At 42.9% G+C, this 144,179-nt stretch overlaps 2 protein-coding genes, 1 non-coding gene and 4 pseudogenes across 4 annotated transcripts; 6 read left to right on the top strand and 1 right to left on the bottom strand.

Moving 5' to 3' along the window:
* Positions 1-45,586: 45,586 nt before the first annotated feature.
* HSPA4 (heat shock protein family A (Hsp70) member 4) lies at positions 45,587-116,738 on the bottom strand. Of its 2 annotated transcripts, XM_088023261.1 has the most exons (21): positions 116,590-116,738; positions 115,658-115,697; positions 115,406-115,450; positions 80,942-81,001; positions 78,829-78,969; positions 76,941-77,063; positions 72,174-72,273; positions 71,421-71,554; positions 68,943-69,187; positions 60,865-60,941; positions 59,397-59,548; positions 58,316-58,422; positions 57,743-57,876; positions 56,585-56,766; positions 55,261-55,347; positions 53,666-53,818; positions 52,636-52,761; positions 51,644-51,751; positions 49,206-49,325; positions 48,012-48,173; positions 45,587-47,795 (listed from the first exon to the last, which is right to left on the bottom strand). In XM_088023261.1, the coding sequence occupies exons 1-21, from the start codon at positions 116,736-116,738 to the stop codon at positions 47,592-47,594; spliced, it is 2,649 nt and encodes an 882-aa protein (XP_087879387.1). In that variant the 3' UTR covers positions 45,587-47,591. The 2 variants fall into 2 exon arrangements, with proteins under 2 accessions (XP_087879387.1, XP_027959318.1); XM_028103517.2 differs by lacking the exons at positions 115,406-115,450; positions 115,658-115,697; positions 116,590-116,738 and adding an exon at positions 93,114-93,467 and having other exon boundaries at positions 80,942-80,999.
* LOC114209651 (small nucleolar RNA SNORA70) lies at positions 50,746-50,876 on the top strand. The gene has a single exon (XR_003609381.1). It is a non-coding gene; the product is annotated as a small nucleolar RNA SNORA70 (small nucleolar RNA).
* Positions 50,928-51,238, top strand: LOC148164307 (large ribosomal subunit protein uL16-like; annotated as a pseudogene).
* LOC114209464 (uncharacterized) lies at positions 84,631-85,471 on the top strand (annotated as a pseudogene).
* On the top strand, positions 111,512-111,625 carry LOC114209656 (U4 spliceosomal RNA; annotated as a pseudogene).
* ZCCHC10 (zinc finger CCHC-type containing 10) lies at positions 116,699-140,160 on the top strand. Its single transcript, XM_028103602.2, has 4 exons — positions 116,699-116,761; positions 134,422-134,586; positions 137,468-137,509; positions 138,148-140,160. Exons 1-4 carry the CDS (start codon positions 116,721-116,723, stop codon positions 138,413-138,415), a joined length of 516 nt encoding a protein of 171 aa, XP_027959403.1. The 5' UTR covers positions 116,699-116,720; the 3' UTR covers positions 138,416-140,160.
* Positions 119,066-119,349, top strand: LOC148164306 (signal recognition particle RNA; annotated as a pseudogene).
* Positions 140,161-144,179: the final 4,019 nt, after the last annotated feature.

Genomic DNA, 144,179 nt, shown 5'->3' with positions numbered 1-144,179 from the left:
AGAAAAGCTCTCAGAGCCACTTTTCAGAGACAAATTTCTGTCACTTTTCTCTTCAGCTCTTATCATTCCAGAATTTACTCAGTCACAGAGTCCAAGTCAAGTGGATCCTAGTGCAGGGCCCCATGAAATGCCTTTACCCTGGTGGCCAACCCTGCCTTACAAACTCAGTAGTTTGCCTCCATCTGAGACAGGGTGATGGGCGTGACACCAAGCAAAGCTCCTAGGCTCTGTATTGCTTTGGAGCCTCTGCCTTTCTAGCCCCAGGTCCCAGCCCTCACCATAGAGGAAGGAACTGAACCATCAGTGTCCCCCAGAGCTGTGATCAAAGCTTTAGGGTGTTGATTTAACAACAAACAACACAACAACAAAAAAGGAGGAAAAAACAAACAAACAAACAAACAGAGCTCTAAGAAGTTTAACATGATGGGGCACCTGGGTGGCTCAGTAGGTTAAGTGTCTGCCTTTGGCTCAGGTCGTGATCCCAGTGTCCTGGGATGGAGCCCCGCATCGGGCTCCCTCCTCAGCGGGGAGTCTGCTTCTCCCTCTGCCTCTCCCTCTCCCCCTGATTGTGCTCTCTGTCAAATAAATATAACAAAATCTTTAAAAAAAAAAAAAAGGAAGAAGGTTAACATGAACAGGCACCTTGGTGGGGGTACATTTCTGATGCCCCTAAAACTCCACAAGGGGCTGAGCATCTCTACAGACTCGGGCTCGGGCAAAAAGGCAAAGCCAGTGACTGGGTACACGTCTCTCCAAACCAACAATGCTTTGAGTTTTGGCAACTCAACCTGCAAGGAGCCTGCCCTGCTGTGCTACACCCCCACTCTCACACCATGCACCCGGACTCGGCTCCTCACACCGGGAAGAAGATTCTGAGCTGGGGGAACAGAAAGCCAGATGCATCCATCTGCTACCGGCTCCTCAAGTCTCAGGGAATGCCTGAGGGAACCAGGGAAGGCGGGGATGGGTGTACAGATGAGCAGCCATGCTTCTGTCGTGAGTCACTGTGGGGAGCGTGGTGGGCCCCAGTGGAGTCCATAACCAGAATACCATTTGTTAACCAGTCAGGTGTTCCACAGCAAGTGAACCTGCAGCCACCGGGCAATGGAATGTCTTGACCTCCAGTTCCACTTTACTAGAGCAAGTCACACACCATGTTGGCTTGATGTATGAATACATACGGAATAATGAGATGAAACATGGAAATATTCGTCCAAGTAAATATACTTTTACAGAGCTGGATAAACTAAGTGGAGATCTCACCCTTCAAGACTTTTTCTACCTTGGCTCATTTTCATTATCTTTTTCTCACGTGTTCTAAGAAAACTCGCTTATTGAGGCTTTTGAGAGGAGACACTGTTCCAGACGGACAATGAAAAAGAAGGAAGAAGAATCCTGTGGCTAACCAGAAAACCAGTTTCCATCATCCTGAGGAGGAAATGATGGGCATTCCAGCTTCACCGGCCAGCCATCCTTCAGACTTCTGCAGAACCTACTAAGGACGCAACACCCGTGCGAGAACGCGGCCCCAGAACAGAGAACAGGAGGGAGGCTTGAGGAACACTGCATCTCACCTCCACTAACTATTGCCTAAGCCCCCAGGAGCTACACATGTGCAGCAGCTTCCTCCCAGCATCTATAACCCAGGGTGTTTCGAAGAGGAAGAGGAAGCTTCTGGAACTTCAAGCACTTTCACTGTGGGCAGTTCGGAGCTGTGCAGATCACCCCTTCTCCTCCTGAAGCCACTTCTCCGCATCCAGAGGGGCCGTGAGGGATCTTCTGACAACATATGCACTCAGAGGTAGTAGCAGGAAAAGGGGGGAAAGTGGCCACACCTAACTGGCAGGCCCGGCTCTCTGCCTCTACCTCTTCTCCCCGGGATCTGGCTCAGGTCCCATCAGGCCGGCAGGACCGGGACAGTGGGGAGGGGCAGGGTCCTGGTGGATGCCTGAACAAACAGCTTGTGACGGATCCTTGGAGCTCAGACAGCAAGTTCAGGCTCTGCAGGCCTGCGGCCCGGCCAGCTCACACCCCCTGACCTGATGAAGTGTGTTCAGTAGGTGGCAGATGACTATCTACAGGACTCCGGGTTATCTGCCCATTACATCAGATTGCTAATAAAGAGCTTTTAATGGAGAGCATGAATCTCTGAGCAGTAACTGTTTACCTCTAGGTTTTGTACTAAATACCCTGTAATGAATCTCTCAGCAAAAGAACATCTGTCTCAGCAGCAGCTTTAGTCAACATTAGACAGCTGAGCCAAGCCCAGGTCCCTACAAAGCACAGAGAAGCCTCCTTGGCCACACACACACACACACCCCACAACACAAGCGGCCCTCTCCTGCTGAGGGGTACACAGCTGATAATACAGAGTCACCCAGACTTGCCACAAGGTGGGCATTCCTCAGCTGCCCCAACCATCCAGAGAACCCTTAACCACAGCCAACATCGCTCTCTCTTTCATGGCCATGGTGTCACACACTTCGGGCAGGGATACCCCCAAAGAGAAGCAAGGGAGGCACAGAGTTGGCTGGGACACCCTCCTGAAATCCTTTTATTGGGCCGCAAAGTCAATTATTCTCAGAATCAGAATCACTCATGATTCTACTCTGGGAAGAAGAGAGACGGTAGAAACCAAGTCTTTCTGGTACCATGGGAGACACTAAAATCCAAATTCAGCATAAGTCAGGGATTCTATATAGTAACTGAACTAACACCGTACCGCCCCTATATTTAATGTTTGCGAGGCACCAAGCCCAGTGGTGAGCCCTTGCTTTATCTCATTCATTCTCACCCTCAACCTTAGCAGGCTGTGGTTGTCGCCCCAATTCATAGATGAGAAAACCAAGGCCCAAAAAGGGAAGTGACATGTCTAAGGTCACAGAACCAGTATGTGAAGGATTCTGGATTCAAACCTATCTGTCTTAATCACGAAGTACATTCTAGCAATTAAAAAATTACATACACACACCTGTAAGATATGCTTTTGTGAGAGAGGACACATCAAATGATTGTCCGTGATTTGTGATGTGATTCCGTGACCCTCCTTAGCGACGTGTTGTTCCCCTGTTATTACCGATGGACAGTGTCGTCCACCCTTCTTCCCCGTCAAGGCCCGCGTGCTTTGCACTTGATCTCTGACCGTCCTACATGCCCAGGGCCTTCCCCAGGATAACTGGCACTCTCTCCGTGCTATGCGTGGAGTCCTCATGCAAGAACCAAGCCTAAAACACAGCACTTACCCAATGATATAATCTTGACACAAAGCACCCAGCGAGACAGAAATAGGTGATCTGTTTCATCTCCAACTGAAACAACACTGTGGATTTTGGAAAATTAAAAATCTACTTTGCTGACAGCCCACCAACCACGGCAGAAGGAAATAAGCAGGCCCGTGAAGCGCACAGCCCTCGAGCACAGCCAGGAATTCCTGTTGAGGAACAAACTGCAGAACACAACAGGGAAACTGAGTCCTGACCTGACTCACTTGAATTCCAGCCAACACCCATTTCCACACAACACATCGCCCCGTCAAGGGATCAGGGTGTGTTCCCTGAGCCGGGGACCCTGGGGGCTGAGTATGGGCCAGGCTTCTGGCTGCTCTAAGATCCCACCATTCAGCAGCTTCTCCACACGCCTTCCACACACGCCTATTCCCCCAGCAGTCTGGGGACAGGGGCAGCCCCGTGAGCACAGGAACCGGGGGAACCCAGGACAGATGCCAGTACAAGCAGGCAGAGAAGGGGCCACACGCTGTGATTCTCTCCAAGGATGGAAGTTGTGTTGGGGGTTCATCCCACACTGACTTACCAAGTATCTAGGCCCAGGGCTAATATTGGGGCTGCAGCTGAGGGAACTGGGGCTGCCCTCACACAACCCACCAGCGGGGGGGCCAGATGGGCAAGCCAACAGACACAGCCTGGTGTCATCAACACTGGGATACAAGATGTGCAGAATCCTCTGGAAAGACCGGTCACCAGACCCAATGGAGGATGGAGTCATGGCAGAATCAGGGAAAGCTTCCTGGAGGAATTTCTAAGTGGAGACCGGAAGGATTAAAGTCAGCAGGCGTGTGGCAAGTACTCCATCCTGAGCCCGGACAAGACAAGGGGCAGAGCAGGAAGCTGGCGTGGGGCCTGCGCAGGGGAAGCAGGTCTCCCACAGCTCAGCTGCCAACACCCAGCCTTCTCTGAGCACACCCTCCTTGTGATGCTCCGGGGGGCCCAGAGGGGTCGCCATCCAGCCTGTCCATCTGTGCATCCTATAAGGGGTCCCTACAGTGAGAACGGAAAACCTCTTTTGGGGGTTGGGAGTAGAGAGAGGTGACATCAGCCTTATCAAATTTGGCCAGGGCGAATGCATGGAGACACAAAATAGAATAGAGATTACCAGGGGCTGGAGGGAGAGAGGCATGGAGAGTTACTATTTAATAGGTATGGAGTTTCTTTTTTTTTTTTTTTTAAGATTTTTATTTATTTGTCAGAGAGAGAGAGCACACACACAAGCAGGGGGAGCGGCAGGCAGAGGGAGAAGCAGGCTCCCCGCCAAGCAGGGTGCCTTGTGCAGGACTCGATCCCAGGCCCCTGGGATCATGACCTGAGGGGAAGGCAGACACTTAACCAACTGAGCCACCCAGGCGTCCCAGGTATGGAGTTTCTGTTAGGGATGAAAAAGTGTTCAAAGTGGCAAGTGGCAATGGTTGTGCAACATTACAAATGTATTTAATGTCACTGAGTCGGGTATATAAAAATGGTTAACTTGGCAAGTTTTAGGTTACATAATTTTACCGTCATTTTTTTTCATTGGCCAAAGCAGGCAATCACCTAAATTGCTGGTCCTTCCTAGCCCTGGAGAACCACCAACGGTCTATACATGAATCAGATGGAGAAAGGTTCAAGTCCAATATCTGGCACATAGTAGATACCCAATTTATGATGGTTACCCCACTTACCATGATTATTGATGCCACGTGACTTGTTCGCCTAAGTTATGAACGAATAAATGTTCCTTAAGTACTGCTAGAGAGTTTCTATCACAATTAAATATTAATTAATTCAACAATCACTGGAGAATCCCCATAATGATTTGCATCACAGGCTTTCACATTCAAGTTCAGCTTACTCCCACCTCCCACAATAAGCTGTTTACCGTTGCAATTATTTTAGTTCCAACCACTGTGATCACTGTACTTAAAATTCAATCAGTCTTCTAATTTTAAGCATCTTTTTTGTGTATAGCGCCAACAGTTGACAAGCGTCCTGAATTTAACATCTGTTCCCAGCAGTAAATGGTTTTAAATTTGAGAACTGAAAACACAGATAAGGCAATTATGAGCCGCTCTCACACTGTGATTCACGGCTGTGCCTCAGCATCTTCCTCCATGACGGCAATGGCCTGAGAGATGGGCCCACAGCCAGCGACACTCGCCAATCACGGGGGCTGAACTAGCCACGTGGACACCCCACCAGGCTGCCTTTTGACTAATGGAAAAACAACCTACTGTGCGCTGGGAAACCAGCTGGACATTTTTATAGGCCCTCTCTCATGTAGATGTAGAGAAAGAGGGGTTTCTCCAGAACTAGGAGTAAAAATGCGGTTTTTGGGTAACCGCATGAACTCAGACAATCCTCTCTGGGAGTCTCGTTGATGTCCACAGCCAAGAAACCATGGAAGGTGGCCCCCGAGCCTCCGTGCCAAGGCCCTGCTGTTCAGAGGATGGAATTCAGGGGGGATGCAGCCGGAAGCTAGCCAGCTGGGCTCATGGACCTGGGTCCGAACTTAGGAAAAGAGGGGATGCCAACAGAGCCCAAGGTGTTTTTCATTCAGAGTTGGGAGGTTACGTACCAGCTGAGACAATGATGCCATCATCGAGTACATAGGAAGAAAACAGCAATTTCTTTGGCCTTCTGTCAGATGTTAATGAGACTTAAACTGGTAAACTACGAAGGGAAATGGGTATATGCTCGAAATATACTATGTTATTCGGAATGTCTGAAAGCTTCAGTTAGGAACTTTAATATTTGTAGTTCTCTAAAATCGAGTTCCCCTCACAACCCAACCTTCCACTGGGCCTTCTAGAACTACAGCTCCATAATTTAAAATTCGCTGGGATCATCAGCCTCCACTCAAAAACCTCCCTGCCTTCTCTGAAACCTAGCTTTCCATGGAGATGCCACCTCCCTACACCCTCGGGGATGGGAAGCGGAACTCCCTTCCTCTGCTCTCACGTCAAAACTTCCCCAGTGATGAGCAACTCATTCATCTAAGACCTAGGTTCATGACACCCATCTTCCTCTCCACCCTCACTCTTTCCCAGCTCCTAGGGGACCCGTGTCCACATGGAGGACCCATCCTGCATGCTGACCTCCACATCCTAAACCATGTCATTCCAGTACCCTCCTCCCTCCATCTCTTCTCGGCCACCCAGAGTCACAGCCAGAACCTCGTCCCCTACCAACAGCCCTCTCCTCTCAACATCAGTCATTCCAACACCACCCTCTGACCACAGCCTCGTCTCTCCGGCTTGCTCGTTAGACTGCTGCCTCTCCACAGTCCTCGATGGCGCCAGGACTGCCATTCCTTCATCCCTTCTCTTTCTGCCCCAGTCCATCAGGGCAATGCAGGCGCACAGAGAGACCAACTGAAGCGATGAATAGAGTAAGGAGATTGGTCTTTTTCCTCATCGAAATTCGAATGCTTTTATGATTTCATTATTGGTCAGTATAATGCTGCTTTGACTCGGGGCATATGGGTACATGGTTTTTAAAAATCACCTTAAAACATTATACCAGTCTGTCAAGGGGTGGTCAGGGAAGGCCTCAGCTACACTGAGGAACAAATTTGAAAGGAAGGAAAAGAGGGAACCACATGGAAGAACATTCCAAGCAGTACGGACAGGGAGGTACAAGTGGTCAAAAGCGATCAGATCGGGGCACCTGGGCGGTTCAGTCGGTCAAGTGTCCAACCCTTGATTTTGGCTCAGGTCATGATCTCAGGGTCCTGGGATGGAGCCCCGCATCCCGCTCCACACTGGGCGTGGAGCCTGCTTGATATTCTCTCCCTTGCCCTCTGCCCCTCCCCACTCCCTCTCTCAAAAAAAAAAAAAAAAAAAAAAGAAGTGGTCAGTCTATTTTGAAGATAGAAACAACTAGACAGATAAATAAACATAAGTAACAGATAGTTGATAACTGAAGAGCTGATCGATGGCAGATCAACAGGATAAAGTAGATGCACATGCATACGTGAAAGTATATCCACAGTTTACTACTTTAGAGTAAGAAGCAGACCACAGAACAGTACGTATTATCCTATTTCCACTAAAAATATATATCCATTCATAGGAAGGTGTTTGGAATGATACACACTCAACTGCTAAGAGTGATTTCCTCTGGTAAATAGGATGAGAAGGGGCACAGAGGAGCTAACATCTTTTCTATGCATTTTTGGTTTCAACAGTGGGCAGGTATAGTCATAACTCATGTAGAATAGTACTGGTCATGCAGTAGTGAGCACCCCTCCCCAGGACGAAGTGAACCCTGAGCCAGATGACCTCTTCGCAGCTAAGTCCCCAAACAAAGCCAAACATCCGACAGCCGATTGGACCTAAAACTTCTCGCCAACCTTTGGCTTCCTTCTCGAGATAAACCATCTCTCAGGGTCGCCTCTCCTCTTTGAGCTTCCGTTTCCTCACTGGTAAGACAGGGGTGACAATACCCTCTCCCCTGGCAGGCTGACGTACGATATGCAGGTGGCAGGCAAAGCACCTGGGACACACCAGGCAGTCAATAAGCACCAACTTCCTCCCCCTCCCCAACAAGGATTCCAGGGCTCACAATGCTCTACGATTCCCTGGTTCCAGGAAGGTGGCTAAGCTAAATGGAGTTCCAGGCACCACACCCACCCCCAAAAAAGGGAAAGAGCCGCTTCACTCAGACCCACCGCGGAGAAGGACAAAGAGTAATGTAGAAACACCCCTGTTCTAACAACAGCGTATGGCTGGACTCCCCGGAAGTCCAAGTCAAGGACAGAATTTCCTGACAAATTGTGATCTTCCTCTCTTGCTTGAGAGAAGGCCATGGGGGAAGGGGGAAAAAAAGCTGAATGCTATTTATCTAAAATCACTAATACTTTGTGAGAAGCTCTAAAATGTGCATGCTCTTGCCAAATGGTTGTCAAAAGAGTTTTGATCTCCATTTTGGCCAGAAATGACCCGTTCCCTTCCTAATACAGATATATGGTTTTCGTGCCTCAAATCTGCCCAGTCAGATGCACAGCACATTCTTAATTATTCTGAAATGATTAAAAATGGAGCCATAAATCTATGCTTTGACATGACATGGTGATTTGACCCCCAGACATACCATAATGGGTTATTAACAATGCTTCCCAAATCTATTGAAATTGTTTTTCCAAAGCCATTCACTAATTAATAGCTGTTCACACAATGATCACTTTTGAGTAATTATGGAACTGTGCCACATTACTTTGTGATAAGAACATAATTATGTCCATTAAAATTATTTGTATAGTTTTTAACCTTCTGCCAGAAATAAATGAGGCCAGTCTAAGGGTAACACAAACTTCGTGACAATACCTAGAGGTTATCTCCCCTGCGACACTTCCTGCCCAAAGGTTATTTTGTAGCGCATACACTTGGGACCCTTCCTTGAGTTTTCTCGGAGCCCTGTGAGGCAAATGGCACTAAGAAAGTGCCTGGGAGGGAGGGTCTTCCTGATCTTAATGGCTTCACATCTCCGCTTCTGTGGCCAACGGGCTGCTCAGCCTCAGCCTCTGTGATCTCCTGGACGGCCCCCTTGTCCAGCTCGTCCCTCTAGTCCAACCTCCTGCCTGAGCCTGTAACACTCAATTCAAGCCACCAGCCTGACCAAACTCGTATTTTCTGAGCCCTTGTCCCACTTCCTTTTTTTTTTTTAAATAGATGCTGAATACTTTTTTAAGATTTTATTTATTTGACAGAGAGAGCGAGAGAGCACAAGTAGGGGGAACAGTAGAGGGAGAGGGAGAAGCAGGCTCCCCGCCGAGCAGGGAGCCCGATGCGGGGCTCGATCCCAGGACCCTAGGATCATGACCCGAGCCGAAGGCAGACGCTTAACCATCTGAGCCACCCAGGCGCCCCCGTCCCACTTCCTTTGACTGACTGGGACCACCAGCTGGAAGGCAAGAGCTCATCTCACTCACCCCTGTGTCCAGCAGAGCCTGTGAGTCTGAACTTGCCTTGTCCAAAAGGCCACTACCCAGTGGAGGAAGGTGCAGAGAGCTTCCTTAGTTCCCGCTTGCATTCATGCAGCAAGACTAGGTGGGAAGTGAGGGGCCTTGCTTTTTCATGTCTAAAGACTTTACTTTTTGCTGGGACTTTCTTAGGGTGTGTTTGAGATTGAAGGGAGGTGAGCCTTCTAGCTTTTCCAATGAGTTGTCCCTCCCAGGTTCTAGGAGCCTCCCACCTCAGATCTGGGTAAATCAAGAGGCCCCCAAGGCATGGAACCAGCTTATACTAAAAATAGTATTCATCACTGATCTGAAATCCTAATTTCAAGGGGCATCCTGCACTTGATCTGCCAACTCGAGATGGAGATGGAGGCAGGTGTCCACCTGCAGGACACCTGCCCAACCAGTCCAGGGGGTCTCCGTCATTCCTAAGGCACGGGCCAGCAAAGCCATCTCTCTCCTCAACAGCCACAGGTCAGGTGTTCTGGGCTCAAGCTCAGAGCTCTGCAGGGCCAGAAATGAAACCTTACTGCAGGTCTGTTTCATCAAAATAAGCAAGTCATACTGCCTCAGCCCCCGCCCCTCTGTCCAGGGGACTCGTTTCCTGCCTAGTATTCACCTTCTTCACCTTCCAAGAGACAGGCTTCTCTGCCAAGCTTCACACTCCTGCCAGCGTCTCTAGCTGTGACCACAAGAGGCCTCACCACCTGAGGTCCCAGGCAAGGGCAAAGGGGACAGAGCTCAAAAGGGGATGGCCCCTAACACTGGCTATCGCACATTCCAAGAAAGAACTTCCTTCATATTGCATGGGAAGCTGGTTGTGGGGAGAGGAGAAGCAGGAGCAAAAGCTCAGGGCTGCAGTGAGGCTTGTGACCTGTCCCCCCTTGCTCCCTGTGCCTCATGAGGTCTCCCCAAGAGAGAAGGCTTCTAGCAGCTTCTCCCCGCTTCCCAGACTCATTTCATTTGGCCGACACAGACGTATTACACCCCTACTACGTTCCAGGAAATGCTCTAGATGCTTGGGATACATCAGAAAGAAAAAGAACAGAGATCCCTGCCTTGCATCGTTACTCATGGAGCAATCCCAAAACTCCAAAATTCAGGAGCAAAACAGTCACAAGTCAAAATGGAAACCAAACTTGCACCCCCTGTGTTAAAAGTAGGTCACGTGGCCTTGGATTGAAAACATTAGATTGTTCCAAGAGAAATAGAGAGGAACCAAAATAATCCAAACATGATACAACAAGAACATTAATAAATACATTGAAAGTTGTTCTTTGGGGAAAGTCAGATTCAAGTAGTCAAATTTCTGGCAAAGAACCAAAAAGGTAAAATTTTAAATGATAAAGCAGATACAGGAAAGAATTATAAATTTCAGTTAGCTAATATTTTTTGCTCATGAATTTGAAGACCTCAGTGACATGGAAGACTTTCTAGGGAATATATAAATTATCAAAATGAACCCTGTAAGAGTATTTTAAGACCAATAATCAAGGAAAAATTTACCAAATATTTATTTCCACAAAAGGCTCCAGGTCCACATGTTGAATTTAACTTTCAAGATACTGCTCTCATCATGTGAACTGTTCAGCAACATAAAAAAAAAAAGTTGAACAGCAATATAATTTAAGAAACTATCCTAATCAGGGCATCTGAGTAGCTCAGTCGGTTAAACGTCTGCCTTCAGCTCAGGTCAGGATCTCCGAGTCCTGGGATCGAGCCCCATATCAGGCTCTCTGCTCAGCAGTGAGTCTGCTTCTCTCTCTCCTTCTATGACCTCTCTCACTTTTGCTGTCTCTAAAATAAATAAAATCTTTAAAAAAAAAAAGAAAAAGAAACTATCATAATTCTAACACCAAAATCTGACAGAAATAGTAAACAGACAAAAACAACAACAACAAAATCATGGATCATCCTCACTTATGAAAAGAAGTATAATAATCTTAAATAAAATGCCAGGCAAGAGAATGCAACAGAACATTAAAAGGATAATATATAACAATAAAATATGGTCTACCCCAGAACTGCAAAAATGATTACACATTAGCAAATTAATCATATAATCTCTTGGATCAAGACATCAATTCTTTAGTGGTAATCTTATGCTTAGAATCTTGTTAAATTCAACCTCTTCTCCTCTTGAAAATCCTGAAACTTGAGAATAGAATGATACTTGCTGAACATAATGTACACTGTATAAAGAACTTCTCTTCCACGAGGACACTGGTTCTCTCAAATGATTGTGTATTTCATTATGTGACACTGTCAATGAGAAGAAAACAAATATATACCCTCCTTGATTATTATGAGATGTGTTTCTTTCACACTGTTGAAATAATGTCTTTTAATCAATGCACAAAGTTATTATTAAATAATTGCTCCCCTCTCTTTCCCAAGCTATCATTAAGGTGGTGCATCTTAGAACCAGTATCTTAATTTGAGGAAATAAGATAAAACTCAAATGAACAACTCACATCATACTTATCAGCGTGACACTTGAGTTTTGATATTAAAATCAGGAGTAAGACAGGGATGGATGTTCACTATCACCATTGAGATCTAAGACTGTTCAGAAGGGCCTAATCAATACAATAAGAAAGAACAGTTAAAAATAAAGCTATTAAAAATGAGACTATACTGTTATTTTCATTCAATCATTTATAAGCCTGCATTCCTACAAAAGTCAAGACAATTTAATCATTTAATCTAAAAACCTATCAGAACTAGTAAGAAGAGAGTTCCAGATCATGGTTATTAGTAAAGATGCAAAAACTCACAAGGCCGTAAGCATGTGGTGAAGAAAACATACTCCTATGTTGTTCATAAGAATTGAAGTTGGTAAAACCCTTTTGGAAAAAATTTCACAGCCTGTATCAGAAATCTTAAAATATCCATAGAAAAACAAACTAAAGTTAAGACCTCCTATGGCTTTCTGAAAAGCCATTCGTGTTTCTTTCCTACTAACAGAAACTAAACTTCGGGGAGCAATGTCCTCAGCCAAGATCTAAGGCAACCACGGTACTCCTTGTCAACTCCTACCACTAACTGATCTAGGAGTAGGCATTTGATGTAGACCATGTAAAGGCAAGTGCTAGAGACTTCAATCCTTGGAAAGAGAGAGGTCTTAAGGAGAAATTCCTTTTGCTCCTACCCTTTTCCTTCCTCTTTGGGATTCTACCAAACAATGATGTGATGCTTGGAGATGTGGCAGCCATTTTGGGCCATGAGGGGAGACACTGTCACTGAAAAAGAGAAAACAAGTGAGTTCTTGATAATATCACCAAGCCAGTGCTACAGCCTGTGTTATCTTTTCTCTCAATGTGCATCTGAATACACAAGTGGGCATCCATCATTCATGGCTGTCTGATATCTTTTTAATAATTACATGGTATTTTGGACATTTCAAATCAATCTTACCTACCTATACTACAAACCCAAAAATCCACTTATCAGACTTCCTTATCACTAGACTGAGGATATGGGTCCCAGGTTCTACTAATGTGACCGAGTCATCGGAACTTGGATTCAGAAGGGAGAGGTGAAATGGAGAGCCATGTGCAAGGAGCGCAGTTGTCCAGTAGTGTGTTGTTGATGGCAGCTGGTCCTTCACAATCTGTGGGAGAGCTTCTGCACTTCAGAAATTGGAGACATTAGAACAAAGCATCAGGAAGTGGCAGGAGGGCGCCTGGGTGGCTCAGTTGGTTAAGCGTCTGCCTTTGGCTCAGGTCATGATCCCGGAGTCCCGGGATCGAGTCCCGCATCGGGCTCCCTGCTCAGCGGGGAGTCTGCTTCTCCCTCTGACCCTCCCCCTTCTTGGGCTCTCCCCCTCTCTCACTCTCTCTCTCTCTCTCAAATAAATAAATAAAATCTTAAAAAAAAAAAAGGAAGTGGCAGGAATGTGTCACTAGAAAGTTTCACAATAGGATGGGGTACAGACCCTGGCTGCCTTGTTCCTGGCTGTCATATCCAAGCCTGGTTCTCTGCATCACCACCCCAGCCCCTGGAGCTATTTAATACCTCGTGTAAAGATTCCTTTCTGCTTAACTATCAACAGCATATTCTCTCATTTGCAAGCAAGAACCTGAACCTATAATTCCACCTCCAGCAATCTATTCCAAAAAACAATCCAAAACCAAGAAAGAGCCTTATACATAAAGATGACTATTGCTGTATTATTCGTAATGGTGGAAAAAAATTTTTTAAACAAGTTCCATGTCCCACAATGAGAAAATTATTGAGTAATTTGTAATGAAACCCCTTGAAGTCCATAAAACGTTAGTAATAACGTGGAAAACTAAGACAATAATGCAATGGTACGAAATCACACATAGTTGATCAGAGCCACATGAACAGCAATGTGAGTGCCATCATCATTTCCCCTACTTGGGTAAAGGATTCTTTTTATTTGCCCAACAAGCACATCCCCTGGCAAACACCTCAGGGACCCGTGAGTCAGCCCATCTTCCCTGAGAATTAGTCTTCCCACAGCTCACGTGTGGATCCTGGCAGCCATCCTTGTGCCTCATGACTGCCCTCCCTCCCTGAGCACAGTTGATTGGACCTTGAGAGACTGCCTGACCCAAGCTGGGTCAGTGAGAATTTCTGCAGCTATGGGACTCGGAATGTTCGTTTCCTCATGTGACTGGAAGTGAGTGCCGAGTGAGAACTCAAGTGGTCAGGGTGGTCATCTTCTTCCTTATGTCCAGAGACAGGGGAAACTCTGGCCTGCACAAGAAAAGGGGAGGGGGAAAGGGGTAACGGGGGGAGGGGGAGAATCGGGGGAGAAAAAAAGGGAGGGGGCAATGGGGGGAGATGGGGGAAGGTGACAAAAAGAGGAGACAGGAAGGAATAAAAGGGAGAGACAGGGAGAGATGGGGAGGAGGGAGATGGGGAGAGCAGGGGAAGAAAGAAGAGGAGACAGGAGTAGATGGCAGGGGGGTTAGAGGGAGAGCAAACAACTTTCTAGGTTCTACTCTCAGGCCGTTCCTGAGTCCCAGCTTCCTTCCTAGCCTTGGATTCCGAAACAAAGTCCTCTGTCCTTATAAGAATTTACTGCCAATAACTAGTTTGAGAGGGTTTCTGTTACTCAGAACCAAGGACGATTTTACCAGCACATTTCTCAAGATGAAACCTCAGGATTGTGCACCTGGGTGGCTCAGTCTGTTAAGCGTCTGCCTTCGGCTCAGGTCACAATCCCCCAGGATCGGGATCGAGCCCCGCATCGGGCTCCCTGCTCAGCGAGGAGTCTGCTTCTCCCTCTCCCTCTGCCTGCCGCTCCCCCTGCTTGTGATCGCGCACACTCCCTGTCAAATAAATAAATAAAATCTTGGAAAAGGAAGAAAGCTCAGGACAGCATGGGTAATCTGAGGACGTATCACCCTCATCATCCCTGACGTCTTTTCTAGCCATCTTCACCTTCCCAGAGGCTGCACCTGGCACCTGAGCCTGCACAGCAAAGCTCAAGTCCCCCCAAGCAAGTCTGGCCAAAGCAACCTGGAGGCACCAAGTTCCTAGCTCCCCTCATTGGACTGGTCGGGGGTAGGGGACCAGAGAAGGAGGAGAATGAGCGAGAAAATATAGAGCCATCTCCTAAGAATGGACTTGTCCTTACTGGAAAGAAAACAAAAATTGTGGAGTTAGAAGTTGCTTTCAGGGTCTTGGCCAGAGCCAGAAGGATCAGTGGGGGAAGCAAACTAGTCCCGAGATTGGGCATTTTGAAGAGAAAGCAGATGTGAGCAGTGACTAAAAGATCGAAACCACAAGGACATCAGTGAGTTAAAGAGAACACTGAAGAAGTTTGCTGTGTAACTCCCGGTTGATGGTCCCATCAAGAAAACTTTCAGCAAAGCTGTTCATTACCCTGATCAAGGTTTTTGGAGCCTCATGCATTTCTTTTAGATGTTTAATCGTACTGAGGTTGCCTTCATGAAAGAAGATCCAGGGTTTTTTCCGATTTCACAGGGAGAAAAAAAAAAAAAACCCATGCACTACTCAGAGTTTGGAGGATTGGGTATGGTGGTTGTAATCCTGAAAATCAGAGGAAAGGTTTGTGCATTGTCTAAGGAAACCTGCTGACTGCACTTCAGACAGTTGCCCAGAGCGCAGACAGGCGACAGTGAGCAGAAAGGCTGTCATCCTTCTGTGCCATTTGCAGTGGAACCTCTCCAGGAAGCCTGCTTGACATGTAACTGAATTAATAGTAAGAGATGACTGCTGATCACCATGATTAAAGCCTTTACTGATACGGAAAATCCAGAACCTCAAAACGGTCAGATCTGCTAGGTGTCCCCCAGCCCGACTGCCCTGGGCAGTGGCGCAGCATGACCGGAATGGATGAGTCCATTCTCCCCTCCACCCACTCTGGGCCCCTGTCACTAGAGAGACAAAGAGCTTCCCACCCGAGGACCCACTCCTGCCACCTGCTGAGAGAAGATTCAAATCTAAAAGTATGATGCCGAACTTTCTTCTGAGATTCATCTGACCCAAAGGAGACAGGCTTTCCAGTGCACCTCTGGGGATGGCTGAGTAAGGAGAATGGGCTGTCCAAAGAAGCTCCTGCTAGCAGGTCCACGTCTGCAGGTATGAGGGCAGTTACCACATGCCCACATGACTCAGGAATCATGTCCTAAGAAGAAATCTCTTTCTATTCTGTCTCCCCTCTCCCACGGTTTCAAATCTCTTTAGGACACATTCTCTTCCCTCACTCAGTCACACTTGGTTCCTTGATTATTAGCAGAGTCCTACGAGGTCTGTATAGAAAGGCGATTGACTTGCCCTAACAAATTCCCCACGCACACTGTAACAAATACATCATCTACACCCCCATACACATGTCCCAGCCTGCCCCCCAAAAATGACCGAGGTGGCCCGCCAGGGAGCTGACAGTTCTAATGAGGGAGAGACTTGATTTGCATAGCCAAAGCAACGACAACTCTCGGGGGAAGGCAATGGAAGCCTGGAGAAGCTCAGACGTGTCTGGGCGAAGGAAGAAGGGAAGAGAAACATGCTACATGCTGACCCTAACAGGTGATGTCCTCAACATGCCTTCGCCAATGCTTGTGTTGGGAGGGGACCCTTCGTTCGTCCTTTCTTGACCCTCCGTCAACCCACCATCTAATTTTCCCTCCACCTCATCACCCATCTTCCTTTTACCCACTCCATTATTTATGCATCCATCCAACCACCCAGGCAGCCTCCTGCCTATTCATGCAGACATTCACCATCCACTGTTTTCATCCACCCTTTCATTCACCCATTTTTTTCCACCCAAATATTCATTTACCCATCTCTCTGAGCTCCATCGAAACATTCGTTCCTCTAATAGCCATGTTTTCAATCTCTTGGTTCATTTATGTCCTTAAGAAGCCATCCTGGGACACCTGAGTGGCTCAGTTGGTTAAGTGTCTGCCTTCAGCTCAGGTCATGACCCCAGGGTCCTGGGATTGAGTCCCACATCGGGCTTCCTGCTCGGTGGGGAGCCTGCTTCTCCCTCTGCCTGCCACGCCCCCCCCCCCCCCCCCCGCTTGTACATACGCGCTCTCTCTCTCTCTGACAAGTAAATAGTAAAAATCTTTTAAAAAAATAAAGAAAGAAGACATCCTGCCACGTATCTATTCACCCATCTGTCTATTCATCCAACCAGCCTATTGCATGCAGGATCCATGGCCAGGTTCTGTGGCTACAGATAAGAGTATCAGCTACTCCGCACCCATAAAGATCTCTCAGTCCACTGCAGTCCAATGAAGAAGGGGCCTTTATGAATGTGTGCTCTGTCTGGGATCCTCAAGCAGCACCACCTGGCCAGCCCCATCACAACCTGGCCCAGGAACAGTTTCCTAGCAGGCCCAGAAGACAGAAGACGGGAGCCACATCCCATGCAGAGCTGCCGAGACCTGAGTGTCCACTTCCCAGAGCAATGCCTCTCAAGTGCCCAGACCAGGCAGGAGGGAGGACTCTTCAAAGTTGCAAAGGGCCCCTCATCTACATGGCTCCTTCCTTTGGCCTCTAGACCAGCGCTGTCCAACGGAAATATAGAGCAAGTCATATACTTAAGATTTTCTAGTGGCCACAATGAAAAAAAAAATTTTTTAAGATGAAATTAGAGGTGACTGGCTGGCTCAGTAGTGGAGCCTATGACTCTTGATCTTGGGGTTTTAAGTTCAAGCCCCATGTCGAGTGGAGAGATTACTTAAAAATAAAAAAATCTCTTTTAAAAAGGTGAAATTGGGGTGCCTGGGTGACTCAGTCAGTTAAGCATCTGCCTTCGGCTCAGGTCGTGATCTCAGAGTCCTGGGATCAAGCCCCGTATCAGGCTCCCTGCTCAGCGGGAAGTCTGCTTCTCTTTCTGCCCATCTTCGACCCCACTCATGCTCTCTTTCTCTCAAATAAATAAAAATCTTAAAAAAAAAAAAAAAAGAAGAAGTTGAGGGTGCCTGGGTGGCTCAGTCGTTAAGCGTCTGCCTTTGGCTCGGGTCATGGTCCCGGGGTCCTGGGATCGAGTCCCACGTTGGGCTCCCTGCTCAGCAAGGATTCCGCTTCTCCCTCTCCCTCTTGCCTGCCGCTCCCCCTGCTTGTGTTCTCTCTCTGTGTGAAATAAAAATTTTTTTTAAAAAAAGGTGAAATTTTAATAATTTTACTTAAACCAATATATCTAAAATATTATCATTTCAACATGTACTCAGTATAAAAATTATTAATAAGATAGTTTACACTTTTTGTATAAAGCCTTCAAAATCCAGCATGTATTTTATATTTATGGGACATCTCAGTTCAGACCAGCCTTTTCAAATGCTCAACAGCCACAGATGGCAAGCACCTACCATACTGAACAGCTCGGTTCCAGATCCTATGACCACAATTTTAAGGTCAGATTAAAACATGAGGTCACCCAAATCATCTGGGGCCTTTTTAAATGGCTATTTATTTGCTAAGTGTGTACTAAGCAGTCCACCAGAGGAACTGCTGAGCCCTGGGACAGGAAGAACGAGAAAACAAAGGGCCCTGCATGATACTCATGCCCCGGGCACTGCCCCAAACAACTGAGGTCCAGCCCCAAACCTGCACATCCTTAGCCAAACCAAGGCCCTGCACTCGCCAGACCAGCGTCCTCCCAAAAAAGGACAGCCACCTTCGGTGGTGACTTAACTGGGCCCCTTGGAAGGCTGTCCCCACTTCTTAAAAGCCCCTCAAGGTAATTCCTCCCAACTACATGCAGGAAGGGTTATTATGACATGGGGTTTTCTCCATCCTCTTGCATGTTCAGGGCTATGTAACCTCCTCTCAGAGATGGGGTTCCAGGATGCTGTACAGCCAACCCCCCTCTTTACCAGCTTTATCATGGTGCAGACTGAATCTTCCTTCTTCCCCAGGACCAGCAGATAAGGCTGGGAAAATACAGAGATGCTGATCCACAGAACACTGACTTCCCAATCCTTACAGACTTGGGTTCTCATGACTTCATTGAAATAGCCCAGCACCCTATGGGGGGTGGGCGGGGTGGAGATGGTCTCATTCTAGACCTAAAGAAACAGGTTCAGGGGGGCGGGAGCAAGATGGCGGAGGAGTAGGAGACCTGGATTTCGTCTGGTCTCAGGAAATCAGCTGAATAGGGATCAAACCATTCTGAACACCTACAAACTCAACAAGAGATCGAAGAGGAGAGTAGCAACAACTCTCTGAACAGAGAAGCGACCACTTACTGGAAGGTAGGACGTGCAGAGAAGTGAATCCGAGGCGATATTCGGGAGGATAGATGGCGGGGGAGGGGCCTCCGTGGGCCGCTTCTGGCAAGTGTTAGAGCCGCGGAGCACAAAATCGGAAATTTTAGAAGTCGGCTCCGCTGAGGGACGTCGCTGCAGTGGCTAAGCAGGGGGTGGAACCCTTGCGGGACAGTGGGGTCTCAGGACCCATGGGGTCACAGAAAGACCGGGGGTGCCTGAGTGCGGCAGAGCTCCCAGGGATCGGAGCGGGGAAGCCGGCTGCAGAGACGGAGCCGAGGCGCGGGCTCTCAGCTCTGGGTTGCCATAAACTGTGCTCCGCGGCCCAGTCGGGCCACTGCTCCTCCAGCAGGGACCCAACAAGCGGCAGAGCCGGGGAGACTCCCCTTCCTCCCCGGGGAGGAGCGGCGCGGGAGTGCGCCGCAGGGATCTGCTGGGTTTGGAGACTCCACACGGGGTCGGGTGCCAGAGATAGAAACACCCAGTCACAGGCCGGGTGAGCACGGAGTGCGGCCGGAGACCAGGGAGACCGGAGTGACTGCTTTTCTCTGGGGGCGCACTGAGGAGCGGGGCCCTGAGTTCTCAGCTCCTCCGGGTGGAAATTGGGAGGCCACCATTTTTGCCCTGGTCCTCCAAAGCCGTACCGAGAGCTTGCAGGGAACAAAAGCTCCTGAGATCAAACCCGAGCAAGCTTGCTTAGCCCGGACCAACAAGGGCGGGGCAATTCAGCCTCCGGCAAAGACATTTGGAAACCACGGCAACAGGCCCCTCCCCCAGAAGATCAGCACGAACAGCCAGCAAGTCAAGACCAAGTTTACCGATCAAGGAGAACAGGAGAACTCCAGCGCTAGGGGAATACTGCACATAGAATTCATGGCTTTTTTTTACCAAGATTCATTAGTTCATCAAAGTTAATTTTTGTTAACTGTTTTGTTTTTTTTTTATTTTTCTTTTTCCCTTTTTCAACCAACATCTTATCAATCTCTTTAAAAAAAAAACTTTTTATTTTTCATTTTTAGAGTCATATTTTATCCCTTCATAGTAGGTACCCTTATTTTTGGCATATATATATAAGTTGTTCTCTCTTTAAAATTTTGAGATACAGTTTCTTCTAACAGACCAAAATATACCCTAAATCACTAGTGTATGGCTCTGTTCTAGTCTCCTGCCTGATCACATTCTCTCCCTTTTTTCTTTTTTTTTTTTTAAATCTTCATCTTTCTTTTTTCAAACAACTTCTTATCTTATCAAGTCCTTTTATAAAATCTTTTATAATTTTCATCTTTACAGTCATCTTCTATCCCTTCATTGTATCAGCCCTTATTTTGTACATATATGTCTTTCTTCCTTTAAAATTTTAGGAGGCACTTTTTTCTAACAGACCAAAATACGCCCAAAATCTAGTGTGTGGCACTGATCTATGCACTAGCCTGATCATATTTGATCATATTCTGCTTTTTTTGTATTGTCCTGTTTTTGTTTTTATCTTTTTTCTTTTTTTTTTCTCTTTCTTTTTTCTTTCTTTCCCTTTCTTTTCCCCTGGTTTCAGGTCTTTTCTGATTTGTATACAGTATATTTGCTGGGGATGTTGTAAACCTGTAAGCATTTTGTTCTCTCATTCATCTATCCTCCTCTGGACAAAATGACAAGATGAAAAAAATCACCTCAGCAAAAAGAACAAGAGATAGTACCGTCAGCCAGGGACCTACTCAATACGGACATTAGTACGATGTCGGACCTAGAGTTCAGAATCATGACTTTAAAGATACTAGCTGGGCTTGAAAAAAGCGTGGAAGTTATTAGAGAAACCCTTTCTGGAGAAATAAAAGAACTAAAATCTAACCGAGTCGAAATCAAAAAGGATATTGATGAGGTGCAATCAAAAATGGGGGCACTAACTGCTAGGATAAATGAGGCAGAAGAGAATCAGCGATATAGAAGACCAAATGATGGAAAATAAAGAGGCTGAGAAAAAGAGAGAGAAACAACTACAGGATCACGAAGGCAGAATTCGAGAGATAAGGGATACGATAAGACGAAACAACATTAGAATAATTGGGATCCCAGAAGAAGAAGAAAGAGAGAGAGGGGCAGAAGGTATATTGGAGCAAATAATAGCAGAGAACTTCCCTAATGTGAGGAAGGAAACAGGCATCAAAATCGAGGAGGCACAGAGAACCCCTCTCGAAATCAATAAAAATAGGTCAACACCCCGACATCTAATAGTAAAACTTACAAGTCTCAGAGACAAAGAGAAAATCCTGAAAGCAGCTCGGGAGAAGAGATATGTAACCTACAATGGTAAAAATATTAGATTGGCAACAGACCTATCCACAGAGACCTGGCAGGCCAGAAAGGACTGGCAAGATATCTTCAGAGCACTAAACGAGAAAAATATGCAGCCAAGAATACTATATCCAGCTAGGCTGTCATTGAAAATAGAAGGAGAGATAAAAAGCTTCCAGGACAAAAACTAAAGGAATTTGCAAACGCAAAACCAGCCCTCCAAGAAATATTGAAAGGGGTCCTCTAAGCAAAGAGAGAGCCTAAAAGTAGCATAGATCAGAAAGGAACACAGACAACAATATACAGTCACAGTCACCTTACAGGCAATACAATGGCACTAAATTCATATCTTTCAATAGTTACCCTGAATGTAAATGGGCTCAATGCCCCAATCAAAAGACACAGGCTATCAGATTGGATTAAAAAACAAGACCCATCCATATGCTGTCTGCAAGAGACTCATTTTAGACCCAAAGACACCCCCAGATTGAAAGTGAGGGGGTGGAAAACGATGTACCATGCTAATGGACACCAAAAGAAAGCTGGGGTGGCAATCCTTATATCAGACAAACTAGATTTTAAAACAAAGACTGTAATAAGAGATGAGGAAGGACACTATATCCTACTTAAAGGGTCTATCCAACAAGAAGATCTAACAATTGTAAATATCTATGCCCCGAACATGGGAGCAGCCAATTATATAAGGCAATTAATAACAAAAGCAAAGAAACACATTGACAACAATACAATAATAGTGGGGGACTTTAACACCCCCCTGACTAAAATGGACAGATCATCTAAGCAAAAGATCAACAAGGAAATAAAGACTTTAAATGACACACTGGACCAAATGGACTTCACAGACATATTCAGAACATTCCATCCCAAAGCAACGGAATACACATTCTTCTCTAGTGCCCATGGAACATTCTCCAGAATTGATTACATCCTAGGTCACAAATCAGGTCCAACCGGTACCAAAAGATTGGGATCATTCCCTGCATATTTTCAGACCACAATGCTTTGAAACTAGAACTCAATCACAAGAGGAAAATCAGAAAGAACTCAAATACATGGAGGCTAAAGAGCATCCTACTAAAGAATGAATGGGTCAACCAGGAAATTAAAGAAGAATTAAAAAAAATTCATGGAAACCAATGAAAATGAAAACACAACTGTCCAAAATCTTTGGGATACAGCAAAGGCAGTCCTGAGAGGAAAGTATATAGCAATACAAGCCTTTCTCAAGAAACAAGAAAGGTCTCAAATACACAACCTAACCCTACACCTAAAGGAGCTAGAGAAAAAACAGCAAAGAAAGCCTAAACCCAGCAGGAGAAGAGAAATAATAAAGAGCAGAGCAGAAATCAATGAACTAGAAACCAAAAGAACAGTAGAACAGATCAATGAAACTAGGAGCTGGTTCTTTGAAAGAATTAACAAGATTGATAAACCCCTGGCCAGACTGATGAAAAAGAAAAGAGAAATGACCCAAATCAATAAAATCATGAATGAAAGAGGAGAGATCACAACCAACACCAAAGAAATACAAACAATTCTAAGAACATATTATGAGCAACTCTATGCCAGCAAATTAGATAACCTGGAAGAAATGGGTGCATTCCTAGAGATGTATCAACTACCAAAATTGAACCAGGAAGAAATAGAAAACCTGAACAGACCTATAACCACTAAGGAAATTGAAGCAGTCATCAAAAATCTGCCAACAAACAAAAGCCCAGGGCCAGATGGCTTCCTAGGGGAATTCTATCAGACATTTAAAGAAGAATTAATACCTATTCTCCTGAAACTGTTCCAAAAAATAGAAATGGAAGGAAAACTTCCAAATTCATTTTATGAGGCCACCATTACCTTGATCCCAAAACCAGACAAAGACTCCATCAAAAAGGAGAATTACAGACCAATATCCTTGATGAACATGGATGCAAAAATTCTCACCAAAATACTAGCCAATAGGATCCAACAGTACATTAAAAGGATTATTCACCACGACCAAGTGGGATTTATCCCTGGGCTGCAAGGCTGGTTCAACATCCGCAAATCAATCAATGTGATACAATACATTAACAAAAGAAAGAACAAGAATCATATGATCCTCTCAATAGATGCAGAAAAAGCATTTGACAAAGTACAGCATCCTTTCTTGATCAAAACTCTTCAGAGTATAGGGATAGAGGGTACATACCTCAATATCATAAACACCATCTACGAAAAACCTACAGCGAATATCATTCTCAATGGGGAAAAGCTGAGAGCTTTTCCCCTAAGGTCAGGAACGCGGCAGGGATGTCCACTCTCACCACTGCTATTCAACATAGTATTAGAAGTCCTAGCCACAGCAATCAGACAACAAAAAGAAATCAAAGGCATCCAAATCGGAAAAGAGGAAGTCAAACTCTCACTCTTTGCAGATGATATGATACTGTATGTGGAAAACCCAAAAGACTCCACCCCAAAACTGCTAGAACTCATACAGGAATTCAGTCAAGTAGCAGGCTATAAAATCAATGCACAGAAATCAGTGGCATTCCTATACACCAACAACAAGACAGAAGAGAGACAAATCAAGGAGTCGATCCCATTCACAATTGCACCCAAAACCATAAGATACCTAGGAATAAATTTAACCAAAGAGGCAAAGGATCTGTACTCAGAAAACTATAAAATACTCAGGAAAGAAATGGAAGAAGACACAAAGAAATGGAAAAACGTTCCATGCTCATGGATTGGGAGAACAAACATTGTGAAGATGTCAATGCTACCTAGAGCAATCTACACATTCAATGCAATCCCCATCAAAATACCATCCACCTTTTTCAAAGAAATGGAACAAATAATCCTAAAATTTGTATGGAACCAGATGAGACCCCGAATAGCCAGAGGAATCTTGAAAAAGAAAAGCAAAGCTGGCGGCATCACAATTCCGGACTTCCAGCTCTATTACAAAGCTGTCATCATCAAGACAGTATGGTACTGGCACAAAAACAGACACATAGATCAATGGAACAGAATCGAGAGCCCAGAAATGGACCCTCAACTCTATGGTCAACTTATCTTTGACAAAGCAGGAAAGAATGTCCAATGGAAAAAAGACAGTCTCTTCAACAAATGGTGTTGGGAAAATTGGACAGCCACATGCAGAAGAATGAAAGTGGACCATTTCCTTACACCACACACAAAAATAGACTCCAAATGGCTAAAAGACCTAAACGTGAGACAGGAGTCCATCAAAATCCTAAAGGAGAACACAGGTAGCAACCTCTTCGACCTCAGCCGCAGCAACTTCTTCCTAGAAACATCGCCAAAGGCACGGGAAGCCAGGGCAAAAATGAACTATTGGGATTTCATCAAGATAAAAAGCTTTTGCACAGCAAAAGAAACAGTCCACAAAACCAAAAGACAACCGACAGAATGGGAGAAAATAGTTGCAAATGACATATCAGATAAAGGGCTAGTATCCAAAATCTATAAAGAACTTATCAAACTCAACACCCAAAGAACAAATAATCCAATCAAGAAATGGGCAGAAGACATGAACAGACATTTTTCCAAAGAAGACATCCAAATGGCCAACAGGCACATGAAAAAGTGCTCCACATCGCTCAGCATCAGGGAAATCCAAATCAAAACCACAATGAGATACCACCTCACACCAGTCAGAATGGCTAAAATTAACAAGTCAGGGAACGACAGATGTTGGCGGGGATGTGGAGAAAGGGGAACCCTCCTACACTGTTGGTGGGAATGCAAGCTGGTGCAACCCCTCTGGAAAACAGTATGGAGGTTCCTCAAACAGTTGAAATTAGAGCTACCATTCGATCCAGCAATTGCACTACTGGGTATTTACCCCAAAGATACAAATGTAGGGACCCGAAGGGGTACGTGCACCCCAATGTTTATAGCAGCAATGTCCACAATAGCCAAACTGTGGAAAGAGCCAAGATGTCCATCGACAGATGAATGGATAAAAAAGAGGTGGTATATATACACAATGGAATATTATGCAGCCATCAAAAGGAATGAGATCTTGCCATTTGCAACGACGTGGATGGAACTGGAAGGTGTTATGCTTAAGTCAATCAGAGAAAGACATGTATCATATGACCTCACTGATATGAGGAATTCTTAATCTCAGGAACAAACTGACTGTTACTGGAGTCGTTGGGGGTGGGAGGGATGGGGTGGCTGGGTGATAGACATTGGGGAGGGTATGTGCTATGGTGAGCGCTGTGAATTGTGCAAGACTGTTGAATCACAGATCTGTACTTCTGAAACAAATAACGCAACATATTTTAAGAAAAAAGAAAAAGAAGAAGATAGCAGGAGAGGAAGAATGAAGGGGAGTAAGTCAGAGGGGGAGACGAAACATGAGAGATGATGGACTCTGAAAAACAAACAGGGTTCTAGAGGGGAGGAGGGTAGGGGGATGGGTTAGCCTGGTGATGGGTATTCAAGAGGGCACATTCTGCATGGAGCACTGGGTGTTATGAACAAACAATGAATCATGGAACACTACATCAAAAACAAATGATGTAATATATGGTGATTAACATAACAATAAAAAATAAAAAAAAAAAGAAACAGGTTCAAAGGGGATGAGTGACTTATCCAAAGTCACAGAGGGTATCAGTAAAAGTGAGCAGCAGACTGGATCCCCAAGTGCCCACTGCCCACCCTGATACCCTCTCCTTCCCCCTCACCCTTACTCATGGGCAGCGCCTCTAGACATGGAGACGAGGCTAAGGAGAGGGGTCTCGAAAGGCCACCTCTAAGGTCCTGGAGCCATTCCACCCCCAGGGCAGGCCCGGGAGAGAGAGCCCTCCCTATCAGGCCCCACCTTCCTCCCATCCTGTCTCGCAGATAGAGCAGCCCTGGAAAGCCCAGCCTGTGAGCTACACAGTCAGCAAGGCGCAGGACCCTCACCCCTCGGGCCTCTGGCTCTGTTGCCCCTTCTGCCGGCCCTCTTCTTCTCTTCCTTTCTCTGCTGGGAAAAGTCCTTACAGCCTTCAAGGCTTGGCCAGACCTCAGCTCAAGGAAGGCTTCTCTGACAGCCTCAGGCGGCATGATTGCTCCACGTGCATTTCATCCTATGAACAATCTTCTTGTTCCAGTGCCCCTCCACGCTCTGGGTTCCCCAGGGAACATATGGAACCTGTCACCGCAACAGTGCCCAATAAGCAAGTCGGCAGGCACATAGTAGGGACTCAGAAACGTTTATTAAAGAAGCAGGTGGGAAGCTTACGGTGTGCGGAGAGCCTGTGTCACCAGTGTGCTGGCGGGCCCCCACTCAGTCTCAGCCCCCTCCCGCTTCTGTGGAATCCCCAGGCCTGGGGCAGCAGCACCACTGGGGCGAAGCCCCTCCTGGAGTGACTCTTGGAGGGTCACAGCTTCTGGCTTTAACTCTCCCTCTCCATCCCCTTTGCTACAATGTTACAGATATAGCATCGTCCCCTCCCCACCCACACACTCCAAGTGACAGCCCCTTGGCTCTGGATGGTAGGTATCAAAAGTCACAGGTGATTTAGTTTGCTCAAGAGTATAATGGGGGATTATTTATCTGTGTTCTCTAGAAAATGAAGGCCATAGTAGATCTTGCTGATTATATGACCCCACTGAGAGGCAGAAATAATTTTGAAGGTAGCGAGTTAAATCACTACTTTGTAATTTACTAAAACAAAACTAACACCCCTAAAGAAATGTTTTCTCCACCATTTTATAGCAATTTCACCATTAAACTGTCTTTGATTGCAATTCATAACAATGAATAAAGAAAAGGAAAATGGATAGCTTCAGCCCAGCCAAGAAATTTATTCTTCTAAACACTAAGATTTTCCCCATAAGCAAAAACATTGGGCATCATTTCCAGAGTAGCCACAGCCCACCTAAAATGATGAGTGGGAGTTACCACGGTCACACTGCTTTGTCCTCCCTCCTCCCCAGAGGAAGCCATCTTCCTGCTTGAGGTAAGGCTTGGACGGCCCTCACTGGAAAATGGCGGCGTTCCCTGTGCAGACTACCAGAGAGCTCCACTCTTTGCCGCTCATCATCTTTGACCTTCACAGTCCAGGGGTGTTGATGCTAAAGGGCTCCTAGAAGGGGCAGGAAGCCAGCTCCAAGGTAGAGATGGGTTCTGAGAGTGTCTAGTTAACGAGCCATACATGTCTAGTTGTCAAGCTGGCCACAGTTGCTGAGGGAGGGAGGTAAGACCCCTGGCCTTCTTCAGCCCCAGCCTCCACAGTGAAAGACCTATCTCCTGGTGCCCGGAAAACCCTACAGGTCTAGATTCCAGAACCCCAAGGTGAGCAACCCTGCACAGCCTGGGATGGACAGACAGGAAGGAAGCAGGACACTAGGCACCCCGCTTAGCTGGTGGATCCCTCCTCATTTAGACGCCCCCCTTGGGCCACCTCCCTCACCCCCTGTGGATTCTATGACCACATGGCTCTCAAGTATCTGTGTCCAGCCAGCTCTGTACTCCGAGAATCAGACTAAAATAGCCAACCGCCAACTTGACAGTTCCTCTCAGACATTTCAACAACATTGCAAAGTAATAGACATTTAAAACTCAACCACCCAAATCTGAGCTACTGATTTTCTCCAGGAAACCCAATGTTCCTTATGTAAAGGAGTGGCACCTACATCCATCCTGCCATTCCATCCCATGGGGCAAGCCAGAACCCCGGGTGCCACCACACCTCCCCTTTCCTAGTAGCACCTGCCCACCCCCCTCACTGAATCCAGGCAATTCTACTTCTTAAATGTCTCTCAATTAAGCTCCCTTCTCTGCACGTCCACCTCTGCCACCATGGCCCACGCTGCCATTCTCCAACCTGGACACTCGCAGTCACCTCCCAGCTGGTTTACCTCCTTCCCTTCTGGCTCCTGGGCACTCCATTCTCAATCAGGAGCCAGGTAAGGCACTCTGCTTAAAACCTTCAATACTGGGGCACTTGGGTGGCTCAAGTGGTTAAGCATCCAACTGTTGGGTTCAGCTCAGGTCCTGATCTCATAGGTGGTGGGGTGGAGCCCTGCAAGACTGTGCTCAGCAGGGAATCCGCTTCAGATTCTTTGGCTCTGCCCATCCCCCTGTGCGCAGGCACTCAAGCTTTCTCTCTCTCATATAAATAAATAAATCTTTTAAATTAAAAAAAAAAAAAACCACCTTCAACACTACCCACTGCTCCTACAATGAAGGAGCATTTCCTCTCCCATGAAGGCTCTGCATGGTCTGGTTGCAGCCGGCCCCCGCCTTCCATCACCCACCATGGCCCCCTGCTCTCTGCTCCAGCCACCAGCCTTCATTCGGTCCTTTGAACCTTCCTAGATGCCTCCCATCACAGGGCCCATACCCTCCGTGCCCACCTCACCTGTCTTGATGGTTTTCCTTCAGGTGTCAGCTTAAGCATGCACCCCCACGGGAGGAGGTCTTCCCTTCCATGCATTTTCCTCACAGCACTCATCACAGTTTAAGAAGACGCTTTCACAGGTGTGCTTATTAAATGTCTGGCCACAGTGGAATCTAAGCTCCATGAAGGGAGGGACCACAGAGTCTATTTTGCTCATCACCACACCTCCCGTGAGTCATTATTGTGTAAATGAATAAGGAAAAGATCAGGGTCCCAATGTCATAGGCCCAGCATCTTTTCTCAAAGGGAGTAGATACTCTCCATATGACAGCCCAAATGTCAGCCCCCTGTGGCCGCAGACTGACCCTTGACCCCCAGCTACAAACGGACTCTTGACGCCAGCCCTTCATTTATTGCTCCCTTGAGTGAGAAAGTACGGACGGCTCAGGGCCACTTGTCCATACACTCAGAGATAGACATTGCACTGTTCTCCCAGGCACACCCTGAGGCCCTTCTGAGGAACACCAGCGACACCACAGCACAAGAAGCAACAGGTTCCTCTCTCTGAAATGTGGTGTCACCACAACTAGAACTGCCTTCTCACCCGTGTGCAGTTCTGTATGCCCGTCTGCCCCCACCCCACATACAGCTCCCATTCTGCAATGTCCTCAGCATCCCTGAAAGGAAAACATCACCGCTCACAATCCCCAAGAGAAACCATATATACAACCATACATATGGGGAGACGTGTCAGGCTCAGCCTGGCTGGGCTCAGGACCAGCAAGCTCAACAATATGGTAGGAGGGGCCCCCCAGATGTCCACCTGCCCAGACATTGAGGCATCTCCCAGGAGAGGACCCGCCCCGAGAGAAAAATGGCCAAGCATGATGAACTCGACCCAGAGAAGAAGTGTGGTGATGTGACCTGCTCTGTCCCCGAGCATTTAACCTGAGTGCAAGGGCAAAGGGGACGACGAATCCAAGCCAAAGGGCCCCTCTCCTGTCAAGTCCGCAGTCGGGCTGCGCTACCCCCGGCCGAAGAAAACATGAAAAAGGAGCCGGTGCCTTCTCTTCACTTCTGCCGCTCAAGGCCACATACGCAAACCACAAGGACTCAGTGGCTTCAGGGAGAGAGGAGAGTGCCTTCAGAACCAGAAGGAGGGTCTGGCCAGAATCAGCAGGGCCCAAGGCCCCACCAGGGCCCCAAAGATGGACCTGGAGTAAAAGCAAAGAACAGGACCCAGATGCCACCAGGGTCCCTGACTCAACCTGCTCATGGACATGCAGGGCAATCACAAAGTATTTGGGGAAATCGTGCTGGGGACTGGCTCCCGAGGAGCCGAGAGTCAAAGGAACACATGTGACGATGTGCCAACCAGGGCAGAGTTTACCTCCCCCAGTTAGTGTACGGAATTTGTAAAATCAAAACGGTCCCCGGAGACACAGACCTTCCAAACTTAAGTCCAGGGAGACAGGTTTATAGACCATTATTAAACTGCTGAGAAAAGGTATAAACCAGGAGAATATTGGACATAAATCAGACAAATGAGGCTGCAGCCTCATTAGTAATGGGGAGACTCAGACATGGGCTCGCATCGTCGGAGTCTCATGGACACATGGTTCCGAGTAGGGGGGGTGGCGGACCAGGGTGAAAGGCACCCAGAGCCGGCTCCAACACTCTGCCACTGGGCTTCCAGTTCAGGAAGGCAGAAACACAGCCTGGGGCACGGCAGGTGCTACAGGAAGGCAGAAACACAGCCTGGGGCACGGCAGGTGCTACAGGAAGGCAGAAACACAGCCTGGGGCACGGCAGGTGCTACAGGAAGGCAGAAACACAGCCTGGGGCACGGCAGGTGCTACATAAATGCTGCAGGGTCAAAGAGAGGCTACTAGAGATAGTTTTCATGCTTGGACACTCTGTCAAAGGCATCCCAGCAGGGCCAGGGACAGAGAGAATCAAGCCCCCAGAAGAGCAGGCCCATCTCCTGGGGAGGGGAGTAAATGCGGGAGATGGAATCTGCCTGTTGGGGAGTCTGGGCTGGCGCCGAACAGAACAGCTCTGCCCACTTCCTGGGGCATGGCCAAGCGGGCCTTTCACCTGGGCGTCCTGACACCCACCCTGCCCAGAGAAGGGAGGCCGGGGACATTGCAAAGAGGGAATGCTCAGAGGGGGTCCCCTCCCAGATGAGGAGGAGAGAGGGTGCTCTGCTCCCAAATCTGTGTGGGAGCTTTGGGGGTGCCCCTGATGAGGGATGGAGGGGTCTCCAGGAGGGAGACCCCAGCTCACCACCCCCCAAAACTTTTCCTGAACTGTGATATCACAGGACCTGGTACCACCACAGGCCTACAAGTGCAGTTAGGGGAGAGGGAAGAAGACAACAGAATCCCTGTGTCCATTTTACACATGGGATGAAGGCTCTCAGAGGGTGTGTGAGCTATCCAAGATGAGGCAGCCGGGTAGGCTCGGCCACCCGTCCCGCCTTGTGCTCAGGGAGCAGGGGCCCGCATCTGCCAGTGCTCCCCCACATGGACTGCGCACGCCCTGAGGGCACGTCGCAGAGGGAAACTGCACATGCGACTACTCCCCAGCGCCCCCTCCCCACTCACCTTGCAGGACCCGGGCCCCCGTGCTGCCCATCCCAGCACCACCGCAGGCATCTTGTCGTGAAAGATCAGCTCCGTGATGACCACAGGGAAGGGAAGGACAAGCCTGTCTTCTGCCCCTGCTCTCACTCTATCTCCACCACTGGTGCCCAAGGCAGGCCTCTGCTGCAACACAGCTGAGGCGAAGCTTCGGTTGGTAAGGAAAGACTCCCTTTTATTTTACTTTCTAAACGATTTTCCTGGGGGAAGGCAAGAAATGGAAACAGGTGAGTTAAAATAGCTCGAATGGGGGCGCCTGGGTGGCTCAGTCGTTAAGCGCCTGCCTTCGGCTCAGGTCATGGTCCCAGGGTCCTGGGATCGAGCCCCGTGTCAGGCTCCCTGCTCAGCCGGGAGTCTGCTTCTCCCTCTACCCCTCCCCCCACTCATTCTCTCTCTCTCTCTCTCAAGTAAACGAAAAAAAATTTTTTTAAATTATTTTTAAAACACTTGAATAATTTTTACCTAGGAATGTCCATGTGGCATGAACAAAGGTGAGGCCTGGAACGGCTCTCTCTCACCTGAGGGCCCAGTTTTGCCATCCACTGTGATGGACTGGGTACCGCTGCATTTAACATGCATTTACTGACCACCCATGACACCCTGGGTGTGTCACAGGCCCTGGACTGCAGGCATCATGGGGTGAGACATGGTTCCAGGCCTCCTGGAGTTTATAATCTAGGGCCTTACGACCTTACAACACCAATAAACAAGGTTAGGTACAGACTGTGATAATCATCATCTATGGCAGGCACTGTTCTCAGTATTTCAGACTTATTAAGTCCTCTAATCCTACGAAGAAAGTTCTATCATTACCTCCATTTTACACTGACGCACACAGGGTTAACCAACTGATCCAAGGTCACCCTGCTAGTAAATGGGGGATCAAGAACAACAGCACAGGTGTGTCTGGTTCTAAGCCCTCTCTCTCAACCCCCTCACTCTGGGCCTCTTGTGATAAGACCTATGAAGAAAACAAAAACTGGACAATGGGGAAGAACAATTGGCAGAAGCCTTTTTTACATGGGGAAACCAAGGGGGGCAGCCTTTCTCAGGAGGGCCAGAGAACAGAAGTAAGCCAGCAAGGGAGCCAGGGAGCCATGGGAGCCCCCAAGGAGCAGGCTTCCAGGCAGCAGAAACTTGAACACAAAGCCCCAGATGCAAAACCAAGCGAGAGTGGCATCCAGAAATGCAAGGAGGACTGGTAGCCAGAGTCCGGGGCAAGAAGGAGGCAGTGGGAGGGGAGGAGGCTGGAGAAGGGGCCAGACCCAGATCTCCCCGGCAAAGAGGGAGTGTTCGCTTATCTTGACGAGCCCGGCAGAATACAGCCTATTGTTGAACCGCTATATTGTACATGTGAAAGTAACGTAATACTGAAGGTTAACTACACTGGAATTAAAAAAAAAAAAAAAAAAGAGGGAATGTTTGATTTAAAGAACAACAACAAAAAAAAAAACCCTCAGGATGCCCTGAGCCAAAGCAATGAGATGCTCAGATAGATTCTGGCGGAAGGTGGGCGGGGCTGGGACCTTGGACACTGAATCTCCATTTCCTCATACACAGGCGGGGCCTTGGCACATTATAGGGACTTTGGGGAGATTGCATCAGATAAAGCCTTACTGCTGATGGAAAACAAAATTCTCATGCAGTCCCCGGAGGGTGCCACACACCTGGAGGGTCACAGGCAGGGTGGGGGCTGGTGAGGTCAGAGACCCAGCTGCCAGGGAGGGCACGTCTGAATCCAGGGGGCCATTTGGTGCAAGGTCCCAGGCTAGCCTCTCCAGCCACCCATTTCCTACTTCGGGCAAAAAAAAAAAAAAAAAGAAGAAGTCTTTTCCCTTCCAGACCTGCCACAGTTCTGTTTCCTGAGAGCCAAGTTTAGTGGTAAGATGAGAAATACGGAGATATGCTCATCTCTGGGAAATGAGTGGCGAATTTCTGGCCTCAGCTCACCCCCACTGTCTGTGCTACACACAGCCAGGAATTTTCTCCTCACTCGCCCCACCACAGGCACTGGGGCGCTGGGCCCCGAGGGTGTAAGGTGAAAGAGCCAGGCTCAGAAAACACTTGTTCCCTGGAGTGTGAATAATCATATTAATGACCATAAAATTTCCATTCATTAAGCCAGACGTGTACATTCAATATATACAATCATCCTAGCAGGGAAGCAACGTTCTTACACCCATTCTGTGGACAAGAGAGGAGCCCCAGAGAGGGTAAGTAACGCCCCCAAGGTCACACAGGTGCTAGAGGCAGGATTTTAACCAGTCCCCATCTGACAGCACGGTCTGTATTATTAATGCCTCACCCAAACTGGCCTTTTACAGCAGAGAGCCGGGGTGGGTTCATCTCATGCTGAATGCCAATATGGCTCATTTAACCTGACAGATCAGAATAGTTACCATTTACTGAAAGCTTGCAGCCAGGTGCAGCGCTAAGCCCTCTACACACATCACCCTGTTTCAGCTTCAAAGGGAGATTGTATAGTTACCCCGATTTCCCAAATCACGAAGCAGAGTTCAGAGACGCTAATTACGGGCTCCAGGGCTGGGTCACAGAGGACCCGGCCTTTGGGCTCAGGGCTGTCTGAGCTACATGACCAGTCATGTGTTTTTGCTGGAAACCCATTACCCTGGGATGCTCTGGGGCAGACTGGATGCCTCATCAACCCCCCAGGGAGACCAGACTGGAACTTTCAGGGAAGATGAGGAAAGCTGAGCCTGTCTCTGGACCAGACTAAAAGCAGCTGACTTGGAATATGCACTCCCCAAAAGGAATTGCTCTACTTTCAGCTCTTCGAGGTAGGTCAGCCAGATGAGCTATGCCAAGACCAACAGACCCAAAGGAGAGGACCCAAGCCAGGGAATTCCTGTCCCCCAGACCAGGTCAAACCTTGGAGTGCAGGCTGCAGGCCTGCTGGGTGCCCATTATCCCTGTGTCCTGGGAATGCCCCAGCACATGAAGAGAGAGAAGAAGCTCAGCCAGAACCTCACCCATGAAAAAAGGGCGTTGAAGACCTTCGAGTGACGGGTCCTCTTCACCAAACCACAGCCACCCTGCGTCTTGCTCAGCACCTCTGCCCCTCCAGCATTTGAGGCAGGACATGTGGACCCAGAGGTGGATGAAGGGGCTGGCCCAAGGAGGAGGGTTCATGACAGCCAGGCGAGGAGACTTGCAATCGAGGAACACTGCCCACTCTCCCAGCCCCGAGGGCAGGCTGTCATCAGCAACCTCCCCCATTCTGCGCAGGCCCACACCTGCTGTAAGAAAGCCAACGGAGCCATGGCCAAAGCAGCTCTTTCTACCCACCCACGCCAGAGGCCTCGAGTGCTCCTGTGGACATCCACCTGCTCCCAGCGGTTTGCTTCTGCTCTCTCCCTTCCTGTACCCGGTAGGAACAGACGACTCATGGGGCCCCTCTGGGTGCCCAGAGCGGTGCTGGGCCCTCACACAAATTCTGGTGAATCCTCATACTCCCCCCAGCAGGTAGGATTAGTTATCATCATCTCAATGGAACAGATGAAGAAACTGAGGCACAGAAAACTTCAGGGCCTTGCCCACAGTCACCCAGCTCATGGGTGGTGCAGCCGAGACTGAGCCAGGCCTATCCAGGTCCAAAGCCTTCCACCTCTTCCTCAGCCTCTGGGCTGCGCTCCATCTCCGGAGCACCAGAGCCCAGGGTCCATCAGGCAGTAGGAAGCCCTCACACCCTCCTTCCCAGGGAGCTGTAGCTTCCGGCCGCTCACCCCCCCCTCCTGCCCTGGGCCTCCTCTGCACAGTGGCCTGTGACTCCCAACCCTGCGGCTCCCCAGGATGCAGGGCCAGGCCCAAGCTCAGAGGCTTCGAGCTCCCCGGCTGCAGCATGGCGGCGTTGGGCTCCCCAAATGTTGTTTACTAATAAATCCCTGAGAATTTATAATAAAGTTGATGGGGCCTAACTGATGGGCCCAGGACGAAAGCGGGCCAATTACCTGACACTCTCTGCTAGGATCTTCCAACAGATGTTCATGCGTGTAAAATTATGGCTCGTGGTTGGGAATCAGAGATACAGTTCCAACCTTCCCTTTTATTGCCACTCATAAATGTTAGAGGCAGTGAGATCTACACTGCAGATTCGGGTGCTGCCATTTGTCCCATGTGTGTGAAGCCAAGGCTACATTTGGAGTTGGTAATGTGGTCATAACTCTGTGGCTCCAAGAAAAACATGCAGAAAAAACGCACAAAGAGGAGTAGAGGACGTGCCACTCAGGGCTCACTGCTGGCCACCTGGGTCCTGGGGCACAGGTCCAAGGGCGTCACCAGCCCCTGACCTCTGGAGTTTATACTTCAGTTGACTCAAACCTGGACTAGCAGATGAGGCCCCTCGCACCGTTCCAGAACCCAAATCAGCCTGACTCTTGGCACATTTATACTGACCAAGGAGGAAGATGGGCTCTTGCACATTTGGGTGTGACTTACATACACGGCTTTCCCTGGTCCTCTGGACTCTCCCTGGACTATCCACAGCAGCGACGCTAGGAGGCCAGCCGTGCCATCAGCTCGGCTCACGTGCCTCCTCTCATACCTGCCTCTACAGTAAGGGACAGATACAGAAAAGTAAGTCTGGGATGGTGGAACCGCCCTGCCCAGAATTCTCAACAGCAAAGTTTCTTGCTCTCTTTGCTTAAGCCCAGAAGCCCTTCCCAACAGACCAGCCCCTGGGCCTGCTCGCAGGACAATCCCAGAGACCTTCCCCCAGCCCAGCCCCATCTCTGAACAGGTGTGCCCTGGATGCCCCTGAGAAACCCACACAAAAAGGGGCCTCTTATGGGTTGAGCTGCGATCCCCTCAAAAAAAGGTCTATGCAGGGGCACCGGGGTGGTGCAGGTGGCTCAGAGTCCAACTCTTGGTTTTGGCTCAGGTCATGATCTCAGGGTTGTGAGATCAAGCCTTGCATCAGGCTCTGCACTCAGCACGTTGTCAGCTTGAGATTCTCTCTGCCCCTCCCACTCAAGCTTTCTATCTCTCAAATAAATAAATATATCTTTAAAGGGGAAAAAAAAAGTACGGTCAAGTCCTAACCCCTAGCACCTGAGGAGACCTTAATGGCCAAAAGAGTCTTAAGTGTTAAGGTAAAATGAAGTCATTAGGATGGGTCCTAATCCAATATAAAAGGTGTCCTTAGAAAAAGGGGAAATTTGGACACAGAGACAGACACACACAAAGAGAAGGTGATGTGAAGACACAGGGAGAATCCCATCCACAAGCTAAAGAACACTTGCTGCTCGCAGAGCTAGGAGAGGGCCATTCTCCCTCACAGCCCTCAGAAGGAACCAACCGTGTGAATGCCTTGACTTCAGACTGCGGGCTTCCCAAACTGACAGGTGATAAATTCAGTGGTTTAAGTCCCCTGCTGTGTGGTACTCTGTTATAGCAACCCCAGAAAGCAGATACACCCCCTGTCCCTGGAACACTGCATTGGACAGCAAAACAGCCGGAAAGGGGCCACTCACCATGTTCAGGGGACACAGCTTTGCCCTTGGCCCATCAGATGTCCAGGGCGGAGGCAGGCCACCCTAACCTAAGCTTCCTCCAGGCCCCAGGAAGGGCGCTAGCAAGGTGTTCATGTAGTCCCAGGTTGTTTTTTTTTTAAGATTTTATTTATTCATTTGTCAGGGGGAGACACAGCGAGAGAGGGAACACAAGCAGGGGGAGGGGCAGGCAGAAGGAGAAGCAGGCTTCCCACTGAGCAAGGGGCCCAACTTGGGGCTCGAACCCAGGACCCTGGGATCATGACCTGAGCTGAAGGCAGACCTTAACCAACTGAGCCACCCAGGTGTCCTAGTCCCAAGTTTTTGGTGAAGTTGGGAACTGCGCTATTTTCCCACAAATAGGGCTGAAAAGAAAAGAACATTTAATCACTACTAAATTGGCCTATGAATTAAGAAGGAAAAGCCCCAAAACACCACAAAGCGTGCATCACCAGAGCCTCCACGGAAGCTCCTTAATATCCTGCCTGCCTGTTCCCCCCGAGCCCAGCGTGAGAAGTAAGGACATCCATCTACATTTTCACCAGGAGGAGAACACTACCACTAACAGCTAACATGGGTCCACCAAGGAGCAGGCCAGAGCAGGCCAAACAGAGGAGACACGAACAAGCGACTGAAGAAGGCCGTCCGTGTGTCCTCGAGCTAGGGACAGCAACCCTGCGCTCTGTGACACCACCACTCTCAACTGCTTTCTTGGCAAGCCAGAACTCGCTTGAGAGAAAAAGATGAGGTCACTCATTTGTCAGGGAGCCAGGCAATGAGCTGGGCCACTGCAACTAGGAGTGGGGGCCGGCATTTCCAGACAAACCTCAGCCAAAGCCATTTTATATCTGGATGTTAGAAATTAGGGAGCCTGGTTGAACAAGGACAAGAAATGGCCAACCTATCTCCAAGCAAGTGCTCCCAGAGACCGCAGGGCCAGAGCCCCACCTGACTCCACGGTCACACCAAATCACCTGCGTCCTCACCAAAGTCCGTCCTGCAAACCACCCCCCACCCCCATCCCGTCACCCTCAACTCCCCCTGTTCTAATGGCCAGAAGTTGAAGGCTGTGGAGGAAAGACGTTCCCCAAATGGATTACTCTGCTTGTGGCTCACAGGATTCCCATTCTGAATATGTACCAATCTTTTTTTTTTCTTAAGACTTTACTTTTTTTAAGTAATCTCTACATCGAACAGGGGGCTCGAACTCACAACCCCGAGATCAAGAGTCTGGCTGACTAAGCCAGCCAGGCGCACTGCCACACTTTTCTTAATACATGAAACTGTTTTTCCTAAAAGCAGATTCCCTCTGATTCTACTCAGAACACATGTGATCCCCCACTTAACCAGAGAAACCTGGGCACCATGTCGGACCACCCTCCTTCACAGCCGCCCCCCTAGAATCCCTTTCTCCCGGGGCTGCAGGCCTCAGCTCTGGACCCACAGATGCCCACAGCTTCACACCAGCCTCTCTGCCGCCAGCCTGCCCCACCCCAACACACAAACAGCAGGCTCTCTCTCCAATGAAAATCAGACCCAGCCGTGTCTCAGCTTAAAATCTTACCAGGGTTTCTCAACACCCTTGGGGGAAAAGCCAGACCCCTTTTTTCTCTATGAAAGATACAAAGGTTCCAAGCCCCAGGAATGCTCCCGGCTAGAACCTCATGTGGCTTGCATGGGTGGACTTACCCATTGCGTCCTGCAGAGGGTACTAGCCCTCAGTACAGGCCTTGAGTGCTGGCTGGTAGTCACGGGCGGCCCCCACAGACATGCGGCCCCCACCACACTACGTGGCCCTTTGTTGTACCTGTTCAAGCCTGCCACACTCAGGCAGCAACAACCCCCGGCAAATATGCCTGGAGCCAAGACATGGCAGATCTGGGGGCCAGCCCTCTCCACACACACACCCAGGTGCAGGAGGCAAGGTGAGGATGCCCCCCCTCCATCCTCCCGTATCACCAAGCTGGAGTCCGGAGTGGTTTATAAACTCTCTCAGGGGTCCCCGTGGCCTTTCCTATAATGTGACCTTGCTCACCACGACCCCATCTCTGATAGTATTTCTCATCTTCAATTTCAAAAGGCCCCGAACCCCTCTATAAAATAAAGGGGACATGGGGTGCCTGGTGGCTCAATCAGTTGTGTCTGACTCTTGATCTCAGTTCAGGCCTTGATTTTCGTGTCCTGAGTTCAAGCCCCTTGTTGGGTTCCACGTGGGGCATGGAGCCTACTTTAAAAAATAAAAATAGGGGCACCTGTGTGGCTCAGCTGGTTAAGCATCCAACTCTTGATTTCAGCTCGGGTCACGATCTCAGGGTTGTGAGATCGAGTCCTCCATCAGGCTCTGCCCTAGGTGTGGAGCCTGCTTAAGATTCTCTCTCTCTCCAAAAAAATAAAATAAAGGCGGCAAAGTGGGGGAGCGTTTTATGTGAATCCACCCACTGGCCCTTGGGCCTTATCTCTGGGGATTCTCTGCCCTGAGCTTTTCCATCCTGAGCTGTTTGTCAATCCCTGCTCACCCTTGGTCAAGCTGACCCCTCTCTCTCTCTCTCTCTCTCTACTGCTTTTGCAACCACCACCCACTCATCCTTTGCTTCTCAGCTCCTGGCCCACCCTCTCAGTCCACTCCATAACTCCGTCCCACCCCACATCCGTTGTGAATTTTCTGCCCATTTGTAGGCCCCACGGGACTAAGAGCCACATAAAGGTAGCCGTGGGCCCTGCTGAGGTTTGCCTCCCCAGGCCAGGGCAGAGTCCCATGGCTGCTCAGGAATGTGAAGGGGAAAATAAGACAACGAATGCAGTTCTGACTCCCCACTCCCCGAGTGCCCCCCGATGGTTGCCATGGCTCCCAGGGAACGCCTTCCAGTGGCCACTGCTGGCCATTCCTGAGAGGTGGGCCCAACCGTAGTGACACCACATTGTCAGGGGCCATTTATTTTGTAAACTCAAATTAACAGGAAGCAATTTCACTAACAGATAGTGCTGCTCGATGAGTTCATTCCCATTCAGGACTTATTTTTAAAATGTCCTTAAAAGCTGTGCAGAGTGGGGGCTAAAGAGCTGAGTCTGGTATAATGGAAATTGTGTGACACGATGTCTCACCTGGGAAGAGCCATACACCAAAGCCTTTCCCATTACCTGTGAGGCCCTCTCCCACTCACAGAGCTCCCCTCCAGTGTGAAGAGGGGGCGGACAGGGGTGTGCATCCGTGAAGCTGGGCTTTGGAGACTGAGGGCCCAGTTAGAGAAGGGAACTCGACTCAGCAAATGCTCCTCCACCCTGGAGAAGCTCTCAGACTGGCCAGGGCAGAGACACATGCAGAGAAGAAACCACAGACCTACCTACTCCATGACCCAAGGCAGTGGGATGCACCAAGGAGATGAGCCAAAGACCAGTCCCCAGGAGAAGGGAGGCACACAGGAGTGATCTTAAGTCAGGGCGAATCATTACCCAAATCACCCCCAGGGTCAGTGTAAACCGGATGTAATATTCAAAGAGACACAAAGTCCTGCCCTCAGAAGTAGTCTAAGAAACTTCAACTCTGACTTGGCATTTCTTAAGGAAGACTTTGCATTTTCCTCTCTTACCACTCCCCCACTACCGTACCCGAATCTCTCTTTCCCCCTCCTGCCCACACAGCCTTCACCCCCAGCTGTTTATTTCCTCAATCAACTTCATTTATTTCCCGTTCACGCATCACCCAGGTTCCCCTTCCTAGGAACAAAGAATCTGCATCACCTGGGAACTGTTAGAAATGCAAATGCGCAGACCCTGGTGCAGATCTGCTGGATCCCAACGACCTGTATTTCACAAGCTGCCTAGGGGATTCAGAGGCACATTGGAGCCACTGTGTTACCTTAAAGGGGAGCCCAGCAGCTGATCCACAGCAAGGGTCGTCCCCACCCCTCTCTCCCCTGCCCCTTCGGTGCAGTCTCTTGCACCCATTCTCCTGATGAGGCATTAGAGAAATCTGGAAAACGAGCTGACCAAGACTCGAACTCACAGAGGCTGGGCAGTGACAGGAGACAATCCTCTTTAAAGGGAAGGAGGTGGAGGAAAATGCCTGGACACTCATACCACAGGGAAGCTCGTGCCTTCCCTACCCCTCAGAAGGGGGATCTCTGCCACAAGGCAAGGAGAGGAGACTGAGTTAGGTGTCCTGGGGCTCACCTTTGGTCTGGTGGTTCTGCAGCTGCTGTTCGCCCCTCTGCAGCAGACGCCCAGGATTCAGATAATCATGCAGCTGCTTCCTGGAGATCTGAGCCCACAGCTGGGGACCCCTGCACCGCCCCCCCCCACAGAAGTCCACGCCACTCTGTTCTGGGGTCACACAGTCAGGAGGAGCGGCTCAAGGCAAAAGGAATGGTGGGACCTCTGGCTCTAGGTAGGAAGGATTCATGTGTCACTGCAGGGACTGGGAGAGACCCTGTCCCCACCCCACCCCACCGCGTGCCCGCTCCCCCAGCCAGCGGCTAGAGGCCACACCCCCAGGTGGAGGTCAGTGCTTCTCTCCCCTTTGGCCGCCCTTCAGCATTGCTCCTCAGGAGCCTGGGTTCCTGGCAGGTAAGTAAGGACAAGAAAGAAGGTTCCCTGGGACTCCTTATTCTTTGCACTGCCCGAAGGCAAATTACATGCCTGGTGTTCACAATACTTTTATTCCTCTTGTTTGTCATAAATGTCTTCCACACCCATCATCTCTGGGGTGGAGGGGACTTGTGTGATCCCAATTTTACAGATGAAGAAACTGAGGCTCCCCCAGTTTTCGTCTTTCGGAGTGAGAATGCGGCGCATGATGGGCACCACCGGCAAGCTTGTTAGAAGTCCCACTCCAGCCTCCTGAATCAGAATCTGCCTTGAGCAAGATCCCCAGCTGAGTGTGAGAAGCACCGGACTGGCTAATCTGGAGCCAGTCCCACATTCTTCTGGAATTAGCGAGGCCGCACGTGGGGGTGGTCAGAACCTAGGGGGTTACTAGCAAAAGCCGGTAAGAGAGCCCCTGTTTTCCAGCCTGGGGGCCTCTGTGAAGCCACACCTATGCTGCTGCTGGCTATCCTGAAGGAGGGCAGATGGCCAATGGCATTCTCCAAATTCTGGGACCGGAGGCTTGAGGGAGTGTGACCCAAGGCAAAGGAAGAGCGATGCTGCCCTCCTGTGGCAGCCTCCGTGCGGCAGCTCATCCGCGACCAGGTCAGAAGGGGCTGCGGGAGGACGGGCAGATTCTCACCCAGCCAGCCCTGCGACAAACAAGGCCATATTCTTAGCAATTCAGTTTTGGAGGGCAGAAGCCCCACATTCTAGGCAAACAGCGTCCCGGGAGATCAACGTTCGTCCTCACAGCTGGAATGGGGATTCCCTGCTCTGCCATCCACCTGCTCTGGGCACTTCACCCGTTTAGGGCCCTTCCTCATCCACAGAGCGCAGGCTTGGGCTTGGGATCTGATGGGAAGCAGAGTTCTAATGCTTTGGGATTGTTACTCATTGAAAAGAACGCCCTTGCGTATTCAGGCATTCCCTGAGCACCTTTGGCATTTGTGGGCTCCATGCTGCCTGAGGGGCTCGTTTCAAGCTAGGCAGAGTCCACCACCCTTCGGGTGGGGAGGTACGATTGACAAGGACGGGACAAGTCAGAGGAGTGTCCCCGGCCCAGCCCGGAGCTGCCCTTACTACCGCAGGGGCCTGAGTCCGATCCCACACAGCTCTCCTGGTCCTCACAGCACTCTCCCCCGAGGCCTCCAATAGTCTCCCCACTCGTGCTGCTCATCCTCAGAAATGCTTCGCTGGGATTTACGTCTCGGAAGCTGAGCCATTGAGATGGGTTTTCCACGTGTTTCCAGTTTTCTCTTCGCCAAACATTAGCCAGGTGTTAACTGAAGAGACCGGTATATTTAAAAGTTTTAAGTGCAAGTAGAAAAAAACAATGTGGTGGGTAAGGGCCTGCTAACCTGTGGTTAAGAAAAGAAGTGTTCTCTCTCCCTCCATGGATCCAGGACTCCAAATCCAACAGTCCTGGCCTTCGAAGGAAGTACATTCAGACACAGCCAGTGAAAAAGCCCAAACACAACTCTATTTGTATTTTTTATCTGCTTGTTGTGCTTGATTCTGGGAAATTGCATTGAGGAGTTAGAAGTATGTATCACCCCCATTCTCCCTCTATCCTGAGAGCAGGTGCCCAAGAGGAGAGACAGGGTCGGGATTAGCTTGGCACTCAGGCTCATGGCTACTGGACCAATCTGGAAAGCAGCCTGTGCCTTGCCAATTCCTCTGAGGGGCTTCCCTTCCCTGAACCCTCAAAAACTTACTCTATCCTCTCTTCTCCTGAAGTGTTGCTCCTACCACAGCATGGCCGTGTGTCAGTTCCGCCTCCTGGCCTGAAGAAGTCGCCTCCTTCATTTCTCCACCTACGACAGCTACTCCAAACAGCGGTATCCAGCTCACAGAGGACAGGGGCACTGAGGGTCATGTCCCCAGCTGCTCCAGCCAGACGCAAGGGAGAAGCACCCAGGGAAGGAATGCACTGCCAACTCCAAGGCAGCATGGGCCACAGGTAAGTGGTGGGAAGAAGCCCCATTTGCACACAGAACCTTGGACCCAGGTTGCTGCCCAATCTCCCTTCTCCCCAAGCTGATCTGTCATTCCAACTGGGCCACGCTTCTTGACCAAGAAGCTCCCCCTGCAGCTTCACTGAGCCTCTGAGGCCCGGCTCCCACACTCTGAGGGCACCCCCCCAGCCACTGCCACCTATCCCTTCCTAAACTCCCCTGCTCCCTAACCTGCTTCACACATGATCACTCCTCTCCAGCAGCTCCTTTCCTCCAGAGCTCCCACACTTGCTCTTCCTGACACATCCCAACTCAAGCCTTCAGCCCCTAAACCAGGAAGACACCCCAACCCCCAGCTTCCTTCCACAACCACTGTAGCTTTGGGATCTCTCAACTCCATCCTGAATGACTTCCTAATCCTTCCCTCGCCGGACTCACACCAGCCTCACACTGGCTTGTCCACGGACCCCTAGACTTGAGGGTCTACTCCTCCCACGTCTGCTGCTCCACGTGCAAAACCTGGGGACCATTCTTTTAAAAAACTTTTACAACATTACAAAATTCCAAAATGCTTATTACGGAAATCTTAGAAAATATCAACAAGCAAACATGGACAAACAGCAGTCACCCACAATTCTGCCTTGGAAGGAAACCACTTCATTCTGAAACACCCATCTGGTTTTCGTTTTTATGCAGAGTCCATGTTCCTTCCAAACATGGGAAGCTGTGTGCGTATTGTTCTTAACCTACCTTTCTCACGTAAAAATACAATATTCTTGCTGTTAAAGCCACTTTTAAAAAAATGATTGAAATACATCAAGTGCACAGAAGCATATCAAGAGCCAGATCAACCAAACCTCATGGAGCCCTGGAAGCCTGCATTGCATGGCCGTGTCATTATGCCACAGCTTAACTACATGCCCAGCTTCGAGCAGCAAAGTTTTCTTTTTAAGATTTATTTGACAGAGAAAGAGCGCAAGCACAAGCAGAAGTGGCAGGCAGAAGCGGGCTCCCTGGAGCTTGATCCCAGGACCCTGAGATCACAACCTGAGCAGCAGACGCTTAACCGACTGAGCCACCCCAGCGCCCAGCAGTTATTTTCAAATCTTTCCTGTTCCTTCAGTACCAGGACCTACCATTTCCCCCTTTGTTTGGCTCATCCCCTCAAACGTGGATTATTTTTAACATCCTGCTACCTCTCCAACTTCTCCCAGGCCCAACTCATTCTACACACATCACATGGGCATCCCTAAAACACTTGTCACTCTCAGGCTGAAAGGTCTGTAGCCCCCAGGGCTCCACACCAGAGCCCAAATGTCTCAGCCCCTCCACTTCCACCAACAGCTCTAGAAAAAAACACTTCGGATGCTTGGGGGAAAAAAAAAAAAACTCAAAGGCCACTAGTCTAACGCCTCTCCGTGAATCCTTACCAACCCCACCGAGCTCTGAAACTCTTCCCATCAGGCTGAAGCTGCCACATTGCAAAACCTTCACACCAGCCTGGGCTTCACCCCCAACACCTTCTTCCTCAGTGACATGCAGGGTGCCGGCTCCTCTCCTCAGTAAGTAGGGCTGTTACTCTCCTTCCACATGATCCCAACACCCCCGTTGCCCTGGATGACCGCTAGCTGGTCCCAGGCTTCCCACTGAATGTACCACATCCCACTCCTTCCCCAAGGTCAGAAACCCAAGAGTATGCCAACCTTGCCGCAGATACATTCGTTGAAGGCGGCTGACACAAGCCCTACTGGTAGGCCCTGGCAGGTCAGCCCCTCCTAACACAAAGCACTGGGACTGTTAAGTGGCAGGACTCTAGGGATTAAGGCCCTACACCCCTCCCCATGTAGGCCCCAGGCCTTATAGTTAGGTCTCTTCTGATGGATTTGACCCACTTCAACACTCCTTACTACCCCACGTTCACACCAACACACATACACACACAACCACACATCCAGTGGTGGCCAAGTGTTACTAGCATACTCCAGGCCATGGCATTCTTAAGGAGCAGGCATCAATCCTGGCACTGGTCCTCAATAGGGCCATAACCACCTTCTGCGTTGTCAAAACCCTCAAAAGGACAGACAACACAAGAGATGGATTCCTACATGCCAGAGAAGGGGCCAACATTCAACGTGGGAGAATTTTGAGTACAGAAAAAGGGCAACTTCTTGCCACCTGTTAACAAGTGGAATTTAGTTAAGAGGACTCCTACCTCTGGAGATTTTGTTGAATGCACGCGCGCGCGCGCACACACACACACACACACACACACACCCTTCCTTTTCAGAAAAATTAAGGAAACCATTCCTGAGTGTAAGACAGGTTTCTTTTATTAATTTTTCCTAAACTTGTCTGTTTATTTAATGTTTCTCTTAGTGTAAGAACGTGACCTGGAACTTTAACAAACCAATTTGGATAATGCAACCTGGATAAATTCTTGTCTGCAAACAAGTCATCAATTATCACACTCTCTGGCCTGGCCTCCAAGTAAATCCAATTGGTCTTAAAGGCTGTCTAAACAGAGAGCAAGCAGACCACATCATCTTATTTCTAGTTTAAACTTTTAACTTCAATTTCACCCCCATCCCAACATCCACACCCTCCCCCACACAAAAAGTTTTCTTAGAAGAAATGGCCATTGCCGACTGAGTCAGTTGCATAAGAATTGGCTTAATCCTGCAGCCAGCACACCAAAGTAGCTACTGGCCTCACTGCAGGCCAGCTGGAACTCAAAGCTGACAGGCAGAGGATAGACAGCCTAAGGACAGGGCCAAGTCCTGGTGCTACAAGGCTTCCATGCGAGCTTACACACCAACACAAATACACTTCCACCTTCCTCCTCTAAGCAGGGTTTCTCTATAGCACTTCAGAACTTGGCAACACTCTAAAATTTTTTAGTGCAGAGATGGACAGAAACTTATTCTAAGTAAGCAAAGATCATGTTATTTCTAACATAGGCCAAAATTAAGAGAGGTACTCTGTTACATAGATAACAATTATTACAAAGATCCAAAATGTAACCAACAAAGCTTGTAAGTTTCTAAGGCAGGTACCAGCTATGGCCTCTAATACAGGCTTCCCTTGGAGTTTCCAAAATGCTTCCCTCCTATCAACACTGCCATAAAAGGCAGTCACAGGGAATGCTTTGGTGCATCTGACATTGGCCACACAGTAAGAATGCGGTGTTGCTCAAGTCAGACACCAAGCTTCTTTAACACTAATTTCAGACTCATCCAGTACAGTCCAGTGTATCTTAGGGTTTGGTGTTTTTTTCTTTTGTATGATCTGTCAGCTGTTTAACACATAAATTGGCAGGTTCATGGCAGATATTAACACAACATACAATTAATTGTGAATGAGCTAAAAAGAACTTTTAACTCTTGTCTTAGGACTTCAAGCTATACCTCAAATTTACACAGAACATCTCTCACCTGAATGAGCACGCCAGGATACAAGTCTTTACACCATAATTAACAAGAATCAGTTCCTCAGCTCAATTTACCATGCCTACATCCAACAATACATCTATCTAATTCTAACTTTGCAAAAAGAAAATTATTTAGACTTGATGTTTGGGGTATCTGTGAATGCATTTTCAGAAACACACTTTCTCAGGAAGAGCTTCCAGGTCCAAAATCCTCAGTTGCCAACTCACTGCAGGTGAAGGGGTCTATTTTCCCAAGAGCAGCACTCGGGCATTTGTAAGAGGAGCTCCTTCCCCGGAGCAGGGGGCAGGGAGGGGCGGGAGTCTAAGTGGAGTGGAAGTGCAGCATGAAGGAACTCAGTGCACGCCCCTCATGTTCTGCCATGTTCATCCAGGCCATGCCATGCTCTAGTCCCCAGAAAGCAGGGACCCCAGCCCCATCCCCACACCAGGTGGGGAGCCTTCGTGGCAATCTCCACAACACATTTTTGAAGCACAATTTCCAGAGTTCCTGCCACATAGGTCACAATGAAAAGTCTGCTTGACAGCTAGTTAGAGCCTTTGCTTATAGCTCAGCTTTCCAAAACAAACTTATCCTTGTGTAAGCATGATTAAACATAAAAGGAGTGAAGCAGAAGCTCGGTAAGTAAGACTAACTGGGCTTCTAAATAGTACCATTATGAAAAAGATACAATGCACTTAATTTCTGTATCTAACTATTTAGAAGTCAAAATGCTCCATACATTACCTATATCCCCTCCCACGAAATCCCCTAAAAACTGACTAAGAAATCTCCAGTATTTGATTGCTCTAGTTGATATTTAGAACAAAGTTGACAACTTAAAGCTTTATAATAGTCTGTTTTAATATAAACAATTGTTGGAATCAATCAATGTCCATTTCAGGAAGCTTCTTGTCTGAATCCGAAGGCACCGCTGTGTCTGTACCCTGCTCGGCAGCCTGAGGGCCTGGGCTGTCTCCTTGTCCATCCACTGGTCCATTCTGCTCTGCATTTTTTTGCTCCTCTTTTGGAGGTTCCACTTTGGGTTTGGGCTTTGAAACTATAGGGCTACAGATACTCATCAGCTCCTAGAACAGCAGAGGAGAGAAAACTGTGGGTTCTTAAAAATAGTAAATTTTACATGATGTTCTCAACTTAAACCCAAGTCTACCCCCTCCCAACCAGAAGCCAGAAACTAAGATGCACTAATGAAGTTCCCTCCTAAGTGTCACTTTAAGGACCATTAATAATAAATAACAGGGTTGACAAGGAAAGACTATTAAATATTCAAAGCCATAAATTACCTTAATTTTAGCTTCAATCTCTTTTGCCTTGACAACTGGATCCATAGTCAGACTCTGCTTGTTCTGAAGATTCAGTTTGTTATTCATCCACTCCATGGCCTCATTTGTGCTTTTTTCCACCTTCATCACGTCAGCAGCGTCCAAATGGTCATACTGGTCCTCCTGCAACCAGGAGACAACCAGGCAAGTGTCAAAGGATGATACTCTCCCCACCCAAATATCTAGTTGTTTGCCGTCTTTCAAAAACATAGTCTTTCTAAAAATGAAGCACATTCAGCCTCACCATCCAAATGGATATTCAATTCCTTAAAAAAATTCAATGAAGAAAAAGTAACCCCAGTTTTTAAAACACTCAGGAAATAGACTTAAGGGCCAAAAACATACATAAGGCTAGCAATTTAAAGACTTCAATGGATAAAAAGCACATGCCTGACAATCTTATGAAGGTAATTTCACAAACATGACATTACAGGTCATTAAGATGGGAGAGCAGAGGTTTAGGCATGCTACTTAGGAACCAAAACAATACTGAATACAATTTTTTAAAGGAGACCTTTTAGAAACAAAATTTTTTCAAAATTAAACAAGCCAAATTTATCACTCAGAAGTTTCTTACAATGACTATCCATCAAGAACCTAGAGTAGAGTGGAGTGGTTAAGAACCCAAAATTTGTGGAGTCAGACCTCAGGCCAAACCCCACTTCTCAATAGTAACCTTGGGTGTTACTTAAGGACACTGAGGCTTAAGGAAGTTAGAAGTTACCTCTAACTATTACTGACATGACCACCTACCTCATTAGGGTACTCCTAAGGATTTAATGAAATAATGTATTTACGGAATGTATATCACAAGTGCTCAAAAAATTGTTAAGTAGTTTACTGTTCAGACAGTCCTACATCTGCATAATAAACCAAACCATATGCCTAATGGTTCTCAGAAAGACCAGGATAGAGCAGGTTAAGTCACTGATGAAGCATCTGACAGCAAGAAAAGGAAATCGAATATTGCTCACTTCCAAATGCTACCTATTAAAGAATAGTTCTTACTAAGATTCTATAAAATATTATACCCACTACACTAACATCCAAAAAGAAGTATTTAATATTAAACAATAGTTTAAAAAAAGCAAAAAATCGCTATATAAATGCCTCAAAACTTTACCAAAGTAACAGTAGGATAAGAAAAACAGATACCTTGTTTTTGAAAGAGCTGATTACTTTCATATACTGTTGGATTTGTTTCCCTAGTTCTTCAAATAATTTTGGTCTTTCTTCAGATTCCTGGAATCGCATCTTAATAGGTTGACCTAGATTCTTAACATAAGAAAGAATGTTTAAACTATCAGAGTGTATCGTTTCTACAATTACTGAGATCTACCACGGATTAAAGTACGTTTCATCTCCGTGTGCTTGATGTGAAAAGCTCAGTATCGCTCCCCATTCCACTGAAATCCATCCTTAGGCTAGATATGACAATATACCTCTATACCATTCCATGTGGAGCCACTTCAACTTGTCACTGGAGTCCTAATTCTCAAAACAGAGTGGGGAGACAACCCAAAAGGAGGTGCCTCCTGATAGTGATACACCTTCCTTAATTAGAAGCATACCTGCCAAAAAATTTTTTTGAAAATGAAATCTGATGAAGCCTCTAGTTCTAACCATCAACTTATCCGATGGTGATAAATAACAAAGAAGTGAATTAGAAATAATAGCACAGAAATGAAAACCAGGAAAATCCAGACTGGGTGAAAATCTGACCTAGGACATCTGATCTTTTTAAATAAATGAGAAAGGGGGCAGAAATGATGGAAGAACTACACAGATTTAAGAGACAATGCATAAAATATATGGTCCTTAGGGGTATTCAGAGTCAAACAAACTAAAAACTAATTTATAAAACAATTAGAACTTGAAAACTGAATACATGGTGACATTAAACATGATATTAAGGAATTTTTAAAAATGTGATAATAGTATAGCTTAAAGTTGTATTTTCTTTTAAATACATACTGCAGTATTTTCAGAATAAATATAACATGAGGGACTTCCTTCAAATAAATGGGAGTAGGAGGGAGCAGAAACGGAACAAAACTGGCCATAAGCTGACAACCATTAAAGCTATTGTTTGACATCTCCCATAATAAAAAGTAAAGCAAAAGACTCCATCGGAGAGGTCTCACTGGAAGCTCTTGTTATCCTTCCATAATGAGAGGAAAACTGCAGGCACTGTCCTTGAGCAATTCCATTCAGAGGTTAATCACAATGGCCCAGTTTGACAAGAAAGGTAAGTAACCCACAGAAATGTGAAAAGTTCTTCCCGTGCATTTGCATCCTTTTGCAAACAATGGCCTCAACCTTGGATCATTTTTTTATTTTTTTAATAAAGTTTTATTCAAATACAATCACTTCATTCATTTACAGTCCTTAACTCAGAGGAAAGGCATGACGCTGGACGTGCACTAAAACACTCAGTGTACCAGGAATGAACCAGGGACCTTTAGATCTTCAGCATAACACTCTCCCAACTGAGCTATTTTGGCACCCTCATTTTTTTGTACTTTTAACCCTAAGGTTTAATGACCAGATTCTTTAAATACAAAACAGATACTTTGCTTTACCAAAAATCAAAACTGTATGAACAACCCTGCCTCAACTGCACTACAGGTGCCTTCAGGACAGGTCAACATCTTTCTATTCTTTCAACCACCACACCCAGAATGCCACCTCCTTCAGGAAAACATTTTAAGTCCAAACAATTTTCAGAAAAATAATTTTGCGCCATGGCTACAAACAGGAGCCTCCCTGGTAATGCATGCAGCCTGTTGATTGTATGGGTTGCCTTAAGGGACCTTGGAGACATCCCTTTCCAGTGGACATTGAGGTCTGACTTCATGCTATCTCCAATCTAGGCTGCAGACAGGTATGCGGAGTGCTTTTGGAAAGCCCCAGGGCACAGTAGCCAAGGTCCACATGGGCCAAGTCATCATGTCCATCCGTACCAAGCTGCAGAACAAGGAGCATGTGACTGAGGCCCTATGCAGGGCCAAGTTCAAGTTCCCTGGCTGCCAGAAGATCCACATCTCCAAGAAGTGGGCTTTACTAAGTTTAATGCAGATGAATTTGAAGACATGGTAGCTGAAAAGCAGCTTATCCCAGATGGCTGTGGGGTCAAATACATGCCTAATCGTGGCCCCCTGGACAAATGGCGGGCTCTGCACTCATGAGAACCTCGGCACTGCCCCCTCCCTATTCATGCCCATCAATAAATCCTACTTCCTGTCCAAAAAAAGAATTTTGTTACTGTAAGGTTCTAAAAACAAGAAAATGACAGTAAGTGATAAAGGGTATAGTTTTTCAATCACTTTCAGCCTGTCTTCATTACTTGATATGAAAATTCCTCCCAATTCTGAGAGAAATCCTTGGAAATTACAGCATGGGTTTAGGTTTCAGAACACTTCTGCTTTCAAGAATCATTTTTTTTTTTTTACAGTCAAAAGGAAATGCTTTCCATCCTCCTGCTTTATTTAAGTAAGCTCTAGGCCCAACATGAGGCTTGAACTCACGAATGTAACATCAAGAGTCACGTGCTCCACCAACCGAGCCAGCCAGGCACCCCAAGAATCACTTACTTTTAATTCTGCCAATTTATCGACATAAACTTGCTTTGGCTGGTCTTCTCCATCCTCATATAACCAATTTTCAGTATCTTCTAGTTTCAAGGTAAAACTGTTACGATCCTAAATATGAAGAAAATATTATGATTAGGTCAGTCAAAAATCAGCTCGTTGCCCAGCGAAGTCAATAGGCAAAGGCTGCAGTATCTGAATTTGCTTTAAAATAGGGAGGGGATGGGACAGACAAGGGACACAGACAAGAACAGCAATGTCACTTGCTTGATAGCTACAGACAGTTTTACTTCTCTCTGTTGCAGGGGATAGGTTTAAAATTTGGGATATTTGGTTATTTGAAAATTTCAGAAATAAAAACTACATTTAAAAATATGTAAGCTGGGGGGGCTTGGGTGATCAGTCAGTTAAAGCGGGAAGCCTGCTTCTCCCTCTCTCCCACTCCCCCTGCTTGTGTTCCTGCTCTCGCTGTCTCTGTCAAATAAATAAATAAAATCTTTAAAAAAAAAAAATCTTAAAAAAATGTAAGCTATATAACAAATACTGTATTGTTTAACAGCTGCTAATAATAAGTAGCTCTTAAAAAAATAATTTTTATAACTGTGCAGTGACAGATAATTAGACTTATGTGATTATTTCATAATATATACAAATATCATTGTGTTGTACTCCTGAAACTAATGTTGTCAATTATACAATTTTTTAAAAAAGTGAATTAAAATACAGAAACATGAGAGAAGGGTGGGCTGACTTACAGAAAAATACCAGGTAAACAAAAGCATGCAAATATATCAAAAAGTGATGCATTAAAAAAAAAAAAAAAATGATTCACAAAGACAAGACTTTGGGAAACACTGCACTAAAAGAAACACAAAACTTTTCCCCAAAAAAGCCCATTTTTAATCATTTGACTGTGTACCTACGGATGCCAGAAATGTGCCTACCACATTTAAGGCTGCTCCCAGAAGACACCTAGTAGGTAGGCACATACTTACATCTTCACTCACAAACTTCTCGTATTCCCCACTAAGCTTGTCTCTCATCTCGTACACATATTCTTCCACTGCATTCTTGGCATCATTCCTCTCCTTCTCCAGTTTATCCTGCATGATCATCTTACCCTGAGAACAGTGTAAATGAGAAATTCAGACAACTGAGACAATATCCTCTTAAATACTAAGTCCTGTAATTATAAAAGTGGAGAATCCTTCTTCCCCAAATCCTCTTAGTTCTGCAAATCATCCAAGAAAGGAGAAGTGGAAGCATTGTCCCCAGTAAATTATGAAGATGAACTCTGAGTTCTGTGAGTGTGCTTAGAAAAAAACAGTAATAGAAGTATCAAGATTTAGAAACTCAAAAGCAAAATAAGGAAAAGAACTTAAGACGAGAACTTTAAGAAACTATTAGCTCCATGTTGTCACAAGGTGGTATACTCTGCTGTAGGATTACTATACGATAACAAGAAAATCAAATGATTCACACAGTATAAATGTTACAGTTCTGTAAAACAAATCTAAGATCCAAGGGACACATGATAAAAAAAAAAAACTTCAAAGACAACAATTAATTCAGTACTTTGTGCACCAGGGTGCCAAACCTTACATCACTCACAGTAACAGGAATTCAACACTGACTAACAACAGGGGAAGGAACTAAATACACAAAACAGCACTACCATGAATGCTTTGATTTCCCCTACTGATCAACGTCCATGACCCAGCACCTCAAACATCCCAAGCACCCAAGTGAACAAACACACACGAACCCAAACATGAATGATACCACCCTAAACCAAAGACATAATGTCAAAGATGTCTTAACAGAGCTTCTAGCTATAGACACATAAAACTATAAAAGAATTTTGATATGACATGGGATTTGCCCTTGAAGTACCCAAAACTCTAAAATTACTCCCCTAAACTCCAAACAACTGAACATGCATAAAAGGTCACTAGACAGAGAGTTTTAACACTATGGCCACATTAATCTATTAGCTTCTTGTTCTAAGAGATCTGAAATAACCACCTCATTTTCAATGTACAAGTTGAGCATCTCTCTGTCTATCTGCCACAACAGCTGATTCTCAATTGGCAGGTCCACGGTACTGGTCTTCACTTTTGCCTTCTTGGCTTGAGGTGGTTGGTCCATCTTTTTGTCTTTTGATCCAGCTTGAGAGGTCTGAAATAACAAGAAATCATCATTAACAAACACACAGACTATCTTAAACTTCCAAATGGGTCATGTTTCAAGAGCTCTTTTTGGTTTTTTATTAGTTTGTTTTCTAATGATATAAATAACCTGGGATGACTACTTATAATATCTAGAAAGTTAAAAACATAAGTATTATATGAGTACTCAAATCCAAAGAAAAAGTAACAGTGGGTGCCAGAGGCTGGGGGGAGGGAAAGTGGGGCAATGGGGAGTTGTTGTTGAATGGGCACTTCATACTAGGAAAGGCACCAGTTCTCAAGCCACCTCAATGAAGAAGCCTAAGTAGCAACCACCCCCCTGAAATGTCCCACAGCCCCAAAGGATGTGGTGGGAGAAGCAGCTCTCCTTTCTCCTCGCCATCTCCCCACATACACATCGAGGAAGTACTTCTCTCTCACTCTGCTGCCCCCAGTCATACAACATGAAGGGTTTTCCACCCTGGAAAAGGCCTTTCTTTTTCCTCTCCCCATTATATTTTCTTTTTTATAAGTATTTGCATAATTAAATGGAAGTAATTAAACTTTATTAACTGATGTGAAAATGAGTAACAGACTGAAGCCATCTACGGGCTCTGCCAAACTTTTTTAAATGCCACAATCAGAAATACCTCACAAAGTGGAACTATATATTGCAATGTCATAATTTGAAAGAAAACATGCTTTCAATACTGACACCAAACTTAAACATGAAAACTTGGAAGTTAGAATTAAAAACAGGATTGTAAAGGATTCAAAAATGTTACATATTCATTTAAATAAATACTTGGGATAAATATACTATTTACAAAATACATGTAAATATTTTATTATTTAAAACACTATCTTTGGGGCACCTGGGTGGCTCAGTATGTTAAGTGTCTGCCTTTGGCTCAGTTCGTGATGCCAGGGTCCTGGGATCGAGCCCCGCATCGGACTCCCTGCTCGGCGGGAAGCCAGCTTCTCCCTCTCCCACTCCCTCTGCTTGTGTTCCCTCTCTGTGTCTCTCTCTCTGTCAAATAAATAAAATCTTTAAAAAAAACAAAAAATAAAAAAACAGGTTTGAACTGCCGAAGTCCATGTATATAGAGTTTTGATAAATAACAGTACAATACTGTAAATGTATTTTCTCTGCTTTATAATTTTCTTAATAACATATTTTCTCTAACTTACCTTACAGTAAGAATACAGTATTTAATAAATGTAACATACAGAATAGGAACTAATCAACTATTTGTGTTATTCTGGTCAACTTAATAACTAGTGAAGTTTTTGGGGAGTCAAGTTATATGCAGATTTTTTTTTTACTGCATAAGGGTCAGGACCCCTAACATGCACACTGTTCAAGGGTCAACTGTGTAACTACCTTGTAAGATACAGCATCTCATATATGTGTTCAGACATTACAAATCCTATTCTAAAACACAATTATACCTCCATTTCTTCCGACTCTGCCTTATTTTCTGCTGGCATTTGCTGCTGCTCTTCAGCATGTGGTTCCTCCTGGTCTACTTGCATCTTCTGAAAAACAGGTCACATCGAATCCCGAAGCTAGGAAATACTAATGGAAGACTAAGCAACCTTCATGACATACTGGCAAAATCCCATGGTATGGAATTCCTGATCAATTACCAGCCATCAGAACGCCTGGACTCAAATTCCAGCTATAACACATATGTTACCTATTAATATGCAAGTTTTCCTCTCTGGATCTCAGTTAATAAATCTGTACAATGGAGTGAACACTTGCCCTACCCTACCCGTATGTAAACAAGGGTGGCTGTGGAAATGCTTTGTAAACCACAGCAGTACTCATCTTAAAGGAGGGTGGCAACATTTAACACATATTTCTGAAGAGAGCAGGAGTTTCTCCACGCTTCCTCCTGAGTAAATTTCTCTCAAAAGTCTCAACATTTTCAAGCAGTTCTTAAATTAGTCTTTTCATCCTTGCAAGTACAACCATTGTGTGCATTAGGGGAGGTGAACACCTTGAAAATTCTGTTAAAAGAACAAAGCCTGGGGGCGCCTGGGTGGCTCAGCCAGTTGAGCTTCCAACTCTTGGTTTCAGCTCAGGTTATCTCATGGGTCATGGTTGGTTGAACCCCATGGCAGGCTCCCCACTCAGTAGGGAGCCTACCTGAAGATTCTCTCCTGCTCTTCCCCCAACTCGCATGCATACACACGCACTTCCCTTGAATAAATAAATCCAAAAAAAAGGAACAAAGCCTGACAATAATGACAAAGAAGGGAAAAGTTTGTGGAGATCTGAATCACCGGCTTGCAATGTCTGCAGCTCAGAAGAATGACCTCACAGGCTTCTAAAAGTGATACCGGGGTCTTAACCCAGACCAACTCACTAAGACCTCTGGAGACTCAAACATTTGTAGTTTCATAAGGCTTGATTTTGATGCACAATAAGGATGAGACCAGGGCATGACTCCAATAAATGACTGTAAAATCAACTTATGAAAATAACCAAGACTCAAAGCATTCTTCAGTAATGAGAATCAAAAACAACTCAACTTGAGAAGTACATGGTCTGAAGAGAGAAGCCAAACTATATTCCATTTCTGTAAGAAAGACTGCATAAAGACCTTCTGCTAGTTCCCCCATGCTAGGATAAGGGGACACAATGCAAACCCACTCTCAGCAGCTGTCACAAGGTTCCTCCCAACCCAGTCAATCTGTTAGAATTTCTAGACAAGTCACCAGTACACCATCATAAATGGCCTAAAATGGTCTAAAATGTCCAGATTACCTCTTCCTCCTTTGCATTCTGATCTGTTTCCATCGGTTCCTCATTTTCCTCAAACTTGAGCACTTCCACTAGAGATGCACTGGACACACTGAAGATGCCATGGACGTTTACTCGAACCTTGACTTTCACTTTTGAACTGGAGCCATCAGATTGAGGAGTGACTTTCTGAACTAAAAACTGAGCTAGGGACATATGAAACAAAAGAGAACACATAACCTGAGAGGACGAATTCAAACATGAATATATGCCCATACGGCCAGGTTATGCCCATTTCTCAGTGACAGGTCAACTAATTTTACTAAGTCATTAGATTTCTCCTTCTTCTCTCATAAACAGTCAAACTCTCAGTACCTTGTCCCAATTAAGAACTCACACATCTCCTAACCCTCCAAACATTTTCTTACCTCTGGTCCCTTATTCCAATTCATCTTTATATGCCACTGCCAGGGAAGTTCCTAAACCGATGTCACTTCTCCTCTACTGAAAAAACCCTAGTGATTCCATACTGCTTCTGTCATTTATCAAGAAATTGCCATACATCAAGAGTCAATTACTACACCAGAGTTTTACTTATGTTTTTTAATTTACAAAATATGAATTCTCATTCTTATTCCTGTTTTACAAATGAAGAAAACAGAGTAGGTTAACTTTCCCACAGCTTCTAAGTGCCATTCAGGATATTCCTAATACTTCTAATACTTTACTCATGTATTCTAAGTCTGTAATGATCATGTAATTCTAGTTTCTCTCTCACCTAGTGTAATTTCCAGATTATAAGAATTTTTGAGGGTCTGTGAAGACTCTAGCCAACATGGCTCCATAACCTAGGATAACGACATAACTGTTTTCCAATGATTTTCTGTGTACATCTTATAACTCTGTGTTAGGGTGAAAATTGAGTTTAACTCCTTTTTAGTATCTACGTATTATCACATTATGCACAAGGTATACCCACTATGTGCATTAACCAAGAAATACTGCCCACACAATAGAAATCCAATTAAACAGTAACCATCCTGCTAGTAGTGAAGTGGTCACAAGCCTGGAAGAGGTTTTCTGCGTGGGATTTACAATACCAAATTTCAGATTATACTTGCTAGCTCCCAGTTCTCCCAAGTACATAATTTTTCTTTTTTTTAAGTTCCCAATTCTACTTACCTATAGCAGGATCTGGATAGGGCAAATCCTGCAGGGAAGTATAATAGGCCTCAAGAGTGAAAGGTTCCTTTCTATAAAATGTGAGTACTTTAGAGAAAGGAGCAGAATGATTTTTTGTAAAGACTTCACAGTCACTAGATGGAGGAAAAAGACAAAAACACACAAATTTAAGATATTCCTGAACACTTTTACCAATTTATTCTACATCTGTAATTATTGCGTGGCTCTAGTTACTCTTCTCATGCTCTTTCATCTGGCATCATTTCCAGGATATAAGAGGTTCCAAGGAAAAAGAAACTTACATATATATCTATAGATATATATAAAATCAGTTTTAAGGACTATAAATATATTTGAATTAAGTACATCAAAAGCACCAATTATTTCAGCAGGATCAATTATAGTAAACTAAGTAAGGACACAAATTTATTCTCAAGACTAAAATAAGGCATCACTTTGCTTCATGCACTGTAATGTTACAGATCTGCAGAAGTTGAAATGGAGGGCAATATTTTACTCAGACTTAACACTAAGTTAACTGTAAGTATAAAAATAATGAATAAATGTTATTACCTTGACCCTTCTTCAGCTGGAGAATTCCATCTCAGAGATATGGGATATGGTACTACATCAGTTATAGAAAATTCTCTGACTTTGAAGGCAGGCGATAAGATTGCACACTAGAATAATAATTTTTAAAAATACCATATGACAAGTACAGACATTATGAACTGTTGTTATCAGACCTATAAATAATGACTTCAAAAAACCACCATCAACAGTTTTTAAGTGTTTACATTAATAATTTAACGACGTGTGAGTAACTGGTTTTAAAAACTTTCAGATTCAGGAAACAAACTGAGTGTTACTGGAGTGGTTGGGGGTGGGAGGGATGGGGTGGCTGGGTGATAAGACATTGGGGAGGGTATGTGCTAGGGTGAGCGCTGTGAATTGTGCAAGACTGTTGAATCACAGATCTGTACTTCTGAAACAAATAACGCAACATATTTTAAGAAAAAAGAAAAAGAAGAAGATAACAGGAGAGGAAGAATGAGGGGAGTAAGTCAGAGGGGGAGACGAACCATGAGAGACAATGGACTCTGAAAAACAAACTGAGGGTTCTAGAGGGGAGGAGGGTAGGGGGATGGGTTAGCCTGGTGATGGGTATTAAAGAGGGCACATTCTGCATGGAGCACTGGGTGTTATGAACAAACAATGAATCATGGAACACTGCATCAAAAACTAATGATGTAATGTATGGTGATTAACATAACAATAAAAAATTTTAAGAAAAACTTTCAGATTAACTATTATCTAGCCATCACTTTTCATTTTTCCGTGAACTCAAACCTTTACTTAATGTATGTACAATGCTACTTCATATACAGACAAGAGATAATGTACCAAATTCTAGTAGTATTTCAGGCTTACCTATGTTTTTATTACATTAATTCAGCTTATTCCATGTTATAGATTATAGAGTACAATTCCATTTATCAACACCACCTTTGATATTCATTGGAAAACTAAAATTTCAGAATCTTACACCTAGAGATCATCCTAAGCTATCCTCAGATTAGCTGGATATAGAAAACCAATGCCGTCTTGGCACAATGACCTATAAATGGATGGCTACCTGTGAAAGAAAGCTCACCTGCAATGCACAGCCTCGAGTGACAGCTTCATCAGCATTTAGTGTTGTACTAAGCTCTTTACCAAAAAATTTGCTGATCTTCTCTTTCACTGCAGGGATTCGCGTCGCGCCACCAACTATCTCCACTGCATAAATATCTTCTTTCTTTAACTCTATTTTAAAATGATTAGAAAAGACACTGAGATGAAAACAACCTTTAAATTAGTACTTCACAATGAAATTAAGAGAGCAATATAACATCTTAACATAACAAAATAACTTAGATTCATAACAAAACCCTGCCACTCCTTCACCCCCTCACCACCACCACCACCACCACCACCACCACCACCACCACCACCACACACACACACACACACACACACACACACACACACACACACACACACACACACACACACACACACACACAGCTGCGGCATCTGAAAACAAGTAGGTATATGTTCTAATGCCAGGGGCAGTGTGGCACAATATTGGGACTTAAGAGGACAGGGCCATGAATACTAAATCCCCTACATCGTAGAGACCCCATAATCTCTGAAACAGGCCCACGTAAAAAATTGTTAAAACATCAATAGTTAAGCTAGCCACAAAAAAAATTAGAGGGCCTTGAAATACTGAGTTACCCCTGACATGAAAGAAAAAAGTATTCGAAGCACACCTAGCCCCATCAGCACTCCACCCAGAGCATAGGCTTTGTACAGATTATTAACACAGGTACAGCCTCCTCCTGACATAAGTAAGAAAGGTGCACACCAAAGCTCTTCTGTCAGTCATAAAATACTAACACCACCTGGTTTCATGGTCACATTTTATGCCACAAATACTGACGGTATGTTGAGAAGGGCTATTTAAAGAAATGGGCTATCCCAGTATGGAAAGAACATGCCAGTTTGCCTAATCACTCTGATTTAAGAGCTGACCTTTGTCAAGATGACAGTACATCTCAACACTCTGAAATACTTAGCAACCAACACAACAGTGGACTCCAGGTGAAAGTATGCTGAAGGTTTTAGGAAAATTAGTGATACATTACTACATCAAATATCTACTTTTAGCTAGAGATAAAATTAAAGCATCCTGTTAAAATAACTATGTGGTTATCACATCCTCCCTTGGCTGTATTTCTCAGTCAGCAAAAGATTCAGACAGAAAAGCCTATACAAGTACTACAAAGCAACAATGCAAAAGACAATTTTTACCACTATGAAATAAATGGGATGTGTATATCCATCTGAGTCTGAATTAGCTTTCTTGAGAAAGTATTAGATTTCCCTGGACACCATTATCAAAAGAGGTGGGAGCAGGAGGGGGGGTGCTCCAAAGGAAAGACAGACATAAAAAGCAGCTCACTACAGCAATGAAGTAGTGGTATACACGATGAAAATTTGTGTAACTTAAAAAAAAAGTAATAAACAACATTTTCCAAAGAGCCATGATTATACAAACAATTCACATTAATACTTACTGGCTTGTTCCAAAACACTACGAAGTGGTGGCTCCACTCTAGCTAAGAGATCATCGCACATCTCCAGAAATTTGGCCCTATGAAAAAAACAGCAATAAGTTTAAATCACATTCCACTTTTATGGGGGGGGGGGAATGGCTATAATCAAAAAGGCAGATATTAACAAGTATTGGCAAAAATGTAGAGAAATTCATTCCTGGTAAGAATATAAAATGGTGTGGCCATTCTGGAAAAGAATTTGGCAGTTCGGGGCACCTGTGTGGCTCAGTTGGTTAAGCGACTGCCTTCGGCTCAGGTCATGATCCTGGAGTCCCGCGTTATCAAGCCTGTTTCTCCCTCTGATCCTCCCCTCTCTCATTTCCTCTCTTTCAAATAAACAAATAAATAAAAATCTTTAAAAAAAAAAAGAATTTGGCAGTCTTTCAAAGTGTTAAACATAGCATTACCATATGACCCAGCAATTCCACTCTAGGTATATAACCAAAAGAACTGAAAACATACGTCCACACAAAAACTTGCACATAAATGTTCTTCACAACAGCATTACTTACAACAGCCAAAAAAGTGGGAAAAAAACCTAATTCCTATCAAGTAACATTCAGGAATAAAAAGGAACGAATACAGTAAGAGAGACCGATGTTAAAACATGGATACACTTTTAAAAAATTATGCGAGCTGAAAGCAGCCAATCAAAAAAGAACACGTATTATATGACTCCATTTATATGAAATGTTCAGAATAGGTAAATCCCAAGACACAGAAAATAGATTAATGACTCCCTAGGACTGGAGTAGGAAGAACAGATGATGAAAGACAGCTCATGGGTACAATTTTTTTCTTCTTTAATACACTTTTTTATATCAGTTTTAGGTTTACAGAAAAATAAACAGAATGTACAGAGAATCCCCACACACCCCTCACCTACCGTCCTCCCCCAGTTCCCCTATTAACATCTTACATGACTGTGATCACATTTCTAACAGGTGATGAGCCAATACTAACACATGACAGTATAAATTAGGGCTCTACGGGTTTTGACAAATGTATAATGATAAGTATCCAGCTTGATGGTATCAGATGGAATAGTTTCACTGCCCTAAAAATCCTATGCTCCACCTATTCATCCCTCTCTCCCCCTGAACCCCTGCCAACTACTGATGTTTCCACAGCCTCCATCGTTCTGCCTTTTCCAAAATGTCATACAGTTGAAATCAAACAGTATGTAACTTTTTCAGACTGGCTTCTTTTGCTTACAATTTTGCATTTAGGGTTCCTCCGAGTCTTTTTATACCTTGATAACTCATTCAGGGTGTTTTTTTATGAGATGATGGAAATATTCTATAACTGGGTTGTGGGTATGGTTGCCCAATTTTGTGAATGTACTAAAAAGCACTGACCAGACACTTCAGAAGTGTGGTTTTTATGAATTCTATCTCTGAGGTACAAAATAAACACACACAAATGGCAAAAATTTAAGACCACTTATACCAATATTGGTGAGAATATAAAACTAAAACTCTTACATGTTGGTGAGAGTTTAAAAGTTTTTTTCCCTAACAGCAAAAATAAACTGGAAAAAGCTAGTGTTCTTCAAGAGGATAAAATACACCTACAATGGCACACTAGTCAACAACACACAAGAAGGAACAAATGACAGATACAACAACTCAATGAATGTCAAATTTTACACTGAGCAAAACAAGCCTTACACAAGACTACACACTGGATGGCTACATTTCTAAGCAGTCCTGGAACAGGCAATTTTCATCTCCGACCCCTTAAAATGAAAAGTCCCTGAGGATGAAGGCCCAGGGAAACATTTCCAGAGATGATGCACTGTCTCCTGAGAAAGGTATTAGTCCACTGTCAAAACTCAGCAAAGGAACACTTCAAACTTGAGTATGTCATTATATAAAAATAAAACAAAAACTATAAAATAGTGAATTCTGATTAATATGTATACTTTGGGGGACGCCTGGGTGGCTCAGTCATTGAGCATCTGTCTTCGGGTCAGGTCATGATCCCAGGGTCCTGGGATCGAGCCCCGCGTCAGGCTCCTTGCACAGGGGGAAGCCTGCTTCTCCCCCTCCCGCTCCCCCTGCTTGTGTTCCATCTCTCTCTGTCAAATAAATAAATAAAAACTTAAAAAAAAAATGCATACTTTGGTATTTGGGGAGTATACAGATGGATGTCTGCAATTTAGTTTGAGGTGCATCAAAAAACAGAACTGGTAGGTAGATAGGATGGATAGATGAATAGGTACAGTTAATGTTATAAATAGAATCCAAGTGGCAGGACAGGGATGTTCACTATAAAATTCTTTGTTTTGCTGCATATTTGAAAATGTCCATCATAAAAAAATGGAGAGACTCCTGGAGAGGAGTCTTGAAAGATGGCAACAGCAGTAGTAAAGGCTTTTTGTTTTTTTAAAATTTGTTTGGAAAACTAATTCCCACAGCTATAAAATTCACCTATTTAAAATGTATAATTAAATGGCTTTTAGTATATTCAGAGCTGTGCAACCATCATCACAATCAATTTTAAAACACTTCTGTCACCATTAACCACTATTCCCCTGACCCCCTCACCTACCCCTCAGCCCTAGGCACCCACTCATGCTGGACATTCCATATGAGAATTATACAAAATGTAGTCCTTTGCAACTGGCTTCTTTGACCCAGCATAAAGTTGTCAAGGTTCTTCCAAGTTATAAGCATGTATTTTTACCACATTTTTTTAATTGCCAAATAATATTCCATTGTATGGACATACCACATTTTGCTCATCCATTTTGGTAGTTAATGGACATTGGTGTTGTTTCCATTTTTTGGCTATTAGGAATAGTGCTGCTATGACCATTCATGTATGAATTTTTATGTGCACATGTTTTATTACTCTTGAATGTATACCAAGGAATGGAACTGCTGAATCATACGGTAACTCTAGGTGTAACCTATTTTAAGCAACTGCTAAACTGTTTACAAAATGGCTACACCATTTTAGACTGCCACCAGCACTGTATAAGTATTTCTCCACATCGTCTTCAAGGCTTCTGACAACAGTAATCCTGGTGGGTGTGAACTGTGTGTCACTGTGGTTTTGATTTGCATTTCCCCAACGGCTAATGATGTTGAGCATCTTCTCATACCCCTAACTGACCATTTCTGTATCTACTTTAAAGAAGTATCTATTCAGATCCTTTGCCCATTTTTTAACTGCACTGTCATTTTATTATTCGATTGTAATCTTCTCTATATATTCTGGTTACAAACAGTAGAGTTTTTTAATCTCTTCATATCCTGTCAAATAAATACAGAGAGCAACTAGGATAGCAAAACCAAAACCCCATTAACAAAAAGAGGTAATACAGTATCCCCCACAAATGCCAAAATACAAGTGGGTAAAGAAAAACCACCAATAATTATATAATTCCTACAAAGCATGAGTATCTGTGCAAAAGGAAACAGAGGAAAACAACAGGACATATAATGGACCTGAAAAAATAACCAAAAGTCAGCAGGCCAATTTGAAAACAGCAGATGAAGTCAGGAGAGGTTGGCACACTCCAGAACAAGAGAACATAAAAAAGGTTCTCAAGGGCGCCTGGGTGGCTCAGTTGGTTAAGCGACTGCCTTTGGCTCAGGTCATGATCCTGGAGTCCCGGGATCGAGTCCCACATCGGACTCCCTGCTCGGCGGGGAGCCTGCTTCTCCCTCTAACCCTCCCCCATCTCATGTACTCTCTCTCTCTCTCTCAAAATAAATAAATCTTTAAAAAAAAAAAAGGTTCTCGATACAGTACATTAAGAACCATGCTGAATAGGAACCAATAAACTCTCTATAGTAACCAAGTTAAGTTTCCTTCAAGAAAAAAGGGCCACGATGAGGAAAAACTGCTGATAAAATCCAAACCAAAGAGAACAACACTGGAGACAAAGGAAGATAGAATAAGGGAAAACAGAAAGTTAAGAAGCCATATTTTTAAAATACTTCATAAAAACAAAAGAGGGCACTATTGAGCAGTGAATTCAGAAAAACTCTTAGCACACTCCAGTCTAAAAGTTCAAAATACTAAAAAAAATGGGGGGGAGGGGGATGCCTAGGTGCCTCAGTCAGTTGATGGTCTGACTCTTGGTTTTAGTTCAGGTCATGATCTCAGGGTCGTGAGAAGCAGACCCGCAGCAGCTCTAAGCTCTGCAGGGAGTCTGCTTAAAGATTCTCTCCTTCTCCCTCTGCCTCTCTCCGCAATGACACTCTCTGGCAGGCTCTCTCGTAAGTAAATCTTTTTCAAAAAAAAGTTCAGGAGGGGCACGTGGGTGGCTCAGTCGTTAAGCGTCTGCCTTTGGCTCAGGTCATGATCTCTGGGTCCTGGGATTGAATCCCACATAGGCATCGGGCTCCCTGCTCGGCGGGGAGCCTGCTTCTCCCTCTCCCGCTCCCCCTGCTTGTGTTCCTTCTCTACCTGTCTCTCTCTGTCCAATAAATAAAATCTTTTAATAAAAAAAATTAAAATTAAAAAATTAAAAAATTTTTTTAAAAGTTCAGGATTATAGATTTCACATAAAAATGAGACTAAGCAGGGGCCCCTAGCTGGCTCAGTCAGTACAGCATGTGACTCTTGATCCTAAGGTCCTAAGGTTGAGCCCCACAGTGGAGTTTACTTTAAAAAAAAAAAAGGGCACTGCGGTGGCTCAGTTGGTTAAGTCGCTGCCTTCAGACTCCAGTCATGATCCTAGGGTCCTGGGATGGAGCCCCACATTGGGCTCCTTGCTCAGCATGAGTCTGCTTCTACCTCTCCCTCTGCCCCTCCCCCCGCTTGTCCCCTCTCTCTCAAATAAATAAAATCTTAAATAAATTAAATAAAAAACAAACAAAAAATGAGACTGGACAAATTCACTGAGACAAAAAGTAGATTGATAATTGCTTAGGGTTAGTGTGGGAGAAATGGAGGACTGCTAATGGATATATGAGGTTTCTTTTTGGCCTGATGAACACATTCCAAAATTAGATCATGGTCCTTGTTGCACAACCTTGTAAATATACTGAAACCACCACTGAATTGTACACTTTAAAGTTTGACACATTTTATGGTATATGAATTGTATCTCAATTAAAAAAATGATTCAGAAATGAAAGAACAGAATTACAAAAACTAAGAATAAAAGAGTATCAGAAATGAAAAATAACCTAGAAATGACACAAGGACAAACACCCCAAATAGTGGCATAAAGGGATGAATGGAAAGAAAATGACAAATATAGACCATAGTCAAGAAAAGATCCAACATACTTACATAAGATTTTTGAAAGAATAAAATCAAGGTACAAGAACAGAACAAGTACTGAACGATGTAATTCAAGAAAACTTCCTTGGTATTTAAATAGCTGTGAAACTACATACCGAAAACACACACTGCATACCTGGGGAAAACTGAACAAAAGCAACCAGCAACAAAACCCTATTACTCTGGTAAATTAGACTTTCAAGGAAAAAAAAAAAAAAGAATATATATATATATAGGGGCATCTAGCAAAAAGAAATAAAACTGAAAAAGTACACTGTCATAATTAGACAGCAATGCTATATGCCAAAAGAGTATTATTAATTATTACTCCATTTAAGATAATCAAGGAAAGGGGCACCCAGCTGGCTCAGTCAGGGGAGCACGCAACTCTTGATCTCAGGGTTTTAAGTTATGCAACCCTTGATCTCAAGGTTGTAAAAGTCTGAGGCCCACATTGGGTATAGAGATTACTTAAGAATAAAATCCTTAAAGAAATAAATAAGATAATCAAGGAAAGAATACAAGCTAAGGTTATGTTCTATCCAACCAGGTATAAATGTGGAAAATGATCATCAACATGCAAGAACAGTACAGGGTTCACATGTGCCATTTTTTAAAAAGTCTATCAGAAGAATATCCTTCCAACAAAATGATGAAGACACATTAACATAAAGCACTAGTAAATAACAAGCCTCAGCAAGGATGTGGTGAAATTGAAACCCTTATACTTTGCTGGTAAGAATGTAAAATGGTTCAAATGCTGAGGAAAACAGGGGCGCCTGGGTAGCTCAGTCGTTAGGCGTCTGCCTTCGGCTCGGGTCACGATCCCAGGGTCCTGGGATCGAGCCCCACATCGGGATCACTGCTCTGCGGGAGGCCTGCTTCTCCCTCTCCCACTCCCCCTGCTTGTGTTCCCTCTCTCACTGTGTCTCTGTCAAATAAATAAAATCTTAAAAAAAAAAAAAAAGCAAATGCTGAGGAAAATAAATTGGCAAGTCCTCAAAAAACTAAACACAGAATTAGCATACGACTCAGCAATTCCACTCCTACATTTACCCAAGAACTGAAAACAAAATGGTCAAAACAAGACTTATTCATGAATAGTCATAGAAGCACTATTCATGATAGCTAAGAGGTAGAAACCACCTAAAGGTCCATCAGTTGATGAAAGGATAAAAAAAAAAAAAAAAAAGGTGACGTTATCCATACAGATTATTTGCCATAAAAAGCAAAAAAGTACTAATACGTGCTACAATGTGAATGAACCTAGAAAACCTTATGTTGAAGAGGTCAGACACAAATGAAGCAAAACACATAGTTATAATGCCATTTATATGAAACATCCAGAATAGGTAAATTCATAGAGGTAAAAAAAAAAAAAAGTAGTGGTTGCCAGGTCCAAGATGCAAGAGAACTGCTTAATGGTTATGAAGTTTTATTTTGGAGTGATGAAAACATTTTTTCACTAGATGGAGGTGGTCACTGCACAACAATGTGAATGTACTAAAAATGCCAGTCTTTCACTTTAAAATGGTATGTGAGAGCACCTGGGTGGCTCAGTTGGTTAAAGCATCCGCCTTCAGCTCGGGTCATGATCCCAGCGTCCTGGGATCGAGTCCCCCATGGGGGTCCCCTGCCCAGTAGGGATCCTGCTTCTCCCTCTCCCCTGCTCATGCTCTCTCTGGCCATCTCTCTCTCTTTCTCTCTCTCTCAAATAAGTAAAAAAATCTTCTAAAAATAATAATAAAAATATAAATAAAATGATATGTGAATTTTACCTCAAAAGTTAATTAGAAAAAAGGCTTCAATGTCAGAAAAATCCAGTTTCATTAGTTAAAAAAAAAGAGTGCTGGTGACCATTATAGACTATATGAAGACTGTAAACTAGAGCACAGGATATGACAGCTTTGCACTCAATGTACACAAAGCACAACTGTTTTTAAAAAAAGAGCACACACGTTTTCAATTTTTAAAAAGTACAAACTACTTACAAGTGTCTACTTGGTTCTGATTATCACAAAACATTCCACTAACAATTTCTGAGGGACACACTGGTACTCGCCTACCCCCAGTCTCCCTAACAAATACACACACAACTCCTGCTTAATAAGAATGAAAATGCTCACTTTCAAGTGGAGAGGAAAGAGGACTACAAATGTGGTTACTAGGCACATTAATATAATTCCAATTCCATCTCAATTTTTTGAAGGTAACTGAGGCCATACTTCCCCAAACAAGTCATCAATTGGGCCTAAATTTTTACCAGTAGAGTTCACATCCTAAAGAACTTATCACTCTCATCATCCAAGCAACCCAACAGACAACAGTAACATTCTGGGTGTTTCTGAGGATAGCCATGAAATTTCAATTACCCAGAATTCCTACAGCACTGTACAAAGAGAGCTATTGCCCACAAGTGACCCTGAACTACCCAAGAACACCAATTTCTGAATCAACAACTCAATCAAATTCAATACTATTCAGCACTAAAGCACCTTGCCCTGATTTTTTTAAAACTACTAACTCACATGTAATACATGCACCTGTCAACTTACTGGAATAATCAGAACAAAAAGATTAGTCTACAATATTAGAATAATCAAACCAAACTTCACATAAAAAGCAGGATCCTGAATGGTCTCTAATTTTTACCTACAGAAGATATCTTTATAGCAACCATGATAATTTCAACATTTGTAGCAACCATGATAATTTCAACATTTAACTAAATAAATGCTAACAGAAGTGGAGAAAAATCACAGTTCAGTTTAACATCAAAATACTGGTCTGGTTACCTATTCATAGTCCCAGATACATCAACATCATTCATAAAACATTCGATGCTCAAAGGGAGGTCTGAAGCATTTGCACTCATCAATTTCTTGAGTTTCTCACACTCTTGAGACAGTCGTAATAATGCACGGATTTTAGATTTTATGTCTAGTTTGTATTTCTTCCCAAATTCTTCACAGAAGTGATTTACTAACACCTCATCAAATTTTCTGCCTCCCAGTGTTGTGTCAAATGCAGTGGCCAGAACCTTAGGAAAAAAGATGATAATTAATTCAAAAATAACCCAATCAATTTAATATTTTATCATGATATATATTTAACTGGTAAATTACAAGTGGGCACATTAAGGTTGAAACAAGGCAATGCTGTACCTGTCATTTTATCACTGTGAAAAGAGACACTATAATCCCCAATTTACAGATGATGGCTACAGGCTCAGACAGGTCAGATAATTTGCAGGTCACAAAGCTAGTATGTGGCAGAAGTGCAATTCAAAACCCAATCCCCTCAATTCCAAAATCCAAGGCCTTTCTACTACACTCATCTGACTGCAAACTGAAATTACCTATCCAAGGCCAAATGCACTAACAAGTCATTACAGCGTTCTGGTCTTAGCGCTGTCACAAAACTATGAATAATACGAAAACCCTACCTCGATGCAGTTTACTACCAGGAAACATTCTAGAAGCTTAATTCACGGCGACTTGTAGAAGTCCATTAGTTTTGATTATCCATTACCCAAATCTCGAGCAGATTAGAAGCAAACTAGATCTAATCCAATTCAATAATAGAAGGTAGGCTAAATAAATGATTACATTCTTTTTTATTTTTTTAAAGATTTTATTTATTTATTCATGAGATACACAGAAAGAGGAAGAGGCAGAGGGAGAAGCAGGCTCCCTGCAGAGCAGGGAACCCAATGCGGGACTCAATCCCAGGACCATCATGACCTAAGCCGAAGACAGATGCTTAACCGATTGAGTCACCCAGGTTACCCAATGATTACATTCTTATGAAAAAATAAAATCAATAAAAACCAATTTCTTCAAAGATGTTAAATGTCGTGGGGAAATCTTAATATATTAACTGAAAAAAAAATAGGACACAGAACTGATTATAGACTAATTGTTTTCTTCAAAACACTAAAATGAAATACAGCATCCTGTTCATAGCAGTAACATTGTGAATGCTTTTTCTTTCCATATAAATGTCTTCCAAGCTGGGAGTTTCATAATGAGTATTTGTGGAATTAAATTTTAATTATAGTTGCAAAACTGACAGATGACAGGAGATAATAAAGGACAATTTTGGTGGGGGGGAAAAAAGGCAACTAATCACAAATATGTATCACTTTGACCCAAAGCCAAAGCTAAATTATGGCCAGTAGCTTCTGTTTAAAAAGGTGAGGTGTGCCTGGGTGGCTTAGTCAGTTAAGCATCTATCTGCCTTCGGCTCAGGTCATGATCCCAGGGTCCTGGGATGGAGCCCCACATCGTGCTCCTTGCTTAGTAGGGAGCCTGCTTTTCCCTCTCTCTCTCTCACTCTGCCTGCTGCTCCCCCTGCTTGTGCGCACTGTCAAATAAACAAAATATTAAAAAAGGAAAAAAAAAGCCCTAGAAACAATATAAATCAGAACATAAAGTGAAACCAAGTCTAGTTTTCAAAATAAAAGGACTGTAACAAATAGGGTCTCAAAATGCCCTCCAAACCTAACGAATACTTATTGTAAGACAGTCCCTCCCCACCAATCCCCAAATTTGAAGGAGAAAGGCAACTGAAACCTTGGCACAGAGAACCCTGATACATGACCCTAGTAACTACAGCACTCAAAAACTCATTGGTTCTTAAGCAAATTGTAGATAAAATTGGCTAGAGAACTGATACTATATCCCAATGGGTAACTGGCATATACCGGCAAATTCAAATGTGACCATGTTGACTCTCTGGCCTTCCTTGCCTTAAACAGTGCTAGCCTTCTCTGTGTAAAAGTGCTTTCTCCAGAGTTCGAAGATTTCCAGAAATCTAGGATATCACTCTCAATCTGGTTTCTTTTTGGCCATCCAAGTTTTAGTCCCCACACTCTTTTCCCAGAACACTCAAAACCTTAAGATCAAGAATACAATACCTTTGTCATCTCTTCAATCCTCAGTGTAAAAAAATTCACAAAGGGACTACATGTTAAGGAATTGTAATAAGCCTGCAGGGTAAGCATTATATTCTGCAAATTATAGGTTCGAAAAATAAGGATCAGAAATCTTAAGAGCTTTTTCCTCAAGGTCTATGCTCTTTGCTTCACACCATGCGAACTCTTGATAAATTAGTTTCTACCCTACTTCTACATACCTAGTTCTAGTTTAGATGGCTCATACCAAGCTTCCATTAATGAAACAAAATTTTTTAAGTTATTTTTTCAACTGTCTCCCATAAATTCCTCATTACCATACACTTGTAATAAAGTTTTCCAGAAATAATATACTTACTTTAAGTTTTCCTCTATTAAACGCACATACAGAAACTTGATAAGAAGAATGCCCCATGTCTACAAAAACTACATTTCGTGGTTTCTCTTCTAGGGCAGGAAGATCTTGCTTATAGATTCCATAGGCAAGAGCAACTAGTAAGAAAACAATGAAATTCAATGTAACATTATCATGTAAATAGTGAATAGGACTGCATCACATGCTATGTTTTACAAAAAATCAAATTGTTCCTATGCTTTGCATAATTTATTCATGAGGAACAGTTACTTCAAAGAATTAAATGCTGACATTCACTTAGACCTCCTTAACGTTTACAATTTCTAATTCCAATGACTTCGGCAATTTTTCCCAACCAGTTCCCCCACTTTTCCAAACATATTTTCCAGGATTTCTTTCTTCTACACTTGCACCATCTCAACATTCCCACATATCTCTCCCTGAGATGTTGCTTTATACGTTAGAGCCCATTAAAGGGCTGGAGAAAAGGTTGATCTTTAAACTGACACACTGTGAACGCACAATAACTGTGTTATTTTCCAAACGAGGATGTGATTATGTACCAATGTAAGTGCTATGTGGATAAAGAAAAAGCATTGGTCAGATGAATTCTTTATGTGTGACACAGTATCCAAAAACACTATGGCACATAGGTGTAAGTGCTGCAAGCAAAATAAAGAACAAGAAATCCGAGTTTTAAAAGATGGCAGAACCTTCAAGATTCACCAAGTCACAGATGCTAACAGTCCCTGTTACCTGCAGTTGTTTCATTCATTAATCGCAGGCAATTAAGGCCAGCAATTTGTGTTGCATCCATCACTGATCGTCTTTCTGCATCAGTATAGAAACAAGGAACCTACAAAAAAAGTGAAAGTTTCCTATATTAGGGAGTCTTCAGTTAAAATACACCTCCCAAAACACAGTAAAGTCTAGAAATGCCCTCAAATACCTACAGCAATTTATTCCTTATATGATCAAGGAGGTATTTCAAACCAGTAGGGAAAAGTTAGAATATTCATTAAGTAGTGTTGGAACAAATGGATAACCATACAGAGAAAAAATTAGGTACCATCCCTACTGCACACCTCATACGAAAATATATTTCAAATCAAAGATTCAACAGTTAAAAAAAAGATGAGTACCGGAAGGAAAGGGGGTCTTTACCATCAGAGAGAAGAAATTCTGTAAATATAACACAAAATACAGAAGAAAAAAAGGAGGAGAAAAGATCAATATATTTGAATAACAATGTAACAGGACAGATGGTAACTACACTTGTGGAGAACAGAGCATAATGTATGAACTTGTCAAATCACTAAGGTGTACACCTGAAACTAATGTAACATTGTATGTCAACTATAAACAAAACAATTTTTATAAAGATTAACATATTTGACTCAGAAAAATTCTAATGACCAAATGAAGAAAATATCTGCGACTCATAACATAAAAGAGTAGAGCCAATCTAGTATATATGAGGAACTACGAATCAAAATGTAGACCCATAAACTCAAAATGAGCAAAGAATAGGAATGGTTTACAGAAAAGAAATACAGAAGGGCTCTTAAATTAAAAATGTTCTCAACTTCACCTAAAGAATAAAACATTAAAATCACACCTTTTTTTTTTAAGATTTTATTTATTCATTTGACAGAGACACAGCGAGAGGGAACACAGCAGGGGGAGTGGAAGAGGGAGAAGCACACTTCCCGCTGAGCAGGGAGCCTGACGTGGTGCTTGATCCCAGGACCCTGGGATCATGACCTGAGCCGAAGGCAGACACTTAACAACTGAGCCACCCAGGCGCCCCTTGCAAACTTTGATAGCATCATTCACCTATTAGAGAATCAGCTAACACCCCAATAAGCTGTGCTGGTGAGAATGCCGTCCAAGTTCTCTTATACCCTGCAAGTAAAAGTGTGAGTACGAATTCTTTAAAAGGCAATTAAACAAGTGTGGTTAAAATTACAAATACATGGGACACCTGGGAGGCTCAGATGGTTAAGCATCTGCTTTCGGCTAAGCTCAGGTCATGATGCCAGGGTCCTGGGATCAAGTCCTGATTCGGGCTCCTTACTCAGAGGGCAGTCTGCTTCTCCCTCTGCTTGTGCTCTCTCAATCTGACAAATAAGTAAATAAAATCTTTAAAAAAAAATTACAAATACACATATCCTTTGTCCTAGCAATTATACTTCTAGGATTCTAACCCACAAATCCTACAAACTTATCACATAAGAGCAAAATCTTTTTTTTTTAAAGATTTATTTATTTATTTATTTATTTGAGAGAGAGATAGAGAGCACGAGAGGGAAGAGGGTCAGAGGGAGAAGCAGACTCCCTGCCAAGCAGGGAGCCCGATGTGGGACTCGATCCCAGGACTCCAGGATCATGACCTGAGCCGAAGGCAGTCGCTTAACCAACTGAGCCACCCAGGTGCCCACATACAAGCAAAATCTTATCTGTTCAAGTTTATTCACAGCAAAAAAAAATTTTTTAATTCTTTATAATTTAAAAAGAAAACTGAAAGGGCGCACCTGGGTGGCTCAGTCAGTTTACCGTCTGACTCTTGATTTCGGCTCAGGTCATGATCTCAGGGTTGTGGGATCGAGCCCCATGTTGGGCTCTGTACTCAGCAGGGAGTCGGCCCGAGATTCTCTCTCCCTCTGCCCCTCCCCCCCGTTCCCATGCACGCTGTCTCTCCAATAAATCTTCAAAAACTAAAATATGTAGATTTTTAAAAAAAAAGGAAGCAACCACAGGTCCAACAAAAACAGCCTAACTAGGGGCGCCTGGGTGGCTCAGTCGTTAAGCGTCTGCCTTCGGCTCAGGTCATGGTCCCAGGGTCCTGGGATCGAGCCCCACATCGGGCTCCCTGCTCAGCGGGAGGCTTGCTTCTCCCTTTCCCACTCCCCCTGCTTGTGTTCCCTCTCTCACTATCTCCGTCAAATAAATAAATAAAATCTTAAAAAAAAAAAACAACAGACTAAAGAGATTTCAGTACATGCATAACTGGAATATTCTGCAGCCGCTGAAAAGAATGAAGCCCTTCTTTACCACTAAGGAAGATATAGAAGATAAAATGTCTAAAATTTATCAAAAGAAGAATGAAACTAAAAAAGGATATATATATACATATCTACTTGGGTACACAAAAATCTCTGGAAAGATGTGTGACCAAGTAATAAAACTCCTAACATCTGGGAAGAAAAAGTCTCCTTCTAGGTAAGCAGAGGGTGCCGAAGCTTCCCATACACACATTTCATTTTTGAACACCAGGGCTACTATTACCTTTCCAAAAAAAAATAAAGTTTATGTTTTAACAATATCAACTCATAAATAAAGCAAAATATGCCCAAGCTCCATTTATATAGCAATTAGACATACCACAATAGCAAGAACTAGGGCAGTGAATGTGCAGCAGAGTTTGTACAGGGGCCAGAGCCGACTATCCTTAGAAAGGCCTGATGAAAAGGTTAGCTCTTTCCCAGCATAGAGGAACTTAAGTGATAAAGAGGTCACTAAATTAAAGAAAAATTTCCCCAAAAGACAAGAGTGGCTCACTACAGCTAAACTGTTTGTACAACATAATTTATGCTACATAGCTACTTTCCTTCTGGGAGTCTAGAATTTTGGTATGGATTAGGCACAAGGTGCCTATATGACTGACCTCCAGTTAGAAACCCTGGACTCCTAGGCTCAGGCAGAACTTGCCTGGTGTTCAGTATGTCATGTGTTATCACAACTTGCCACTAGAAGAATTAAGTGCACCCAGTATGACTCCCCTGGAAGGGGACTCTTAAAAGTTTGTGCCTGGTTTCCTCCAGAAACTGCCCTTGTGCCTTTCCCTTTGTTGATTTTGCTTTGTATCCTTTCATTGTAATAAATCTTAGCCATGGGTATGGCTATATGGTGAGTTCTACAGATTCGAGCAAGTCACTGAAATTCAGTACAGTCTTGAGGACCCCTAATACATGAGTTAATACAACACCTTTTAACTTGATCTCAAAAGCTGGAAAAGCCACTCGGGCATTCTGCCATTGTACGTACATAAATTTCACTTCTATACTGAGAACTGAGACTCAAAGTTAGGGCCCTAGGTGGGGGAAATGGGTACAAATCTGAAAATGTAAGGGAAAGACAAATGAATCTAAGAAACGCAGTGCCTGCATTGAATATGAGCTCTTAAGTAGTACTTTTATTCTTTGCATCCCTGGAATACAGCACACAACCATAATCCAATTCTTCCTGACAAATGTCAGTTCTACTGTACTCGTTAGCCGAGAACCAAGAAATTCAGACAACAGACTGCAGAGTAAAAGTCACCTAACAGCCCTTGCTTTGCTGATGAATACACCAATACGAAGACAAAAGAGAATACAGAACTAAGATATTAATATAACAACTGCAGAATGAGGAGATTCAGTTGCAAAGCCAATACAACCACCCAAATTTCAACAGTTCCTAAGGACTCCATCAGGCTTCCATCTTTTTTTTTTTTTTAAATATTTTATTTATTTGAGAGAGAGAGAATGAGAGATAGAGAGCATGAGAGGGAAGAGGGTCAGAGGGAGAAGCAGACTCCCCGCTGAGCAGGGAGCCTGATGCCGGACTCGATCCCGGGACTCCAGGATCATGACCTGAGCCGAAGGCAGTTGCTTAACCAACTGAGCCACCCAGGTGCCCCAGGCTTCCATCTTAACAGGAATATGCAAAAGACAAGATTAGTCTAGTGCCGCCCTGCCTTTAGTTCTAAATACAGGGCAAGCAAAAATAAAATACAGACACTGAAATGAAGAAAATAACATTTCTAATTGTGAATATTCAAATTCAACAAACAAGTGGCTATCACATGCCAGGCCCTCTGCAAGGTGCTAAAAGGAATCCAGGGGTAAGTGGGCTTTGAGGTAAGCCTTCAAATAGGAAAAACAGAGAAGAGCTGAGTAAAAACGAAGGGGCAGAAAAGAATACTCAAGAAAATGAAGACTAGGGCGCCTGGGTGGCTCAGTCGTTAAGCATCTGCCGTCGGCTCAGGTCATGATCCCAGGGTCCTGGGATCGAGCCCCGCATCGGGCTCCCTGCTTGGCAGGAAGCCTGCTTCTCCCTCTTCCACTCCCCCTGCTTGTGTTCCCTCTCTCGCTGTCAAAAAATAAATAAAATCTTTAAAAAAAAAGAGAGAGAGAAAATGAAGACTAGTTTGATAAATTCTTTTTTTTTTTTAAAGATTTTATTTATTTATTTGAGAGAGAGAGAATGAGAGATAGAGAGCACGAGAGGGAAGAGGGTCAGAGGGAGAAGCAGACTCCCTGCTGAGCAGGGAGCCCGATGTGGGACTCAATCCCGGGACTCCAGGATCATGACCTGAGCCAAAGGCAGTCGCTTAACCAACTGAGCCACCCAGGCGCCCTAGTTTGATAAATTCTTAAAATAATCCTATAACCAAAGGCAAAAAGCAATTTTATTTGCAACTCACAAAATTCTTCTCTGCTTCTTAAGTCCCCAGTAAAACGCAGGGATCAAACTCACCGAAACAACACAGTCCACAACAGGCTTCTTAAGAACACTTTCTGCTGTCTCCTTCAGTTTGGACAAAAGCATGGCAGTCACCTGCTCCGTAGTAAAACTTCGCTCTTCCTCCATATATTTCACCTACAATAAAACAACAAAAGGATCTAGACTTATTCCAGTTTTTCATGACCTAAAAGCCTAAAATGAGCAATTTTCATCATCAATGGATCATTATCTCAAGAAGGAACTGAAGAACACTAGTCTGGGAAGCAAAAACAACTTGACGGTCACTTTTAGCTTTTTAACATGTTTGTCAAACATGAATACCTGCAGATAAGGACCATTATGTAAACAGTATGCTGTAACCACCAACAAAAGCTCAGATCACCTGTGCAGAAGCAAACTGGGAGCGCTCACCATGGCCCAACACTGCACCTCCATAAAGAGGTCTCGTGGTGGACACTCTGCCACCTGGAATACTATGTGGGTTTTACTTTGTTTACTGTGTTGACTTTATGATCATTTCCAAAATTAGGATCCAATGTAGCCTGAGGTCATAGTTTCTGTCAGTTTGTTTACTGCTGTAGGCCCAAGACTTAGGACAAACCAGACACAATAAATACTTAAAGGATAAATGAATAAAGCTTCAAGATACCTACCCTGCATAAAAGTGTGCAACTTGGAAAAGGGCTACGAACTTGAAATGCTGAAAGACTGGCTAGGACAAGCCCCATCCCACATGCCCATAGTCCCCAAATACAGTCCACACCTGAAAACATAACTCTCTTCTTTCAGCCGCTGCTCCAAGTGAACCTTAACACCACCTTCTCCTAAACTCTTCGCTCCCCAGCCCAATCCTAATTTATTCTGGTGCACAATCTAGTAGTCCCTTACTTTAATGCACGATCAACATGGGAGAGCTCCCCTCCCCGTGAGCCTCTTCTTCCCGGCTATCTGCTGAATTCTTAGTCTACTGCTCCACTCCTGTACTTGGATCCACTTATTCCCTGGATCTTCTCCCTAGTCTCTTCCTCCTTTGGCTCTCGCAATGCTTTAGACTAAATCTGCCAATACCTAATCCTATTTCTTTCCTGACTGTAAGTATCCTCCATCTACTCACACCCTTTTTCCCTCCCGTGTACTCCAGATTTATCCATTACCAGCCATTCAAACTGCTCTCAGATTATTGCCACAGATATCCTAAGTAAACCCAGTCAGTGATCATTCTTCCATTACCAGAATTCTTCACTTTTAAATTCTTCACTTCTAAATTCAATTGAGTTCTCAATAACACAACTCATTACCTTTTTCTCACAATTCTCATCATCTCTTGGATTTTGAGCCTGGTCCCACAATCTGACTGCTCCAACTGCGATATCTCAAACACCAAATCTCCCCTTGCTAAACTCAGTTGCCTCTTTTGTAGGATCAGTTCACTGCACGCTGCACAAACTCTTCTAGATGTCCCAGAGATATCAAAGACTAAATTGCCTTTTCCCCAAAAGAACAACACCTCTTTCCAATCTAAGTCCTATTGCCAAGAGTATGACCATACATCTGCTTAGTGACTTTAAAGTGTTAAGTTCTTTGCTTGGTATTCCAAGAGTCGTTCACGAAAATCACACCAGAAAGACTGCTCCATCAGTAAACAATACAAGCAGCAATGGCAATGTTAACTTCAAACCACCACCACCCATCTGTCCAACCCATTTTAACAGCGCCACCTATCGCTCCCAGTCAAAATACAGAGCATTCAAAGAAGGCCAAATGGTCTTTCCTACCAAAATCTTCTCCTAAACACTTAACATTTTCATTACAACTTGAACTCAGAATGGTACAGAGATATATCGACCTAATATAATAAAACACCGTATTTTAATCCTAAACCATCACTTTGAGACCTTACCTTTATACCTGTTAATCCAGTGGGCAGCTGCACAATGTCATATGCAAGGTTAGATTTTTCTGATTCCACAAATGGATCAGAGAATGCTCGGCCATGGAATCTTTTAAATCCTTGGACTGTGTTCTTTGCATTAGAAATTACCTAAAGAGGAAGAACATCAGAATCAGAGTGAAAAGATTAAGAGCAATTAAATTAGGGGGGAAAAAAATTCAAATGCCTCAGATTAAACTAGCATCATTTTAACTCCACAAGGTTTCCTTTCGAGTTTCATTTTCTTTAGCACTACACCTTTCTGTATGATGCCTGCTCACGTGTGAAGTGAGGAATAATGGCCTTGTACAGACCACAGGGGCAGGGATGGGCACAAGAGCCCAGCTTGTCCTACTTCTCCATGAAGATGGGGCACTGTTCATGTACGAAGGTATTCTTCTGTTCTTAAACTTCTAATTAACATTTACATAAAATGAGCTTTAACTTTTAAAAATTATAATTTGTGATTCAAACTCTCCAGGAGTCAATCTGGCAATATCAATTCAGAAATTCTAGTGAAAGAAACTTTACAGGAAAAAAAGAGGACAGTAATTACATAAAGATAAATGTAGAAAGACAGTGACCAAATATTATTTACAATAGCAGAACACTGGAAACAGGCTGGATGGTTAATTAACAGGAGAATGGGTAAATAAATGACATATCCATACAGTGGGTAACATTATTTTAATAGGTTGGAAGACAAGTATCTATATGCTATGATCTCACTTTTGGAGTGGGGGAAGCATTTATTTCCGTAGAAAGAGTACAAAAGGTTATACGTTAAGATACTAACACTGATGTTTAGATAAAGGTAGTGCATGTAACTTCCAAATTTCTTTTACTTTTATAAGAACTGCAGAGCTCCTCTGCATCAGCTGTGTCATAAAGCACCCAGAAGTCTTTCATAAAACAATATTAGGCCCCCAAAATCGGGCCCTACTTCAGAAGGCTGCCAAGCAGAAACTCAGTACCACAATAACTATGTTATTCTAGAACTAGGCAACCGGTTTAGTACAATAACTATTCTCAATAATGAAAGCACGTTTAAAAACAAAAGAACTCACTGGAATTTTAGAAGACATTTCAAACTAACTCTGTACTTGCTATCTACTGCTTCCTAACAAATCTTTGACTTTCTGAAAATAAGATTATAAAACACCCAATGTAATCAAAAATCAATGGGCTAAGCACCATTTTCTTAGGCTTTTTATTTATTTTTTTAGCAATCTCTACACCCAACACGGGGCTCAAACTCATAACCCCAAGATCAAGAGTCACATGCTCTTCCAACTGCACCAGCCAGGCACCCCTGGACTTTTATACTGTAGGCCCTGCCCAGTCCAGAAAAAGAGACAGTTATTCATTCTATATGGTGCTCCAGGCTGAACCATAAAAAGGTCAAATATGCAACTCCTTAATTTTACAGCAACCTCAGACACTCAAAGCAACAGAACTCTTGGGGTTCTGCTGCTCTGGTTACTTAGAAACCAACAAATAATGTTAGGTTCCTGATTTATAAAATAAACACATAAATGTCAACTATGCTTCTACGAGTACGCTTTCTTTCCTTGAGAACCTTGATTAAAGATCAAATCTACAAACAACAGTGACTCTCAGTATGCCTAAGATGAAAACCCCAAGAGACAAACTTTAAGGAACATATAAAATATAAAGGAATAAACAAGCCTTGCTTAAACAAAATCTGGACAAAATACATCCCAGTAGTTTGCATTAAATAAATGATACTGTTCATGCTATTTTATCTTTTTTTAAGTAGGGTCCACACTCAGCGTGGAGCCCAAAGTGGGGTTTGAACTCACAACCCTGAGATCAAGATCTGAGCTAGATCAAGAGTCAAAAGCTTAACCAACTAAGCCACCTAGGGGCCCCTGCTCATGCTATTTTAAAAAGCTATTTGCTTCTCACTCAAGCACACGAGACTAGGGATCAGGCCCTCTTTCTCAGCTGCTCACCTAGGTACTGCCGTATTAGGCAGATAATGGGCACTGAAATAGTTGAAGGGAAAGATGGACAAAGCAGAGAAATAAGTCATTTTAGGAAAAAAAACAAAAAACTCTACCTGGCTTTTAGCTGCTGCTCCAATTGAACGATTCTTAGGACCAAAAGAAATGCAAGCCCTAGGGGGGAAAAAAGACATTTAAGCATCAAACCTTACTGCAACATTACATCCAACAGGATTACATCGCCATAGCAAGGAACTTTTCTGAGTCTTAGCTAAAAAGCCACATATCGTAAAAGCACACAGGAAGTCTACGATTTTGACCTCTCCATTGAGTAAAACTGTCCATGAGAATGCCTGGCCTCTTAGAAAAATGGGAGTCCTGTCATTTAGATGTTGAAGTACAAGTCTGATGTGTTAACCATCTGTCTAGAATACTACAGACAGGTGATCTAGCCAATCTCCACTATTCTCTTATTTTTCAAGTCTGGTGCTCAAAATCCCAATACAAAATAATGTACCCTCTTACCAATACATCAATTAAATGTTCTTGCTTTTTCAAACAGCTTATAACTTGACCTAGAAAATAGTCTATAAACTATGAGAACTCTTGTCCGACTTTACCTATTAGTAAGAAATTTTCCAGCACTAGCTTCCAAGGACTCACAATTTTTTTAATTTCATTTTTTTTAGTAATCTCTACACCCAACCTGGGGCTCAAACTCACAACCCCAAAATCAAGAAGAGTCGCATGCTCCTCCCAACGGAGCCAGACAGGCGCCGCAAGGACTCACAATTTCCGACAATGAACTTCATTCCCCCTTATGAACACATTCTTCCAAATCACCAGTTCATACACTGCCTGCTAGTTTGATGTACTTGCAGCTTATTCTAGAAAGCAAAACTGAAATCTGCTCACAGGTATAACTACTTTAAAACACCATTTTTAAGCTTAAAAAGTCAGTTATATTGGAATTGATACTTTTACTAGCATGGTCCCTATGCTTCCCCATAGGTTTTTCATTCTAATTAATCCCTCTGGAGCCCTGCCCCACGTTCCCTCTACTCCCATGTATTTATCATCTCCCCTTCCAGTGGCTGCTTTCTTTCAAGCTAAAGATCTAATTCACCCCAAAGAACCCAAAATATCCTAAAAGACAAAACTAAATCCTAAACAGAGTCTATTTTCTCCCGAATCCAGTAAAACCTTCTCTTCTTCCTACTTTAATAATAACTGCACAAATTGCTATGTGTATTATCTCATTAAATCTTCAAAAGTACCCCACCATCTTATCCCTCTTTTGTAGGGAAAAAACTGAGTCCAAAAAGGTTTTAGTAAGTAAATTTATCCAGTGTCTCACAATCTGGAAGCAATGGAGTCAAGACTCTAGACCATTTCCCCATACTTTACACTCTAGCTTTGGTCCTTTCTATCTGCCCTAGATCCCTAGTTCTTCCAATTTAGAGTAATAAGCTCTGGAGCCATAATACCTAGGCCCAAAACTACATTAGATGATCTACTGAGAATTATTTTATTTAAATAAACTTACTAGCCCTGTGCAATCTGCCAGAATGCTAGGCCTCTCTGTGCCTCAGTGACCCTTTCCACCCAAATGGGTAAGAACCCCTGTGAGCCAATCTCCCAGAGCAGCTGCAAGTAGCTTTGCACTGTATAAATACGGCACAGTCTGGGATCTCATTAGATTTGCTCTGACCCCTAAACTCTACAGGCCCAAAATGTGCTGGAGCTAGCCTCTGAGAAACACAGGTAGTCAAGCTTAGCCTTTCTGCATATATATATATATATATATACATATATATATATACACATATATATATATACACATATATATATATATATACACACACATACACACACACACCCCTACTCACTAAAATTTTTTTTAAATATTCTCAATACTAAGTAAATGTCTCTCCTATCAAAGCTCATACTGCCCTTTAGGAAACTGCCAAACACAATCTTACCCACTCCTTTCACCCTCTCCATTCCAAAAAGGCCTTCTAACCTAAGCCTAATGATTGGTAAACTCACATCTTTTCTAAAAGCCACCAGATCCCACCAACACCTCAATCCCAACATAATTACAAGGCAAAGTTATTTATCTTCCATTGTATCCCGCAGCCCCTTCTTCAAACCTTCATCTCATCAAAACAACTGCTGGCTCTAACAATAAAAACACTAATGTTCCCAAGCTTATTATATGTCCTGTGGAAGGTTAATTTTCTATTCTACCCAGTAACTCTGAAGCGGTCTTACTTGTAATTACCTTTCAAACAAAACCCGTAACCAACAATAAAGCCCAGATGCCTTACTGTGGAACCTAAGGCCTTGTACCATCCCAATCCCAACCATACTTTCCACCTGCATCTCAGGCACAGTGAACCAACACAAGTTAGTCGTCCCATCTTCCTGCTTTGCTCAGACCACTTTGCCACCTGAAATGCTCTGGTCCTTCTATACCTCACTCATTCTCCAGCAGTATTACTCACTTTGTGAGGCCTTCCCAATGGCCCTCAAGTAAAACTCAAATCATTTTTATCTCTTAAAACTTACTAGAATTCGGGGCGCCTGGGTGGCTCGTCCTTAAGCGTCTGCCTTCAGCTCAGGTTGTGATCCCAGGGTCCTGGGATCAAGCCCCGTGTCAGGCTCCTTGTGCTCCCCGTTCAGCAGGAGGCCTGCTTCTCCCTCTCCCACTCCCCACTCCCCCTGCTTGTGTTCCCTCTCTCGCTGTGTCTCTCTCTGTCAAATAAATAAAATCTTTAAAAAAAAAAAAACTTACTAGAATTGGATACAGAATGCCTCCATCTCAATGAACATTCTATCATACAGTGCCTGTAGGTAATATTCTCCCCTGAAGTCTGGTAATATTTTTACTTAGTTTTAAAATCTACATCTGCCTTAACACTAATAAGAATTGCTTTGTACATCTTGAAAAGCTAAATAAAAGTTTGTCTCAGTTCAAATTATAACTGACCCTTGAACAACACTGATTTGAACTGTAGGGGTCCACTTATAACATGGATATTTTGTGATACGGTATTGTAAACGTACTTTCTCTTCCTCATTATAACATTTTTCTCTAGCTTACTTTATTATAAGAATATAGTATATAACACGTGTAACATACAAAATGTGTTAACCGTTTCTGTTGTCAGTAAGGCTGCCAGTCAACAGTACACTATGGTAATTAAGTTTTCAGTTAGTCAAGTTACACGTGGATTTTCGACTATGCGGGGGATTGTTACCCGTAACCCCAAAATTGTTCAAGAGTCAACTGTACTCATCCTTTTGTTGGCTCATATACGCACACACTACAGTTGCCACTTCTTACAAAATAATCGAGCATCACTACTGGAAAGTCCCATCTTTAGCACCCGATATAGTGGGTAGACAAGGCTGCAGACAAGGCCCAACTCCTGCAAGTATGGGGAAGGGCCACACCTTCCTTACCCTGTCATAAGAAAACATCAATATCCTATCACTACAAAGCAACTCTCACATTCTAAAAAAATTCTGTAACAGTATGCCTATTGTGCTGAAGAAAGAGATCCTTAGCATTTCCACTTGGCCATCAACTTTACTGATTTGAATACATGTGCAGTAAAAAGAGCTCAGACTGTAGAATCAGTATGGGTCTGTCCAAATCCCTTCTCCGCCTTTCTAGCTGTGTGAATTCTCTGTTGCTTAGTATCTCTGAAATTCTATCTGCTCAACTCTAACATGGGGAAAATTAGGGCATTGGCCTCAGCAGCAGAGGAGAGCAGGAGAAGGCCACGACAGTGGGAAGATGGTTCCTTCTCCTACCAACACACAGATCACTCTGATGAGAAGTCCAAGGATCATGCTAAAGAGAAAGGGGCCCCCACGGAGTGGAGCGAGAAGGATGGCAACAGGGATAAAACTCGGAAGAAGCAGAGCCCTAGCAGGGATGGCAGCAGCACCAGGTCCCGGTCCAGCTCTACCTCCAGCACCAGCACAGGCCTGAGCAATGCCTCAAGCTCCTCTTCTGTATCCAGCTGCTGGGGGAGTTCCAGCATGTCCTACAGCTCCAACTCCAGCAGCTCCTCTAGCTCAACCAGTACCTCTGGGTGTTGGCATGACAAAAGGTGGCATTCCAGCTCCAAATCCAAACCACCCAAAAGAGATGAAAAGTCCTTCCCCTAAACCAGCCAAGGTGTACATTGGGAGGCTCACTAGGAGTGTGGGCAAGGACCACATCAGGGAGATAGATATTCTCTTCTCCACCTCTGGGGAAATAAATAGGATTGGCATGCCTTTAAAAGGATGCCCCCCCAATAAATAAATAAATAAATAAATAAATAAATAAATAAATGGTTGTCCCCCCATCTTTCCAAAGGCTAAACATACATGGAGTCAGAAGATCCAGATGAAGCCGAGAAGGTGAGACATGGGACAGAGGACAAATCGATGACCAGAAGGTCACTACTACCACTGTGCTGGCTCCCAGGCCTACGCCGCCCCCCACGCAATTTAGCCCTCCCAGGAAAATGCTGCCACCACCCCCCACGTGGCACCAGTCACCAGGGAGGATGAGATTGAGTTCCCAGAGCGGCAGTCCCTCTGGCTGCTGCTGCCACCGTAGCCACTGCAGCTCCAATTCCTCCTGATAAACAGAGCCACGGAAGCTCTGTGCCCTGTAACTTCTATTGCATCCACTTCACTTTGGTCACCTTTCTAGCCAAAGGAGGACTGGTAAGAAACAAATTCCTCTCCCAGGAAAGGTTTTGAAGAGAGTAACTGAGACATACTCTCTGAAAGCAAAGTTCCTGGAGTGTTACTGGGTTGGGGTTGTGCCTATAAAGATGCTCTCCAGTGTGCTGGCTAGAAAGCTCCCACATTTTCAGTTTCTGAGAGAGTCAATTTGGTAGCAAAGCCAGCAGGGACAAACAGGGTGGCAGTGTGGCCCAAGCCTATGGGTATGACTTTCATTTCCACAAATGACCGGGGGCTAGTCTGCCGGCCTGATCATGGCCTTGCTTGTTGGTCTTTTCCTGAGAGTGTCTCGGGAAAATGCAACTGCTGTTCCTGCTAGCCTGGCCCTGCTCCCCTGCCCCGTCCTCTTTCAACCTCTAGGATCAAACACCCCATGTTAGTTACCGAAAATGGTTCTATTTTTACATGTACTCTTGCACACACACCCACATCTCAGGTCTCCCTTTCTCTCTAAAATTGGCGAGCAAGTTGAGAGCTAGCTCTGCAAGGTCATCACGGACCCCTCTGTTGCAGCTGTTATTCATGGGGGTCTTGCCGGTTACCCTGGCAACACGGAACACCGCTTTTTTGGCTTTTATTGTACAGTCAGTACTAGCAATTGTTTGCTTTGAGTTTTATAAACTTCTAGCATTTTAGGCACTGTTGTGTTTATACTTTGTTGTGCAGACTGAAAGGACTATGTTGAATAAACCAAGGATTTGAATGCAGATCGGGAAAAAAATAAATAAAATGGGGGAAATTACAGCACCTACCTCATATACCTGCTGTAAAAATTAAATGTGTTGATCTTTTTTTTTTTTTTTTTTTTAGAGCGGGGTAGGCACAGAGGGAGAAGAAGAGAGAAGTCTTAAGCAGGTTCCACACCCAGCACTGAGCCCAACGCAGTAGTAAGAATTGTTTTGTACATCTTGAAAAGCTAAAGAAAAGTTCAAATTATAGCTCAGACCTGACATCGTGACCTGAGGCGAAATCAAGAGTTGGACACTTAACCAACTGAGCCACCCAGGTGCCCGTGTCGATCCCCTTTTAAAGGGTTTATATCAGAAACTGGTGTATCATAAATAGTAAAATACTAGTCATTATTATTGCTCCACTGAAGCCCTGGTTTAAGTTTCATACAAAAATATACCAACTAGTTTGCTATGAAAGTCCTGCTTCACCTTCTCAAGCTATCCATTAAAATCCAGTTATCTTCAAAATCATCTACCTATGAGGAATAAAAAGTCCTACTTTCATTCACAAAGAACTGAATGAGGGTCAATATGTCAAACAGCACAAATTGAAGGGTTTTTAAAAATAAAAGCTTACACAAAGAAACCTAATATTTAAATGTGAAGAAAGGCCAAAAGATGAAGTCAAATATTAGAGCCTGTTTTAGAACCTAGTCCAGTGCTTTCTAGTTAGTATAAGCTCTACGCAAAAAATTAGAAAACAGAAAGTATGACAAAGAAAAGAAACATCTGTAATTCCACAACCACCACCCCCACCATGGACGGCCACCATTAGCATTTATCCTAAAAAAAAAAATAAGCTAAATACCCTCAATTCAGTTTGTCTCTCCTCAACATACGATCTGAAAAATCTTCAGAGGCTGAATTATTCCACTAGGATTTTTACATGGAACAAGATATTAAAAAGAAACTTACCTACTACTCCCCACTCACCAGCAACTTCCAAAATTTGCACACAGCATGCATCCAATCTTTATCTATGGCAGGAAGCCTCTCTTCCACCAAGCAGGTCAAGCTCCCATATGCTGGGCAGTGTGCTTAGCAACCTAAACTTGATTTTCCCAAATACTCAGAGAAAAGAACTATTACTGTCCAATTTTATAAATGAAGATCTGATTCAAATCAAGTTAATGCATCCAGAAACTAACTGGTAAATATAAGCATCCAAGATTCAAAATCAGGACTACTGGACTCTAAATCCCATATATACCTATTTTTGTACTGCCTGGCAAACCAATTAGATTCATTCCTACTTCTATACCTTCACTTAGACCATCCCAAACTTTGCATCCATGTATTTTAATCCCATGTGCTCAAGTCCCACCCCTGCCTTTCCTCTCACTCCACCCGCAACAGTGTAACCTCTCCTCTGCACTGACACCTTAAGTCTGTACTTAATAACCCATCCATGACTATCCTTATTCTATTTACCACTGCTTTGTATCATTCATATTGCTCAACAGAATGGTTACATCTCTAGACAGCAGGAATCTTTATCTTCCACTTCCTCTCTTTGCCACACAATTCCAATTCAATGCTGCTAAAAAGAGACACTTGCTAACTGACTGGCACTACTTGTCCTCCACTCCCAAATACAGGTTGGTATTACAGGAAGTTAATTCAAATTAAGTTCAAGACTCCCCTGTTCTAATCGTTAAGCCCTAGAAATAATCATCTTTTTAGGCCAGAGAATAACACTGTTCTCCCTTTCATGGGTAAGAGATACTACTGACCAAATATTTATGCACATTCTAATGGGATGTTCTGAACAGCTGCAATGAACACAGATCCTTAAAAGGCACAGTTTCATGTTTATAAGAATGTGTACAACTGCTCTCGGGATATTTATAACAGCTGCTGCTCTAATTCTCTTTCTTAACCTATATAAGAAAACGAGTTTATCGGAGAACCCACAATAATATTGAGACTATCAAATAAAAGATTTAAGCAAAACTGGCATGGAAAAAATTACATTAGTCAGAGTATCCTCTGCTTATTGCCTTAGCCCTGAACTAGAAAGTACCCCAAAAAACTGACATCAAACAGACCGAACAACAACTCATCAGTAAGATTTGCATATTAAAAGCTATAAATTATGAACCCTTCAAAGTTCAATAATTTTATTTTATTATCCCAACATACAGTCCATTAATGAGGAGGATTAATTTAAAAAATTTGTATTTTTTAGGTAGCAACAGCAAAACTAGAAAATACTTGGGCAATATCCACTGTGTCCGGCTTTATCTTAAACACTTTATATAGTTCCAGCCCATTATAATCTTCACAATGCCCAGTGAATCACTTATCTTCCTGTTATAAATTAACCCCTTAAATTTGTATAAAGTATCCTGGCAACAATACTTTAAGAACATAGAGTTGGGGGCGCCTGGGTGGCTCGGTTGGTTAAGCGACTGCCTTCGGCTCAGGTCATGATCCTGGAGTCCCGGGATCGAGTCCCGCATCGGGCTCCCTGCTCGGCGGGGAGTCTGCTTCTCCCTCTGACCCTCTTCTCTCTCGTGCTATCTCTCATTCTCTCTCTCTCAAATAAATAAATAAAATCTTAAAAAAAAAAAAAAAGAACATAGAGTTGACCCTTGAACAATACAGGTTCGAGATGTGTGGGTCCACTTATGCATGGATTTTTCAATACAAAACAGTAGTATAAATGTATTTCCTCTTAAGATTTTAATAACATTTTTTCTCTAGCTTACTTTAAGAATACAGTATGGAATACATATACAGAGTATGTGTCAATCGACCATTTACATTATAAGTAAGGCTTCTGGTCAACAGTAGGCTACTAGTGGTTGAGTTTTTTGGAGTCTCAAGTTTTTATACACAGGTTTTCAACTGCAAAGAAGTGAGTGCCCTAACCCCCACATTGATATACAGGGTCAACTGTATATTCTTTGCCCTAGCAAATTCACGTCTGGAACTCTGTCCAACAGAAATAAAAATATTAACAAGTAAATCCAAGCGTAAAAGACTACGGTTCAATTAACTATTCGTAATTACAAAAGTTAGAAATAACCTGTTTGGAAAAAAAAAAGTTTCAGCCATAATAAATATTACACATTTAAGAAAGTAGGTTCATTATTTACTGACTCTGAAAGAAGTCTAAAGTATACGTGAAAGAAAATTTACACAATATAGTATGATCCTATTTGTTTAAACATACCCACCCTCAACAATGTATGTTTGTAGAAGTCTGGAAAAAGGTACACAAGCATACACAGCAAACTGCAAATAATGAGAAGGACAAGAAACCTCAGCACTTTAGTGTTTTGTTACAACAAATATCTGAAGTCAAGAAAAAAATGTTTTAATTTAGGAAACCCAATTAAGAACCTAATGACAAAGTTATGTCGGTAAGTCCACAAATTTTGTATACAAGATTGTACTTCAGCTCTTAAATGATTCTAAGGAACTACTTTCATAACTTCTACAATTAAACATAGGAAGGAAAATGGTGTAAGCAATTTGAACTTTAGTTAACAAATCAACTTTCCTGTTCTTTGAATCCAAAAGCCTCAAGATCCTACTGCTGTACTTAGGTCTACACAACACGGAGAAACATTTATTTCATAGGAATACTTTTCTTGCACAAGTTAGGTATCAGATGTTAATCTTCCAGTTAACCAAAAAGTATGTACTTTCAGCTTTCGCTCTCTCAAGGGCAGCTAATAGACAATTTCATCTCTTCAAATTCCTAATATACTGTTTTATTAGGAACTAAGTCCATGAAAATAGTAATATAAACAATTCACACACAGAAATTAAGTAATTCATTTCTACCCTATAAATTCTTTTTGGAAAGTAGGGCCCAATTCTTCAGTAATGTTTGGCACTCCATTAACATTTTCATTCCAAAACTTTAAGGTTGTACCCTTTCTACTGTAATAATCCCACTAAAAATACGTTTCTCATCTTATTCCAAAGCCTATGATCAAATTCATCAACATGGATGCTCCTAAATTAAACCTCCAAAGTTTATCTCAAAGCCACCCACACTTCCCTCCCATGCTACTACACTAGTAGAGAACAACATCAACTCCCACATGGACTAAATACTGCCATAACCTAAGTAACACCCTGCCTCTTCTCTTCCCCTTCTCAGATAAATCCATTCTCCACGAAAAAAGACAAATCATTTTTTTAAAACTATGATCTTCTCAGGCAGCCAAGTCCGCCAAGCTCTTCTGAATGCCTCAGTCTTCCTCACTTGCTGTTCCTTCTGCCTTAATCAGCTCTTCCTTAGACCCACCCACCACTTCCATGTAAATTTCTACTCCTCCTCCAGGTCTCAACTTAAATGGCACTTCTTTAAGAGCACCTTTCATCTCCATCGTACATCCGATTTAAATTAGCACTCCCCAGTCATCGTATTCTGTACTATCCCATGTGGACCTTAACCAGGTAGTAATTACATGTTTGTTTAGCATCTGACTTTTTTCCACTGCCCATTCAATGATGGCAGGATCTTGCTTATTTGTTCAGAGTACCTCCCGTGCTTAGCACAGTGGCTGGCATATTGGAGGTACTCAGTAGTTGCTAAAATAAAGCAAGCCTGTATTTGGTGAAAAGTAAGAGTCTCTTCTGGACAAAAGTCAACCGGATCCTCAAAAACTGAATCCAAATACTGTTACAGCCACAATTTGAAATGAGGTACTTCCATCACAGCCAACCCTCCAGAAACTAAGTCTCACTTGCACTGTGACACTAAAGCAAACCCCCATCATAGTCTCTGTGTACCTGAAAAAAAATCCACTATTCCATAACTACTACAAAAATGAACTTTTCCATTCCCATATCCTACTTAGGAACTCCAAGAAAGAAATTTAAGCTAATCAAAATCATAGTTCAAAAATTACTTCAATGTATGGTATCCCTAGAAGTTCCTGGAAAATATAAAACATGGGGAAAACATAAAATCCCTTAAAGTATTTAAATAGTACTGTCTTATCACAATTATGTAATGTATCTGGTCACCCATCACCTAGTCATTGAGGCAAATTTAATTCCAATTTGAAAAGATTAAACTTTTTTTTATGGAATTCATGGTAAAACTGTTGTCTAAAAAAAAATGGAACATTAACAAAGAAAAGACAGGAACACCGTTAGTTGCAATATTGGGAATTCTCTTCCCTTTGGATGGAAATTATGTTCAAATCTAGGCAGGAAAGGACCAAAAAGTTAAATGCCTGACTCGGTGCACCACCCTTTTTGATTTCTTGGGAAAGACTATCTTTACAAATGAAAAAAACTTGAATCTGGAGAGGAAGACGATATCAAATGGAAAATTAATGCTTAACACTCAAAAACAAACTTCAATGATTAAAAAAAAAAGCTCAGTATACAGTACCTTCTCTGGAATTACAAATTAGAACATAAAACCCACTATTAAAAACTACAAATACAGGGGAGACTGGGTGTGACAGCTAATGAGTACAGGATTTCTTTTGGACTGAGGAAAATGTTTTTAAATTGATTGTGGGGCATAGATGCAGTTTTGTGACTTCAGTAAGAACAATAGAACTGTACGCTTTAAATGGGTTAACTGTACATTCTGTGAATTCTCTCTCAGTGAAACTATAACCTAATTGAGAAAGGGACATCAAACCACATTTTAGGATGAGATAGATTTTCAGGGAAGCGCCTGACCTAGGTCTAAAACAAGGGGCAAAAATTTTACAAGTGGAAGGGAAATGTTTTGAGTCTCTGGGCAGCAAAGATCACTGGAGGGAGCAACCTCATTTGGCTACCCAACTGCGAGAAGGGTGACCAAAGTTAGGGGGAAAAAATGGACCTTGGAACAGAAGCCCTTTAAGAGCCACGTGGCAAATAATGAGAACCTAGAAAATAAGAAGCTTCTTAAAAAGATTTTGCCCCAAAAGAGGATAATGGATTGAAAAGTAGCTCTATAGTAAAAAGGAGGACTCTCTACCCAAGGAAAGACCTGAGTGAGTCATGATTTTTTTAGAGCTGTGTCTATACTGGTCCCTTAACTTACTATAGGTTCTCTAGACGTCAAAGTGAGCCCCTGAGTCATTCATTAACAATTGCGGCCAACACCCTGGTTGAAATGTATTAACTGTGAAAGTGAAACGCTGTTTGGTGTAGACGCGCAGAGAATGAAAGGAGAGAATGACCCAACATAGTTCAACATACTGAAAAAATGTGAAAAACCAACGTGAACGCAAACGTATCAAGACGTTGACTTTACTAAGTACTTTTATGGTAGCTGTGCCTTCCATGCGGAGCCCGAGCCTCTGGTGCTCCGGCTCCCTCTCTTCCGGGTGCTGCCCCGCCCCCACTCACGTGGGATCCTGGCCGCTCCATCTTCAGACCGCCGGCAAACGCCAGGACCCATTTAATTCAGCTAACTTTTACTAAGCGCCTACTGTGTGCAAAGCTCCGAACTCTGTGGTAGGCTGAAGAAACGGCAGTAGCCCTGGGCCTGGACTCTGCCCTCTAAAAGAACTCGGTCCACTATACATCGCAGGCCTGCCTTCCCTCCAGCGCCTACCCATGCCCTCCGCTGATACGAATACCAGCTCAGAGCCTTCACTCAACCGGCAGGCCACCGAGAAAAGGTCTCGCCGCTGGCGCAAACCCTCACGGCGAGTCGCGACCACTAGTGATCTGACACCCAGCGGGGGTTCCTTACACACCGGACCCTCGGCTCGCAACCGAGGTGACTCCCCAGTTCGCGTTCCCCAAGCCGCAAGGGTCGCAGACCAGAACAAGCGCTACCTCCCCACCCCCCACCCCCCCGGTGCACGCGGCCGGACTGGCCCACACTCACGGCGTGCAGCGGTCGCTGTACTCATTAGCGATCGTCTCGATGCCGCCGGCGCGGGCCACAGCGACGTAGCAGCTCTGGAAGCCCAGGTCTATGCCCACCACCGACATGGCGCCGGCTACAGTTCGGGCTCGAGCCCAGGTCCGGCCGGCGAAACAGGACACGGACCCCGGCGGGGCTGGCGCGCGGAGTGCGGGCCGCGTGGACCGGGGGGCCGGGGCTAGCAGGGGACGTGAGGGAGTCCTCGCAGGAAGTCCCTGGAAAGGGAGCGGCAGCGGAGAGCGCTGCTCAGGCCGGCTCCGGCTCAGCGGCCGCAGATGGGGCGCCGGTAGCGGGGGCGGAGAAGATCTCGAAAGATCTCGTCGCGACGAGAGTAAAGCTGTAACGCGAGAACTGCGAAGGAAAGGAATGTTCTCGCGAGACCCCGGCTCAGACGCTTTTCCCTCTGAGGTTCCGCCCCTAATTACGACAAGAGTACGTCACGTCCAGGCAAGAAAACCTGGGAAGGGACCCAGCGGCTGAAAGATGGTTGGGAGGCCAATTGAGCCTGCGCACAGAACCTGCCGCAGCGACTCCCCACGGCGGCAAAAAGCAGTGGGGCCCCTCCCTTTCCAGAAGAAAGTAGGAGAGCCAGCTGGAGGCAATATACTGAAGAGGCGCCGTTGGCCTACTTCCGCCGGTTTTCTTTATCAAAGAAACTTCCGGTGATGGGCCCTCTCGCGCCAAATTTGTGTTAATCTTCGAAGTCCTGAGAGCCCTCCCCTCTGGTCCCTAGGGTACGTCCGCGGGTAGAGGACAAGGCCGCCCTTGGAATGTGGCCCCGAGGAGGGCCTTAGGTAGGGGCTCTCTCGAAGTCCCAGACAGCGCCCTCTCCGGCTGAGGGCAGGAATCCTCAGTCCCACCGCCGTGGGGTTTTTTTCCTCTCAGCCTTGCTTCGCCGTTCTCTAAGCCGCTCGCGTCCTTAGAGCCGACGGAGGGGCCAACATGACTTAAACCTTGAAATCCCCAACACGTTTCTAAGCACCTGTCCTGAGCTGAACGCAAAGAGACACAGATGGATGACACGCTACCTAGGTCGCTTCAGACCGGCCAGTAAGTGACAGGCTTACTCGAGGCTATTGCACCTTAAACTTTAGGGCACCTCACTTCCGGAGTGTTCCAGGAGCAAGCAGGAAGCCCGCTTGCCATCGGAAAGCATCTCTATATAATAAGAATTTCTGATAAATTGAAATGGTCTCAGTGGGGGGGATCTGGATCTCCCAAGTCTCCAGTAATTTTTGTGATTTTTTTTGTCCTACATATTTATTTTGTGACTTTATTTTTTTAAGGGTATAAGTGTATAAGCTTCAACCCTCCCCACACCTGAATCCCACCGATCACGAGGATAGCTAAAAAAGCAAAAGGAATTCCAGTTTACGCACAAAATGGGGGAGATGAGGAGGGCTTTCCAGAAAGCAAAACCTGCTTTCAGGTTGTGAACAAAAAAAAAAAAAAAAAAAAGCAATAGCTAGTCTGAGTTGCTGAGAGCTTCTGTATTGCTGGAACGTAGACTGAGTTAAAGATCTCTATCTCAAGGCTAGAACAATTGGATCATTTAATGAATGAGCTAAGAAGAAAGTGCATTTTCTCAAATCTGCATTCCCCCGCCCACACACACACACACGCACATACCTCAGTCTCCTGGAGCAATGCCCAAAAGCCAGAGTGTTTGCCTTTACACTTGCAAATTACCACACAGTTGTTACATTTTGGTTAAACCAAATGTACTTTGTCTTCAAAAGCAAGTCCTGAGCGCTACCTAGGGGAGGACGTTGAGGGAGGTAGGTAATAGGAGTGGAGGCAGCAAGAAAAGGCCTTTGAACAAAGAACAGGGATGAACAGATATGCTACAACCCTGTTGACAGCATTATTGACAATAGCCAAAAGGTGAAAACAACCCAAATAATCACTGATGCATGAATGGATTTTTAACATGGTATATGGTATAAACATGCAATGGAATCTTATTCAGCCTTAAGAAGGAACAAAACAACACGTTACAACATGGATGAAAGAAGTCAGACAGGAAAGGATATATTTTGTATGATTCAATTTATATGAGGAAACTTTAGAGGACACTTTTAGCAACCAACTTGAACTATAGAAACCTGAATAAGGTAGAAGGGCCTGCAAACCTCTGGCTGATACAAACAGGCCCATTAGGTGACCCACCTCAAAATAGCCTTAAGCCCTAGCTGACCAATGGGTTATTTACACCCAGACACAGGTACCAAAAAAGGAAAATTCCATGTGTTCCCGTACTCTCTCACGTTCCCTCTTTAACTACAACCCCCCCAAGAACTGCCTTGGGGCAGTCTCTGTTCTGCTGTCCTGCCCACATTTCATTGTGTGTTTTCAATAAATTTCTATCTCCCTTGTTATGCCTTGGGTGAATTCTTTCACCACCGGCCTCCACCCAATAAGGTTGCCCCACATTTGGTCGCCCCCATCCAACTGGGAGAGACACAGAAATCAGAATAGGCAAATTCATAGAGACGGAAAATAAAATAGTGGTTAGCTAGGGCTTGGGAGAAGGGGAATGAAGAGTTACTGTTTAAAGGGCACAAAGTGGGGCGCCTGGGTGGCTCAGTCGTTAAGCGTCTGCCTTCCGCTCAGGTCATGGTCCCAGGGTCCTGGGATCGAGCCCGGCATCGGGCTCCCTGCCCCACGGAAGCCTGCTTCTCCCTCTCCCACTCCCCCTGCTTGTGTTCCCTCTCTTGCTGTGTCTCTCTCGGTCAAATAAATAAAATCTTTAAAGGGTACAAAGTTTAAGTTTAGGATGATGAAAAAGTTCTGGAGATGGATAGTACTGGTGATCACACAAGAGTACAAATGTACTTAATGCCACTGATTTGTATACTTTAAGATGGTTAAAATAATAAATTTTATGTTATGTGTATTTTACCACAATAAAAAAGTAAAAAAAAAAAAAGATTGACCTTGACCTTCTTCTGTCTTATATTTGTTTCCTACCTAGGAGGTTATCAATGACACCAAGAACAGTATTGGCCTTTGTGATGACAGAGAGTCCTGTGTCTGCTCTGCATTATAAACACTAGGCAAACAGAGGCCAGGCTGCCATAGGCTGAAGTGTCTTTAGCCAAAATATCACCAGGTCTGGGGGCACCTGGGTGGCTCAGTCGGTTAAGAGTCTGACTTCAGCTCAGGTCATGACCTCAGGGTCATGGGACAGAGCCCCACATCAGGCTCCCTGCTCAGCAGCAAGTCAGCCTGTCACTCTACCTCTCCCTCTGCCCCTCCCCTCACTCATGCTCTCTTTCTCCTGCTCAAATAGGTAAATCATCTTTAAAAATAAAATATCACTAGGTCTGGGTTATGGACTCTGTCTCTGCCTACCTTCTAGAATGTGGGAGACCTCCCCAGCCTTTAACTGAACTGGCAAAAAAGTACAACCCTATCTTTTTGTGTTCCACCATCATACCTACCTACCTTATTTGCCTTGGCTCTGCTTTCAGTTTAAAATACCATTGGCCCTATCAATCTTTTTAATGATTTGTCCTTCTCAAAATAAAACATAACATCAGTCACAGAGAGTACTCATCCTGCTATAAATAGTTCCCTGGATCATCAAACTTATAGCTCAAGAGGCTATTCTGGGATATTTAAGTAAATGAAGTCAGAAAAAGTTATTTAAGAATTCTGAAGAATCTAAAGTGACAAGTTTCCAAGAATCACAATTGTGAAGCAATGAAGTTGCCAGAATATTTCATGGTCAAGGCATCATGGTTGCAGCACAACTTCCTTTGATTCAGCAGAGCATCTTGAGAATTTTAGAAGGAGGAAGATGTTGCATGTCTTTCTCTGGTACAATGATTAAATTTAGTTCTAAGCAATCAGGAAGGTGTTTGTTTTAAATATACAGTGTTAATAGACTGCTCACCATGAGACCAAAGTTTCCTGTTGGGAATTCATAGTCTTCCCTGCCAAGTACCCAGTGGAATCCTGTCCTACACTGAGGAGCAGCTTCTGCAATTCTTTGCTTCAGGAGGAAGGTACAAGCTCTGATAATGGTATTTTGGGGCCTCCCTGATATCACACTGAGTAGACTAAGCGCCCTTAACCCAGCCAGCCCTCCTTTCTTAAACTTTAAAATTCTAGTAACTCAATAATAATGGTAATTACCTCATCTCTAGATTCTACAGCATGTGCCAGACATTGTGCTGAGTGATTTGGATATCATAAGTAAATTAATATTCATAGCAAACCCATTAGGTAGATATCATTTTCCAATTTTATAGATGAGAAAACAGACCTGGTGAGGTTCAGGAACTGGGTTCAACGTCACACAGCTTTTAAAACTCCTGACTTCAACATTGGTCTCCTAAATGATACCACTCTTTTCTTTTAAGTTCATGTTCTTTGTAAAGGGTCACTAAAGTGAATATGGAAACATAAAAGAGTAATAAGAGCTAAAAAAAAAAAAAAGGAAAGAAAAGAATAAGAAGAATAATTCAACCAGTCATTCACTGTTGACATTGTGGAATACATTTCTCCCTTTCACTATTTTTATTAAATACAATGTTTGAATTGGGTTATGCCTTTTTTTTTATGTTATATTAATCACCATACATTACATCATTAGTTTTTTATGTTGGGTTATGCCTTTTTAACATTAAGTTAAATCAACCTTCCCCAAACTGTGTTCCGTGGGACAGAGTTCCATGAGATAATAGATTAATATTTCCATTTTATAGACACTGATAAGTCCTACAGAAAATCTGTTTAACTTTGTTTAATCATAAATACAAGTATAAACATAAGAAATACTGTTTAAGGAATAGGAACGCACAATTAAGTCTCCTTTTTTCCTCAAGCTATTTTTCCAATCCTAATGCTCTTTTGATATAAAAACTATCATTACAAATCACTTGTAAGTCCAAATTGGCTGAAATTTTAGGGTCCTTCCTCATTCTATCAAACTGTCTGCTTAAATAATAGTACCATGATCTCATTCTGAAGTCCTTCCCCAAATCCCCACTTTTTTGCCCTTATTTGGTCTGATTACAGTTATTTTATGTCTTGCAGTTCCATTATAAATCCCAGTCCTTTCCCTCTTTATAATTTTAAAACGCTGGATGAACTTTGCACAGATTTCTCCAGGCCACACAAGCTGATATGATCATGAAAATTTAACCCCCTTATCTAGATCCCTTAATCAACGATCATTTTCCTGGCCTGACTCACAGCCTCCTTACCCACTGGCTCAAGCCTCTCCTCAACCAGCCACAGACTCAACTCAGTCTTCTCCCACTTCTAGCAGCTGACGTTCCAGCTCCACCCCAATGTCCTGCCTGTGAAATTGTTCTGCTGAGAGCACAAACATGACTCTGACCTGCTTAACCCAACTCTGCTGGGGTTTGTCCTGTTCCTGAGCATTAGGGGACCCCCAGGAAGATATTTTGCCACAGGAACAGCTGCCATCCCATTTCTACAAATTATGGAATTTTCTTCACAAGATCTTTCATTTTAACTAACAAATTCATCAGGACTCAGTGTTATCCTATGCTGGTTGGTTTCCCTTCAGCCGAATACAACTCCTTTCCCACGACAGAATGTTCTTTGCTTCTTGCTCTAAGACTCAAAGAAAATGATTTTTAAAGGCCCTGTGGCCTCCGATAATAATTTACTCTTCAGGTTTCCTGATTAAAGAGGAATCTGGAGCTTGGAGTGTGAATATTTGTAATCTGGTTAAGAATCAGTGTTACTATGAACAGCGTTACTATGAACAAGCTCATGTGGCATCCTGCCCATACATTGCTTCATAACCAGAGGGGGACCATTTATTTTCATGTTGACATGTAGTTAATGTTCAAACGCAATGTGAGTTCAAACTCTAAATATATCACCGACAATTACAGTTTGCCACTGAATGCCAGCAGCGTAAGCCCTAACTCAGAGGAGAGTGACCACCATGTTTTCCAGGCAATGGCACAGGAATCCATCCTTATGGTTGGTCAAAGGCGGCAGCAGCGGCAGCAACAAGCTCCATCAAGAGTGGAGATGATCTGAGCTCACTAGAAGTATCCGAGTTTCTTTTCCAGACAAGACAAAGACAGGCCTGGGAAAAGGTGACCAGAAGAAGCTTCCATAATGGAGATATTATGAAACAAAAAGCATGATAAGAACTTTGAGTATTCTTGAAAAGCTTTTAAAGAATAAGGTACTCAGCAGAGAATAGAAATGTGGTTAATAAGTCATTCTTCAAAACTGGACGACCAACCCTTTAAGAATACTATTTAGTCTATTAAATACGGATTATATTTTGTGACATTTCCACTAAAGGCAAAAGTTTACCTTTAAAGAAAGAGCAGTGGCTTAGGGCTTCTTCTCTAAAAGCGAAATGCCCTTGCAAAGTCGGGGGAACACAGTGACAACCTGGCATCTCTATGTAAATGGACAGGAAGTATAACCACATGATGGAGAGGAAGTTCATGAATAGCTCCTCCACGCCCCCACCTTCCATCCTGGCAGGCAGACGTCTACCCGTGCCTGTGTACACACACATACATACAATTCAGCATTTACTTTGATTGCTTACATGAGTGTCTTTCTCTAGAATTTTCAATGGAAATTTCTAAAGCTTGCAACACATTCTCACTGCAATATCTGAGAGTTGCTGCTACTTGTGAAGCAAGGCTAGCCACTTGCCCTCCCTCTGTGAGGAGTTCTCTTCACTGAAGGTGTGGTTGCTGGTAGCAGAACCATCCTGTCAAAACTGCAAAAGAGGGCGCCTGGGTGGCTCAGTTGGTTAAGCGACTGCCTTCGGCTCAGGTCATGATCCTGGAGTCCCGGGATCGAGTCCCGCATTGGGCTCCCTGCTCAGCAGGGAGTCTGCTTCTCCCTCTGACCCTCTTCCTTCTCGTGCTCTCTATCTCTCATTCTCTCTCTCTCAAATAAATAAATAAAATCTTCAAATAATAATAATAATAATACCATATAATTACCAGAGGAAAAAGGTGATTATATACAAATACATATGTATCTATGCAAACACAGACATATAGTGAACTTTTATAAGCATAACATCAAAAGACAAAGACAGTAAAAGAAAAGATAGAAAAGAGAATGCAAAAAAGACCATAAACAAAATTAAGGGCAATAAATACAAAATTAAGAAATTTTACCCAAAATTTGAAGATAAGGCAAAAAGATTACTGCTTGCTCTTTCAATATCATATTAAAACATTGTTTAATGAGCCTACCTAAGGGACCTATGATTCTCTAGGAAAAATGTAACTTTGTTCAACTTGCCATTTTCTGTTGATTAGGGCCCAGACTAAAATTAGATGTTAACTTCACAGAAGATTGATAAAGTGCAAATGGTGTTTGTATGGGAGAGATGCAAATGATTTCGGTCTGGTGGAAAAGATATTTGCAAAGACTATGCTTTTATTGCCTGCTAGAATAATAACAAGTTTTGTATTTAATTTAGCACTCTGACTTCGACATTCTTTCTTTCACTTCAGTCTCTTGAGTTCTTCAGTGAATCAGCTTTAAGATCCTGCTGGTCCTCTCATTAATGAGTTACATAAATCACTGACACGTGTATGTTTTTAAATTTTTAAAAATCATACTTTGTCCAGAAAGTTAATCATAGACTTTCCATATGATCCAGCAATTCTACTCTTACTTATACACATAAAGGAATTCAAAGCAAGGACTCAAACAGATACTTGTACAGCAACTTTTATAGCAGTATTATTCCAATAGCCCAAATGTGGAAACAAGCCACGTATCCATCAACAGGTGAATGGATAAAAAAAATAAAGGATACACGTACAATGGAATATTATTCAGCCATAAAACAGGAATGAAATGTTGATACATGCTACAATATGAATAAACTTTAAAAACTGTATGCTAAGTGAAATAAGCCAGACACAAAAGGACAAATATTGTATGATTCCACATATATGGGGTACCTAAAATAAACAAATTCACAAAACATAAAATAGAGACAACCATGGGCTGTGGGGAGGAGCAAATCTCGAATTACTTTTTAATGGGTACAGAGTTTCTGTTTGGGACGGTGAGAAAGCTCTGGAAATCATTAGTGGTGATAGTTGCACAACATATGGATACATGTAATGCCATGCCATTGTACACTTAAAAATGTTTAAAATGGTAAGTTTTATGTTATGTATATTTTACCACAATAAAAAAATGTATTCTTTGACAACTTAGCAAGAAATTTTTTTTGCAAAGAAATATTCTAAATATATATGACATCAAAGAGGAAATATTCTTGATCTATACATAGTTGTCATAAGTCAATCAAAAAAAATAGACCAAAGATTAGAAGACAAAATTCACTAAAAAATAAATACAAATGACAAACACATAATACTCGATCTCGCTTGGAATTTTCAAAGAGTTAATTAAAACAATAATGAAATTCCATTTTCCCAAACCATATTGGAAAAAAATTACATTAGAAAGTACTGGCAAGGGGTGCCTGGGTAGCTTAGTCATTAAGCGTCTGCCTTTGGCTCAGGTCATGATCCCAGGGTCCTGGGATTGAGCCCCGCGTCTGGCTCCTGGCTCAGTGGGGAGCCGGCTTTTCCCTCTCCCACTCCCCCTGCTTGTGTTCCCTTTCTCTCTGTCAAATAAATAAATAAAAGCTTTAAAAAAAAAAAGAAGAAAATACTGGCAAAGGTATATGAGAAATTATAATCTGGTTCAGACTTCCCAGAGAGTATTTTGGGAAGTGTGTATACTCTGTGACAATAGTTGTACTTCAAAAAAGATACCCTTAAAAAATGATAGGCAAGCATGCTTCCCATGGTTATACAAGAAAGGGAGGATAGGAGGGTGTTTAAGGTTCTGTGGCCCTACACCCTGGGCCTGAGCACCGGTTACACCACAATGACTGGAGTGCCTTTAGGTAAGTGGCTTAATAGTCTCTAAGCCTCAGTTTCCTCCCCTGAAAAAGGGAGGAAATAATAGGACCTACCTCATAGGGTTGATGTGATAATTAAATAAGACAGTTAACATAAAATGTGCATTGCCTGACACATAGTAAGTTATCAAGAATTGTTACAGTGGTGCCTGCCTTACTCAGTCAGAAGAGTATGTGACTCTTGATCTAGGGGTTGTAAGTTTGAGACCCGGGTTGGGTGTAGAGATTACTTAAACATAAAATTTTTCGGAGGAAAAAAAAGAAATATTAGAGATGGTTGTTATTGTTGTTGCTCTAACAGGATATTGCATGAGATTTTTCCCAGTTTTCCCAGAATTGGTGATTAGGGCCCATAGATAAGAATAAAAAAGTACTCACTAATCCACACCCTTAAGAAAATTACCAGTAATTGGAACCAGCCAACTCCACCAAGAGAGGAGGCAGAAACAGCCTAGGTATTTCCAGCTTCCTCCCCATCCCAACCAAACCAACCCTTCAGTCTCTGTAGAAGTGGGGAGGAGTGAAAGGGAGATGGGGAATTGGCTTTGTGGAGAGTACAGAATTACTTCAAGGTAGAAGTGGAAGGTGCTGCCTCGCAGGAAAAGACAAGTGAGAGGGAGGCTATTGTAAAGATTAGAGAGAGATACACGAAAGGAAGGGAGACCTCCAGTCTCTGCCCTAGTTGGCCATCTGCCAATTTCCGTCTCTGAACAAAGGAGGGACAAATATCAGGGGGAAAACAGAGAGAGAGACGAGAACTGGGGAAAGCTAGCTATCAGAAGGAACCAGGAGAGGAAAGTAGTGTGTCGTGACACACTACAAGGATCCACTGCACATTGGAATAGGTGGCTGAACTTGGACTGTCTCACCAGACCCTACCCAAGAAGACCACTGGCTACAAGAGGGGACCCTCGCAACAAGAGGCAACAGTTGAGAAGGAATGGTCAAGCCGGATCTAAGATCTCATCAGGGAACTGTTGAGTAGGATATGCCTCGAAGGACACCTATACTGGACACTTGCCACCCAGTGGGCATTAACATAGATGCTAATCAGCATAGACTAGAGAGGCAGGGACAGCCAACAAAGAGAGCGTTAAAGACACACTCAGGCAGGTATGAAACCCTTTGAATTGAGATTTCTCTGACTTTCAGCTAAAAGTATTTTCATAACTTCTTTCTCTGCAGAGCATATACTTACTGGCTGCCCTCAACTTGGAATGTACATGCTTCAAGCCCAACCTTACACAGGGCTGAAAACTTGAGACCTTCAGTTCTTTCCTTTTTTAAGATTTTACTTTTAAGTAATCTCCACACCTAACATGGGACTCAAACTCACAACCTCAAAATCAAGAGTCACATGCTCCACTGATTGAGCCAGCCAGGTGCCCCATAGACATTCAGCTCTAATATAAAATTCCCAGGTAAAAGATCCTAATTGGTGCAGCTTGGATCAGCCAAGCTAGTTCAGTCAAGTATAACTGGGAATAAAGGGTCACTGATACCCAGTCTCAGAGGACTGTCATCATGAGCTAGAAAGACACCCCAAAAGATGTCTCACAGTGTTGATGTAGTGAAAGAAAATGTTGTGCCCCAGAATACTAGAAAGCTGAGGAATCCACATAGGCTTGAGTAGGCTTTGAAATAAACATGATATTGGGGGAGTATTTACTATTATATTGTGGGATGGGCATTTACTATTCCTCACTTCCTGGAGAGTTTTACAAGGTGATGTGTAGGGACTGTGGGTTCCTTTTGGAAGGGGCAGAGGGCTCCTGATCTGAGATGAAGTAAGGGAGGTCAGTAATTGCCGGAGAGAGAAAGACAGAGAGTGGTCACTTCATCTACAATGTGACTACCTTCCACTGAAGCCCGTAAGTCTTTTGTGAGACGCTTGGTGTGATGGGATTTCTGGTGGGTACCTGCAAGGGAGATGCAACCTCATATACCCAGGTATGACCTGGGGTAGGAACAGAGACAGAGAAGCTTAAGAGGAATCAAACCATCCAATATAGAGAGTAATCTATGAATTACCCCAGAGCCTGGATATTGGAGCCAAGTTTCTTAAGTTCTCTAAGGGCACTGAAGCCTTCAGAAACCACAAAGGAAAAGGAAACCACAACGATTTCACCAAGAGCAGACTGATTAAATCACTTTGACTAAATTAAGTCCAACTAACTATAAAGTGAAATCCTGATCCCTCACAGGATGGGGTTTCTCTGTATCCCTATCTGCAGTTGGGCAGGTGAAATAGAAAGGTGAAGCATTTCTTTTTTTTTTTTAAAGATTTTATTTATTTATTTGAGAGAGAATGAGAGATAGAGAGCACAAGAGGGAAGAGGGTCAGAGGGAGAAGCAGACTCCCTGCTGAGCAGGGAGCCCGATGCGGGACTCGATCCCGGGACTCCAGGATCATGACCTGAGCCGAAGGCAGTCGCTTAACCAACTGAGCCACCCAGGCGCCCAAGGTGAAGCATTTCAAAACCCTTTAGTGTTCTTTAGACTCTAGGACTTCCAGTCTATGTTTGCTTCTTTGGGCACCGGCTGGTCCAAGGAGTCAAATTTCCCTGGGACCTTGTTATAGGGGGGCTGTTTTCTCCCCACTGATTCACAAACCATGAGGCCTTAAAGGTCTTAGGTGGTGGGAGCAGGGGTATCTGGGATTTCCATCACAGTAAGCCCAATTTGGCCTTGATGTAGAATGGGAAAGTGGCAAGTACCTTGAAAAAAATTGTCGAAACCAGAATGAGTAGCTTGAAATATTACTAAAGGCTCTTAATATTTGTAGTTTCCATTTTACAGCATTGATTGGAGAGCAGGAAGAGCAATTTTGCTGAGAATGGAAACATCATGTGAGACTCCTCAGACCGTTTCAAGTTCTAGAAAAAGAATTCATGGTAATTTACCAGTACCATTACTACAGTGCCACCATTTAATTTTGAACAAAGGTTTGTGTCTTCTTTCGCTTTAAGGAAAAATCCTCCCATTTCACTCCCTTGGAATTAAACCGTGACCGTCTGCCCAGTGTAGAACCATTTTCTTTGTCTCCCCACTATCCCTTCTCTTCACTACCCTGACTCATGCTGAATCACTCGAAGAACCTCCTCCCACTGGGCCACAAAGATTGAACCAGAGATAGGCAGATGAACATGGGACCAAGCACATGGCACTGTTCCAAATATGTGTCTCTTGCAGCTGGTGGGGAATTTTCTTACTCCCTTCTCCATTGTGACAATGTTGAACTTTACCTAAGCCCTGTGTTCCTAGAAAACTGGGAAGGTTAAGAAATGTCCTTGACCCTTTCATGTTCCAACTTTACTACAAAGCACCACTCTTCCTCATGTGACTTAGATAAGTCCCACAGATGACCCCCTTGTTTACCTATGATAAGACCAGACAGAAACTCTCTGAATTCCCATTCACATTCCAATTCACAGAAATGATTCTGTGAATTGTCTGTCGCACTCAAACTAGCTAGACACAAACATTTCCTGTTCAGCTCACTGATTGACACTCCCTGATTACAAAAACAATCGCAACTATAAAATCACCCTACCTGGAAGTTGTCTATTCCTCCCCAGAAAAGTCTCCAGACAAACCACCCTGCCAAGGTAATGATCTTCAGATCCGGGATGCTCTCCCTATTATAATACCCTAAATAAAACCAGTTTGCTTGCTGTTTGGTTTTTGTCTTTGACAGGTTGTGGAATCATAAAGATGTGTTCCCAAGGTTCTAGTGGCCATATTCCCAGCCACAGAGAGGGGTCTGAGGGAATGAGGCCATTGCTCAGACGAAAGTAGAGACTAGCTTGTCTTTTTTTTTTTTTAAATATGTGATTTCTTTTTTTTTTTTAGATTTTATTTATTTATTTGAGAGAGAGAATGAGATAGAGAAGAGAGCATGAGGGGGGGAGGGTCCGAGGGAGAAGCAAACTCACGGCTGAGCAGGGAGCCTGATGAGGGACTCGATCCCGGGACTCCAGGATCATGACCTGAGCCGAAGGCAGTCGCTTAACCAACTGAGCCACCCAGGCGCCCTGAGACTAGCTTGTCTTGTAAAAGGCATCCCATTCCTGGTTCTGGGCCTAGGTGCCTGGAACTGCCCTGTTTTGGTATCTACCAGCATCTATCCCGTAAGTCCTGTTATTTGTTTGTTTGTTTTTGTTTTGTTTTAAAGATTTTATTTATTTGTCAGAGAGAGAGAGAGCATACATAAGCGGGGGAGCGGCAGGCAGAGAGAGAAGCAGACTCCCCACTGAGTAAGGAGCCCGATGTGGAGCTCCATCCCAGGACCCTGGGATCATGACCTAAGCCAAAGGCAGACGCTTAACCGACCAAGCCACCCAGGCGTCCCTTAAGTCCTGTTTTTTACAATGGTTATTTTGATTCTGGTTTCTGTCATCTGCAACCTGAATAGCCCTAATAAATCCACCATATTCAAAATTTACCTTGCAAGTGCAGTAAGTATATTCATATAAAAATACTGGGGATTAAAAAAATGCTAGGGATTAAAATTCACTTTGAGGCTTTATCAATGATAAAAAGCCCTTCACATGAATGTCAGCTAGACTTATTGTGGTGTTCTTTTTGCAATACATATCTTCCTCAACTTATCATGGGGTTACATCCCATAAGGTTACATCCCAATAAACCCATTGTAAGTTAACAATACTGTGAGTCAAAAATGCATTTAATACATCTAACCCACAGAACATAATACCTTAGCCTAGCAGAACTTAAATGTGCTCAGAACACTTATATTAGCCAATAGTTGGGCAAAATCATCTAACATAAAGCCTCTTTTATAGTAAAGCATTGAATGTATCATGTAATTTATTGAATACTACACTAAAGTAAAAATCAATGGCTCTATGGATAGGAATTTACAACTGTAAGTCTGTCAGTTACCTTCATGATCATGTGGCTGACCGGGAGCTATGGCTCACTGTCATTGCCCAGCATCAAGAGAGAGTATCATACCGCACATCTGGGAAAAGATCAAAATTCAAAATCTGAAGTACAGTTTTTGTGGAATGTGTATCTCTTTCACATTATCATAAAATTGAAAAACTGTAAGTCAAACCATAGTAAGTTGGAGACCATCTGTACATACAAATATGGAATCATTATGTTGAATACCTGAACGAAATGTTATATGACAATTATACTCCTCCGCTAAAAAAAGCCCTTCATGACATCCACTTTTAAATGGCTTCATGAAACTTCACCGAAGAAATGGAAAAGAAAGAGAATGGTTAGTATTTTTTAAATGTAGAGAGAAAGCATGAATGTCACAAAAATCCTGATCTAACGTGTCATGAACGGAAAGCTGTATTACCTAAAGTGGACAAGATTTACAGATGCTACTAATACTTGGAAATTTGAAGCAAATCTTAACACTCTCCAAAGTTAATTCACATTTTACCAAATTCTCAAAAGACTGATGAAGACTAGATGGTGCGGGGCGCCTGGGTGGCTCAGTTGTTAAGCATCTGCCTTCGGCTCAGGTCATGATCCCAGGGTCCTGGGATTGAGCCCCGCGTCTGGCTCCTGGCTCAGTGGGGAGCCGGCTTTTCCCTCTCCCACTCCCCCTGCTTGTGTTCCCTTTCTCTCTGTCAAATAAAAAAATAAAATCTTAAAAAAAAAAGACTAGATGGTTCAAAAAGGAAATCTTTATAGCAAACTTACTGATATCAAGTACAAGAAAAGGATCTGTTGACAACTCCAGAGCCTACCTTGAACCTAAACTGATGCTATACAAAATGCTTCTCACAAAAAGGCAAACGTCTCAGTATTAAAGAAGGGCTCTTAGGGGCACCTGGGTGGTGCAGCCGCTCAAGCAACTGCACTTGCTTTCAGCTCAAGTCGTCTCAGGGTCCTGGGACTGAGCCCTGTGACAGGCTCCACGCTCAGTCCAGAGTCTGCCTGAGATTCTCTCTCCCTCTGCCCCTCCCCACCGCTCTCTCTTCCTCTCTCTCTAAAATAAAGAAATCTTTAAAAAAAAGAAGAAGAAAGAAAGTCTCTTAGGCTGTATTTGTTTTTTTGTGGAGAAAGGCTATCATGCCGTTCTTATTTATAAAAAAAGTATAATTACTATTTTATTTCTGCTTCACAAACCACATAAACTGAATCTTGATTTGGTATTTTTCTGATTAGCATTCTAATGAAAAATGAGTTAGAGGAATTTATTATGAAGTACTTTGGAGAGTTTGGGTTCTTTCTCTAGTAGCACTGATAACTCAAAAAAGCCTTTTTCAGTTTTATCGATCACAGAGAAAAGCATTTAATTCTATAGAATATTACTTGCTTCATATTTTTTAAAAAATTAAGATATACATTCAGGGACGCCTGGGTGTCTCAGTCGGTTAAGCGTCTGCCTTCAGCTCAGGTCATGATCCTGGGATCCTGGGATCCTGGGATCGAGTCCCACATCGGGCTCCTTACTCAGCAGGGAGCCTGCTTCTCCCTCTGCCTGCCACTCCCCCTGCTTGTGCTCTCTCTCTGACAAATAAATAAATAAAATCTTAAATAAACAAATAAGTAAATAAAAATTAAGATAGACATTCAAAGACAATAATAAATTTTTACAATTTACATGGGCACCTGGGTGGCTCAGATGGTTAGGTGTCTGCCTTTGGCTCAGGTCATGATCCCAGGGTCCTGGGATTGAGTCCCGCATTGGGCTCCCTGCTCGGCAGGAAGCCTGCTTCTCCCTCTCCCACTCCCCTTGCTTGTGTTCCCTCTCTTGCTGTGTCTCTCTCTGTCAAATAAATAAATAAAATCTTTAAAAAAATTTTTTTACAATTTACAATAATTTACACATGTTAATCCATATGCCTAAGGACCTATAGGTAAAATGTGTGTTTTCCTATATTTTTTTGCATTCACCAAAAGTAAAACTTTTTAAAAGTAGAACACTTTAAAAATAATTTTGTCTAGGGGCACTGGGTGGCTCAGTGGGTTAAGCGTCTGCCTTCAACTCAGGTCATGATCCCAGGGTCCTGGGATCGAGTTCTGCATCGGCCTCCCTGCTGAGCGGGGAGCCTGTTTCTCCCTCTGCCACTCCCCTCCCCCCCAGTTCATGCTCTCTCTTTCACTTTCACTCTCAAATAAATAAATAAAATCTTAAAAAAAAATAATTTTGCCTAGACTGAATAGAGAAAGTAAGTCTATGTGAAATTCAAATTTTCCAAAAAGTAAATATATTCTTCAGGGAAAAGATACCTTTTTAAGATGCTAAACGATAGCTATAAGGAACCCTCAGAATTCTACACATAGGAGAATATCCTCCCCTAATGACCAAGAAATGGGGCTGAGAGTGATGTGGACACTGAAATGCAAAAAAATGGGCATCTTCATTCCATTCCAGATAGACCGCCGTGATGGTAGAACTCTTACTCTTCATGCCTCTTGCTGTGTAACATTGCTTTACGATTTGTAAAATCACTGAGAGAATGTTCTATATCTTGATTTAGGTGGTGGGTGCATCTCTTGTAGGTGTTTGTACTTGGTAAAATTCATCAAGCCATACAGTTCGAAATCTGTCCATTTTATTCTATGTAAATTATACCTCAACTTTTAGAAATATTATCTAAAAGCACAGTGTGTGACCCTCAATAAATGCTGTTGCTAAAAAAAAAAAAAAAACCACCAAGAAGCAAAAATCTACTAATACTGCTCAGGACAATTAAAAATTCCCCAGACATATATTATCTGTGTATATATATTTTTAATTTTACTTATTTATTTGACAGAGAGAGAGAGAGAGAAAGAATGAGCCGGGAGGAAAGGCAGAGGGAGAAAGAGAAGAAGACTCCTTGCCGAAAAGGGAGCCCGATGGAGGGCTTGATCCGGGGACCCTGGGATCATGACCTGAGCTGAACGCAGACCCTCAACCGACTGAGCCACCCAGTTGCCCCATCTGTGATATTTTAAAACGTGTTATAGGGGCACCTGGGTGGCTCATTCATTAAGTGTCTGCCTTCAGCTCAGGTCATCCGGGATCAAGTCCCCCATCAGGCTCCCTGCTGGGCGGGGAGCCTGCTTCTCCCTCTCCTACTCCCTCTGCTTGTGTTCCCTCTCTCGCTGTGTCTCTCTCTGTCAAATAAATAAAATATTTTTTTAAAAAATAAATAAAAAATAAAAATAAACAACAATAAAACGTGTTATAATTAGTTAAGGGTCAGTTATGGATATAAGAAATATCTACATTTCCCAAAAGAGAACTTTGAACATCTCTTTCTGTAGATAGTGGAAGATAATGTACATTATTTTTCTTAATCTCTATTTCCAAGTTTTTCCATAATGAAAATGGATTACTTGTGTTTTAAAAAAGGAGGCATGGTTTCAAGACTATTAAATTCAAACTGGAATAAAGCCATTTGAGCCTTAGCACCCACAATACTGGGAAGGTCCAGTGGAGGGGGTGGGAAGCCAGAGCAGTTCGATAAATGGGGATACATCTAGATGAAATATTAGAGCATCATTCTGAATTTCACATGAACTTTAATAAAACATTCACCATGTATCTGACTTGGCAATTAAAATGATTGGATTTAGAGCACAGAAGTTTATCATCCTCACCAGAAAAGGGAGAGAGAAAGAGAGCCACCTTCCTTTGGGTTTGCTATATGACATCTCTAAGTGTTTTGTCACTGTAGGCCTTTGTGAAACACCGTGACCACCCCCACTGCATCTAGGTGTGAATAATTTACATAACAGATCTTGTAGAAAGGTCCTGTTACAGGAGATAGGGTACATCTTTTGTTTTTTTCTGCATAACATTCACTCTTTACAGTGTTCCTCTATTCTTCCTCATTCTGGCAGACTGCTGATTGTGGGATCCTACCCATGGCCAGAGGGATGGACACATCTCAGTAAGAAGCCAGGGAAATTCTTACAGGGGACTTTACTGTTGACATGAGGCACACAGGTACTGCAGGGGGTTGGACCCCCTCATCTGCTGGCAAGAGCTGAAAGAAGTAGCACACAAGGTCCCCACCAGTAAGATCTGGACTTTTCTGGGTCAAGAACTTCTCAAGGCTGGGTATGCAATTCCTCCTTCTAAACTATGATCTAGCTAATATGCTGCCAATGAATTCTTTGTTTAGCCAAAGTTTTGTTTCTTGCAATTGAATCCTCAATGATATAAGGGAAGCAGTTCTATATTATCTCAAAATAATATATCTCAAAATAACCCCAACTAGGGGCACCTGGGTGGCTCAGTGGTTAAGCATCTGCCTTCGGCTCAGTCATGATCCTGGGGTCCTGGGATCAAGCCCCACAACCTCTTGCTATCTCTCTCTGTCAAATAAATAAATAAAATCTTTAAAAAATAATAAAAAAATAAAAATAAACCCAACTGGCTGAAGGGGAGGGAGAGGTATGCAATGGGAAAAGTTCAGGGCCATGGACCTTGGATAAATCACATAACGAAGATGCCTGAAGTTTAGCACAGTGGAGGCATTGTACCCAATGAGGTTTATCAGAGGCACAATTATTTCTAATTGAAAACTCTTCTCAATGCCCTTCCTTGAGTACTTGAAACACAGATGCCTGAGTCTCTTAGTCCCTTCATTTGTAAAAGGGGGATAAACCCTACCTCTGGTGATAAAATCAAAGATTCTTTGGGGGCAAGACAGAAACCCAACTTGAACCATCTTTTTTTTTTTTTTAAGTTGGCTCTGCGCCCAGTGTGGGGCTTGAATTCACAACCCTGAGATCAAAAGTCACATGCTCTACTGACTGGGAGCCAGCCAGGTGCCCCCTAACTTGAACCATCTTCATCACAAAAGGGATTTACTAAAGAGAAGCCACGATAATCTAAAAGGAAAACAATCAAGTTTAGGTAGTTATTGTTCTGTCTCTCATCTCTGGTCCTCTCAGCATGTCAACTTTCTTTTCTCTTCCTGCAGATCTGTTAATTACAAGAGAGGGAAGGAGCAAATCCTGCACTCAGAATCACACAGAGTTAGGAGCACTCCATGAAGCTATGTCACAGCAGAGTGTTAGATCAAGGCCCCAAGACTGAGGAGTCCCAGCAGCTCTGTCTGAAGATAAAAGAATGTGATACAACTGTTAAGTAGTTAGCTGTCAAGCCTTCTCAAGAAGTAGAAGCAACTGAGGAAGGCAGCTCTCCCCCAATTCCAAGGAACTTCAGGCGCTGTTCTCGCCTCTCTGCCCAAAGATGGATGCAAGAGTTTCTTTCTTCATCTGGGGAACCAGAGCCTCATACCCACAGAGGCCCAAAAGCCCTTCTGCCAGTCCCCTTGCATGGCTACTCCTCTTTACAGGACATATAGTCACCCTGCTCTGACTCTCTGTCTTATTTATTTATTTTTTTAAAGATTTTATATTTATTTGACAGAGAGAGAGACAGCGAAAGAGGGAACACAAGCAGGGGGAGCGGGAGCGGGAGAAGCAAGCTTCCTACCAAGCAGGGAGCCCGATGCGGGGCTCAATCCCAGGACCCTGGAATCATGACCTGAGCTGAAGGCAGACGCGCAACGGCTGAGCCACCCAGGCGCCCCCCTCTTTTTTTTTTTTTTAAGATTTTATTTATTTATTTGACAGAGAGACACAGTAAGAGAAGGAACACAAGCAAGGGGAGCAGGAGTGGGAGAAGCAGGCTTCCTGCCAAGCAGGGAGCCCGATGTGGGGCTCAATCCCAGGACCCTGGGAACATGACCTGAGCCGAAGGCAGACGCTTAACGACTGAGCCACCCAGGTACCCCCAAAAAACCTTTTTTTTTTTTTTTTAAACAATAACCACCAATCTTCAGGGAGAAGACTGATTCTGAATTCCAGGAAAATCAGTTCTCCTCTCTCTCTCCTCTCTCTCTTCCAGGGAGGATCAGTTCTCTCACCTCTTCTGATCCTGATGGAGCTAGTTTGCATTTCACTCGTCTCACAGTGTCTGGTGAAAACACTTTGACCAATTTCTGGTGCAGACCATTTACGTAATGTATAGGGCGCAGAGCAAAACTAAAATGCAGGGCACCCTGTTCAAAAGTTACTATGAATTTTTAAAAATGGCAGTAGCAGAGCATTAAACCAAATGTAGGACTTTTCTAAGCACAGGGCCCTGAAATGTACATAGTTTGCCCCTGAAGCAGGTCCTGTTCTGTGCTCCGCTCTTGAGCCACAGGTGCTCTCTAACAGGCCAGGATCCAAGCAGGAAACAACCATCTTGCCCCAAAGCATCCCAGGCCAGAGAGATGCACTTTTCTCTCCAATACATGTCTTTTACATCCATCCTTCCCCCAGTTCTTTGAGACATCTTATGTAACTGGAAGACACTTAGGAGGTTTTCCTAGAATAAACAGTCTGCTTAAAGACTAGTAAAATATTCATTCTTGCCAGATAGAAATTACTTGCAGCTTTCACAAGAATTTTTGATTCCTTCAGCTGCAACCCATTAAGGTTCACAAAACTCAGCATCTGAATTTTGGCCTAAATTCTCTGAACAAAGCTGAGGGTCCCTCAAGCCCATGGGCCTCAATGGGAAACAGTTACATTGGCTTGCTCTTGCCCCTGAAAAAGCAAGTTATTATTGTATTTTGTGTATATGTACCTGACCCCAATGTTGAACTCTCCAGAGGCTTTTAATTAATTCTTGTAGGCTTTCCGGGTATGCAACCAACTCATCACAAATAATGCCATTTGCTTTCTCCTTTTGATTTGTCATAGCTCATTCTGTCTCATCTTTTCATATTTGTTATAATGCAGTTTCTTTTAAAATTAGCTGACAGATGAATCTTGTTTTGTGTGAAACTAGAAAATTTGAGAATACAGCTTATCTAGGGAAATAAATGCCTAGGAGCAATGAAGAAAATTGAGGAAAAAGAAGGATTAATTAGGAGGGATTACTGTGCCAGATATCAAAATATCCTATTGAATCATGGAAATTGAAATAATGACATATCCTGACAAAAATAGATCTTCAGAAGAAAACAAAATGTTCAAACTAAATTTGTACATATTTAGTATACAAGAAAGTAGAATTTCAGATCAGTAAAGAAGTGATAGATTATTTAGTAAATGTAGTGTTTCAAAAACTAAAAATGAGGATTAGGAATATAACCATAATTGTAACTAAAGAATTACAATAAAATACAAGAAAATATTTTATTATTTCTTTATTTTTAAGTATTCTCTACACCAGCTTGGGGGCTTTAACTCCCAATTCTGACATCAAGACTCACATGCTCTACTGACTGAGCCAGCTCAGTGCTGCTCAAAACACGTTTCAATAATCTTGGGACATAAAAGGCCATTCTAAGCATGAGTCAAATCCAGGAACCCATAAAGAAAAAGATTGTTAAAAATGCCTATGTAGGGCTCCTGGGTGGCTCAGTCGGTTAAGCGACTGCCTTCGGCTCAGGTCATGATCCTGGAGTCCCGGGATCGAGTCCCACATCGGGCTCCCTGCTTGGCAGGGAGTCTGCTTCTCCCTCTGACCCTCTTCCCTCTCGTGTTCTCTATCTCTCATTCTCTCTCTTAAATAAATAAATAAAATCTTTAAAAAAAAAACATTAAAAAAAATGCCTATGTAGGGGGGCACCTGGGTGGCTCAGCTGGTTAAATGTTCGACTTTTGATTTCGGCTCAGGTCATAGGATCGAGAGCCATGTCGGGCTCCACACTCTGTGGGGAGTCAGCTTGAGGTTCTCTCTCTCCCTCTCCCTCTGCCCCCACCCCACCAAGTGCAAATGCGCTCTCTAAGATAAATAAATAAAATCTTTAAATTGAAAAAAAAATTCCTATTTAGGGGACACCTGCATGGTTCGGTCAGGTAAGTGTCTGACTCTTGATTTCAGCTCAGGTCTCCATCTTGGGGTTGTGAGTTCATGACCAGTGTGGAGCCTATTTCAAAAAAAAAAGTTAGAAAAAAATGCCTATTTAACAATGTAATGCCTCTGTACAGAGTAAATGATCACAAAGTTGAAAGGAAAGATATTTGTAAAATATAAAACAAAGTGTCTTTATATAAAATATTAAAAGTTTCTACAAATCATTATTAAAAAGATAAAAATCCAGTAAAAAACTAAGCAAAGATTTTGACAGATAATTCATGAAAAAAATAGTCTCCAATGATCATATGAAAAGTACTTACCCTCATCAATAATGTATCAGTTGGCTTATTAGATATGAAAGAGTTTAAAAGTTTAACCATTCTCAGTTCTGGTGAGGAAACACGTTTGGGTGAAACCTATTTAAAGGATAGTAGGCAATACCAATCAAATTAAAAGTGCATATACCCTTTGACCCAGTGATTCTACTTCCAGAAAGTCATACAACAGAAAGACAGATGAGTGTTTAAAAATATATTCATCCCATCTTTGTGGTAAATGATCTAATTGTTCAAACTTGGGTACTGGGGACCCCTGGGTGGCTCAGTCGGTTAAACGTCTGCCTTCGGCTCAGGTCATGATCCCAGGGTCCTGGGATGGAGTTCCACATCAGGCTCCTTGCTTATTGAGGAGCCTGCTTCTCCCTCTGCCTGCCCCTCTCCCTGCTTGTGTGCACACCCACTCTCTCTCTCTGACAAATAAATAAATAAAATCTTTTAAAAAATACACAAAATTGGGTACTAGTTGGATAAATTGTGGAATATCCATGTAATCCATATAAATTAACATAGAAAAAGAATGAATCAAATCTGTACGTGCTCACATGGGAAAAGATGTCCATAAGTACACTGAGAAATGAACAAAGCAAGCTGAAGAATAGAACAGATAGTAAGATTCCATTTTGTTAAGAACAAGATGTGCTCAAAGGTCAAGGATATCACCTTCTCTAGCTCCCAGTGCCAAACCACTTTTTATCCCCTTACCCTGAATTTTTTTCTTTAGAGTATGTATGCTCATTGGACATTGCCTTTGTTTATTGTTTGTAGAAAGCTCCATGTGTGCAAGGACTATATTTGCTCAATGCTCTATCCTCACTTTTTAAAACATTTTAGGCACTCCATAAATAACACCTGAAAAAAATGAGTGGAAGCCCAGAAACATACACACATATATATTTCAAAAAGTTATATATGGCTCAAAGAATGTGGATTTAAGGGAATAAAATTTCCATGATCTGACACTAAATGCTAAAATATCCTAAAATAATTGTTTGTATAAACTTTTTCCAGTAGACAAAGTAGCTTTAGTTACATAGTGTCATTTGGTCCTTAACCATCCCTATGAAATACATACAGAAATAATTAACATATTTGCACTATATGGTTTACTAAAGTCAGTCTTTCAATTTATGGTCCCAATCTTGCTCAATTCATTCCTTTTTATTTTGCTTTCCAGACTGCTTCCTGAACACTGCACAGTTTTATTCATAGTTATGTATATATGTATACATATTTCCCTCATTTGAAAATGTTTCTCCCTGCCTCTTCACGCAGTATACCTTGTACTCATCCTTCAAAAGCCTGTTCATGTGAGACAACCGGCCTCATTCCTCTTTCTTCAACTACAGAACTACACAGGGGACAAGACCTACCACCTACCCACCCAGGGCTTACCCCAAAATTTGCCCCAGAAGCCCCCGAGGCCGGACTGGCTCCGCCCAGGGAGGCGGACGCAAGGTTCGAAGTCCCCGCCCCTTCCGAGGAGTTTCCCAAAACCCAGCGCGGCAGTTCTCAGCCGCGCTAAGATGGCGACTCCCATGCATCGGCTCATAGCTCGGAGACAAGCGTAAGTGAGGGCCCGAGTAGGGCCGCGGGGAGGGCTGGGGGCGGGGAGAAGCACGTCAGCCGGCGGGTGAGCCCGGGCCGGGATGCGGGGCAGGTATCGGATCCTCTGTGTGGACGGGCGGAGGGTGGTCGTTTCTCACTTGTTGCTGCTCCACAGGGGCTCCGCCCGGGTCATAAGTTTGGTGCCCACGGGCTAGTGATTGCGTGGTAGACAACTGCGTAAGGTCCACGGGGCGGGACCTAGGTTGTGGGGTGGGTGTGAGGGGGGGGGGGTCTGAAGAGAGCCTAGCGTTTGCTTTCCGCACAGGGGACGCCCAGGAATTGGGCACTAAGTGGCGTATGCCCCTTTGACCACCCAGCCGCCCACCCTTCGGGTGGCCAGGGGAAAACCTGAAGCCCTGATCCGACACCTTCCACTCTCACCGACGTAAACCTTGAGCTCCCTATGCAGTCTCCAACCCAGCTGGCTTTTCCTGCCCCCCTTCCTATCGCCTTCCCTAGGAATAGCCTGACTACAACGCCGATTTTCCTCCCAAGTTATTTTCTCTCTGTCATTCATTCTCTTCCATAAATAATAATTTATTCATTATCTGTCGCTCTCTGCCAGAATTTGGGTATAAAGAAAAAGAGGTGTTCAAGACAAGAATCCCTGCTTTCAGGGAACTTACATTCCATTGGTAAAGAGTCTATAAACTAAACATTTTAAGTAAATAGAGTTGGTGTTAAGAGCTTTGAAGGAAGTAAGAGGTGATGGAAAGAAAGGCCCAGGTTAGATTGGTTGGCCTGGAAAGACATCTCTGAAGTGGTGGCATTTGAACAGAGATTGGAAGTGTGAGAAAAGAGCCAGTGGTGAGAGGATTTGGGGAAAGAGCATCAGACAGTGACATAATTGCTTTCAGACAGGAAAGAACTTTAGCTTTTTTTTTTTGAAGAGAGGGAGGGGGAGGGGAGAGAGAATCTTAAACAGGCTACACAGCCAGTTTGGAGCCCAGCATGGGGCTTGATCCCCAACCCTGAGATCATGACCTCAGCCGAAATCGGGGAGTCCTCCACACAACTGACTAAGCCACCTAGGCTTCCCAAGAACTTTAGTTTTTAAGAACTGAAAGTTGGCTATTGTGGCTAATGACCAAGAGAGAGTGGCACAAGAGGTTTGCCATGGACACGTAATGCAGATAGCATCCTACATGCCCCTTTCCTGTAAAGCGTTTTTTTCTACCAACGTGCACACCCGAAAATCTCCATTTTCTCATTCTTTTAGCATTTCATGCTGTTACCATTTGCAAGTCCATAATATATCACTCATAGTCAGCTTGCATATGTGTATGTTTCTTTTTACATTTCTGTTTTTTATTCTTTTTTTGTTGTCTTTCCTTCTCTTCTTTCCATCAGATTCTACCTCTCACACCTGATGAAAAGAGTTCCTTGAGCGTCAGGATAAAGACCTAGGGAGTCAGGGTAGTATGCCTGGTGGAGGAGAAAGCTTGAAAGTCAGACAATTCTGAAGTCAAGAATGGAGTGAATATAATACATAATAGGTGTGCTAAATTATGTCACCAGAGTCCCTAACTCTCAGGTTTGCTCTTTTGGGTGTTAGTTCCACACTTGGATAGGTTAGGTTCATTCCATTGGTCCCAAGATGTTTGTACTATTTTTTGGTCCTTTATATCCTCTCACCTTCAACTTGATGGCATCTCATTTGTGTAGATTGAATCATGTCTAAGGGATTGTGATGCTCTGATTGGCAGATTGCTTTCTTTTACTAGCACAATTGGATGGATCTCTATAAACCGATGATGAGCTAGATAGGTAGGTTAGATAGATAATAAATGCTAGGATGGCAAAACCAAGCAATGTCCACTTAAATATGAAGTGAAAGACTTTTAGCAATCTAAAGAATATTGCTATTTCTCATCTCAGAAGTATCAGAAAGTTCAACAAACGTTGTGGGTTATTTTTTTTTTAAGATTTTGTTTATTTATTTATTTGACAGAGAGAGATACAGCAAGAGAGGAAACACAAGCAGGGGGAGTGGGAGAGGGAGAAGCAGGCTTCCCGCAGAGCAGGGAGCCTGATGCCGGGCTCCATCCCAGGACCCTGGGCTCATGACCCGAGCCAAAGGCAGACCCTTAATGATTGAGCCATCCAGGCAGCCCCAAACGTTGTTTTTCTATGGAATGCCTATATTTGGTACATGAGCTACACAGAAGTAAAAGAAATCTTGCCTTTAGGAGCTTCTGGTCTTGTTGGCAAGAAAACAAAATGGTGTATAATAAAAGCGGTCATGGTATACAGAGTAAGTCCTGCCGGGTGCGGTGGCGTGCGCCTCTAGTCCTAGCTACTCGGGAGGCTGAGGCAGGAGGATCGCTTGAGCCCAGGAGTTCTGGGCTGGAGGGCGCTATGCCGATCGGGTGTCTGCACTAAGTTCGGCATCAATATGGTGACCTCCCGGGAGCGGGGGACCACCAGGTTGCCTAAGGAGGGGTGAACTGGCCCAGGTTGGAAACGGAGCAGGTCAGAGTAAGTCCTCAGGGAGTTGGAGGAGACTTTTAGAGGTTAGGGGAGTCTGGTAGAGTTTGGGGACTATTTGGGGGCGGGGGAAGCAGAAGAGGAACTATTACTTTTCATTTTATGTTCATCACAGAGTTTTAGCTTTATTTATAAAAACTATATATTTCTCCCCTAATAAGTTTTAAACTATTTTTAAGTTAGTTATACGAAGTGAGAAATTACTGTTGGCATTCTTTTTAGAGTCTTTGGACTAATAGAGGAAAGGGAGGAAATAAAAGAGAAAAAAGAGAGCCTAAATTTGAACTTCCTATTTAGCCGATCTTTCAGGGAGTTAATTTTATATCAGTTGAAATGAACTTATTTTCCATTTGTTAATTATAATTACATCTACTTATATGTAAGTAGATTGTAGAACCTTGGTACTATGTGGGGTCATTTCTTCTGCTAAACCTTCCACTGGATTCTTCACCATCCAGGGGAATTATCTAACTTTGGCTTGAGGACCTCCAGGAAGGACATACCTACCTCCTGAAGTAGCCTATTACATTTTTCAAATCTATCAAAAGTTTATGTTGAACTGCAAGGAAAATAATATTTATGAAGCTAAGCCCTAATCCCTTCTAACTTCCTGGCTTTGGACCTAAACTGTGATTTCAGTCAATTAAAAACCCTAGGTGTTATCCACTTGAATTACCATCCAGTCATACTTCCCCTGTCTTGGTACTGGTGTTGATCTTCTGGACTTAAAGAGTCAGACTTACGTTTACCCTTGTTAAATTTCATCTTGTTAGATTTGACACTGAGTTCTAGCTTGTCAAGACATTTTTGGATCCTGATTTGGTCATCCTTTGTATTAGCCCTCCCTCTTAGCTTTGGGTCAGCTGCAGGTTGGATAAATAGGCACATCTGTGTCCTCCAAGTCATTTATAAAATGGTGAACAAGTCCAAACTGAGGACCAAGCCCTCAGGCCATCACTGGATACCTCTCTATACGTTTACGTCAACCCATTAAACAGTAGTCTTTTGTGGGGCACCTGGGTGGCTCAGTTGGTTAAGCAACTGCCTTTGGCTCAGGTCATGATCCCAGGCTCCTGGGATCAAGCCCCGAGTTGGGCTCCCTGCTCAGCAGGAGGCCTGCGTCTCCCTCTCTCTCTGCCTGAAGCTCTCCCTGCTTGTGCTGCCTCTCTCTCTCTCTCTCTCTCTCTCTCTCTCCCTCTCCCTCTCTCTCTCTCTCTGTCAAATAAATAAATAAAATCTTAAAAAACAAACCAAAAAAACAGTAGTCTTTTGTCCAGGATGTTCAACCGATCTACCTAATTGTTCTGTTTTGTTCACATGGATATTCTAAGAGACTTTCCAAGATGCCTTATTGACATACAAATTCCCAAAAGCCAGTAAGAGTATTAATCTGTAATGATTTGATACTTAGTGATCAGGGCTTTTCTTTCTGAATGGATTTAATAAATCCAGCCAGAATTTTGCCTAGAATGAATGTCAAGTTCACTGCTCTAGTTTGTGGAATCTACCTATCTCCCCACTTTGAAAATCAAAACTGCATGTGCCTACTTCTAGTCTTTCAGCACCACTCCTGTTCGCCAGGGTCTCTCAGATTACCAGCAGCAGTATAGTCAACTCACCTGGAAAATCTCTGGTATGTTGGGGAGCAGTCACTTGGGCCATTGTGACTTAAACACATTCAGAGTGGATAAAAGCACTCTGTTACACACCCCTCACTATCTTGAGGTTCAGTTCTACTCTTCTCATTCCGCATATCATTGTGTTTGAGTGAAGATTGAAGCAAAATAAAAATAATCCTGCTTGTACTCTCAGCCTATAATTTAACATTGGTGATGTATTCGCCTAGCACCCCAAATAATGAGCCTATCCCTTTTTTGGTTCTTTGTACTTTATTTTTTTTTAAAGATTTTATTTATTTATTCATGAAAGACAGAGAGAGAGAGAGAGAGAGAGAGAGAGGCAGAGGGAGAAGCAGGCTCCCAAGGAGCAGGGAGCCCGACGGCAGACTCGATCCCAGGACCCTGGGATCATGACCTGAGCCGAAGGCGGACACTTAACCATCTGAGCCACCCAGGCGCCCTTGGTTCTTTGTACTTTAAATGTAACTAAAACACAAAACAATTTTTGTTGTTCTTGATACTTTTCACAAGCCTCAGCTTATTTTGGTAGGGTATTTATTTATATTAGGCTTAGATATTAATCTTACAGGCCTTTAGCACTCTCCTATATTCCTTAGTTATATGTTCCTTTGAAAAACATCTTTTACAACTTGTTTTATGACTTCACATGCAGTCCATGTTCATTGTAGGCAAGTTAGAGAATACAGCTAACAAAATATATTATAACCCTATCCCAAAGATAATCATTTTTACATATTAATGTATAACCTTTCAGGCCATTTTTAATATTTTAAATGGCCTCATAGTGTTCCTTATGGATAAACAATAGCACAATAACTTTTTGTTATTAGAAAATAATGTTAGTGGAAATAACATTTCCTTTGCGGTTGGATAGTTAAGTTTACCTTTTTTTTTCTTTTTTTGAGTATAGTTGACACGTTACATTAGTTTCGGTTGTACAACATAGTGATTCCAAAACTTTATACATTATGCTGTGCTCACTGTAAGTGTAGTTTCCATCAGGTTTACTCTTATAAACCATATTGTACTTCCTATAATAAATATACAACTAAATTTTTGCATATATCCATTATTCTGGGTTAAATGTATAGACTTTTTCTAAAACCAGGTTTACTGATATTTAATTTACATTTAGCAAAATTCATTGCACATATTTATTTTTGAGAGAAAGAGAGACAGAGCATGTGTGCACGAGCGGGGGTGGGGGTGGTGCAGAGGGAGAATCTTTTTTTTTTTTTTTTAAGATTTTATTTATCTGAGAAAGAGAGCATGCGAGTGCACAAGCAGGGGAGGGACAGAGGGAGAGGAAGGAGCAGACTCCCCACTGAGCAGGGAGTCCAGTGTAGGGCTCCATCCCAGGACCTGGAGATCATGACCTGAGCTAAAGTCAGATGCTCAACTGACTGAGCCACCCAGGTGGCCCAGGAAGAGAGAATCTTAAGCAGGCTCCATGCCCATCACAGAGCCTGATGGTGGGGCTCTACCTCATGACCATGAGTTCATGACCTGAGCTAAATCAAGAATTGGATGCTTAACCTACTGAGTCACCCTCTTTTTATTTTTTTTTTAAGATTTTTAAATTTTTTAATGATCTCTCCACCCAACATGGGGCTTGAATTTACAATTCCAGGATAAAGAGTTGCATACTCTACCAACTGAGCCAAGGCCCCCGAAATTTAGTCTTTTTAATGTATAGTTCTATGAATTCTGACAGATAACCTATAGTCATGTAACCACCACCAAAATCAAGATATAGAACAATTTCAACATGAAAAATTTCTTCACAAGCCTTGTAAGTAAACCCTTTACCCCACCCTCTGAAAGCCACTGATTTTTGTCTGTCCCTGTGATTTTACCTTTTCCAGAATGTTGTATGAGTAGAATCAATGTGTAACCTTTTGAGTCCAGCATCTTTCACTTGGTTAATTTCTTTGAGATCCACTGAAGTTCTTGCATGTATTAAAGGTGCATTCTTCTTTTTTTAATTATTGCTTATAGTATCCCATCGTATGGATATACCAGTTTGTTTATCCATTTGCCATTTGAAGGACATTTTGATTGTTTCCAGTTTGGGGTTATCTTTTTTTTTTTTTTATTTGAGAGAGAAACACAGTGAGAGAGGGAACACAAGCAGGGGGAGTGGGAGAGGGAGAAGCAGGCTTCCTGCGGAGCAAAGAGCCGGATGTGGGGCTTGATCCCAGGACCCCGGATCATGACCTGAGCCAAAGGCAGACGCTTAACAACTGAGCCACCCAGGCGCCCCAAGTTTGGGGTTATTTTTAATAAAAGTGCTATAAATGTTTACATATAGTTTTGGGTGTTTTGTTTGTTTTGGGAGAGAGAGCTCATACCAGAGCGTGGGGCAGGGCAGAGGGAGAGGGAAAAAGAATCTTAGGCAGACTCCCTGCCCACCTTGAGCCTTATGCAGTCTTAATCTCACAACCCTGAGATCATGACCTGAGCCAAAATCAGGAGTCAGGCTCGGGGGCGCCTGGGTGGCTTAGTCATTAAGCATCTGCCTTCGGCTCAGGTCATGATCCCAGGTTCCTGGGATCGAGCCCTACATCGGGCTCTATGCTAGGCGGGAAACCTGCTTCTCCCTCTCCCATCCCCCCTGCTTTGTGTTCTCTCTTGCTGTCTCTCCCTGTCAAATAACTAAATAAAATCTTAAAAAAAAAAAAAAATAGGGGCGCCTGGGTGGCTCAGCCGTTTAAGCATCTGCCTTCAGTTCAGGTCATGATCCCAGGGTCCTGGGATCAAGCCCCACATCGGGCTCCCTGCTCAAGCAGGAAGCCTGCTTCTCCCTCTCCCACTCCCCCTGCTTGTGTTCCCTCTTGCGCTGTGACTCTCTGTCAAATAAATAATATCTTAAAAAAAAAAAAAGTATCTAGTGTTCGTTCTTTTAAAAAAATAAAATAAAGAGGCTGAGCCACCCAAGGGCCCTGTGTAGTCTTTTGTGTAAACTTAGGTTTTCCTTTTTCTTTTTTTTTTATTAATTTATTTTTGCAAGAGAGAGAGAGCGCGAGTGAGAGCACAAGCAGAGGGAAGGGGCCGAGGGAGAAGGAGAAACAGGCTCCCCACTGAGCAGGGACCCCAGTGTGGGCCTCAATCCCAGGACCCCAGGATCATGACCTGAGCCAAAGGCAGATGCTTAACAGACTGAGCCACACAGGCGCCCTGAGTTTACCCTTTTCCTTAGGTACATAACCTAAGAGTGGATTGCTTGACCATGTAGTAACTTTTTCAGAAATCTTATTGGAAACTGGCAAACTTCTTCAAAGTTTGTCTTTTTGCACATCGCAATCTAATTGTTCCAGTACCAGTAGTTGAAAAGACATTTTTCTCTACTGAATTTCTTTTGCACCTTTGTCACAAAACGGCTGCCCATGTATGTGTGTGCATTCTATTCTGTTTCATTGATCTGTTTGTTTATGTAAACACCATACTGTCATAACTGTAGCTTTATAATAAGTCTTGAAATCAGGTAATGTGAGTCCTCTAATTTTGTTCTTTTTCACAGTTGTTGCAACTATTTTAGATTATTTGTGTTTTCATCTGCATTTTAGAATCAGGTTATCAATTTCCACAAAAGAAACTGCTGAGATTTCAATTGAGATTGCATTGAATGTATAGATCAGCTTTTGAAGAATGGATACTTGAACAGTCTTAAGTTTTCTGACCCATGAATATGTGTTCAAAAAGTATTCATTTTTTTAAGGTTTTTAACTTATCTCACCAATGTTTTATAATTCAGTGTAGAGGTGTTGAACAACTTTCATCAGATTTATATCTAAGTATTGTAGTAGTATTTTTTATTTCAATTGTTTTAACTGTTAGTTGCTAGTTTGTAGAAATACAATTGACTTTTGTAAATTGATCTTGTATCCTATGACTTTACTAATTTATTAGTTCTAGTAGCTCTGTTGTAGATTCCTAGGGATTTTCCACATAGATAATCATCATTTATACTGTCTTGTTTGGTTTTTTTTGGTATGTACATTTTTAAGATTTTTCTCGTAGTTACCAAATGGTGCTTCAGAAAGTTGGTGCAACTTATATTCTTACCAGCAGTTAAGAACATATGCAAAGTGGGGTGCCTAGGTGGAAATAAATAAATCTTAAAAAAAAAAAAGAACATATACAAAGTGCCCATTCTTTACCTCCGCCAACAATAGGTCATCAATATAGCAGGCATGTCCTACTATCTTAGGTATCAAAGGTCATGTCATATAAAAAGCCTGTACCATTAGAACACTTCTTTAGACCTTAGCTTAGAATATAGAAACGGAATATTGTGAATAGGGTATCCACATGGTTAGAAAGAAATGCTATAAAGTTATAAATTATAAGTTGGCCTCATTCAGCACTCTCTGTGGAAGATCACTGTTTTTAGGGGTGGTTAACTAATGGTTAGAACATGTCAATCAAGGGCGCCTGGGTGGCTCAGTTGTTAAGCGTCTGCCTGAGCCCCACATTGGGCTCCCTGCTCGGTGGGTGGCCTGCTTCTCCCTCTCCCAATCCCCCTGCTTGTGTTCCCTCTCTTGCTGTGTCTCTCTCTGTCAAATAAATAAATTAAAAAAAAAGAACATGTCAATCATAGATGGGCTTTAGATATTTGTGAATATTCTATTGATAGCAACAGAAAACTCTACAGAGCTGGTGGATAATATTTTTAATAGATGGGATCTTAAGTTGTAAGTTTCTTAATATTGGGCCACCTGGGTGGCTCAGCAGGTTGAGCCTCCAACCCTTGCTTTCAGCTCAGGTCATGAGTATCATGGTGTTGTGGGATCAATCCCTGCATTGGGCTCCACACTAAGTGGGGAGTCTGCTTGAAGATTCTCTCCTTCTGCCCCTCCCCCACTTGCTCTCATGCTCACTCTGTCTTTCTCTTTAAAAAAAATAAAATTGATTTTTTTTAAGATTTTATTTATTTATTTGAGAGAGCGAGAATGAGAGAGAGAGAGAGCACATGAGAGGGGGGAGGGTCAGAGGGAGAAGCGGACTCCCTGCTTAGCAGGGAGCCCGATGTGGGACTCGATCCCGGGACTCCAGGATCATGACCTGAGCCGAAGGCAGTCGCCTAACCAACTGAGCCACCCAGGTGCCCAAAAATAAAATTGATTTAAAAAAAATTAAGTTTCTTAATATTGGAAAAACAACCTATGAGTTGGAGAAGATTTCATGTCCTTGATTCTGAGAGGCTTCCCAACACTACCAATCATAGTTTCATTGTTAGGAAATATTGTGAAACGCTTTGAAATGGATTTCAAAATAAATATTACTAGGTATCTTAGCTAATCCACTCTTCCTGGCTATGTGACTCTATGAGGGCCTATGCATCATTGTCTTTGAGCTATTTTATAACTCTGTAAGGTATGGAAAACTGATAGAAAAGATTCTTACCCATAAAAATGAGCTACAGATGATTCTTGCAATGTGGCTATTGACTAGTTTTTAACTACCTGTAAATTCATTTCAGCATTCCTGATTGCATATGTATGTGTGTTTTTTGAATTGTCTTTTGAACCCGTTACACCATCTTACTGGTTCCTTTATTAATTAATGATTAGAGAAAACCTTTGACATGTGTTTGTTTTTTAAAGATTTTATTTATTTGACAGAGAGAGACACAGCAAGAGAGGGAACACAAGCAGGGGGAGAGGGAGAGGGAGAATCAGGCTTCCCGCGGAGCAGGGAGCCCGATGCAGGGCTCGAACCCAGGACGCTGGGACTATGACCTGAGCTGAAGGCAGACGCTTAACGACTGAGCCACCCAGGCGCCCCGACATGTGTTTGTTTTATATGTATTTGTATGAGAGTCATGATTTTACGCTTTTACAAGTTATCTTTAATGTTTCTGAATTTATTATTTCTGGGGTGCATTGTACAATTGTGTAATATGTTAAATGGTTCTTTTTGCCTCAAAAGCTACTATTAAGGCCATAGAGTGTTTTATTATTGATGCTCTTAAAAATTTGCTATGGGGCGCCTGGGTCGCTCAGTCAGTTGGGTGTCTGCCTTCAACTCGGGTCGGCATCCCAGGGTCCTGGGATCGAGTCCCACATCAGGCTCCCTGCTCAGCGGGGAGTCTGCTTCTCCTGCTCTGCTACTCCCCCTTCTTGTGCTCTCTCTCTCTCTCTCTCAAATAAATAAATAAAATAGAAATAGAAAATAAATAAAAATTTGCTATGACAGGGGCGCCTGGGTGGCTGAGTTGTTAAGTGTCTGCCTTCGGCTCAGGTCACGATCCCAGGCTCCTGGGATCGAGCCCCACAACAAGCCCCACATTGGGCTCCCTGCTCCGCGGGAAGCCTGCTTCTCCCTCTCCCACTCCCCCTGCTTGTGTTCCCTCTCTCTGTCTCTCTGTCAAAATCTTTAAAAAAAAATTTTTTTTTGCTATGACATTACATATTCAGATAGGGTCTGAAATTATAATCATGGCTCTGGCAGCTGCTTGCTGAAATTTAAGAACTATTACTAAGCAAAAAACTGAGTCTTCGTTATTATCTTTTAATACTATATCTACCAACATAGTCTTAGTTCTTTATTTATAACATTCATTCTTCAAATTAGGATTAGTTTAAATTTTGGACATACGCTAAAACTGAATTATTGTCCAGATTACAGAACCTGTCGCACAATGCAGGAATTAACTAATGAAAATCCCACTATAAGCAATATATGTTCTCTTAAAACACTTACTTGCCTATTTCAGCAGTCATTCATTTTACAGACATTTACTGAATACCAATTATGTGTTCACCAGGATAAAAAGGATGACTGCTGTAGATCAGAATTAAGAACCCAGCATCTCATTGTGCAACCATGTTATGAGAAAATTTAAAGTGCCATGTATCATTATTCCAGACTATTGATTAGCCTAGTATGTAGATTGACAATAATATATACACATCCCAGTCTGTAGAATGGGGATAGTGCTTTCAAACTCACTGGGTTGTTATGGGGATTGGATGTGATTATGCATAACTAATATTTATCTAAATTCCTGGCATTCAGTAAGTATAAGCTGTGGTTATGGTCTCATCTAATTTTCACAATAACCTAGTAAAGTAGGTATTTACTACATCTTTTAGAAGAGAAACGAGGTTCCAAAATAATTTTGCTAAAGAGCCTCTTGCTATGTAGTGAAAGAGATTTGTTAAAACCTTTGTTGTGAAATACATCACACGTACAAAAAAGTTCAAACAACATAACTATGCCACTTAACAAATTCTTATAAAGGGAACGTTCCATGTGACTTCCACCCAGGTCAAGTAATAAAATGCCCAATATACCAGAAGCCCTTAAGGTCCTTGCCAATCATGACCTCCTCCCTCCTTCTCGAAGGTAATCAGTGACCCAGCATTTAATGGTAATTTTTCCCTTGCTTCTCTTTGTGCTTTTACCATCTTACTATGCGCTGGAGTTTAATTTTGCCTGTCTTTGAACTTTATACAGAATCAGACAATTTGGATTCTTTTGAATAATCAGACTTCTTAGATGTAAGATCTATGTAAGTTAAACTGTAAAGTTTGTTCATTTTTATTTTTTTTTCTAAGATTTTATTTACTTATTTGACAGAGAGATAGAGAGCAGAGCGGCAGGCAGAGGGAGAGGGAGAAGCAGGCTCTCCACTGAGCAGGGAGCCCGAAACAGGGCTTGATCCCAGGACCCCGGGATCATGACCTGAGCCGAAGGCAGACGCTGAACCACCTGACCCACCCAGGCACCCCAAGTTTGTTCATTTTTAATACTATGAAGTATTTCACTGTATTCTGTACCACAAATTATCCATTCTACCCTATTTCCGGTTTTGAGGATATTACAGATCATGCTGTTACAAACATTCTTATAGTTTTTCCTCTTCCCTTCTTGAATAAGTCACACCTAAAGCCATTAAGTAGTGTAGAACAGGGTAGGCTTTCAAGCAGAGGGTTGACTTGGCATTGGAGTATTGGGGCTGAAGTGGGGTAAGAAGGCATCCACATAGGTGTGTGAAGTGATCTGCAGTGTCAGCAGGCTGTGGAGGGCATCCATTGGAGGAAAGGCCTAGTGTAGGATGTGAGATCCCAAGCAAGGTGAGGAAGGTGTCCACACAGGAGCAATTTAGCATAAGTTGTCACCCTAATGGAGAGAACAATCTACATAGGGGAGGTGGCGTATAATTTGATATGAGGTGTCAGAGCCTAAGTGGAAAGAGAAATGTGACTCTAAATATCATCAGGGCTCCATCAGTCTGATTTCAGGCTGGGACAGGGAAAGGAGATGAGCCTCAGATTTTTTGTTGTACCAGAAAGCAAGGAAGTGCTCCCAAAATGGAGCCATGTCAAAGGAACACGGAATCCAGCTTAAAAGGATTCCTTTCCACTGACCACATCTAGGACAATTAAGTACCAAAATAAATCATGGTAATGGATTATAACTCACTGAATAAAATTCACTGACTAAAATAGAAAAATATGAGTTCGTACTGATAGATGAATAAATGAACTAAAAATTTAACGGGCAGGATTTTTATATAATATCAAATACCGACCCACAAAATAGTTATTAATTGTTATATTAGTTTTCACTTAGAGTTGTTTGACAAATCGCCCCAGAACTTAGTGGCTTCTAACAATCAACATTATCTCAGTTTCTGTGGGTCAGGAATTCAGGAGTGACTTAGCTGAGCGTTCTAACTCATGTTCTCCCTTATTTGTCCTGGTCAGGATGTTGCCAGGGGCTGCAGTCATCTGAAGGCTTCACCAGGACTAGAAGATCTTTCTCCAGGATGGCTCTTTCAGAGGACTGTTGGCAGGAGGCCTCAGTTTCTCACCACATGGGCCTCCCTAGAGGCTGCTTAAGTGTCTGCATGACATGGCAGCTCCATGACTTAATCTTCAAAGTCACACTCCATCACTCTGCTTTATTCTGTTAGAAGAAGCAAGACACTAAGTCTAAGCCACACTCAAGGTGAAGGGAATTAGGGCTCCACCTCTTGAAGTGAAGAGTATCAAAGAATTAATATGAACATTAATTTAAAACCACCACAATTACAAAAGGACAAAAAGTAACTTTACAATGCAAACTCTGGTAGACCCTCCTTAATCAAGGGATCAGAGTGCATATCAGCAATTAAAAGACGAATTGCAGTCTTGTGTCATGTGGTAGGAATACAGTGAGAAGGACAGCACATTTCTATTACATTCCTGCCAAAGATACATGGCCTGTATCTAATCATGTAGAGATATCAGATATGGTAGTTGACCTCCAAGATGACCCCCAATTATCCTTGCCTCCTGGTATTCACACTCTTGTGTAGTCTCCTCCCACATTATACTAGTGTTGGTCTGTGTGAGCAATAGAATACAGCAAAAGGGATGGTATGTCATTTCCAAGATTAGGTTATAAAAGACTGATTTCTTTCTTAAGTTGTCTTGGTCACTCCCTCTGGGGAAAGCCATGTTGTGAGCAGCCCTGTGAAGAGGTCAAGAGAAAGGGAACTGAAGCTTCCTACTGAGAGCCCCCTGAGTGAGCTTGAAAGCAACTCAAATTGAAGCATGTTCTACGAAATAACTGGCCTGTAACCTTCAAAATTGCCAAGGTCATAAAAAACACACGACTAAGAAACTCATTAGACAAAAGGAAACTAAAGAAACATGACATGCAACAGAATGCTGAACTAGATTTTGCTATAAAGAACATTATTGGGACATTTGATGAAATAAATGGGGTCTGAAGATTAAATAGTAGGAATATATCTATATTGATTTCTTGATTTTGATGGTTACATTGTTATGTAGGAAAATATCCTAATTTATAGAAAATATACAACAAAATATTGTGAGTTGATGAGTCATCAGGTTGGCAACTTATAAACGGTTCAGGAAAAGTAGTTCTTTGAACTGTACTTACAAATTTTCTATAAGGTTACGATTATTTCAAAAATTTTAAGAGCTACATAAAGGAGAACAATATTCTTACACATATTATCTGGTATAGCTATGCATTGATTCTGTTTTTTATTTATTTTTTTTTTTTGAGAATGCACACCCGATGGGGGTGGCGGTTGGGGAGGGGAAGAGAGAGAGGGAGAGAGCTAATCCTAGGCTCCACGCCCAGTTCGCCCAGTTCGCCCAGTTCAGAGCTCACTGGGAGGCTCCATCTCACACCCCTGAGATCATGACCTGAGCTGAAATCAAGAGTCACACACTTAACCAATTAAGCCACCCAGATAGCACTGCATTGATTTCTATTGTATAAATACCTACAAGTGGAATTGCTGAATCAAAGAGTGTGCATTTCTTCAACTACAGTAAATTTTTTTCAAGATGGTTGTACCAGTTTGAGTTCATCCCCACAATGGATGTGTCTTCTCTTCCTTTATATTCTTGCTAACATTTGCTATTGCCAGTTTTTAATTTCAGTCTTTCTGGTATGTGATAGGTAGTACCTTCAGGGTTTTTTGTTTGATTTTGTTTTTTTAAAAATTTATTTGAGAGAGAGAGAGAGAGCAGTCATGCAAGAGTGGGAGGGGCAGAGGGAGAGGGAGAGAGATTCTCAAGCAAACTACGCAATGAGCTCAGAGACTGACTCAGGGCTTGATGTCACGACTCAGATCACGATCTGAGCCAAAACCAAGACTTGGATGCTTAGCTGACTGAGCCACCCAAATGCCCCTCTTCAGGGGTTTTAATATGCTTTTCTTTGATTAGTAAAAAACAACTTTTTATATATTTAGTGTTAACTTGTGTTTCCCAGGCCCATTTTTGTCCAGTCTTTACATTTTCCATTTTGTCTTATTTTTTTATGATCCATCATTTTCTTATTGATTTGTAATATCTTCTCCAACCTCTTGGCTTCCCTTCTTACTCTCTTCATAGTGTATTTTGATGAACAGCAGTTTCTTTCTTTCTTTCTTTCTTTCTTTCTTTTTCTTTTTCTTTCTTTCTTTCTTTTCTTTCTTTCTTTCTTTTTCTTTTTGAGAGAGTGAGAGAATCCTAAGCAGGCTCCATGCCAAGTGCAGAGCCTGACACAGGGCTCAATCTCAAAACCCTGAGATCGTGGCCTGAGCTGAAATCAAGAGCCAGATACTTAACCAACTGAACTACCCAGGTGCCTTGATAAAAATAAATTCTTAATTTTAGCATAGTTTAACTTAATAGTCTTTTTCTTTATGATTATTAGTATTTTGTTTTTTAAGAATTCTTACGTCAAATATGTCACTTTTTTCTTTTTTTAAGATTTTATTTTTAAGCAATCTGTACACCCAGTGTCGGGCTCAAACCCACAACTCTGAGATCAAGAGTCACATGCTCCACCCACTGAACCAGCCAGGGGCCCCTGTCACTTTTTTTTTTAAGTTTATTTATTTTTAAGTGATGTCTACACCCAACATGGGGCTGAAACTCAGAACCTCAAGATCATGCTCTTCCAGACTGAGTTCAGCCAGGCACCCCATCATGTCACTTTTTTTTATACCACCTTCTAAAACATTTATTACTTGAGCAGTCTGTAATCGATGTTTGCATATGGTGGAGAGTAGAGGTTTTCTTTTTTTAATTAAGATTTATTTATTTACTTGAGAGAGAGACAGTACGAGCAGGGGGAGGGGCAGAAGGAGAGAGAGAATCCTCAAGCCGACTCTCCACTGAATGCGGAGCCCAGTGCAGGGTTCGACCCTGAGATCATGACCTGAGCAGAAACCAAGAGCCGGACACTCAACCGAGCCACCCAGGTGCCTCAAGAGTAGAGTTTAAGTCTCATTTTTTCCATATGCATAATCAGTTGTCCCTGCACCATTAATAATATGTCCTTTCCCCCACCAGTCTCTGGTGCCATAGTTGTCATAAATCAAGTGTTCTTATATACATTAGTCTATTTCTGGACATTCTGTTCTGTTCATTGGTTTGTGTATCCTTGTTCCAATTTCCCATTTTTAATTGTTATAGCTTTACCATAGGTCAGTGTCTTTTAATCCAGGGCTTCCCCACTTGTTCCTTTACAAGGGTATTTTGGCTATTCTTGGCCTTTTGAATTTCCATATACATTTTAGAATAACTTCGTCAACAGAACACACAAAAACTTGTTTGGATTTTGATTGGCATTGCTTTGAATCTATAGATCAGTTTGTGGAGAATGGACATTTTTACATTATTGAGTTTTCCACTCTATGAACATGGTATATTTTTCTCTGTGGCTACATACTTAGATGTTTAATTTCTTTGAGTAGTTTATATTGTGCATAGAAGTCTTGTATGTATTTTCTTTGGTGTCTTTGTAGGTAGTTGATATTTTTCAGGAAATTATAAATATCACCTTTTAAAATTTCATTTTAAATGTTCTCATTATATAGAAATTCTATTGATTTTTATGTGTTTACCTTACATCTAATACAGAGGTCAGCAAACAGTCATTTACTGAATCCTACTTGCTGATTGTCCTTGTGGGCTTGCCAGTTAAGGATGTTAATTACATGTGTATATATGATCAGTTTGATGATAGGAAACATGAACTTTAACCTCACATGAGTGGAATGTTATCTTCTACAAAAGAATTTCATCCTTTAAATCTCTTTTATGTGAAATATTTTTGTTAATAAAATATCTGTGGAATTGTGTTTTCTCTCTTGCGTGTCAGTACCTACATAATATCCTCAGTTTTGCCTCCTGATCAGCAAAGCCTGAAACTTTTACTATCTGATTTACAAAGTTTGCCCTCCCCAATCTAAAATCTTGCTGAACTTACGAATTCTAATTTTTTCAAAATATTTTTGTCTGTAGATTATTTTGGATTTGCCAGGTACATAATAAGTCATCAGTGAGGAATGACCATTTTGCTTTTTCCTTTCCAATTCTTTCATCTGTTTGTCTTTACTTGCTGCATCTGAATCTAATTTCAGGGATGGAGGGATTGAGATTTTTCTTAGTCTCCTAGATGACTACAAGCTGGGCTGTATTCCGTATACAGTTGGTTTATTCTTAGGGTATAACTCTTCAGAGACCTAACTCTGGATACATACTTTGTCTCCCTAGCTTGTTGTAAGTGAGGGTTACCCTGTTGAGTTGGCAAACACTCCCAGAGCAAGAATTGACTTAAATGCAGAACTGACTACTCTTGATTTCCATTTTCTTCCATATCTTGGCTTGGTTGTTCTTCACTCCATTGTTAGTTCTTTGATGCCTCAAGCAGATTCTTAAAAATGTTTTGACTGTTTTTTCTATTTCTGAGATGAGGAATTGGTCTTAGTTACCTAGTCTGCCATTACTGGAATGGAATTAAGGAATGAAGATTTGAACTCAGTTCGGTCTAACTCCCAAGGTCCATGCTCTTGACTACTTACTATATTGCCTTGTGACTAAATCTAACATAGTAAACAATTGAAAGTGTAAAATTATGTTTATTTTTGACCTAAAAATGTTCATGTTGTTTATGCCTTTCAGGGTAGAAAATGTCAAGTCAAAATTTTGAGGCCTGTATTCTTTTTTTTTTTCTTTTTGCTCTGTAGTGAAGCAAATAAGCAACATGTAAGATGTCAGAAATGCTTGGAATTTGGACATTGGACTTATGAATGCACAGGAAAAAGAAAATACCTACATAGGCCTTCAAGAACAGCAGAACTAAAGAAAGCTTTAAAAGAAAAAGAAAACAGATTATTATTATTACAACAAAGGTATGTTGACCTCTGGTATCCAAAGGAGTATTTTTTATCGATAGACTTTATTAAGCAACTAAAGGTATCATGGTGGTTATCCAGATTCCAATTATAATATTAGCTAATGTTTAATGAGTGCTTCCCATGTGCCAGGCACTGTATTAAGCTCTTTACAAGTATTAGCTTATTTAACCATCACCTCTGTACCATTAAGGTAGGTATTATTCTCCCCATTTTACATGTGAAGAAACTGGAGCCTGGAGAAGTTGAGTTACTTGTCAGTGTCAGTAAGCGGAAAGATTAGGTGTTGAACCAGCCAGTCCATGCTCTTAATCACTTTGCTTTGTTGACTCAGCTGCCAGTGAAATGGCAGCAGAATACTACGAGGTAGATGATATGAGCTGTCAGTCGTAAAGATAAAATGGCCAGTTATTTTACCAGCAAAATGAGTTTATTGGGGAATAGAGGAATTGCAATCCAGGACAAGCAGACTATGGCAAACCGTAGGCAAGTCCGGAGAACAAAGGACAGGAGCTTGCTTTTATCGAGGGAAAGAGGAAATTGGGAAGGGCTGTTTTAAAGAAAAGTCCACTGGAGGAGAGTGAGCGTTCAAGCTTCTCATTGGATGACTGGGGCAGTTGCTGTTGTGAGGCAAGAAGAAAATTTTCCTCCCTCCTGCTGGGATAGTCAAGTAAGCTTCTTCCTGTTGAGGAACAAGGTACTGGTCTCTGTGGGGGGGTCTGCAATTGATGATGAGTGGTAGTGTGTGGGAGCTCCCCCTGCAGGGTTTCCCAAGTCCATTTTAGATGCAGTTCCCTTTATTTTCTCAGAGCTGATATGGAAAGATATCCGAGATAAGTATCCAAGATACTTAGACTATAAACAAGGTAGAGAACAGTATATATAATATGCTATCGTTTATCTTAAAAAAGAAGAAAAGGGGGCGCCTGGGTGGCTCAGTCGTTAAGCGTCTGCCTTCAGCTCAGGTCATGATCCCAGGGTCCTGGGATCGAGCCCCGCATCAGGCTCTCCGCTCAGCAGGGAGCCTGCTTCTCCCTCTCCCACTCCCCCTGCTTGTGTTCCCTCCCCCCCCACTTGTGTTCCCTCTCTCACCATGTCTCTCTCTGTCAATAAATAAATAAAATCTTTAGAAAAAATTAAAAAAGAAAAAGAAAAGGAATAATGGAATTTTTTTGGAAACAGAAATGATCCATAATAGTGGCTCCTTTCTAGGAGAACTGGGTCGGAGAGTAACTGGAAATTTGTTATTTACTCTTTTGTGTCCTTTGAATAAAGCCTTTTTTTTTTTTTTAAGATTTTATTTATTTGTCCGAGGGAGAGAGAGAGAGAGAGAGAGCACAGGCAGAGGGAGGGAGAAGCAGGCTCTTGATCCCAGGACCCTGGGATTATGACCTGAGCCGAAGGCAGATGCTTAACTGACTGAGCCACCCAGGCGTCCCTTGAATAAAGCTTTTAAAATTGCTATGAATTAGGTAAGTAAGCATGTTTGAGAAACTGCAAGAGGAAGGTGCCCAGTGTACTCAGTGCTACAGATCAGAAGCAGCATCTTCATCAGAACGTTAGCTGTATAATAGTGTCTGAAACACGGGAACTTGCAAGACGGTGGTCTCCCAATTAGTGGACGTGACGGTTCTTCAAAGGTTATGTAGGAATAGATAGGTAATCAATTTTAAGTCATCAGTGTTCATATATATAATTTTTCAAAAAATAATTTGTATGAGAACTTGCCTGCTCATTCTCCTCTTCTACTTCCCCTTTCCTCATGTGTAGAAACCTAGACATTTTTCAAAATACTGGTGTTTGTACTAAGAAAGTGGATAGCTCTAATTATTGGAAGCAGATTCTTTTGTACTTTTTTTTTCCCCAGCAAAATTGAAGAAGGACCTAATTGGGCTACCAATTTAAAAGTATTTTTTAGGGGCAATGGGGTGGGGTGGCTCAGTCAGCTAAGCATCTGGCTCTTGATTTCAGCTCAGGTCATGATTTCAGAGTCATGATTTTGAGCCCTGCATTGGGCTCCATACTGAGTGTAGAGCCTGCTTAAGATTCTCTCTCTTCCTCTCCCTCTGCCCCTCCTCCCCCTGCTCAAAATAATAATAATAATAATTAAAAATAAAAATAAATAAAAGTATATTTTAATGATACATCTTTGTGACTTGTGGACCACATCATTGGAGATATTCAAACAGTGACGTTGCTACAACAAAACTCTGTTCCGATCTACCTATTTAGGTTAAGAAGGCTTCTTAGGTTAAATCTATAAAAATTAAATACAGGAATTGAATTAATGCTGAACCTTGTCGCAACCTAGCAGTAAGATCCAGGGATGCATAAACTAGAAAAACAATCGATGTCTTTAAGAGATGTATTTCTAATAAATTTACTTTGATGTGTAATAATTATTAAAATTTGTACTGTATTTCTATATTGTTTTATTTTAAAGATTTTATTTGTTTGTTAGAGAGGGTGGGAGAGGGTGAGAGCACACAAGCAGAGGGAGCGGGAGAGGGAGAAGCAGGCTTCCCGCTGAGCAGGGAGCCCGATGTGGGGCTCGATCCCAGGACCCTGGGATCATGACCTGAGCCGAAGGCAGACGCTTAACCGACTGAGCCACCCAGGTATCCCTGTATATTGTTTTAATCAATTGTATAGTAATATTGGTAATGGTGACTCGATTCAGAAGGTTTTTTTAGAGAGGGAGTGGGAGAGAGGGGGAGGGAGGGGCAGGTTATAACAAGAAATACTGGGCTCTGTACATGTCACGAAAGACAAGGTGTTTCTCCAATGGAAGACACTCTGGGGGCTAACTAAAGGGCTGGTTTGAGCTGTGTATAATCACTCTATTAACAGGAACTTTTTTCCCCCTCATGTTTATCAGCATTGGAGAAACTAATACAGAGAGGAAGACCAAGAAAAAAAGGTATGTGTGGCTTTAGGAGTTTTATATGGCTAATAAATAATAACTAGTGGGAGGGATGGGAAGAGTGATTTAAAATAATAGTGATAAAGTTTGGATCTGAAGTCTCTTGTTTGTAATTCATGATTAAGTATCATCCTTATTTCCTGATATGTTCCTCTCTTTACCTGACTGGAACATACTACCTTCATTTCTCCTTTTTCTCCAACTTTCCAGAGGCTTTATACCTGGAAATAGTAAATAATGTCTCTTAAAAATCTCTCTTATTGTATTAGAATGGGAACTATTATTAGACTGGTAAAAAAAAAAATTGTTGAGCAGCTCTACCTGGTTCAAAGTAAAGATTATGAAACATTTACCATGCTACCTGAGGTTTAAGTAAACCCAGTTGTTACACTGCAACTTTATTCTAACATTATTCATTCTGGAGCATAATAGAGTAGGAACGCTTAACTCCGTCCAAGAGAGTTAGATTGCGAAAGTAGAAGACGTTGTGGTTGCCGCAGGATTTCTCCAGTTACGCAGTCCCCCGCGTGCACAGCTTCAGCATGTGCATGTGGGTTGCCCGTACAGTTGCTTTTGACCGTTCTGTTCAATGTCAGCTTCCCGTGCGTATCACTAACTCCTCGCTGTCTTAATAGGTCGAAGAGTGTAACCAGTTCCAGTAGCGACAGCAGTGACAGTTCAGCCAGTGATTCCTCATCCGACAGTGAAGACACATCTACCTCGTCCTCCTCAGAGGACAGTGACACCGACGAAAGCTCCTCCAGTTCATCATCTTCAACCTCCTCCACAAGCTCCTCCTCGTCCTCCGATTCAGACTCCGATTCCAGTTCTTCCAGTGGCGGCAGCACCAGCACAGGGAGCAGCTCTGAGGACGAGCCACCAAAGAAGAAGAGAAAGAAATAGAATTGCCCCTCGCTTTTGGACTGCTGGGCTGCGGACATTAATGTGATTCTCGAAAGGGAATTTACAGTATGTTAAGGCCAAATAGATTAACCGGTCAAAATTTCTGGAGTTCAAAAGTTTCTAAGTGTTTTACATCTTAAGAGCATAAAGAGTATTAATAATGGGTTATATATCTATGTATGTATATATGAAAGACTTTTTATTTTAAGGGTAAATCTTGTTTTTCTTTTTTATCTTTAATATATATCTCTAAAACTTAAAGCTGAATCCAGTAAATCTGTTTTTGGGATGAAACTTATCTTTTCTCCCTGTGAAATAAATGCCATACTTTGTTATTTGTTAGTGCTATGTATCAGACATGTTTTCAGGATAATGCATCAGAATATCTGGCAGTGAATTTCTAATGCTTTTGGCTGTGCGTTATTATATAAGATTTAATACATTGTTACTACACAATTAGGAGCGTTCCTCTTAATACCTGTGCCCTATTTTTATGTTTATGTTCAAAAAGTTATTCTGACTTCTTGTCCTAAAAGAAAAGCTCAAGGAACCTATTAATATCTTCATACCTTTTGGATGGTACAAATGTCAAGTTATTGTGTTATATTATTCATTTTCTTCTGGTTCTTAGAGTTACTCTTTTTTTTTTTTTTTTTCAAGTAGGCTCCACACCCAGCATGGAGCCCACTGCAGGGCTTGAACTCGCAACCCTGAGATCAAGACCTGAGCTGAGATCAAGAGTCGGATGCTTAACTGAATAAGGCACCCAGGTGTCCTGTAAAGTTACTCTTTTCTGAGGAAAATTAATCTGGAGGAACCTAAAAAGGAACGAAAATTCTGAAACTACTTAGGAGTCTAATCTCTTGGTGCCTTTTGATAAATGCTGTGTGTCAGAAAAGAGTCATTTAAAAAAGCCTAACTTAAGGTAAAAGTGATACAAATATCTTTGTGTGTTATTACGCTATAAAAGGTAGGAGAGGAAAAGAAAGTTAGGAAGAGAGGTAGTTTTAATAGAAAATTAGGGTGATGTTGGTTGCCTTTTATTAAGCTTTTCTAAGCTTTCATAAAGATTGCCTTTTATCATTTTTGCAATTGTATGATGATTTATATGGCAGCTGGTCATATATGACACTACTGCGTAAATATAAATAAGTTGGATTAATCTGGCGTGTTTACATAGCATATACACAGTTGAAATGTAGCATGAAAGATTAAAGAGAAATACTGCACAATGTTTCTTAAAAGTAAAATTCTCTGCTATAGTGAACTTCTTCAGTTTCGCATGACATCATTTTGTGATGTCTTTTAAGCTTTTTGGAAAGAGGTATCATTTGTAGAAAAATCTTGATTTGGGCTAAATATGGGTTTTTAAAACTATGAATGTTGTCTTTTTTATATTTTTATGAGAAAGTAGTAGAAAATTGCTTTTGAAAAAATGGGCTTCTATTTAAATGTTGAAATATATGTAATAAATATTGTAAGCTTGAGGAGCCTGTAATTCCTTGTATGTTTTATAGAACCATCTGCTTTCAGTGATTGTAAATAAACTGTCAAAACATCATTTCCAGAGGCTCCGTACAGAACATATCAATTGACGGGTAGATTTAATAAATATTTAGGACACATTTTACAACATTGGTCATCTCCGTAAGGACTTTTTTGAGCAGTTAAAAAACCTGGAAGAGAAACATGTACATACGTAGCAACACTTGCAATTAAATAAAATTCATCATTTGTGCTCACGAGCTTAAGCATCTATTATCTCTTTGCTGTTTTAATACGAGCTCTTACTCCTTTTAAGGGTAAGGACATTTAAGCAAATTCTAATTATTTTTACTATTCTCTTACAAGGTGTTCCTGGAGAAGTGCAGGAGGTAGGAATTCTATTCTTTTCTAGTCACACAGTTCAGTCATAACAGAATCAATGGCAAAGTAGAGTCTAATTTCCACAGAGTTTTTCCCTGTCCTGCCAAAAAGCAAAAATGTGGAAGTTGAGTCCCCGGCAAATGTATTAAATGTCTTATTTCTCGGGCGCCTGGGTGGCTCAGTTGGTTAAGCGACTGCTTTCGGCTCAGGTCGTGATCCTGGAGTCCCGGGATCGAGGCCCGCATCGGGCTCCCTGCTGAGCGGGGAGTCTGCTTCTCCCTCTGACCCTCTTCCCTCTCGTGCTCTCTGTCTCTCACTCTCTCTCTCTCAAATAAATAAATAAAATCTTTAAAAATAATAATAAATGTCTTATTTCTCAACCACAAGCATATCAAGAAAAGTCATTAGATCACAGGTTTTCATTCCAAAATATTTCATTAGTACTTTATCCTGGAATTAAAATATGGTTATAGGCCACACGTTAGCCCTGGTAATGGAAAAAAAGTACAAAGAAGGTATACTTCATAGTTTTATTTATTCTTTTAACTTTCTATTTTGAACTGATTGTAGGCTTACAGAAAAATTGCAGAAATGTGACTGTTTCCATATATACCTCAACCAGCTTCTCCTTATGTTAGCATCTTCCATAACCCTAGTTCACCAGTTTACCCATTTATGTCCTTTTTCTGTTCCAGAATATTACCCAGAAAACACAGTTACTTGTAAGTCTGCTCCTGTCAATAACAGTTCCTTAGTCTTTCCTTGTCTCTCATGCCCGTATCACTTTGAAAGAGTGTTAATCAGTTGTTTTGTTTGATGTCCCTCAATTAGGGTTTATTTGGTGTTTCCTTGTGATTGAACTGAGGTCATATTTTCTGGAAGAATATGACAACAATGAAGCTGTGTCCTCCATCCACGCTATCATAGGATTCCTTATGTCAGTGTGTCTTATATATTATTGGTTATGTTGACCTTGATTACTTGCTTAAGGTGGTTTCTGTCATTTTTAAAGTTCCCTTTTTACTTAATAGGTACTTTGGGGGAGATGCTTTGAGACTATGCAAATTGTTGCTGCATACTCACCCACTAGTTTTAGTGGGTCTCGTCTACAATTATTACTGTGATGTTTTGCAAGTGGTGATTTTCTTTTTTTTATAAATATTATTTATTTATTTTATTTTATTTATTTGACAGAGAGAGCACAGCAGGGGGAGGGGCAGAGGGAGAGGGAGAAGCAGACTCCCTGCTGAGCACAGAGCCCAACACAGGGCTTGATCTTAAGATACTGAGAATACAACCTGAGTCAAAATCAAGAGTTGGCCGCTTAACTGACTGAGCCCCCCAGGGCTTAAAATCTTTTTTAAAAGTTGTTATGATGGCCTCCTTTCCCCCACTATAATATATATAAATTCAGAATGGGCCAAACAGCCATTTTCTGACACCAGACTCGGTGACAGAAAGAAAATGTCATATATACATATGACCATACTGCCCTACTTTGGATTATGGTGCCTTAATTGAAAGAAGTTGGCCCAAAGCACTATTTCCAATTGTAATTTTGTATGCTGCCCTGCAAGTTTTTACACCCTGGGCAAATTGTGCCATAAAAAGATTTAGATGTGGCGGGTGTGTGTGTGTGTGTGTGTGCACGTGCGTGTAATAAAGAGGGACAAATGCATCATATAAGAGGGAAAGAGACAACAAAGCCAATATGGTACCCGGGCTGCAGACGTTCTTAGATGAATTTTTGGAGGGGGTACAGGTGGAAGTTGAAGACCTAGGAATTGCCAGTGTTCTTAAAAAGTCTTCCACATGCCTTCAAGGGTACTTGTGCTTGCTCTTCAAGGTAATTTGTAATAACCATAAACATGAGTAGAACACCTGTTTGGAAGGTACTGTAAACAATGTGTAAATAACACTTCAACAGTGGTTTCCTTGGAGGTCACTATCTAGTTGGGGAGACCAGGCACACACAGAAACATCAACAATGAAGAGGACTTTCAGTTAAATGTGGCAAATTGAACCCAGGTGTTTATTACCATCCCTCCTGAAATCCAACTAAAATGGCAGAAAAAAATAAACATAAACCCATAAGGCAAAGAAAGAGAAAAGGACAGGAGATGAAACACGAGGAATGACAGCTATTTTAGAAGCTCTAAAGTTGATGGAACAGTGGGTGCCCATGTAAACGAAGCAAGGCCACAGTATATGCTAGCAGTGAGGGAAAAGCAATGCGAAGAAGCTGATTTGTGCCACAGAACTCTGGAAAGTCTCCAAACTTGGCACCACACACTTGCCAGCCAAGGTGCAGAGAAGGCTTAAAGACAAAAACACTGGTGGAAACTTGACGTAAAAATCTGCGCCTCTGTGGGGGCGCCTGGGTGGCTCTGTCAGTTAAGCGGCTGCCTTCAGCTCAGGTCACGATCCCAGGGTCCTGGGACCGAGTCCCAAGTCGGGCTCTCTGCTCAGCGGGGAATCTGCTTCTCTCTCTCCTGCTCCCCTTGCTTGTTCTCTCACATTCTCTCTCTCTCTCTCTGTCTCTCAAGTAAATAAATAAAATCTTGGGATGCCTGAGTGGCTCAGCCGTTAAGCATCTGCCTTCGGCTCAGGTCATGATTCCAGGGTCCTGGGTTTGAGCCCTGCATCGGGCTCCTTGCTCACTGGGGAGTCTGCTTCCCCCTCTGCCTGCTGCTCCCCCTGCTTGTGCACCCTCTCCCTGTCTCTGACAAATAAATAAATAAAATCTTAAAAAAAATAAAAATGAATAAAATCTTAAAAAAAAAAAGAATGTGCACTTCTGTGCACTCGTTCATCTTAAGGCAATCGCTTAACCAACTGAGCCACCCAGGCGCCCTCTTTTTTTTTTTTTCCTCTACACCCAATGTGGGACTCAAACTCACAACCCCAAGATCAAGAGTCACATGCTCTACCAACTGAGCCAGCCAAGCACCCCTAACTTTACTTTTGGATCTGGTAATATAAATGTAATTCTAGGAAGAAATCAAAATAATATTATTAGATCCGTCAGAAAATACCAAAAAATGAGAAAAGAATAGCAGGACAGAGGGGATCAAAAATTAGGAAGGCAAAAATTAGTACAGAAATAATGAAGAAATTAATAAAATCCATGATGTTAATGGTGTGTGTAAATATACATGTATGTGTGTGTAATACTCAATTATATTAAATGCATGGCTTAATTTAATTAATTGATCAGCTTGTAATAAACATTCAAGAAAAATGTTCAAGAAAAATTGTTTCTTCACATGTTATTAGATTTATTGGTTTATTTATTTATTTTTAAAGATGTTATTTATTTATTTGTCAGAGAGAGGGAGAGCAAGAGCGAACACAAGCAGGGGGAGCTGCAGGCAGAGGGAGAAGCAGGCTCCACACTGAGCAGGGAGCCCGATGAGGGGCTTGATCCCAAGACCCTGGGATCATGACCTGAGCCGAAGGCAGAAGCTTAACCAACTGAGCCACTCAGGCATCCCTGCATTTATTGGTTTAATACCTTTAGCATTAAGTTAAAAGAATGAGAGATATTATTGCAGTTGTCCAGAAGAGAAATGAGGATCACTCCTGGGGACTTTGGTCATCAGAACCATGACACAGCGACTTGTCCCCACCACTAAGGCCAGAAAGAACTCACTCCTTTACGGTAGAGTCTATATTGTGTGATTTTTGTGCTCTTGCTTATAATTTATATTATAAAACCCAGGATATTTATATACACCCAACGCATTAACAATGAGAATGGAAAGGAGGTAACAAATATTACAGAACTTAGTGATCAGTTGATTACAGTGGCAAGGTGTACATGGGAAAGTTTCCAGCCGGATCTGTTGCTTGGATAAATATTAAAACAAAAATACCCATTTAGTACAATTATAACAAT

Source organism: Eumetopias jubatus, unplaced genomic scaffold, assembly GCF_037043125.1.
Source record: "Eumetopias jubatus isolate StellerSeaLion01/CBP00866 unplaced genomic scaffold, mEumJub1_p1.0 scaffold_5, whole genome shotgun sequence".
In the NCBI taxonomy this organism is placed as follows: domain Eukaryota; kingdom Metazoa; phylum Chordata; class Mammalia; order Carnivora; family Otariidae; genus Eumetopias; species Eumetopias jubatus.
This window is presented reverse-complemented; position numbering and strand designations above follow the sequence as displayed.

Coding starts and splice junctions, on each gene's coding strand:
- ZCCHC10 (XM_028103602.2), top strand. CDS start 116,721: ATGGCGACTCCCATGCATCGGCTCATAGCTCGGAGACAAGC. Junction 116,762..134,421: donor CTCATAGCTCGGAGACAAGC/GTAAGTGAGGGC, acceptor TTTGCTCTGTAG/TGAAGCAAATAAGCAACATG. Junction 134,587..137,467: donor TTATTATTATTACAACAAAG/GTATGTTGACCT, acceptor CATGTTTATCAG/CATTGGAGAAACTAATACAG.
- HSPA4 (XM_088023261.1), bottom strand. CDS start 116,738: ATGCATGGGAGTCGCCATCTTAGCGCGGCTGAGAACTGCCGCGCTGGG. Junction 81,002..115,405: donor AATTAGATCATTTACCACAA/AGATGGGATGAA, acceptor TTTTTCCCCCCT/AGGGCTTGCATTTCTTTTGG. Junction 57,877..58,315: donor CCAGCTGAAGAAGGGTCAAG/GTAATAACATTT, acceptor TCCTCCATCTAG/TGACTGTGAAGTCTTTACAA.